The sequence below is a fragment of the Mytilus galloprovincialis genome, chromosome 14, assembly GCF_965363235.1.
Source record: "Mytilus galloprovincialis chromosome 14, xbMytGall1.hap1.1, whole genome shotgun sequence".
In the NCBI taxonomy this organism is placed as follows: domain Eukaryota; kingdom Metazoa; phylum Mollusca; class Bivalvia; order Mytilida; family Mytilidae; genus Mytilus; species Mytilus galloprovincialis.
Window position 1 is genome coordinate 23,412,371 of NC_134851.1, and position 140,238 is coordinate 23,552,608.

Below are 140,238 nucleotides of genomic sequence, written 5' to 3' on the forward strand. Positions count from 1 at the left end.
GCACATAACAAGTACTTGGGAAGATATCAGATTGATCTGTAAATCTGTCGACTTTGTCTTCGTCTTCGTCTTGCTTTTCTTTTCCATTATCTGTTGATGTTGTGATGTTAAACCTTTGATCTCTCTCCAAGCACAGGCTAGTGCTAATGTTGTATTTTCATAAGCACATAACAAGTACCTGGAAAGATCTCAATGTAATTTTCTCGGCTTCTCTGATGTTGTCAAATTTTCATCTGTTTTTTCTTCTTCCTCTAAGATGCAAATTGCCAATCCCCTCTCCAAGCACAGACTAGTGCTAATGTATATTTATCATTAGCACTTAGTAAGTACCCGGGAAGATCTCAGCTTTATTTTCGACTTTCTTCTTCTGATGAAATGTTCGTTCTGACAATCTTACATCAAGTCTTTGTATTTAAGGGCTAGGATGTCAACAATTGATAAGTGTCATATCGCATCTCTTCGTTGAGCTTCTGATGTTTTAGAACATATGAGATAGTCGTTGAATATTGATTAGTGTCATAATTGATCAGGTCGATGTTTGTATCCCAAGCTAAGTTTTGACGATTTTGAAAGGGAGATAATCACGACAATTTTCAGATATTAATGAATTTATTCACGATTTTCTTTGTAAATTGAAATTTTAACAAATGTGATATTTTTTCGTTACTATTTGCGCACGTGTGTCCCAATGCAGACTAGTTCTCGTTCATTTTCTTGTATCAATCTGTAAATTTCTTATGACGAAGTGAAGCCCATTTTTCCAAGCACAAGCTAGTGCTACCATGTTAAAAAAAGTTGCACACAGCGTGTTCCTGGGAAAATGAACCGTTGCTTTATACATGTATTTCTGTCTTATGTTTGTAGGTAATTTTCCGTAATCCTTCCAAGCACAAGCTAGTGCTAATGTGTATCGATTATTAGCACATAACAAGTACCTGGAAACATTTTGGACATGGGTGGTACCTTTTGAGTTCTTCTGTATTTCTGTGGTGAAGTTATTTCCGACTCCTCTCCAAGCACAGGCTAGTGCTAATGCTTGTTTATCATTTGCACATAACAAGTACTTGGGAAGATATCAGATTGATCTGTAAATCTGTCGACTTTGTCTTCGTCTTCGTCTTGCTTTTCTTTTCCATTATCTCTTGATGTTGTGATGTTAAACCTTTGATCTCTCTCCAAGCACAGGCTAGTGCTAATGTTGTATTTTCATAAGCACATAACAAGTACCTGGAAAGATCTCAATGTAATTTTCTCGGCTTCTCTGATGTTGTCAAATTTTCATCTGTTTTTTCTTCTTCCTCTAAGATGCAAATTGCCAATCCCCTCTCCAAGCACAGACTAGTGCTAATGTATATTTATCATTAGCACTTAGTAAGTACCCGGGAAGATCTCAGCTTTATTTTCGACTTTCTTCTTCTGATGAAATGTTCGTTCTGACAATCTTACATCAAGTCTTTGTATTTAAGGGCTAGGATGTCAACAATTGATAAGTGTCATATCGCATCTCTTCGTTGAGCTTCTGATGTTTTAGAACATATGAGATAGTCGTTGAATATTGATTAGTGTCATAATTGATCAGGTCGATGTTTGTATCCCAAGCTAAGTTTTGACGATTTTGAAAGGGAGATAATCACGACAATTTTCAGATATTAATGAATTTATTCACGATTTTCTTTGTAAATTGAAATTTTAACAAATGTGATATTTTTTCGTTACTATTTGCGCACGTGTGTCCCAATGCAGACTAGTTCTCGTTCATTTTCTTGTATCAATCTGTAAATTTCTTATGACGAAGTGAAGCCCATTTTTCCAAGCACAAGCTAGTGCTACCATGTTAAAAAAAGTTGCACACAGCGTGTTCCTGGGAAAATGAACCGTTGCTTTATACATGTATTTCTGTCTTATGTTTGTAGGTAATTTTCCGTAATCCTTCCAAGCACAAGCTAGTGCTAATGTGTATCGATTATTAGCACATAACAAGTACCTGGAAACATTTTGGACATGGGTGGTACCTTTTGAGTTCTTCTGTATTTCTGTGGTGAAGTTATTTCCGACTCCTCTCCAAGCACAGGCTAGTGCTAATGCTTGTTTATCATTTGCACATAACAAGTACTTGGGAAGATATCAGATTGATCTGTAAATCTGTCGACTTTGTCTTCGTCTTCGTCTTGCTTTTCTTTTCCATTATCTGTTGATGTTGTGATGTTAAACCTTTGATCTCTCTCCAAGCACAGGCTAGTGCTAATGTTGTATTTTCATAAGCACATAACAAGTACCTGGAAAGATCTCAATGTAATTTTCTCGGCTTCTCTGATGTTGTCAAATTTTCATCTGTTTTTTCTTCTTCCTCTAAGATGCAAATTGCCAATCCCCTCTCCAAGCACAGACTAGTGCTAATGTATATTTATCATTAGCACTTAGTAAGTACCCGGGAAGATCTCAGCTTTATTTTCGACTTTCTTCTTCTGATGAAATGTTCGTTCTGACAATCTTACATCAAGTCTTTGTATTTAAGGGCTAGGATGTCAACAATTGATAAGTGTCATATCGCATCTCTTCGTTGAGCTTCTGATGTTTTAGAACATATGAGATAGTCGTTGAATATTGATTAGTGTCATAATTGATCAGGTCGATGTTTGTATCCCAAGCTAAGTTTTGACGATTTTGAAAGGGAGATAATCACGACAATTTTCAGATATTAATGAATTTATTCACGATTTTCTTTGTAAATTGAAATTTTAACAAATGTGATATTTTTTCGTTACTATTTGCGCACGTGTGTCCCAATGCAGACTAGTTCTCGTTCATTTTCTTGTATCAATCTGTAAATTTCTTATGACGAAGTGAAGCCCATTTTTCCAAGCACAAGCTAGTGCTACCATGTTAAAAAAAGTTGCACACAGCGTGTTCCTGGGAAAATGAACCGTTGCTTTATACATGTATTTCTGTCTTATGTTTGTAGGTAATTTTCCGTAATCCTTCCAAGCACAAGCTAGTGCTAATGTGTATCGATTATTAGCACATAACAAGTACCTGGAAACATTTTGGACATGGGTGGTACCTTTTGAGTTCTTCTGTATTTCTGTGGTGAAGTTATTTCCGACTCCTCTCCAAGCACAGGCTAGTGCTAATGCTTGTTTATCATTTGCACATAACAAGTACTTGGGAAGATATCAGATTGATCTGTAAATCTGTCGACTTTGTCTTCGTCTTCGTCTTGCTTTTCTTTTCCATTATCTGTTGATGTTGTGATGTTAAACCTTTGATCTCTCTCCAAGCACAGGCTAGTGCTAATGTTGTATTTTCATAAGCACATAACAAGTACCTGGAAAGATCTCAATGTAATTTTCTCGGCTTCTCTGATGTTGTCAAATTTTCATCTGTTTTTTCTTCTTCCTCTAAGATGCAAATTGCCAATCCCCTCTCCAAGCACAGACTAGTGCTAATGTATATTTATCATTAGCACTTAGTAAGTACCCGGGAAGATCTCAGCTTTATTTTCGACTTTCTTCTTCTGATGAAATGTTCGTTCTGACAATCTTACATCAAGTCTTTGTATTTAAGGGCTAGGATGTCAACAATTGATAAGTGTCATATCGCATCTCTTCGTTGAGCTTCTGATGTTTTAGAACATATGAGATAGTCGTTGAATATTGATTAGTGTCATAATTGATCAGGTCGATGTTTGTATCCCAAGCTAAGTTTTGACGATTTTGAAAGGGAGATAATCACGACAATTTTCAGATATTAATGAATTTATTCACGATTTTCTTTGTAAATTGAAATTTTAACAAATGTGATATTTTTTCGTTACTATTTGCGCACGTGTGTCCCAATGCAGACTAGTTCTCGTTCATTTTCTTGTATCAATCTGTAAATTTCTTATGACGAAGTGAAGCCCATTTTTCCAAGCACAAGCTAGTGCTACCATGTTAAAAAAAGTTGCACACAGCGTGTTCCTGGGAAAATGAACCGTTGCTTTATACATGTATTTCTGTCTTATGTTTGTAGGTAATTTTCCGTAATCCTTCCAAGCACAAGCTAGTGCTAATGTGTATCGATTATTAGCACATAACAAGTACCTGGAAACATTTTGGACATGGGTGGTACCTTTTGAGTTCTTCTGTATTTCTGTGGTGAAGTTATTTCCGACTCCTCTCCAAGCACAGGCTAGTGCTAATGCTTGTTTATCATTTGCACATAACAAGTACTTGGGAAGATATCAGATTGATCTGTAAATCTGTCGACTTTGTCTTCGTCTTCGTCTTGCTTTTCTTTTCCATTATCTCTTGATGTTGTGATGTTAAACCTTTGATCTCTCTCCAAGCACAGGCTAGTGCTAATGTTGTATTTTCATAAGCACATAACAAGTACCTGGAAAGATCTCAATGTAATTTTCTCGGCTTCTCTGATGTTGTCAAATTTTCATCTGTTTTTTCTTCTTCCTCTAAGATGCAAATTGCCAATCCCCTCTCCAAGCACAGACTAGTGCTAATGTATATTTATCATTAGCACTTAGTAAGTACCCGGGAAGATCTCAGCTTTATTTTCGACTTTCTTCTTCTGATGAAATGTTCGTTCTGACAATCTTACATCAAGTCTTTGTATTTAAGGGCTAGGATGTCAACAATTGATAAGTGTCATATCGCATCTCTTCGTTGAGCTTCTGATGTTTTAGAACATATGAGATAGTCGTTGAATATTGATTAGTGTCATAATTGATCAGGTCGATGTTTGTATCCCAAGCTAAGTTTTGACGATTTTGAAAGGGAGATAATCACGACAATTTTCAGATATTAATGAATTTATTCACGATTTTCTTTGTAAATTGAAATTTTAACAAATGTGATATTTTTTCGTTACTATTTGCGCACGTGTGTCCCAATGCAGACTAGTTCTCGTTCATTTTCTTGTATCAATCTGTAAATTTCTTATGACGAAGTGAAGCCCATTTTTCCAAGCACAAGCTAGTGCTACCATGTTAAAAAAAGTTGCACACAGCGTGTTCCTGGGAAAATGAACCGTTGCTTTATACATGTATTTCTGTCTTATGTTTGTAGGTAATTTTCCGTAATCCTTCCAAGCACAAGCTAGTGCTAATGTGTATCGATTATTAGCACATAACAAGTACCTGGAAACATTTTGGACATGGGTGGTACCTTTTGAGTTCTTCTGTATTTCTGTGGTGAAGTTATTTCCGACTCCTCTCCAAGCACAGGCTAGTGCTAATGCTTGTTTATCATTTGCACATAACAAGTACTTGGGAAGATATCAGATTGATCTGTAAATCTGTCGACTTTGTCTTCGTCTTCGTCTTGCTTTTCTTTTCCATTATCTGTTGATGTTGTGATGTTAAACCTTTGATCTCTCTCCAAGCACAGGCTAGTGCTAATGTTGTATTTTCATAAGCACATAACAAGTACCTGGAAAGATCTCAATGTAATTTTCTCGGCTTCTCTGATGTTGTCAAATTTTCATCTGTTTTTTCTTCTTCCTCTAAGATGCAAATTGCCAATCCCCTCTCCAAGCACAGACTAGTGCTAATGTATATTTATCATTAGCACTTAGTAAGTACCCGGGAAGATCTCAGCTTTATTTTCGACTTTCTTCTTCTGATGAAATGTTCGTTCTGACAATCTTACATCAAGTCTTTGTATTTAAGGGCTAGGATGTCAACAATTGATAAGTGTCATATCGCATCTCTTCGTTGAGCTTCTGATGTTTTAGAACATATGAGATAGTCGTTGAATATTGATTAGTGTCATAATTGATCAGGTCGATGTTTGTATCCCAAGCTAAGTTTTGACGATTTTGAAAGGGAGATAATCACGACAATTTTCAGATATTAATGAATTTATTCACGATTTTCTTTGTAAATTGAAATTTTAACAAATGTGATATTTTTTCGTTACTATTTGCGCACGTGTGTCCCAATGCAGACTAGTTCTCGTTCATTTTCTTGTATCAATCTGTAAATTTCTTATGACGAAGTGAAGCCCATTTTTCCAAGCACAAGCTAGTGCTACCATGTTAAAAAAAGTTGCACACAGCGTGTTCCTGGGAAAATGAACCGTTGCTTTATACATGTATTTCTGTCTTATGTTTGTAGGTAATTTTCCGTAATCCTTCCAAGCACAAGCTAGTGCTAATGTGTATCGATTATTAGCACATAACAAGTACCTGGAAACATTTTGGACATGGGTGGTACCTTTTGAGTTCTTCTGTATTTCTGTGGTGAAGTTATTTCCGACTCCTCTCCAAGCACAGGCTAGTGCTAATGCTTGTTTATCATTTGCACATAACAAGTACTTGGGAAGATATCAGATTGATCTGTAAATCTGTCGACTTTGTCTTCGTCTTCGTCTTGCTTTTCTTTTCCATTATCTGTTGATGTTGTGATGTTAAACCTTTGATCTCTCTCCAAGCACAGGCTAGTGCTAATGTTGTATTTTCATAAGCACATAACAAGTACCTGGAAAGATCTCAATGTAATTTTCTCGGCTTCTCTGATGTTGTCAAATTTTCATCTGTTTTTTCTTCTTCCTCTAAGATGCAAATTGCCAATCCCCTCTCCAAGCACAGACTAGTGCTAATGTATATTTATCATTAGCACTTAGTAAGTACCCGGGAAGATCTCAGCTTTATTTTCGACTTTCTTCTTCTGATGAAATGTTCGTTCTGACAATCTTACATCAAGTCTTTGTATTTAAGGGCTAGGATGTCAACAATTGATAAGTGTCATATCGCATCTCTTCGTTGAGCTTCTGATGTTTTAGAACATATGAGATAGTCGTTGAATATTGATTAGTGTCATAATTGATCAGGTCGATGTTTGTATCCCAAGCTAAGTTTTGACGATTTTGAAAGGGAGATAATCACGACAATTTTCAGATATTAATGAATTTATTCACGATTTTCTTTGTAAATTGAAATTTTAACAAATGTGATATTTTTTCGTTACTATTTGCGCACGTGTGTCCCAATGCAGACTAGTTCTCGTTCATTTTCTTGTATCAATCTGTAAATTTCTTATGACGAAGTGAAGCCCATTTTTCCAAGCACAAGCTAGTGCTACCATGTTAAAAAAAGTTGCACACAGCGTGTTCCTGGGAAAATGAACCGTTGCTTTATACATGTATTTCTGTCTTATGTTTGTAGGTAATTTTCCGTAATCCTTCCAAGCACAAGCTAGTGCTAATGTGTATCGATTATTAGCACATAACAAGTACCTGGAAACATTTTGGACATGGGTGGTACCTTTTGAGTTCTTCTGTATTTCTGTGGTGAAGTTATTTCCGACTCCTCTCCAAGCACAGGCTAGTGCTAATGCTTGTTTATCATTTGCACATAACAAGTACTTGGGAAGATATCAGATTGATCTGTAAATCTGTCGACTTTGTCTTCGTCTTCGTCTTGCTTTTCTTTTCCATTATCTGTTGATGTTGTGATGTTAAACCTTTGATCTCTCTCCAAGCACAGGCTAGTGCTAATGTTGTATTTTCATAAGCACATAACAAGTACCTGGAAAGATCTCAATGTAATTTTCTCGGCTTCTCTGATGTTGTCAAATTTTCATCTGTTTTTTCTTCTTCCTCTAAGATGCAAATTGCCAATCCCCTCTCCAAGCACAGACTAGTGCTAATGTATATTTATCATTAGCACTTAGTAAGTACCCGGGAAGATCTCAGCTTTATTTTCGACTTTCTTCTTCTGATGAAATGTTCGTTCTGACAATCTTACATCAAGTCTTTGTATTTAAGGGCTAGGATGTCAACAATTGATAAGTGTCATATCGCATCTCTTCGTTGAGCTTCTGATGTTTTAGAACATATGAGATAGTCGTTGAATATTGATTAGTGTCATAATTGATCAGGTCGATGTTTGTATCCCAAGCTAAGTTTTGACGATTTTGAAAGGGAGATAATCACGACAATTTTCAGATATTAATGAATTTATTCACGATTTTCTTTGTAAATTGAAATTTTAACAAATGTGATATTTTTTCGTTACTATTTGCGCACGTGTGTCCCAATGCAGACTAGTTCTCGTTCATTTTCTTGTATCAATCTGTAAATTTCTTATGACGAAGTGAAGCCCATTTTTCCAAGCACAAGCTAGTGCTACCATGTTAAAAAAAGTTGCACACAGCGTGTTCCTGGGAAAATGAACCGTTGCTTTATACATGTATTTCTGTCTTATGTTTGTAGGTAATTTTCCGTAATCCTTCCAAGCACAAGCTAGTGCTAATGTGTATCGATTATTAGCACATAACAAGTACCTGGAAACATTTTGGACATGGGTGGTACCTTTTGAGTTCTTCTGTATTTCTGTGGTGAAGTTATTTCCGACTCCTCTCCAAGCACAGGCTAGTGCTAATGCTTGTTTATCATTTGCACATAACAAGTACTTGGGAAGATATCAGATTGATCTGTAAATCTGTCGACTTTGTCTTCGTCTTCGTCTTGCTTTTCTTTTCCATTATCTGTTGATGTTGTGATGTTAAACCTTTGATCTCTCTCCAAGCACAGGCTAGTGCTAATGTTGTATTTTCATAAGCACATAACAAGTACCTGGAAAGATCTCAATGTAATTTTCTCGGCTTCTCTGATGTTGTCAAATTTTCATCTGTTTTTTCTTCTTCCTCTAAGATGCAAATTGCCAATCCCCTCTCCAAGCACAGACTAGTGCTAATGTATATTTATCATTAGCACTTAGTAAGTACCCGGGAAGATCTCAGCTTTATTTTCGACTTTCTTCTTCTGATGAAATGTTCGTTCTGACAATCTTACATCAAGTCTTTGTATTTAAGGGCTAGGATGTCAACAATTGATAAGTGTCATATCGCATCTCTTCGTTGAGCTTCTGATGTTTTAGAACATATGAGATAGTCGTTGAATATTGATTAGTGTCATAATTGATCAGGTCGATGTTTGTATCCCAAGCTAAGTTTTGACGATTTTGAAAGGGAGATAATCACGACAATTTTCAGATATTAATGAATTTATTCACGATTTTCTTTGTAAATTGAAATTTTAACAAATGTGATATTTTTTCGTTACTATTTGCGCACGTGTGTCCCAATGCAGACTAGTTCTCGTTCATTTTCTTGTATCAATCTGTAAATTTCTTATGACGAAGTGAAGCCCATTTTTCCAAGCACAAGCTAGTGCTACCATGTTAAAAAAAGTTGCACACAGCGTGTTCCTGGGAAAATGAACCGTTGCTTTATACATGTATTTCTGTCTTATGTTTGTAGGTAATTTTCCGTAATCCTTCCAAGCACAAGCTAGTGCTAATGTGTATCGATTATTAGCACATAACAAGTACCTGGAAACATTTTGGACATGGGTGGTACCTTTTGAGTTCTTCTGTATTTCTGTGGTGAAGTTATTTCCGACTCCTCTCCAAGCACAGGCTAGTGCTAATGCTTGTTTATCATTTGCACATAACAAGTACTTGGGAAGATATCAGATTGATCTGTAAATCTGTCGACTTTGTCTTCGTCTTCGTCTTGCTTTTCTTTTCCATTATCTGTTGATGTTGTGATGTTAAACCTTTGATCTCTCTCCAAGCACAGGCTAGTGCTAATGTTGTATTTTCATAAGCACATAACAAGTACCTGGAAAGATCTCAATGTAATTTTCTCGGCTTCTCTGATGTTGTCAAATTTTCATCTGTTTTTTCTTCTTCCTCTAAGATGCAAATTGCCAATCCCCTCTCCAAGCACAGACTAGTGCTAATGTATATTTATCATTAGCACTTAGTAAGTACCCGGGAAGATCTCAGCTTTATTTTCGACTTTCTTCTTCTGATGAAATGTTCGTTCTGACAATCTTACATCAAGTCTTTGTATTTAAGGGCTAGGATGTCAACAATTGATAAGTGTCATATCGCATCTCTTCGTTGAGCTTCTGATGTTTTAGAACATATGAGATAGTCGTTGAATATTGATTAGTGTCATAATTGATCAGGTCGATGTTTGTATCCCAAGCTAAGTTTTGACGATTTTGAAAGGGAGATAATCACGACAATTTTCAGATATTAATGTTTTTTCCCCATATTTTAATAAAAAATGGAAATATTTCAGGTATAAAACACTAAATGGTAGCTCCATTGCTTTCTATGTTAAATTCTGCAATTTAAAGCTTTAATGGCAACTTTTTCTTAAGTTCAAATACAGTGGTAGTTATTTAATGTGAAACTGTACCTTATCCTGACTTGTGCTGAAAAAATCAATATACTTTAAATTGCACATTAGAGCGTACTGGTTCCCAGGAGTTAGAAGTACAGAAACAGGAACTTCTGATCTGAACAACAGGCCAAATGAGCCCTCCTATCAAAATTTTATATCCTTCTTAATTATTCAAATAAGAGTTCTATAGTTATCCCAAGTTCCCAAGCTTTCATTTGATACCAAAACTAAACAAATATTCCCACTATTGACAAAGATGCAGCTATGCGTAGGAACTATTTTGTTTAAAATAAGTACTACTTTCTTGTATGTCCTTTCCGACCGGGCCTGAACGAAGTACACCACTAATGAATGGCCCCATTGCTTTCTATGTTAAATTCCTCAATTTCGAGTGGTCACAGCTCTTTTATCTTAAGTTCAAATAAAGTGACAATCATTGCATGTCAAAGCAACACCTTCTGGTGTCCTGTACTGAAAAATCAACATACCTTACATGGCATATAAGAAAGAACTGGTTCCCGGAACTTCGGAAGTACCTATTTTGGTACATCCGAAGTTGTTCTTAAGCTTATAAGAAAGAACTGGTTCCCGGAACTTCGGATGTACCAAAACAGGTACTTCCGATCTGACAAAAAGGCAAAATGTACCGTCCCTTTTAAATTTCATGCCATTTTTTTATTATTCAAATTTATCAGTAAAAAATTGTTCTGTATTGCTCACCAGTCATGCAGCTTTCATTTGATACCAAAATTAATAAAATATTCTAAATATTTTGAAAGTTATGTCCATGCGTAGGAACTATTTTGTCGGTTAAATATGTACTACTTTCTGGTATGTGCTTTCTGGCCGGGCCTGAATTAGTGGTTCTATACCTTCAATGTAATTTTCTCGGCTTCTTTGATGTTATCAAGTTTTCAGCTGTTTCTTTTTCTTCCACTAAGATACAAAGTGGCAATCCCCTCTCCAATTGATGTTAAACCTTTGATCTCTTTCCAAGCACATGCTAGTGAAAATGCTTGTTTACGTTACCATTTGTAGATCTTTGTACATAACAAGTACTACCACTTTTGTTTTCCCCTACTAAACTTTGTTAAATATGCACTTAAAAAAAATAATTGAGGAAAGTTATTCCTGTCAAGTACTACAGAGTCTGGCAAAATTCCACATAACATTTCATTGTATATAAGACAATTTACATCACTGGAAGTTAACCAATCAATATTGCACCCTTTTATTTTTTTCTTTGTTCAAGTTTTAGTAACCATGTTACCACAAGTTTCCAAATTATTCTATATAGTAAAACCAAATAAAAAAACAAATTATGCTTTAAATTCAAGGGAATACTTTTTTCTCTTTAAGAAGCGAAGTTTACCAACCAGACAATGTCTACAAATTGGTCAGACATGACCGAAATCGTTATTCGATTACCTATTGATGTTATTGCCACTGGTTTCATATTACCTTGAAAACTGTAACAGGCAGATAGAAACAGATCAGCCAAAATAAAATTTACAACTAGCCAAAATAAAATTTACAATTAGTCAAAAAAGCCAAAATCTTCTATCGACTCGTTATTGCCCTTACATGATAATTTCAAAATCTTTTTAAAATGTTTAAAATTTGCTTATTACCTCGAAAACCATAGTAGATGAATACAAATTTTGAAAAGGAAAAATTATTACCTGAATAGGATCTATAAGAATATCAAAATGGCTGAGATTGTCAGTAAAGGTTTAATGATGATTAAAAAAAGTCCATTGTTGAACATGCAGGTGAACAACACAGGCTCTTCAGCCTAATGTTTGTTAAAGTTTTGATTTAGTTTTTTTCAAGATAAATTATTTTGTTTTTATCCGATGTATATATCTAAATGGATGGTACAAACTGGGGTTTCTTTCCTTAGGTATTGATGAATTGTGTTTGTTTTCTCGTTTGAATTGTTTCACATTTTTAACTTCATGCCTTTTACAGTTAACTATGCGGTATGGGTTTTAGTCGTTGTGAAGGCCGTACGGTGACCTATAGTTGTTAATGTTTGTGTCAATCTATTTTACTTGATGTTTTACGCGTATGGAAGTTTGAAAGATTGAGTAAATATCAGAAATTAAAAAAGCAATGCACAGTTTGAATAATAGCCTTAAACCGTAAAACATGAAGAAAAATTCGCGAACTATAATTTCTCAAATCATGAAAAGGAATATCAGTAATCCTCAACATGTTTAACTTGTTCATTTAGTATTTCTTTCAAAATCATAAACTTATATAACAATAACACTCGTCAGATATACTTTTTGATCGAGTGAAGAACCATTAATTTCTAAATAAAATTTCAATAGTATAGCAAAAAAACTGAACCCAAGGCTTTAAAACTAAGGAAATCCATGAAAACAAACTGATGACCTCAAACGTTATAAAACAAAAGAATGAGTGAAAAACATCCGTCACATTCCTGACTTGGTACATGCATTTTTGCGACGAAAATGGTGGGTCAAAACTGGTTTAATAGCTAGACTAAATCTCCTACTTGTATGATAGTTGTTTAAAGTTCCTAATATTGAATAATGATACTATTGTTGGATTCATACACTACTTTAAATCTGACCTTTTTTTTTCCAACAAGAGGTTATTATAATAATCTTGATGTATATGATAAATATACTACACGTATGGTGTTTTTAAACAGATATAACCTATATAAACATCCGTAAATAGCCTATTTCCTCGAATCTTATGGTTAATTTATCTCGATCATTACTATATCATTTAATCATACAAGCAACATAACTAATTACTAGTTACAATGAATCAAACAAGGCGCACAGTCAATTTTTGATCAGAAAGCCCGAATTATCAAAGATTCAGCATCAAGGAAAAACAGGTAAAGTAACCTAATATGATATGTTTTTTTTTTAGATATTTATATGCTTTTATACGGTTTCATCTATTGCAATTTTTTTACAAATCTGATCTATTTGTATAATAAAATGTGAAATATGAATTCGAACTGAAAATACAAACTGTTTCTTAAGCAAGATCATACTATTGTAGTTAAGAAGAAAAAAACTTTATAACAAAAGCCACAAGTCTTAAACTCTTTCTTCAACAAATATTGTATTTCAAGGAATATAGGCAACAGTAGTAAATTATCCTTGTTCAATAGTTCTATATTTTTATATATATTATATGACATGCATATTCTAAATCTAGACACTTTGTAAAATGCATTACAACGTTTAAAAATGCCTTCAAAATTCAGGCATTTTACACAGCAACGTAATCTTCTAGGGATTTTATAAAATGCCTGGAAAAATCGAAAGGCATAAGTGCCTGGCATTATTTTATATAAAAAGAAGATGTGGTGCGAATGCCAATTAGACATCTATTCACAGGAGACCAATTGACATAGACATTAACAGCTGGTCACCGTACGGCCTTCAACAATGAACAAAACCCATACCGCATAGTCAGCTATGAAAGGAGGCCCCGAAATGACAAATGTAAAACAATTTAAACGAGAAAACTAAAGGCCTAATGTATGGAAAAAAAAAATGAACAAAAGACAAACATTTAACAACACATCTACAAACCGCAACCACTGTATTAGAGGCTCCTGACTCAAGACAGATTGTTTTATAAAAAAAAACCAATTGAAAGCTTCAAACAACAGAGCAGTTTTTTAATGATAATTACTGAACGTTTAATCTTGCAATATAAGAGTTGCAATAATTAAAAAAAAGTTTTACTGAATTTTTCCAAATTTATTCAAGCACAGAACTCGACAATTAAGTGTTATTTCTTAAAATGTTTGGATGATAGAACTGTTACACAATATTTTTACTGATTCTGACAAATACATTCATAGGCGAAAAATCTGGTTTATGCATTTCAACCACATTTGGAGAAACCTGGATCATAGCATATTTAGCACTTTCATTACATTTTCTGATTAAACACTTTACATTAAACAACATTGAAGTTCGCAATGAACTAGCACGTCTCACATAGACATCTTCGATTCTTATGTTTGAAAAAGATTCAAAGTACATTTCGAGATTAACCAACTGCAGATATAACCCATATAAATTATAAACAAGAATGTGTCCCTTGTACACGGATGCCGCATCCGCACTATCACTTTTTATGTTCAGTAGACCGTGAAATTGGGATAAAAACTCTAATTTGGCATTTAAATTAGAAAGATCATATCATAGGTAAAATTCCAATGCCATTTTCGCAAAGGAGTTCTTTTGCCAAATTTCGATGTGGTGTAGCACCACTAAGAATAGAAACGGGGAGATTTGAAAAATTAATTTTAAAGATCGAGTCTGTGATAATTGTATGAATATTTTAGAAGATGAAGCCCATGTTATTTTATCGTGTCCTTTGTATGATGATTTTAGAAAAAAAATATTTGATGAAGCAACACATTTTAATAGTGATTTTATGTCTTATGATGATAAACAGAAATAAGTGTTTTTATTTACAGATACTAATATGATTCGTAGCTGTGCCAAAGCCTGTAATCTTATTTTAAATAGACGTAGAAATGTTTTATACTGTAAATAATGTTAATGTCAATATGTTTTATAATAGATGCATTCTTTATATAATTTTTAATGTTATAGTCTCTTGTAATTCTGTACAGAATGGCTCTCTTTTTATATTTATATATTTTTACATTTAATGTAATGTTGTATTATATATTATTGAGAGATGAGACTTAAATAAAATATTGAATTGAATTAGGTAACATGTGTACTACATTTCAAGTTGATTGGAATTCAACTTCATCAAATACTACCTCGACCAAAAAGTTTAACCTGAAGCGGGACAGACGGACGAACGGAAGGACGAACGGACGGACGAACGAACAGACGGACGCACAGACCAGAAAACATTATGCCCATAAATGGCGAATACAACTTTTTTTGTCTTAAAAATGCATTAACTATTTGCTACTGAAAGCAAACAAACAACAACCATTCATTTGAAAACAAACTGCTTTTATCTGCTTCAAATGTTTCACTTCACTGTTTTGAGTCTGGATTTCCTAAAATGTTGTTCTAATGAAAGAGCAACCAATTCTCCTGCCATTTTGACAAAAAAATCAAATAATTTAATTACTATCTGAAATACAGAGTGAGTACAATCATACCTAACGTAGTTTCACTAAAATAACCCAGATCATTAGACACGCAAACTTTCCCACCTGTTTTCTTTTAAAAAAATAACTATTTCTACCGAACCAGTAGTTTTTCATACTCTTGTCATATGCATCTCAATGATATCGTTTTTCTACAAATTGCATAAAACAGAATTAGTCAATTCGATGATTTAATTTTTAATAAATTTTACAAATGTTTACAAACATAACTCTGATCAAGAATCTTATTGTATACGATTGATATAAAGTTTGAATAAATTCCAGTTATAATTATTGAATAATATTTTTAAAGTACTTTAATTGATAAAGGATTTTCATAACATAACAACAAGAACAATTATGAAGTGTCTAAACTTGGCAGTCATAAAACATATTAATTTACAATGGCATGGCCTTTAATACAAAACGTAATATCAGATGGTCATCACTGTCTATTTAATATAAATATCTTATTTTGTCAAACGATATTTTCCAAGATCAAAGTCCAACTTTATTGTCAAGGAAGTTAACAACCTTGTTCTAATTTTAAATGGAAGAATTAATTAGGTCATCGTCATAATTATATCTGCCAAGAAATCTTTACAAAATTTGATTTACGGTAGATGGGGATTTGATTCAAAGGCTATTCTTAATATTCTGATAAAATGAAGTGTTTAGCAAAAATATGATAAAACGTATGAGTCACGGATTTTGTTTATGTTTTTCAAGCTACAGGTGCATAGTCTTGCAAAACGTTTTGGTTTTGTAAGAAATGATATATGATAACACATAGCCTTTTTCTTTCAAAATTGTGAAATAAATTAAAGGAAATTACCTGTAGAATTTTAAATAAAAAATGAAAAAATTGTTCTTATAATGTGAATCTAGAATATAAAACTAGAAATTGGTGTCACAATACTAAAAAGAAGCAAATTTACACTAATAATTCTGAATTAATTCCCCAAGTATTACTTAGATCATGGAAGTAATATTACTTCCATGCTTAGATGAAACAATTCAAATAAAAAACATGTCACCTATTTGTAAAAGCTAGTCATTAACATAACACCTAACTCATAACATCAATTAGTTCTTACTCAACATAAATTTTTCAATATTTGTTGAAGACTTTTCTAGATTCGTTCCGATGATAACATTCTGGATGATATTTCCCTTAAGATGGTACCTAACACTACAGGGAGATAACTCTGTAAAGTCAGCTTAACGTTTTAATTACGTTGTGTTGTAAAAGGAATGTTAAGCTTCTCAATGATCAAAATTGGTTTTGTTCACCAGTGTAATTTTTCTGACAAAACGGTTGGTTCGAAATTTTTTAAATGTTCATATTTTTGTTAATGTATTTAGTTTGACAAAATTTTATGAAAATTAAACGAGCCAAATTAATTTTAGTGAAAGTGTTGGGTACCACCTTAAATTACACAAATATTTACCTGTCAGTCACGGGCTTATAATCTGTAGACATTGCGAAAAACTTTATTATAAACTCACTTCTGGTTGTAAGGGTGACTGGAGAATAGAAATATCGTAACTACAGGTCTCCTTTAGATAAACTAAATAAATATTGCACTAAATGGCAGTTGAGTGTTAATACAAACAAGACTAAAATTCTAGTTTTTCAGAATATTTATACAATCCCCACCCCTCTTGTTCAATAATAAATTTTTGCCTGAAGTTAAGGACTTTAAATTTCTAGGGAATATTATTAACTATAGGGGAAATTTTACAAAAACTACTGAAGAGCTGTCTAAAAAAGGCATTAAAGTTTTATTTTTATTAAAAAAAATGTATGTCCAATTTTAATTTTGTTCCCACTAATTTGTCATGTAAATTATTTGATACTCTTATAAGACCTATTATGACATACAACTCTGAAATTTGGTTTATGGATAATTTTCAGTCAGCTTTTAGGACATCTAATAGCGCTGCAGTAAATAATACATTTTGTGATACTCTTGCATTAGCAGAAAAATATCCCTTTGAGAAGTTTCATTCTAAATTTTGTAAAGCAGTATTAGGACTAGTATTAGTGTAAATTGACATTGCGATAAGACGTATCACGGTACTTGTCTATCCCAAATTCATGTATTTGGTTTTGATGTTATATTTGTTATTCTCGTGGGATTTTGTCTGATGCTTGGTCCGTTTCTGTGTGTGTTAGTTACATTGTAGTGTTGTGTCGTTGTTCTTCTCTTATATTTATGCATTTCCCTCAGTTTTAGTTTGTTACCCCGTTTTTGTTTTTTGTCCATGGGTTTATGAGTTTGAACAGCGGTATACTACTGTTGCCTTTACTCCTTCTGATCGACAGTAAAACCCTTGCTAAAGTGGGACGTTCATTTGTTTGTTCGGGATGAATCGAGTACGCAACCACGTCCAATCTAAATGGCGCTGTTAAATCCGATGGCTCATGTAGAAAGAGTATATGATGCTCTCTGCACATTAAGAACCCTTGCGACAACTCATTGAGGGGTCCGAAGGTGGTAATTTTAAGGCCAAATTGCTGTCCCTATCCACTTTCTCCTCATTTTCTTGAGGCAGTCTGAATTTTCCGACCACCTTCCCAGACGGCCTCATTTTCAATATCTACCTATTAGATTATTATTTATCTGTTATTGTCCAAAACATGCATGCAATATTTGCAAATGGATGTTGATCAACCAACAATAAACCAATAGTGTTCAAAATGAAGGCACGCAGTTAACAATGGCGAGTTGATGGACATAAAGTTCAGTTGGTGCTACATGAAGTTTGTACGTGAATTCAAAAATACAAAGTTGTTATAAGGAGTACAGAGGCCCATCATGGGGTGTCCAAAAAATTGTTTGCCATTATAATAACATAATCATCAATATTTTTTTTAAACATGAAAATCAAATAATCCAAACTACAGTTCTAGATTATCATGAAATATTTGATATCCTAATCAATAATTACTAAAAAAAAAGACCCACAAGGAGACTCAGTACATGTGAAACAAATGAGGGGTTGGTATGCAATATGTTTTTTTCTTTAAATGTTCTTTTAAGGTTTTTGAGATAGAAACGGAACCATCAGCTGCCATCCACCCAAAACTCCTTAACTGTTTATAAAAACTGGAATTTTTGAAATATCAAGGCTTTTTTACACAAAGAATAAATTAACTTAGCTGTAACCTGTAGCTGGCAAAACCTTCAGGAACTTTTGGTTCTCAATGCTCTTCAACTTCGAACATTATTTGACCTTTGTAATTTTTTTAGGTTCGAGCGTCACTGATGAGTCTTTTGTAGACATAACGCACGTCTGATGCACATACAAAATTTTAATCATGGTATCTATGATGAGTTTCTTTATTTATTTCTAGCAATGGACGTTTTAAATAGAGCACAGACTGACCAGATGATTCAAAAATTGGCAGAAATGAGGGAGAGTGTCCTTAAAAAGTAGGTACCCCTAATTCGTAGAACAACGAATATAACTCTTTATCTGTTTTTGGTCATGGCGTTGTCAGATTTTTTTCGTCGTTCAGATGTTGTACTCACAGAACATAACTTATTTGTTAATTACCCTGCACAATGACGACTCTGAAAGTGTTTAAAAAGGCGTGCAAAATCTACAAACAATTCCAGAAAAAGCATATTTTACATTTTAGATACTACAATGTAGTACAATGTATAACAAAAAGAAATGCAGCTTCGGTGGCTGTGTTTTCTAAGTAAGCACGAAATGTTAACACTAAGGTTATATGTTCAAATCCTGTATATGGCAGGTGTGCTTGACTTTAATCTCAAATGAACAGAATTGTCAGTTTTTCTACAGAAGGTCAGTGGTTTTCTCCTAGCACTCCGGCTTCTCAACAATACAAATAGTGGTGAAAGTAGCATTAAACATCAATTAATAAGGACCGGGTAGATATTATCAGAAAATTTCTACCAGATGTAATAAGGTTTTCAAATGTTATTTCATACTAGTCAGTGACACTGTGATTAGTTGAGTCTCGTTCAGAAAAAAAAATCACTTCATAAAACCGTTATTAACCTATCTTGTCAATAGATCTGTGTCCCAGGACTAATGGCATTCATTTCGTTAAATGATTTTGAACTAGTTTTAAACTGTGGTAAACAAATACCTTATTTTACTTATGACACCTCATTAATAATTTATCCATTATCATCTGTTTTATCTTTACATTGTTCAACAATCGGAGATCAAACTGAGACTTGCATTTATAACACACTGATTGTTTTATTTTAGAAATGATGCGCCTTCAACAGAAGAACTATTTTTGAATGAAAGTATAACGAACGTTGAGACATACCTTAATATACTTTCAGATAGGTATGTTTATACTGTGTTTTTGTGTCGATTGGCGACAGACAAAACTGTCCTGTTTATGGCTAAACTTTTGCTCCCTTCCCCATTCTAACAGACATATTTTTATAAGTTCAGAAAATCTCAGACTTATTTCAGTTTTCGTCAATATTTCTTTACAGTTCTGTTTAAAATTTGCACATTAAAAATTATAACATTGTATTAGTGAGTCCATCTTTCTTTAAAATCTTCAAAAGTTATCACATAGTTATTTTGGTAATGCTTCCGATACACGTCGCGTTCAATGGATAAACTATTTTACCGACCGTATACCCTGGAATTACAACGATAGATGAACCAAGTCACCTGACGCGAAATATATGTACAGTATTTATAATAGTGAATCGAACCAAAAATTTCAAAATATTCAGATTTATTATTATTTGTATTTAGGGATGTCATTGAGTATGACAAAGAAACTTTGGGAATTATTCAGCGATTGAAGCAGAATCTACGATTTCTATCAGAAAACAGGTAAGTCATGTAAGTAGTGGTTTACATTGTTTTGCTTTGGTTGTTGTAATAAAAAATTAAAATCCGCAACAATGTAGTACTGTATACTTCCGAATGCAAACATAAACACTTGATGTATTTATACTTTTCGTACGCTCGTGAATCATTTACGTTTTTTGGAGGGTTTTAGAATTAACAAAATGAATAATTGAAGGCACTAAATGTGACCATTTTGTTTATTTTGGAGAAATTAAAAACCACAAAAAAAAAATTAATCAGAATTTTAAAGGGAAGTTTTCTTTATTTACGGATTGGAAGAGCGTGGAATCTAACCTTTCAAAATATTTATCAACGTCCAATGTAAATCATCGTCTTTAACTAAATGTGCTAGATTGAATACTAACTAAATTAAGGAAACAAACGCTTGCTTAAAACATTTTACAGGGAAAGTAAAACTTGTCTTAAACTTTTGCGCATACCTGTTTACATTTGGTTTTAAATTGCTGTTAAAAGAAGATTAAACTGTAATTCAAGTTGTTAAAAGAGGAACCAAATATACCGAAGGGATTTTCAAAATCATTACTAGAAAACAATCTGTAAATGCCGTAACAAACAACGGAAAACGATCAAAAGAAAAAAAACAACATTATAAAAAGCACAACTAAAGACTGAATAATACGAACAAAACCGAAGTTGATATCAGGTGCCCCGGAATAAGGCTTTGAAATTCGGTAATATAATCATTTTACATAATTTCTTATAGATATTATTTTTTTTGTCATCTTCAGACACGCTAAATCAGACTTTGATTTCAAGATGATGGTGGGCAGATTGACAGAAACCCTGAATACGATACTACAGAAAAGAAAAAAGTCTGACAGCACGTACGTTTTAAAATAATATCAACTATTACTTGGTGTTTAAAAGTCAAGTTGTCTATGACTGATGGCGGTGTAACGAAAGGATTAGACTGATTCCTTATATTCACATCATTGAAACTATTGAGATGCAGGAGTTATAGAAGTGTAACAGAAATGTAATGCGTTGTCTCCGTGGCTTAGAAAATGAGACTACAATACGACAGATTAATATTAAGACTCAATCAATGATACTCTTATTTTAATAGAGCCTGTTTGTGATGGACTTCACCCAAAACAGCTTACTTCACCGATCATAACTTGAAGTGAAAGAAAAATATTTATAAAAAAAGACCGACTACCAGCACTCTACTACTGCATTAATTGTGTCCCGCATTTTATATTTGCGACAGTACTCTATAACTTTAAAATATCAACAAACCTCTACATAGATATAGGAAGATTTGGTATGAGTGTTAATGAGACAACTCTCCATCCAAATAACAATTTATAAAAGTAAATCATTATAGGTCAATGTACGGCCTTCAACACGGAGCCTTTGCTCACACCGAACAACAAGCTATAAAGGGCCCTAAAATTACCACTGTAAAAACATTCAAACGGGAAAACCAACGGTCTAGTCTGTATAAAAAACGAGAAACGAGAAACACGTATAAATAACATAAAGAAACGACAACTACTGTACATCAGATTCCTGACTTAGAACAGGTGCAAACATTTGCAGCGAGATTGAACGTTTTAATGGTATCAAACTTTCTTCTTTTTTCTGAAACAATAGTTAGATGAACGATTAGGAAATTTTATCCCATGATTACGTTAACCGTATTTGGTATACTTTTTTCCGACGTAGTCGGTATTAGTTTCGGTTTGTACACTTTGAACTTAAGAACGCTTCACTATGGCAACAGAATACGCATGCTCGAAAATCCTTTCTGTGATTGGACAAAATGCTGTCATGGTGGGTGATTTGGTTGTGTTTGAAAAAACGTCTCGTTAATTATATCGTGATGGAAAGCAAGTGAAAAACTATAAATATTTGAACTAGATCTTTCAAAGAGTTATATCTTTATTAAAATAATTGTTTCTCCAGCTCTTTGCATCCGTGACAGCTGTTTATTTGGGACAATTATATAATTTGTAATGTAAACTTTGTTGTACTAACTTACATGACTTTTAGAACGCACCTACGCATGTGAGATTTCCGCGGGGTTTTGGTGAATGTAAACAGAAAGATACGAGGACCGAGAATACTGAACACAAACAGAGAAAACGTTATTTAAATGATATGTTTGTGCTTCTGAATGTTATCGAAATGATAGTTTTAAACATATACTCAAATTTAAATACGTCGGATATCTTTTTTAAAGATAGTTCTTGTTTGAAATTTGGACCCTCAATGCTGTTCAACTTTGTATTTGATTGGCTTTATAACTATAACTCACTGACGAGCTTATGTAGATGAAACACGCGTCTGACGTATAAAATTGTAAGCATGGCACATTTGAAAACCGTTAATGAAATTTAATCATATGTTCAGAGATTAAAAGATAACACTTTCCCCTCCAACCCCCCCCCCCCCCCCGAGAATGCCCAAGAAAGATGAGAAATCTACTAGTGAAATATTTACATTAAAACGGGTTTGGTAAAAATAGAGGAAACCACGGATTAAATGAAGTAGTAAAAAAAATAAATAATAATAACAAAAGTAACCAAATGAAAAGAACTAACAGACTAAACCAAACTTACAAAACAATCCTCGCAGCTGGACACTTTCCCAAAAATTATATATAGTACTTCTGAAGCGTCCAAAGTTCCTTCCACAATTATGAAACATTTAAAAAAGCTTCTTATTTTTTGTTAATAGTTTTGTATTGATGTTTTCCTTCTATACAAAATGAATGTAGAGATCCGGACGCAGTCAGAGATGTACTAGACGGAGAAAGCTGCTTGGAAACCTTCAGGTATGTAATAAAAGAGGGACGAAAGATACCAGAGGGACAGTCAAACTCATAAATCGAAAATGAACTGACAACGCCATGGCTAAAAATGAAAAAAAGACAAACAGCCAAACAATAGTACATATGACACAACATATAAAACTTAAGAATAAGCAACACGAACCCCACCAAATATAGGGATGATCTGAGGTGCTCCGGAAGGGTAAGCAGATCCTGCTCCACATGTGGCACCCGTCGTGTTGCTTATGTGATAACAAATCCGCTTTGACTGCTTTGAATAGTTATGAGCAATGCTACATGTATCAAATCTTATAATCTGGAAACCAGACAAAACAATAAAAATCATGGAAGCCACTGTAGAAATGAATTCTTTAAACGGTTAATCTCCTCTATACATAAATAACTTTACATTCTGATATGCATGACGGTATGGTATGGGCGTTGGCTGCCCGTTCTAAAATAGTTGGCTTTTTAATAGACAACTTTAAATTGATGGTATATTAAATAAATAGATGAAACCAATAAGTGCTTGATTTTGAGATATAAGTAATGTCAATTCGGAGGAAAATGATTATCTATACTTTTGATATTAAAATATTGGCACCTTTTACATAAAAAAATACAAATAACTGTATGGACCATATTTTATTTAAATTTGTTTTTGTAAATCATATTTGCCTTTGCTTCTAAGTAAGATTCTTCGATGAATGCACACGTTAATCTTTTAACATCATGTCAGATTGAATTGGTCAATATAATTAAACATAATGTAATGATGAGTATGTGATAACACGTATTAAGTCAGGCCCCTCATGCAATCATTAATCTGTATTTAAGAGAATTGAATGTACAATGCAGGTAACCATATTCAATAACTCTTATCGGTCAATTCTTATATTAGGCCTACAACACAGACATCGATGCCAACGCAGAAGATAGACAATGGAAGACCACCAGATATTATTGAGTATGTTTAAATATGTCAGTTGGTATGCTTTACACTAATGTCTAGTTACATAATGTATCCGAAACATACAACTTTTCTAAAACTAGTACTATAACTCATCAGCAGTTTAATGCATGCGGTTATACTTTAAAATATTGAAAAAAAATTCACAGAAGATGTCGTTGAATTTTCTCAACTCCAAATGTAATATTTCATCGAACTATTTTAAAAAGGAATTCCCATAAGTTTTCAAAACATTTGTTTATAACTTTACAAATGTGGCCAAGTGGTCTATGCAGTCGATCTACTGCATCACTATTTTAAGGTCGTAAGTTCGAAAAGCGAACATGGCAGGTGCCAACTACTCCAAATGATTGTTAGTTTCCCTACCAAAGATCCGTGGTTCTCTCCACCAATAGATCTTTACCGCCATGAAATAGAACAGCAGTACTAAATTGGCCTTAAACCTCAACCGACCAATCAATCAATCAATCAATCAATCTATTTTTACATATGAAAATTTTGTGTACACACAAAACCATCAGTAAATTACATATTAAGAGACAAACCATGCTATCTAGTTTATATATATCTTAGTTTCATTTTGCTTAAGGTAGATCATAAGTAAATGTTTTTTGAGACAGAATTTTCTTATAATTTGACAAAATGAAGATTTTCCTATGCTTTTTTCAAAAATATAATAAAAAGTATGGGTCACCGTGCTATTTTTCAAGCTATGAGTCGTTGAAAATTGCCTAAATTTGGTTAGTTTGTTCATGAAAAAACACATAACAGTGCATAAAAAAAATTCTATGAGATAGAATTTTGAAATAAATTGTGAGAAGATAGGTTTTATAAAATGCTTTAAGAAAATAAAAAGAAAACATGGTGTCACCGAACTTGTTTTCTTGCCACAAGTAAAAATAAGAAATTTCCCTATTAGCCCAGTATAAATTGTGTGCTAAAAGAGTTATCTCCCCTTAAATGGCTCATTTGAAAAAAATGATTTTAAAAACCAAAAAGGTTGATATTTGTTAAAATATTTTGAATAATACAATAAATTAGCAAGTTTTTTTTCATATAAATAAACAGTCTAACCATTAAATTGCAAATCTGTTTCCAAATTTGCTGATTTGGGCAAATAACTAGACCGATTTTGTACTGTGATTGTACAATCCAAGATGGCGGTATACCATGAATCTACCTTGATAACATTTACTGTACAATGTTTCTGCACAAGATGAAAATCTTGGTGTATATTACAAAAAAAAAGTAAATTAATCATTTATAATTTTCATTCAAAGGTCAACCTATATTGACAAGCAGAAAGCAGAGGAAAAACGTACTGAGATTCCGCCACTTCCTGGGTATGTATAGACTCTTTCTTTTTAAACAACATCCGTATGTTAAAAACGAAATCATAAAGCTACTAATACCTTTTTTAAAATTATTAACCTCTTAATTTAAGTAAAACACCCTTCACCACAGGGACAATTGTCTTTTCAACTAGATTCAATGTTATTCTTTATGCCATAGAGTTCCAAGTTTTAATATCTTAATGAAAGCTTTCACTTTTTAGGAGGCGTTTTAAGTAAGACTGTTGTGAGATGGAATTTCTGACTTATGTAACATATTCTTGTTTTCATATGAATTTATATTCCAACTTTCCTTTGAGATTTGTACATATAAAAAAGAAGATGTGGTATGATTGCCAATGAGACAACTATTCACAAATACCAAAATGACTCAGACATTAACAACTATAGGTCACCAAACGGCCTTCAACAATGAGCAAAGCCCATACCGCATAGTCAGCCATAAACGGCCCCGATAAGACAATGTAAAACAATTCAAACGAGAAAACTAACGGCCTTATTTGTGTAAAAAAATGAACGAAAAACAAATATGTAGCACATAAACAAACGACAACCACTGAATTACAGGCTCCTGACTTGGGAAAGACACATACATAAATAATGTGGCGGGGTTAAACATGTTAGAGGGATCCCAGCCCTTCCCCTAACCTGGGACAGTGGTATAACAGTACACCATAAGAACAAACTATAAAAATCAGTAGAAAAAGGCTTAACTCATCAGATGGACAAAAATACAAGTGGACGTGGCCCGGTACTTATACATCCCGACACAAAAAGACACATTGAACAGATCTGAGAGAACTCGCAGTTATCTGACAGCTAGTTCAAAGCCACTAACAGTTTGGTAAGATTTATCTACAATAGTGTTCATGCTATACAGAAATTAATGCCTTTTAAAATATTCAGTCACTTAACATAATAAGATGATATATTTTACAAATATAATTTTGTACCTTCACATTTTGGATTTCAACACATCACAATATATATTCATTTCATTCTAGAGCTTTTTACGATATTGGTTGCGGAATTCAACTCTACTCAACTTCGGACGTCTCTAATATAATCGAGGCTGTTCAATGGAAATCAGACGATTTCCAACGGTCTTATAAACCAGATGCAGCGTTACAAAACTACAAGTTTGAGACAGATTTTTTCCATATCGCGCCAAAAGATCCCAAGGATAACCGGAATTTTCCAAAAGATAGTTCTGGGAAGATATATGTGAGAGTAAAGCTTCCAAATGACATTAATTATCAGTTTCTACATTTGAAAGCCTACATTAAATTTGGACCCAAGTGGAATTTGGTCGATGCTACTTTAAAGGTATATTAAAGAATTTCAACAAAAGCGTGTTCTTTAGAGAATATGCAGCTGCATATTAATGACGTTCAAATAAGTTCATGTTAAACCAAAAGCTTTCCAATTGTGAACTTTCCATTTTTATTTTGCAACATTTCAGCAACATATATCTCCTTACTGTTTCGATATACCAGGGCATGCATTTCCTATTATATTCTTTGATAGGAATTGCTGCTATCAATAGAGTTCTAAATTCAAGAGTTCCAAACAGTAAAGTTTAAATCCTCCCTCTGAAAATTTACCACAATCCCTTCACCTTTTCATAGATGTTATCTACCGAATAAGTAAAATCACCGGGTATGTTCTTAAATGCAATTTTTGATTAGATAAATTTAAAATTCCATGAAGTAATCAATGCTCCCTTTAAATTTGAAATTAGTAAACATGGTGACGTCGATTACTTAAACTACGTTAAAATGATTTCCGATTATTGATATATATCATTGTTTATATAGGAGGCTGAAGATGTTGATGCAATTTGGTCGCCATCAAGTGTGTGTTTTTTTAAAGTTGATTATCGTGTAGACAAAGAATGTCAAATTATAGAGAAAGCACACCATTTGGAAACACAGATTAACATGATGTTCCTATATCTGATTTGGTATAATTATCTCTTTCATTCAGGAGAAATCAGTGACGTTTCAAGCTGTTAAACTAGATGCGCTCTGTATTGTATCAAAACCATTAAAGGAACGTGTAAATATCTTACCAAATGGTTGTAAGTATGTTGCGCAAACCGACAACAGAGTTGAAGTAATCTTCCCTCCTGGTGCAGTTGAGAATGAGGAATCTGTTACGTTACATGTATGTATAATAATTTTGAATATGGGTTTCTGGGGATGCATTTATTTTAGTGGTAATCATTTACAATCAATTGAGGAAGATTTTTCGTCAATATTTGATTTCGTGATTTTACCATAGTCTGCTTTAATTCCTAAAGAAAATGTGTAAGGTGTTGGACTTTGCATTCGTGGTACCCTGGTAACAAAGAAATCCACAAAAACTGGTACATGTACCCAACAAATAATAATGAATTCACAGTCGAATCAAACAGTTGATGAAATTTATAAAATTATTCCTCGATAAAAAAAGATCATGACTTTTTGGCAGATTGATAGAAAGTAAAAGAATACAAAGGCGTCAATAATGAGCATATGTATGCACCATAGGGTGCCTGACTGGATCGTCTGGACCGTTACAAAAATACATTTATTATGAAGGTCTGTCATTGCAAATGCATGCTTTAATAAAGCAGATGAAAAACAGAATTAATGTAAGGGTTATGACACTAACATTTTATCTTTTAAAATGTAGCAACTACAAATTCGATTGAAAGGTTTCAACTCCCTCAGGCAAGTTGGCTTTAGATGAATTTGGCTATTTACCTTAGTTATTTTTGACATATAGCTCTTCAACGGTTTTGGTATTTATACATCTTCGGATTCAAATGTTTGGCTTTGATCGTTCCTGGTGAAGGTAAATCCAGAAAAGCGCTTCGGACGTGTTGTTTTCAATTTTTTATTATATATTTTTTTAACATTCAAAACATTTTTGTTAGGTTATTCCTGTAAATAAAGCAATTTTGCGAAGACAGTACGAGGAACGGGGTAAAAATGGAGAAGCAATTTTGGCAATTTCTGATTGTTTGTATACTACTGGAGATACAAACCTGAAGCAGAAAGTTCAAGTCAAACTACCACTGAATGATATAAGAAAACCCAGTGAGTCAGACGAAGATTATGTATACAGACTTTTCAGGCAAAACACTCATGGACAATTTACTTTAACAGATAACGTGGTCACGGTTGATGAAAATCATACTGCAGTTTTTGAGACGGACAAGATTTCCGGGTAAGGGCTAGCATAAATAAACCTTGAAATTATATAATTAACGGTATAGCAGCTTGTATTTCCTGAATGTATGTTGAAAAGTGATGTCTCAGGCCACATTCTTTCAAAATCTAAAACCTAGTACAAACTTTGATAAAGTAATATCATCGAATAATAGGAAAAGGAGTAGCAAAATCCTCACAAGGAATCGGAAGTATGTATGATGGAAATAATCTGTATATTTCTTTTTTTAAAATAAATATCATCAAATTTAAAATAAAGCTAATGTCCGTATTGTATGACAAAACATAAGTTCCGAGCTGTAGGGCTGTTGCTACATTCAAATCTTAAGGCTTTATACCTTAAAGGTACAATGTAGAAGCGACTTCTGAAGGTAAACATACTCTTTTTCCGCAAAAAGTTCTTACAAATTTAGTTCTTTGAACTCATTTAATCATAGTTTTAATACATTTACTCAATGGACCATTGATCCTTAAGTCAACACTTATGCTCAAGTTCTATCATATTTTACAAATACTTTCATGCATATTTGATTGTTGCAGTGGAAAGGTGACACTATATAGTCTAATTATTGGTGTACAACCCATGCATTAAATACTCTTACAAGATATGATACTTCCCTTGCATTATCAGCTGTAGTTATAAATGATAATGACATGCATCTGTCTTTTATGTGTCATGCTGAACATGATGTATGTTTCAATAAGAGGTAAGACTATGGAGACCAATTGTTGTTACCTTCTGTGTCATTTGGTCTCTTGTAGTGAGTTGTGTCATTGGTAATCATTTCACATCTGTTTTATAGTTATAGCAAAATTTTAAAAAGAATGTCTGAAAGAAGTGCCCCGGTTCTGTGCTACAAATGTAGTGATACCATTGCATGATGTTATTTTCTGTATACTTTAGACTGAGGTATATTATTAAACTAATCAATTAAAACCAATACTGGAATGTTAAACTTAGTTATATTTTTTTCTTCAGAACAAGCGTTTCTCTCATAGGAAAAGATGAACTAAAGAAAGGTCCACTAGAAATATCCGGGAACATCGAGGAAATGCATGGTCATCAATCCATATGCAAAATCCTATTCTTTGTAAGTGAGGTCACGTCACGTGGGCTTACCGTTTTGCTCGCTTGTATTGAAAAATCAAAGATGCAAGCGTTTTGTCAAAACTGCGAAGAGAGAGGCTTCCAGCTTTTCAAAAACTGGATAAGTAAAGATTTAGTCTTCAAACCACAAATCAAAATATCCATCAATCTTAAAGGATGTTTCAGTATGCCACGTTTCTCGTCAAGGAAACGATTAGATATGACCTTTTTGCCAAACTCGACAGAGAATTTTACAAGGTTTGTAGTAGAAATTAAACCAAAAATGGATCAAGATGTATACGGTATTTTGTTACTCACCAAGGATCAGGAATTTTTGGATGAAATAATTTATAATACACTACTCAACAAAGAATATGCAAACGCTTCATCATCCCGAAAACCCATTGATCGACAAAAATCACAACGGTCTGATCAAAGGATGTCCAAAGGAAAAAGTTTTATTGACAGACAACCGACTGTGCCAGTTCGTCAATTCAGTGAAGATGGTATGGAAAACAGTACAAATATTGCTTCTATTTTTTTACACAAAAATTAAGATATATAGTTTCCATCACTGCAACAAGTGTGTTACGATATTTCTCCATTTGAGACAGTTTTCTTTTATTTTTAAAAAACTTACCGAGCTTCTTAAATAATTGAAATTTCTTTGCTGAGAGTGGAGTTTTTTTCGTAATACACGAGTTGTGGTTGTGAAATCTGTTTCTCTTATGATTTTTATCTTCTTTTCAAAGATTTGCAGAAAGTTTTGTTTTTCGTATGACATCACTATGAAAAGTTGACGTTATTATTAAATTCAGCATATAATTTGCTGAGATAAGATATTTCACTAGTAGGGAGAAATATTTTTATCACATTGATCAAGAAAAATGAAAATGGCATAACAATTAGAGAAATATAATTCAAATTGTGTCCAACCTCCTTAAAGGTCAGCTGATTCATGATGATGGCTACATCACTAATATAGATTTCAATTTATTTCAAATTTTAATATGATGTTGATGATCGCTTTTCCACTTCTATTTCTATAAAACGTCTCGTCAAGACCAACCAGGTAGTCAGGATCTTGTATTGACATTGTGGTATGAGTTAACAATAGCTGGTAAAACCCTATTTACTTTACCTTTTGAATAACTGATTTACAATACTCTTGAACTAAATGTTTGATATTTTGTCCGTCTGGCGCTGTAAATTATATAGACTTTTTATCATTTTAATCAATTAATTTTCATTTTTTTTTCAGTGTGTTTTGTTTGTTATGATTTTATCAATTCTGTATACATTTGTACTCCTTATCACGTTTTTATCCTTTTTTAATTTTCGTTTATTCACCTTCATACAATAAAAATTATTTGTATTTTCCAGATTTCTTGTCAGAAAAAGGCATTATGGCTATAGCAAAATTGCTTAATGCAGACAAAATGTTTGAAACTGTTCTTAATCTGGATATGAAACAAGTTCAGTATGATCAAATTTGTGAAAAGTTTCCATCCAGTAGTCGACAGGCTTTCACATTACTAAAAACGGCACTCGATCAGTTAAAGAAAAACAAAGTCGACAAGTTAACAACCGCACTTGAAAGTGCCGAGGAAGGGGGATTATCTGAAAGTATTCGTCAGATCTTTGAAGAGCAAGGAGACCTGTCAAAGGTACAGAAGTAACATGAACAATTTAATTGGAAGACTTTCTGATCACTAACTGTTATACAACTCTTCAAGCATTCGAGTACATTATTGGGTTTTATAAATGAAGAGTTTAGCATTCAGATATAACAAATACTGAAAAATATTTCCAACGCACCGAAATAATAGTGAAGATTTCATTTTTAAACTATTTAGTTCAATTGCTTTTATGTACTCTTATAGGAACAAATCAGAAATAGTACCGAATCATTAGAACTAATTTTTCTGTGCAAGGCATGACCATGATGACTATAGAGGAGATAAATTGAATATTTGAATTTTGTCTTATTCATAAACGTTTTGAGAAACATTTCATCAAATTTAAAATTAAGTTCTTGTATAAAGGCTTATCTGCAATTATATAGTAGGATACAATCTGTTTAAGTATGGCACCTGGTCATTGTCTTAAATCGAAATATCAGAAGATCTATAACTTACAATACGATAAATAGTAACCATTCCGAAGCAAAATCTGAGTCAAGTCAGATTCCGATAAAATTTCCCTGGCTAAATACATTCATACCATTATTGCATATGCATTGTCTATTGGATTGGAAATGGTCTGTTAGTCTTTTCATATTGGTGTTGATTATTCATCGATAATGCATGGTTGAGCTGTGTCACATACATATTTGTATAATCATTTTAATATTCGTATTTATATACAGAAGGAACATAACTAGCTTTTTTTTACCAAAAAATCATCTCCAGTTATTTCTTGCGGTCTTGTTGCTCGGTGTTACATTTGTTTTCAGTATAATGTTGATGACTATTGTGTGTCTTTCCGTCGGTTTCCGTGTTTTTCCACAGCTATGTCTGTGTCTATTCCACTATGTGTTGTGGATATTTCGTTGGTATCTTTTGACTCCATTTTTTTTAATATTTTGAAAGACACATGGATATATTTCGATAAAGAATGAGAGAACATACATGTTGATTGTTTATTAAGAGAAGTTTGAAAAGGATTGAACAGTTTAAAAGTGACAAATATAACATGTATACGTTTTACCTAATTGCTTTTATTTTTATTTTACTTAATCATGTATATTAAAGTAGATTGAATAGATAACACAACAATACTAATTAAAGTCATTTGATACAAGAAAGTGTTAATTTTTTGATTGGTATGTGTCACCTTTTAAAGGGTTAAACAATGAATGTTTAGCAGATTGATATAAAAATGAATTCTTATAACATCTAAATAGTTATACTGGATATGCTGGACTTTGTACTGAGATTTGTTTCACTGATAATGTATCCTCAATCTATTTTAATCAGAATTAGAGGAAATAGGGGTGTATCGATGTTCAAATTTAATACATCCTCTAACATGTCTAACAAGATAGGAATAAGAGTGAACTACAAAAAGAGCAAACCGTACGGATCGACAGGAGCAAGAACAATATAATTTACAAATAAAATGAGAAGCACAAAAAAAGACTCAAACATGCATAAAGAGATAAAAATATATATATATAGCGCATGGTGTACATCATTCGATTCGACCGTTCCTGATGAGTCTTTTGTAGACGAAACGCGCGTCTGGCGTAAATACAAAATTTAATCCTGGTATTTATGATAATATAAAAAAGAAGATGTGGTATGATTGCCAATGAGACAACTCTTCACAAAAGACCAAAATGGCACAGACATTAACGACTATAGGTCACCGTACGGCCTTCATCAATGAGCAAAGCCCATACCGCATTGTCAGCTATAAAAGGCCCCGATAAGACAATGTAAAACAATTCAAACGAGAAAACTAACGGCTTTATTTATTTTAAAAAAATGAACGAAAAACAAATATGTAACATATAAACAAACGACAACCACTGAATTACAGGCTCTAAGTTTATTTCTATACATCCTTACCATAAATATTGTAAGACATTTAACAATGCAATATATACTCAGATATGTTCTACTGTTCATACATTTTCAGCAAATTATAATTATGGGCAAATTGATAATTTAAAGGTTGCGGTAATGACAATGATACCTTTCAATTATTCTGCTACAATTGTTATTAATATGAATCCAATATAAATAAGAGAAGGAAGAAATCCAAATCAGTACACTTTATACTGTATTGAAACAACCCTGTCATTTCTATATTATATTTATCATGTGGATCACATAACTCTTTCTGTATTACATCAATGACATATATTAGGTTACCGCACATATGTTGACCCGTGAAACTAAGGATGTAACACCTCTTTTAAAATACCGCTAAAAGGTCATGATCTGATCAAAGATCCGTGTATAATGAGTTCTTGATGATTCGATCTCACGATATGATTGAACGAAATAATGTTGTTTAAAATCATATTGAATACACAAAGAAGAGTTTACATTATCGTGGTCAATCATAAGCTTCAGAAAGAAAACTTTATCAACCATAAGGGCCTTGATAGGGCGATTGTTTTCTTTTATTTTTTGTATTACTATTAAAAAATACACGACCAGCCTTGATGGTATTGTGAACGTGTCTTCAATCTTCGGGCTGGAAATCGTGGGTTCAACACTGGCCGTATCAAAGAAACGAGTTTCTAATTCTAATTGACTGCTTCTACATAGCCACTAAACACGTTGCATCAAGGAGAAAAGACACTTGTCGACTTTGTGTCAAAATACTTTGTCATGGTAGGATACCATCGGGTCTCGGTTGACTGTCACCTTGTGAATCAGCACGTTAAAAGTTCAGATCAGTCTTTTGGTCTATTATAACCAGGTTATTACATATCTTATATGAGCTTGTTCCCATCATTAAATTCTTGAATTATCGCTATTATTGAAAATGGACACCATTTAGCTATTTATAAAACGGGGTTTAATTCACCATTTTCTACATAAGGAAATGTTTTTATCAAGAAATATGACAATTGTTTTCAATTCGTTTTATGTACTGGGGCTTTTGACTGTCATTTGATGAAGGAATTTCCGCTGGGATTTTACTTGGAGTTCGATATGGTAGTTGTTTAGCATTTTATCATGTTGTTATCAACCGAATGTTAAAAAATAATAAAATCACATAAATATACTGAACTCGGAGGAAAATTCAAATCGTAAAGTCCCTAATCAAATGGCAAAATCAAAAGCTCAATCACATCAAATAAGCGGATACGAACTGTCATATTCCTGGCTTGGTACATGCATTTTCTTATGTAGAAAATGGTGGATTGAGCCTGGTTTTATAGCTAGCTTAACCTCTCACTTGTGTGACATTCGCATCAAATCAATTATATTGACAACGATGCGTAACTTTTAATTAGTTTTTTGTTATGTGGTGGGGCTTTTAAAGGTTAAGTAAAGTCCAAAACTGAATTATGAAGAAAATTGTTTAATGGAATTAAAATGGTTATCTTGACAAATTAAAAGAGTATGCAATAATGATACTTTTGTCATCTCAAGAATTTACAGGATTAACAGGAATCAACATAGCTTCCAGAATAATTACATTTATTTATTCAACATGTTAAACAGAATATAAAAAGTATTCACCGTCTTCCCGGTAATGTTACTTAAAAAAGATAAGTATAGTAACCTAAACAAAAAACCTACTACGCCGATTACACGAACTTTTAATCCATTGTTTTAAAAACAAATACCGATATATTCGTTTATTTATAGGTTAGACAATACTTGGTCATGTTTTATGAAGATTTAAGCCCAAGGCGAAGCCGAGGGCTTAAATCTTCATAAAGCATGACCAAGTATTGTCTGACCAATTTAGAACATATTCACACTTTCGAGTGACCTAACAAAACTATTCTTTCCCATTGTCATATTCAAACCTAAACAAGAGTTCACTTTTTATAATGAACTAAATATAAAACATAGGTAAAGATCATTTCAATGGATGAAATGAAATAGCACTGACATAGTTTGTGAAGGATAAATTGTTTTTCTTCTGCCACAGGTAAAATTTAATACTTACATATCTTTAGATTTTTTAATTCTAAAAAGCAACACAATGTTATATAAATCCCCTTTTTGAAATTTGATTTTTTTTATAAATATTAAACTCTCTGTATGAATATTTGAATTCAGACCATTCAACATTAAATGCTTACTTTTTATTGATAAATTTAAAAGTATTGTGTTTCTCCGAAAACAATCCTTTGCTTTATATATCAGCAGTCTGGCATTGTGTTTTTTGAAAGAAAGGGAAAATAATTCCCTCAAATGTAAGGTATATAAATTAAATAAATGTAATTTTATCCTTACCAATTTTTTGTTTGTGTATTCTATATATGTGTACCATTAGAAAATGCATGAAATTTTGCAAAATTCAAAATGTTTTTATTTTAATCTTTACTCTTCCATCTTTAATCAGTAGGCTATTTTCCCAAGGAAAATGCCTTAGGGGATTGTATACTTTGTTAGTGCAGCTATTAAGAGTTCACTTTCATAATTAACTGACAATGAAAAGTCATTCATGTAAAGCATTTCATAGTGCATGGAAAACCATGTACTATGAAAATTAGAGGGCAAAAAACTGACTTTTCATTGGACGAGAAGGGGTGAGTATGTTCTAATTACGGAGCAATGACTTTTTAATATCAAATTACGGGTATTGCATATTGAATGATGACATAACTTTTAAATTAATCCCCCATTACAGGTATTTCGATTGTAAGAGCTGACCTCTTTTTTCTACACAAATTCCTCATACTACGACGATATTAGCTAATAATGGTTATCATAATTATAGTTTAATTCACGGAATGCTACTCATTACAATCATATAATTAAAACAATGATACATTTATTTAGTAAGTCTGAGACAATTTAAGTTATTACACGTTTTTTGTTGTTGTCAAAAACCAAAAACAAATTTACAAATTCTAGTTTTATCTATGTATTTCAGAGTTTATTATGACGTCCATTATCACTGAACTAGTTTACATTTTTTGTTTAAGGGCCGGGATTGTCTCGCTGAATTGAAGACTCATAGGTGGCCTTCGACTGTTATCTGCTATTTAGTCGGGTTGTTATCTCTTTGACACATCCCCATTTCCATTATTAATTTTAGTACAAGTTGTCATTTTTTTTCTAGTTTTGTAAAAACATGATTTAGAAATAAAACCCATTTCGTATAAATTGTTCTACCTTTATCAATTGCGTAATACTATTTGGCCGACTGAATAATGGGACTCTTTTTTCGATCTTTATTTGTTTTTAAAATGAGAGAAAAAAAAATGTAAGTCACCCTCGCTATTAAATGTCCGTAGCAATTGGTTCCTGTTCAAGTATTCATTTTGCCAAAAACGTTTTACTTGCAATCATAATCTTTAAAATATACAATCCTCTCTCTCAGTTTTTGTAGCGTAAATGAATAAATAAACGAATAATCGCACGAATCATCTATTGTACTTTTAGTTATATAAGAAAGAAAAACCACTTAAAGTCAGACAATAAAAAGTCAAAATAGGTGTTATAATGAAAGGCCTTTTAAATATAAATAACATAATTTGTCTTGATAAAATACTCTAATTGTTGGACATAATGACACAATTGAGGGTCTGATGAAAGATCCTTCAATTCTATATTATTTAATATTTAGGCCATTTTTCTTTATTCACTATTTATTTTGCTATGATATTCGAGGCATTTTAAATTTTACATCCCTTTATTCTCAATTCTTAATTTATTTGGCTGATTTATCTCTGTTTCTTTTATTTATTGTCCTAAATGTTATTTTGTACCTTTTGCCAATAATTCTCTATTCCGCAAACCTATTTAAGCCCCCATAACTATACTATTTATAATCAGTTAAAACAAAGAGTAATCTGATCAATCTAAATATTAGAAGATTAACTTACCAACACTCGATGAATGTTTTACTTACAACTTTAATTGACATACATTCTTTAAATAGATCAAGGTCTTTCCTCGTATTACGTTATTTTTCTATGAAACAGTAAGTAGGTTTTCTTACGTAACCAATCAAAACTTTCCTATTTGCCTGATTGTCGACAAAAACCAACTAAAAATAGTTTGTGGGCGCTTTGAATGTAAGAATGCGTCGTTTTCCGTTGCCAGTGTAAGATCATACATGTATGGTCTTCTGCGGAGAACACTCGTAAAACAGCAGTGGTTAGACACACCAGTAAGAACAACACATAAGACACAATTGTGAGCAAGGTAAACAATTCTAATAGTTAGATGCAATAATATAAGTTCAGAATTTTGAAATTGTTAAAAAAAGGACGAACTACGAGTTTTGAAACTGCTATTGATTTTACGTAGAGAAATTATTTTCTACTAAAATAATGTCTTTTTGATGAATATCATTCATTTTTAAGAAATAATTTAATTTGGTAATGTGCCAAAAATGAATTCAGGTTTTGGCCTGCATGAAAAGGACAAAATGTTGCTCATGTGCATTCACACGAATCCTATATGAAATCAGCCTGAACAAGTTTTCTTGTGTTTCGCCTCAAACGTTTTGTACATGACAATCACATGATTTTTTTCTCATAAATTGCACATGAACTTTACCATTTTTTCATGATTTTAATCAAATCTGATTATCAAATTAAAAAAAAAATATAATTTTTAATTTACATGAATTTCACGTCATTTATACAGGAATTCGCGTAACACTCATAATAGATTAACTTGAAACTCACAAGAAATGATTCCACGTCATGTATAACTTCGTTTGTGATGTAAATCAAATTCATGCAAGATTCAAATGTTGTTTTTTGCATGTGAAATTGATGTTAGTGAAATTTCTATGTTAAATCTATCTCACATTAAACTTGACATATAACGGATTAGTTGTTTATTTTTACTTTTGAGTTCTGCATTTTCGTCAATACTTTATGACATACATATCATGCAAGCGTATCAATCTTTATCTTTTTATGACGAGGAAATAGTGTCTGCCTTCGGTATGTTTGTTTTGTGTTTGGGTCTCATATAAAATGGTAGTTTCGTTTGAATACCATGTTCATAGATGTGAGTTTTTAGAGATTTCAAAAGTTTTAAAATAACAAAAAAAATTTTTTTTCATCGTAGCATCGGAATAGATTGGTACAGGTTCCTAAAGACGAAGCTGGCAGTTGTCGATAAGAAATTGAATTGATCTGCATCCTGAAACTTGGATTTTACCGCTTTAACTGAGATCACATTGTATTTGTTTTTTTCCAAGAACTTCTATAAGAGCCTTTTCAAAATAATACTAACGCGTCCCTGATTTTTGGTTCGCGTTTTAAAATTAGGATATCTTGTCTCATATCTAATTAAGGTCTCAGAACAGATCTCTGGTGTCGGTTCTACTATTCGATATGATCTTATCTACAAATTGTTATTTTCATAATTATCATTGTCTTACTATTTAACAATTCGAACAATAACAAATGCCACTTTAAAACCGTTATTTATCGTTTGATTGAATTTCAAGCTTTTCAAAAATGACAGTTTTTTTTTTTATATTGATAAAGAACTTTTATTTTTGGAAACCTGATTACAGGATCAATTATGGGTTCATTAAATATATTCTCTCTGATCACAATTGACTGAATTTGACTGCACAAAAAATGTAAAACTTATTTCAAAGGCATGGTTTTAAATTAAAATATTATTCTACATTTATTCCATTTTTCATGAGTTTCCCTTTAGTTTGCAATTTTCAACTATGTATTTTCAATTTTTTTTTTCAAACCAAAAAAGTTGATAGGAACTTACTAACGAGTAAAGTTACTGTCAAGTTCTACTATAGAACTGACAGAATATATATTACGGATTCGTCAAATTTCGTCAGTATCATTTTTCGTGGATTAAGCAATATTGTTTTTTGGGATGTTTGAATGTGGTTTGCCAAGATATGAATAAAAGGCTTCAGAAAGTTTGTACTGTGTACGCTGAACATTTGACCTTTCCCAACAAATTTCATGAAAATTAACATCACACGCAGATAATGTTTCTAAATAAGTGTGATATTGTCAGGTAGAAAAAAAGAAGATCTGATAGCACTTAATGAATAGAGAATAATACAGCCATTATTATCAGTTTTGGTGACAGAAAATGTTGTTCTTAACGAGTTGGTGTGTTGAGTAATCCCCACTGATTTTCACTTTTTACAACATGATTTTGTCACATAATTAAATCGTTGATAATTGGTTTTGTTTTAAAATGTACAGTAATAGTATGACTTCAATATTTTGTGCAATTCATTAGTGCATATACAGATTTTAAATTAATTGAAGGAACACATGGTAAATGGTTAGAACTAAAATAGATATTTTATTATACAATCTCGCTTCAAATAATGATTTATAAAAGACAAATTATTTCATTACTTTTCAAAGTGCTTATTAACATTTACAAAATAGATCATATGATTTTTTTAATACAGATTATTTGAAAATAATCTCTTCTATAATTTTCTAATAAGATCACAATATATGTTTAATTTTTTAATACAGCCAATTATGTAATGTTGAATAAAAACATATACACAGGCAAAACTTGCTCACGTGAAATTAACATGATTAATGAGTAATCATTAAGTTTTTATTCGATGGCATTTTTTTTGGCACAATCCACTATAATGTGTCGACAAGGTTTGTGTTTGATACATCTTTTTCCGTTTTTAGCCATGGATGTCTTGACTGGAGCCCAAACAGAAAAAATAATTCAAACATTGGTAGACATGAGGGAGCGTGTTCGTATAAGGTAGGTATTTGTGTAAAGCACATATTACAATACATTTTCGATATTTTCAATATTATAGAACGCTCAAAACAAATTACATCAAGTGTAGGTTACAATTACATAAAAATAAACACAAAAATTGTATACTTTTAACTTGTTAATTACTAGTTAGAAGAAATTATGTATACCATAGGAGGCCGCATAGTCAAAACAGTATTAAATAATATGTTTCTGATCGTCTGATATTTTCAAAACATTTGTTTAAGTGAAAATACTTTACGTACGGGTACAAAAAGTAAAATCACAAAAATACTAAACTCAGAGGAAAATATAACGGGAAGTCCATAATCACATGGCAAATTCAAATGACAAAACGCAGAAAAGCTAATGGACAAGAACTGTCATATTCCTGACTTAGTACAGGCATTTTCAAATGTAGAAGATGGTGGATTAAACCTGGTTTTATAGCGCTAAACCTCTCACTTTGATGACATTCTCATCAAATTTTGTTATAATTACAATATTTACAAAGTAGCCATCTGATTTTGCTTTGGGTATCCACAACCATAATATACTTGTCCATTGATTTCAGACAACAAGAAGTGCCAACAACAGAAGAAATATATTTGAATGAAAGTATAACAAATGTGCAGACTTACTTAAATATGCTTTCAGAGAGGTATATATTTAACATTTTCCTTTTTTGAAATTCGTAACAAAACTCATTATAGATACCAAGACTAAATTTTGTATATACCCCAGACGTGCGTTTCGTCTACATAAGACTCATCAGTGACGCTCGAATCCAAAAAAGATAAAAAGGCCAAATAAAGTACGAAGTTGAAGAGCAGTAAGGACCAAAATTCCTAAAAGTTATGCCAAATACAGCTAAGGTAATCTATACCTGAGGTAGATAAGTCTTAGTTTTTCAAAAATTCTAAATTTTGTAAACAGTTAATTTATCAATATAACAAAATCAATGATATTTCATGTCAGCACAAAAAGTGCTAAAAGGGGACACATAACAAAAGGGACATTCATACAGTAAAAAAACCTGACAAAAGCGATCAGGAAAACATAGAAACAAAGACATAAAGAGTCAAACTGTTGTTTAGTGGTTGACTTTTGTTGGTGTGGTTCATGAATGTTTCTCATTATTCCTATTTTTATAGATAAGATTGTTAGTTTAACACGAGCCATTGTAGGGTCCTTTATATCATGGTGTGGAGAACTATCTCATCGGCACTCATACCACATCTTTGTGTTTCTAAAAAAAACAACCTAACGTATACAACACACACTTGTGTTTTGGACCGAAAAACGAGGGAAAAAGTTCAAATAAATGGCAAACATGATGAAATGAAACGGAAAGAACAAACGAAGGAGGGTTGATTCTTGAAATAAAGACTTATGGTTAAATTTCGTGGAATATCCACATGACCAATAGTCATCACAAACCAAACACCAAACACTTTTAAAACGGTTACATATGACAATGAGTTATAAGCGTTGAATTGGCAAAAAGATTCTTTGTTGTTTTCGTTGAGGAAAGTTCATGCCAACAGTGCATTACCAATTTGTAAAACTAATAGGACCAATTAAAAGATAACCCGGTAATGTTAATTATCTATCAGTTTCAAAGAGAGACCATACTTAACCCCTTTTCTCCCCCCCCCCCCCCAAAAAAAAGAGAAGCGGAAACCCAGTCGATTAAAAAAATACAAACAAGGAATATTTTTCAGGGATGTTCTTGTGTGTGACAAGGAAACTATAGGAATAATACGGAGACTGAAGCAAAACCTTAAATTTGTATCAGAAAACAGGTTTGTATATGTTTTCTCTAATTCTTCGTTAATTTATCCCTTTCTGCACCCATTGTATAACAAAAAATTAATCAACGTGTGGTTCGTTTGATCTCAGTTCTTCATTGGTTAAAATCCGACTATGACGTCGAATTTTCTTGCTTTCCTCTTAATTGCCTAGTGTGACGGCATGACAAAAGCCGACCATGCCCGATGACGTCACATAGAAAGAACATATCCTTTTGCAGATCATTCAAAAAAAAAGGAATAAGTTTGCCTGCATATTGTTTGAAAATCATTAAAGAAACAGATTCCACCACCAAATCTCGTGTAATACGATATTTATCCACTCTCGACATTTAAATTTTAAATATTCAAAACGCTTGGCGAGCCTCGCGTTTTAAATTTGAAAATTAAACTGTCTCAAGTGGATACATATAGGATCACACTCGATGCAGTGGTAGAATCTATATATATATGTTGAATCGAAATATACGAACAATGATCATTTCAATCAAATAATCGATCCATCTGTTTTCATAAAGGTAAATCTGTCAATTGAAGTCTATATTCAATGTCATATCTTATGCAAAGTGTGATTTATGTAGTTTAAATGTTTAATTATATGATAGAGGCAATTGTAGTATAACCATGGTAGTTAAGAATAAAAAAAATCGGAAGCCTTTAAACGGTGTTAACTACTGCTTAGAAATGGGAAAATGAAATTATCATGTTGATCAAAGTATCTAGTTTGAAGATATATATGTGTGTCAATATCTAGGAAAAGATCAATATCATTACCAAACCTTGTTTTTTTAGAAGTATTGTCAGTTTCACGTTTGCCGGTGAATATGAGATGTAGCATTTCAACTTGATCATTGAGAGGCATTACATCATCAAGTCATCGAAAAATTAAATTAAAGAATATCGCAAGATGCATTTTTGTTTTGAATTCGAAAACGTTTTGTATGAACTGTTGTTCATATAAGTGCAGACAAAGTTACCCAGTAGTCATGAACAAAATAGTACCAATGGAATTCCGTAGTCAGTTAAACATGGCGTCATAGTGATAAAGCTGTTCGTTTATTAAATAAACTCATCATAGATGCCAGGATTAAAATTTTATATTACGACAGACGCGCGTGTCGTTTACAAAAGACTCATCAGTGACGCTCGAATAAGAAAATGTACGAAGTTGAAGAGTATTGAGGACAAAAAATTCCTAAAAATTTGGCAAATGCAGCTAAGTTAATCTATTCCTGAGGTAGAAAAGCCTTAGATTTTTCAAAAATTCAAAGTTTTATTAATAGTTAATTTATAAATATGAACATACCAAAGATAACTCAAGTCAACATATCAGAAGGAAAAACTTCTTCTGTCAAATGAGACACGTATCATTACCTTAGTCAGAAAGTCAACACCCTTCATGGGCTAGATGATGTTTCACTTATTATATTATTATAATATTCCACGAGAAAATTAAAACTCTAACGTTTGGCATACTAAGACATATTGTCAGTGTTACTTTTTAACTTTTAAAATATACTTTTTTTCTCCAGATACACTAAATCAGATTTTAATCTAAAAATGATGGTGAACGGATTACAAGAAAAACTGACCACAATGCTAAAGAAATGTAGAAAACCTGTGGAAAGGTTGGTTTTTATAGAATCGTCGCTATTCCTCTTCATTGGTAAACTATTTCTTCTGTATGGAGGTGTTGACTTGCAATACAGATTATTCAACTGTTCAACATCCTCAATCTTTCGGTTTACATTTAACATTTTATATATGGTAATGAGACACAAGCATGTTAAATGAAAATACTACTTGTGCAAATCCTAGTAAAGAGGTCATAAAGCTGATCTAAATAGACTTGTATATAACGAAAATCATAGATAATCTTTTATATTTCAAGCCCAAAATGAAAGTAAAATTGTGAAATACAAATGCCTATTCATACCGCTACATAACCTCGTACAAAATATACTGCTTTTTGTGTTTCGTGCTTATAAAAAGAAACAAAAAGGTATCAAGGAGGTTTAAAAACAAAACGTTAAAGGAGAATCATCAAACACAATCGTTTATGAGTGAGAATAAACGAAAAGACTGATTTAAAATATATATTGGAATACAGCTTGGATTGTTCCCTCTCCGTCAAAACGGTTGTGCTTTAGAAAGGTCAGCATTTCATTTTCAAATAGTAATATCTGTAAAATATGAACACTAAAGGAGTAGGTCCAGTAAAGGCTGATTTTGGCCTCAAATTTCACATGTTTCAGGTTCATCTAAAGAAAGTTTTTGGACACTTTTTAAACACTTAAGTGTCTATTTCAATTGAGTCGATTAGTTTGTGTGAAATATTTTAACTGATTTAGTCATTCAAAACTCTGTGATTCAAGCTTAAATATGAAAAATCTATCAAATATACCAAAAAACGTCACTTTTCAGATGGTTTTTGTCAAAAATGAAAGTGGTCGCATCCATGTTCATCCTCAACCTTTATATATGTTTTGTATTATCATCAAATACAACTTACATTTCAATATTATGAAAGAACACGAATGTGGCCACTTTCATTTAAGACGGAAACCGTCTAAAAATTAACCAAAATGCTAAAATTTTGACGATTCCAGTAATTTAGCATGACTAAATCATGTTAATGATGCAAGAACGCGTTATTTGTGCATTGTATTGTCAAAAACAGCTCATATTTATGTAGCAGAAGCATTTTACTTTCCAAAATATATCTAAAAGAATACTGTTTCACAATTTTCTAAAACTGCTATATTTTGGGGTCAAAAAGGGGTCTTTTTAGACACTTATATAAACTTTGAAATATCTATTTAATTGTTGTCAATTGTTATTTTCTCAAATTATCAGTCAAAACTCACCTATAGAAGAAACAGGTTCAGACCTTAACGACAGTTCAGAGTTTTCCCCTAGGTATGTATTATACGGCTGAAAGGTATGGACTCCGTTTTATTCTGCTTTGTGGATTTCAATCTGCTAAAGCAAGACAAAATAAAATTACAAGTGAGGCCTTTGCTCAAATGGTGAACACTAAGCGGTACGTGTATTAACAATAACCATTTGTAAAGTGCTGTTATTTAATTTGCTGGAAATTATACTAATAAGAAACGAGATATGTTGGTTATATGTTATAACCTTTCTATCAAAAATTAGTTCAAATTAATTTTTTTTACAGTTTAAATAGTAAAAAGATTGGCAGGTTTAAATTGGCAAATCTATGAATGTGTGATGATGGCTGACTGATAACATCTGCTTAATTTTGTCTCATCAGCAAAAAAACTGCACCGCCTGTTTATTTATATTTTTATTCCAGGCATAGATTACCTTAGCTGTATTTGGCATATTGTTTTGAAAATTTTGGAACCTTAATGCTCTTCAACTTTGAACTTGTTTGGCTTTATAAATAGTTTGATATCAGCGTCACTGATAAGTCTTATGTAGACGAAACGCGCGTCTGGCGTACTAAATTATAATCCTGGTACCTTTGATAACTATTATAGAACCACATGTCAGAAAATAACACCAGTATATTTTTTTTATGAAATAATGAAGCGAGAAAAATAAAAAATGGATAGTTTATAGAATTTATGTGGAAACACAATAACAAAGAGGATTAATTATTTAAAATCTGCTTATCATTTCAATCACACACTGTTTGTAAAGTAAAAAAAAATGCATATGTTCAGTATATAAACTTTTTAATAGATTTTTTTTCTATCTTATGTGCAGGTCTACAGACTCATACCTGACTTTTATACAACAACAGACAGGGAATGGAAGAAGACCAGATATTATTGAGTATGTTTGAACAATACAACAATACAACAATTTGTTCATATGTTTTAAAGAACATTTTCGAAGTCCTTACTGGCGATGGACAGTAGATTGAAATTTATGTTTTGTCGCATTTTTTCCCTTTTATAATTCATTTTATTAACTATTTGTTCTGATTATTGATGAAAGTGGTACAGTGACCCATTTATATATATGCAAAATTTAGGTCAAAGAAACGATGTTGGTCAGAAAGTTGAAAAATTATTATCAAGCATGTGTCAAAGTAATGGGATTTTTTTTATTTGATCAAAAACGTTAAAATACCCATGTTATAAAAGAGGGACGAAAGATACCAGAGTGACAGTCAAACTCACAAATCGAAATTAACTGACAACGCCATGGCTAAAGATGAAAAAAAAGACAAACAGAAAAACAATAGTACACATGAAACAACATAGAAAACTAAAGAATAACACGAACCCCACAAAAAACTAGGGGTGATCTTAGGTGCTCCGGAAGGGTAATATATGCACGGTTTGCATTCCCAACAAAGTTGATGTATTATCCCTTTTATTTTTAGGTCAACAGATATCTTCCAGCGAAGGACGGAAGAACAATGTGCAGAGTTGCCTGGGTTTGTATAATTTTCTCTGTTCTATTTTATCACTAGTGGTGAAGATAAATTAAACTTAAAGGGGTTTATCTCGTTAACATCAATATCACAAGTAAGATAACAAAATTACCGAGCTCCGAAAAAATTGAAAATGGAAAGTCCGTACTCAAATCACAAAATCATATTTTTAACTTACTACATAATTGTATCAACATTAGCAAACATGACAATTTCGTCAAGTAAAAGTATGTACCGAACACCAACTGTATAGTTTTATTGTTGATATTCACACCACCTGTGCCAAGTTTGAGAATAGTTTTATTGATATACAAAAAAAAATCCGTGGTATTCCTTAACGGAAGATTATACATACAAAAAAAAGTATACTTTAAAACAAACCACATCTTCCTATATCTAAGAAGGCGTCATTCCGAAATGCGGATACTTAAGTCCGTGATACTTAATACTTGAAATCACGTTAACACTCAAGAGTTTGAACAATCAATCACAATGAATCATTCTACATATTTGTTAACACAGTTTTCAGTTAAAAACAAAAACGATTAACTTTGCAAGCATAATAATGTTTGTATTCCTTTACATTTTACATTTTTGTCTATTTTTTAGACCATCTAATAACTCCCCGAAGTTGACCAGAGGAAAATATACTAATATTCCTAGGCCTAGGTTTGTATGAACTTTTTCCTTTTGACACACAAAAAGCAATCATTAAAAAGATACCTGGTATAATTTGGAACGCCCTACGCCTGTTTATTTTTAACCAATATACTCCTAGTCATCGCTCGAATCAGTTGGGAGGCAAAACAAAATATGTTCCATGTTACAAAATGGAAAACAACACTTTTGATAATTTATTGCGTCCGAAGCGCTTTTCTGGATTTACCTTCACCAAAAACGCTCAATGCCAAACATTTAAAATCCGAAGATGTATAAGTACCGTATTAGTTTCATAATAACTTCAAAATTTATAAACGGACAATTTTAGTAAAGTTTGTAAAATCATGTCAGTACCGAAGCACTGACTACTGAGTTGATGATACCCTCGGGGACTGATAGTCCACCAGCAGAGGTATCGACCCAGTAATGTAAAAAATTGCAAACTACACGTTTACTACAGACATAATTGATTGTTTTAACATACTGATCTGGGATGTCGAAAGAGCCTATAATATTAATAAGTTTGGATAACTGACACAAATCACAATGCAATGACCTACATTCACGTCAATTGATTTTTGTGGTAAGGTGTTTCCTATGCAATCATGCCTCATCGTTTTATTGTCAAATTAAATGTTTTGTTGACACGTTATTGCATTAATTGGTAATGCAAGATTTAGAAGTCAGTACATCGGTGTTAACATGAATATCAATAATGTGGTAATTTTTATAAATTTCCTGTTTACAAAACTTTGAATTTTTCGAAAAACTAAGGATTTTCTAGTCCCAGGAAAAGATTACCTTAACCGTATTTGGCACAACTTTTTGAAATTTTGGATCCTCAATGCTCTTCAACTTTGTACTTGTTTGGCTTTATAACTATTTTGATATGAGCGTCACTGATGAGTCTTATGTAGACGAAACGCGCGTCGGGCGTACTTAATTATAATATTGGTACTTTTGATAACCATTTACACCACTGGGTCGATGCCACTGCTGGTGGACGTTTCGTCCCCGAGGGTATCACCAGTCGAGAAGTCAGCACTTCGGTGTTGACATGAATATCAATTATGTGGTCATTTTTATAAATTTCCTGTAACAAAACGAAACGCGCGTCTGGCGTACTAAATTACGATCCTGGTATTTTTGATAACCACTAGACGTAAACACGCTGGGGAAAAGTTTGAGCTGTTAATTCAAAATCACAATTCAATAAAAAAAAAGATGTCGAAATTCTAACGAGTGTTGGTTTGCCTCTCGATTTGAGTTGAGATATTCTCTATATTTTTTTTAATTGAAGGTCAACACAAATTGGTCAGCCGGCGAGAGAAGATCATTGTTTGGAGATTTCTAGGTTTGTATATATTTTAATAGATTATGTTTCTTTCTACACTGTATGACAAAATGGAATCAAGAAAAATTTACCCAGTAACATTAAACATAATATGCTGCTTCCCTTTTTTTTTATCCTCCTCCCTAATTTACATAATCAGACATACATATTTCCTTAAAAGGACTGACGAATGGCTAATAAGTCGTTCGATGTATACATTTTGTTCATATTTCTTTATGGTTTCATTTATTTTCCCAATTGAAGGTTAACAGATATCGATCAACAGAAGACGGAAGAAAATTGTACAGAGAGTTCTGGGTGTGTATGCTTTTTTCATTTATAATTGAATACACATGTACAGATATTCATTTTTTGCAAGTTTTTTCAATGACATATCACGTATATCCCATCACATGACTGTATGAATTATTGGAATAAATAACTTTGTCAATCTGATCTTTAGTGAGTTAAACGTGTGTTTAATCTCAATAAAACAGATCGTTTCTAACCCACTTTTTCAAAAATGGTCGGTCTATAAACAAAAATTACCTACACACACCAGGCAGCAATACATGTATATATCAGCGGGTCACTTTCCCTAATATAGTAGCACTAGCTCGTGCATGAAAAAATGGGCTTTATTTTTGTCAAAAGGAAGTTACAGATCGTATTTTTTTACATATCCAGTTTTAATGAGGCACAATTCAAATACATGACGAATCGGTCAACTTTCTATAAAAATAAAAGAGTGTTTATAAAAGCGCAAAACCTTATGAAGTGCACTACGGTCTTGGTTTTTATATACTAGTAAAGTTTTTTTATATACAGCTCAACATATAGATCAAAGAAGAAGACAGGAGAAACATCCACAAAGAGACCAGGGTTTGTATAGATCTTTCTTTTTATAAACCTCGTAACATGCCCACTGACAAATGGAAATACAATCCAAATTAATCAGATATAAATGTATATACTCCGAAATAACAGTCACAAGTTTTGGATCCACAAAACTCTAAATTGGCACTCAAATCCAACGCCAAATCAAATATTGTTGACAGGGACGTCTATGAATTTCATGTTTATTCGCAGTTAATCCTTATTTTTACCCAAGGGATGAGATTATCACTTTTGAGTATGAATGTGTGACCGGCATAACCATTCGGATCACTATAATAAGATTGAACAATATTGTGGCCAAGTTTGATTTAATTTGGCCTAATATTTTCAAAGGAGAAGACTTTTGTAAAAGTTAACGACACGATGGACGACGGACGCAAAGTGATGAGATTGCTCACTTTGTCACTTTTATCAAGTGAGCTAAAACACGATAAAGAAACTGATGTATAGTAAATACGAATCCAGAAATGCCCCTCGAATGCTTGACATTTATAAAGGGTTGTACTCACTCTTTTGAATGAGGAAAATTTCGGTTCAGTTGATATATTGAGTCCGATTGGCGACTTTACTTGGTTTCTTGAGAAACGATGACACACTCTTGACAATAGCTTGCTCAATCGGTCAACATTTTATAAAAATGAAATGAATTATTAATAAAAGCGGAAAACCTTATGAAATGCCTATAGGGCTTGGTTTTTATATACTAGTAACGTTTTTTTTACATACAGGTCAACAAATAGATCAAAGAAGAAGACAGGAGTAACAACCACAAAGAGACCAGGGTATAGGTCTTTCTTTTTATAAACCTCATAACAAGTCCAATGACAAAATCAAAATTAATCCGATATAAATAACAGACACAAGTTTTGGATCCACAAAACTCTAAATTTTGGCACTCGAATCAAATGGTTAATCAAATATCAATGACGGGGACATCTATGAATTTCAAATTAATTCGCAGTTAATTGTTATTTTTACACAAGGGATGAGCTTATTACTTTTAAATAATCAATATGTGGCCGGCATGACCATTTGAAGCACTTTAATAAGATTGAACAAGTTAGAAGAGGCTTATATTTTTAAAGCATATTCCCTGGAAAGTTTTGTAACTATCTTGTATATTTTTTTATTTGGCGGGCCTGTTTTTACCAGGTAAGTATACTGGCATAAACAATACGTAGGTTGCAATATATGTAGCAGAATCTGCTTACCTTTTTGAAGGTATTACCGCTGTTTTTGCTGAGATTCATATTTTCGTAAAATTTAATGTTCTATGTTGTTGTTTTATATATATATATTTAGTTGTTGTTTGGTCATTTATTTTCTTTAGTTGCCATGGCGTTGTCAGTTTGACTTTTCAAGTTTTTTTGGCAACGTACTCTTCCACCTTAATTGGTTTATTATTGATTGTTATCTTTGCTGTTTCTTAACATACAAATACAATGAGATGAGGATTTTATACGTTTGTACTAGTACACAGATATGGTGTAAAAGTTGTTTTTATTGAATAAACGGTTTAAAGTATTACAATTAATTATTGATTTAGCTGATTGTTGACGACCTTAGTGTTAACTATAGTTGCGTACATAAACAGCTTCGATCTCTTGTGGAAACGCTCTTCATAAGTATACAAGCCTTTTTCAACTGATTTGTATAGTTCGTTCTTATGTTGTGCTGTTATAACACTTTCCCAGGTTAGGGGAGGGTTGGGATACCGCATACATGTTTAACCCCGCCACATTAATTATGTATGTGACTGTCCCAAGTCAGGAGCCTGTAATTCAGTGGTTGACGTTTGTTTATGTGTTACATATTTGTTTTTCGTTCATTTTTTATATAAATAAGGCCGTTGGTTTTCTCGTTTGAATTGTTTTACATTGTTATATCGGGGCCTGTTATAGCTGACTATGCGGTATGGGCTTTGCTTATTGTTGAAGGGCGTACGGTGACCTATATTTGTTAATGTTTGTGCCATTTTGGTCTCTTGTGGACAGTTGTCTCATTGGCAATCATACAACATCTTTTTTTTATTATATATTGTGTATTTGTTCTTACATTGAATGATTCAGAAGTTAAGATTTTAATTGGCAATGTTGATAAAGAGGCTTACCATTTGGTAAAAGATAAAACAAGCAATCCACAATGGTCTTAAAATTGAAAGACAAAAATTATTACAATTACATATATGCGTCTGAACAGTATGTCGAACCTAAAGATGTGATGTATTAGCTCACCTGGCCCAAAGGGCCAAATGAGCTTTTCCCATCACTTTGCGTCCGGCGTCCGGCGTCGTCGTCCGTCGTCGATAGCTTTTACAAAAATCTTCTCCTCTGAAACTACTCGGCGAAATTAATCCAAACTTGGCCACAATCATCTTTAGGGTATCGAGTTTAAAAAATGTGTGGCGTGACCCAGCCAACCAACCAAGATGGCCACCATGGCTAAAAATAGAACATAGGGGGTGAAATGTAGATTTTGGCTTATATCTCTGAAACCAAAGCATTAAGAGCAAATCTGACATGGGGTAAAATTGTTCATCAAGTGAAAATCCGTTGTTGGGTTGCTGCCCTGGAATTGGCAATTTTAAGGAAATTATACCGTTTTTTGGTTATTATCTTGAATATTATTATAGATAGAGATAAACTGTAAACAGCAATAATGTTCAGCAAATCAGTAAACAGCAATAATGTTTAAAAAATCTATCTGCCCTGAAATTTTCAAATGAATCGGACAACCGGTTGTTGGGTTGCTGCCCCGAAATAAGTAATTTGAAGGAAATTTTGCAGATTTTGGTTATTATCTTGAATATTATTTTAGAAAGAGATAAACTGTAAAGAGCAATAATGTTCAGCAAAGTAAGATCTACAAATAAGTCAATATGACCAAAATTATCAGTTGACCCCTTAAGGAGTCATTGCCCTATATAGTCAATTTTGACCAATTTTTCGTAAATTTTTGTAATCTTTTACAAAAATCTTCTCCTCTGAAACTACTGGACCAAATTTAACCAAACTTGGCCACAATCATTATTGGGGTATTTAGTTTAAAAAATGTGTGGAGTGACCTGGCCAACTAACCAAGATGGCCGCCATGGCTAAAAATGGAACATAGGGGTGAAATGTAGATTTTGGCTTATATCTCTGAAACCAAAGCATTTAGAGCAAATTTGACATGGGATTAGATTGTTTATCAGGTCAAGATCTATCTGCCCTGAAATTTTCAGACAAATCAGACAACCAGTTGTTGGATTGCTGCCCCCGATTTGGTTATTTTAAGGAAATTTTGCAGATTTTGGTTATTATCTTGAATATTATTATAGATAGAGATAAACTGTAAACAGCAATAATTTTCAGCAAAATAAGATCTACAAATAAGTCAACATGACCAAAATTTTCAATTGACCCCTTAAGGAGTTATTGTCCTTTATAGTCAATTGTAAACAATTTTCATAATTTTTTGGTTAATTTTTGTAATTTTTTGGGAAATATTTTCCACTGTAATTACTGGGCCAAGTTCATTATAGATAGAGATAATTGTAGCAACAAGAATGTTCAGTAAAGAAAGATCTACAAACACATTACCATCACCAAAACACCATTTTGTCATGAATTTATCTGTGTCTGTTGTTAATATGCACATAGACCAAGGTGAGCGACACAGGCTCTTGAGATCCTCTAGTTTTTAATTGTGAATTGATTATGTAGAAGCCGTACAAATCAACTATGAGTATTTTTATATAGATATATAAAAATGCATACATGTTTTTTTTACCTTGAAGATTTATTTTAATGCCTATTTTTTTTTTAATTTAAAGGTCAACAAATATTGACCAGGATGTTAATGATGGAAAATATTCAGAAATTCCTAGGTATGTATTAGTTTTATTGTAACACTTACCATTTGGTTTTAATGACAAAATGAAAGTCAGTCATTTCTTTCGATAACATTTATTTAAATATACTGCTATTTGAATGTAGTAAAATCAGCACACTGGATTCGTTTCTTCCAGTTAAAAAAAACCAACTTGAAGAGCGTTAGCATTTCTAATAAAAAAAATAATTGTATTAGCAACAGTTATTTATTGATGAATTTATGACGTTAATTATAGAGATAAAAACACCTTTTGAAAAGACAACCGTCAACTTATTTGTAAAAATATGTTTATTGCAAAAGAAAAACTTGATGATACAAGCAATAAATACACCTTATCGCTAATCCAGGCTGACCTGGCCGCTTAAACTTTTGACGCATACAACAATCACTTTTCCATTGTGGCGTCAGATATTTTGATTTATGACGTCAAAAGTTTACGGGAACCTGTGTGATATCCAGTAATGGCGAACAAATAGCGATTAGGTGTATGGTTTAATTCTTTAAAATTTCATTTGTTTTTTGTCATCTAAAGGTCGACACAAATCCCAGAGCAGAATATGAATGAACAACGTACTGAGATTGTAGGGTGAGTATGATATCTATTATTTAGATATTTTCATAAGTGTTTCTCGTTTCTCGATTTTTATATAGATTAGACCGTTGGTTTTCCCGTTTGAATGGTTTTACAGTAGTACTTTTTTGGGCCCTTTATAGCTTGCTGTTCGGTGTGAGCCAAAGCTCCGTAATGAAAACCGTACCTTGACCTATAATAGTTAACTTTTATAAATGGTGATTGGATTGAGAGTTGTCTCAATGGCACTTATACCTTATCAAGCTATATCTACTCACAATGATATATTTGAAGGCAGATTGAAAATAATTATATAAAAAACTAGAGGCTCTAAAGAGCCTGTGTCGCTCACCTTGGTCAATGTGAATATTAAAATTTTACGGACGCCATCACGAGTTGGTTGACCGTTATGGAATAACCGTTTCACAAATGATATCGGATATGTTCCTCACATCGTAACTACAATTCCCTTCCCTTTCATGAATGTGACCTACCGAATAAGACTATTTACCGGATTAAAATTTTGTAATCACATAAGCAACACGACGGGTGCCACATGTGGAGCAGGATCTGCGTACCCGATCGGAGTTGTTTATTCTTTAATTTTTCTATGTTGTGTCATGTTTACCATGTTTTTCTGTTTGTCTTTTTCATTTTTAGCCATGGCGTTGTCAGTTTGCTATAGATTTATGAGTTTGACTGTCCCTTTGGTATCGTTCGTCCCTCTTTTAAACAAAGGAAGCAGATGGATTCATGACAAAATTGTGTTTTGGTGATGGTGATGTGTTTGTACGTCTTACTTTACTGAACATTCTTGCTGCTTACAGTTATCTCTATCTATAATGAACTTTGCCCAGTAGTTTCAGTGGAAAATGTTAGTAAAAATTTGCAAATTTTATAAAAATTGTTAAAAATTGACTATAAAGGACAATAACTCCTTAGGGGGTCAATTGACCATTTCAGTCATGTTGACTTATTTGTAAATCTTACTTTGCTGTACATTAGTGCTGTTTAAAGTTTATCTCTATCTATAATAATATTCAAGATAATAACCCCAAAACAGTAAAATTTGCTTAAAATTACCAATTTAGGGGCAGCAACCCAACAACGGGTTGTCTGATTCATCTGAAAATTTCAGGGCAGATAGATTTCGACCTGATAAACAATTTTACCCCAGTCAAATTTGCTCTTAATGCTTTGCTTTTTGAGTTATAAGCCAAAAACTACATTTTACCCCTAAGTTCTATTTTTAGCCATGGCGGCCATCTTGGTCGAATGGCCGGGTCACCGGACACATTTTTAAACTGTCATCGGACACATTTTTAAACTAGATACCCCAAAGATGATTGTGTCCAAGTTTGGATTAATTTGGCCCAGTAGTTTCAGAGGAGAAGATTTTTGTAAAAGATTACTAAGATTTACGAAAAATGGTTAAAAATTGACTATAAAGGGCAATAAATCCTAAAGGGGTCAACTGACCATTTCGGTCATGTTGACTTATTTGTAAATATTACTTTGCTGAACATTATTGCTGTTGACAGTTTATCTCTATCTATAATAATATTCAAGATAATAACCAAAAACAGTAAAATTTCCTTAAAATTACTAATTCAGGGGCAGCAACCTATCAACGGGTTGTCCGATTCATCTCAAAATTTCTGGGCTGATAGATCTTGACCTGATAAACAATTTTACTCCATGTCAGATTGGCTCTAAATGCTTTGGTTTTTGAGTTATAAAAATCTAAGCCAAAAACTGCATTTTACCCCTATGTTCTATTTTTAGCCACGGCGGCCATCTTGGTTGGTTGGCCGGGTCACGCCACACATTTTTTAAACAAGATACCCCAATGATGATTATGGCCAAGTTTAGTTTAATTTGGCCCAGTAGTTTCAGAGGAGAAGTTTGTTTGTAAAAGTTAACGACGACGGACGACGGACGATGGACGACAGACGAGGGACGCCAAGTGATGAAAAAAGCTCACTTGGCCTTTGGGCCAGGTGAGCTAATAATGGTACCAGGCGTATAATTTGGAAAAGGGAGATGTGCATTTCACGTTTGCAGGAATATATAGAATGCGAAATCGAATACGAAATCCAAACGGTCGTCCTTCATTTATATGCATGCACAATGCGGTATAAAAGAGGGACGAAAGATACCAAAGGGACAGTCAAACTCATAAATCTAAAACAAACTGACAACGCCATGGCCAAAAATAAAAAAGACAAACAGAAAAACAATAGTACACACGACACAACATAGAAAACTAAAGAATAAACAACACGAACCCCACCAAAAACTAGGGGTGATCTCAGGTGCTCCGGAAGGGTAAGCAGATCCTGCTCCACATGTGGCACCCGTCGTGTTGCTTAAGTGATTACAAATCCGGTAAATAGTCTAATTCGGTAGGTCATATTCATGAAAGGGAAGGGAATTGTAGTTACGACGTAAGGAACATATCCGATATCATTTGTGAAACGGTTATTCCATAACGGTCAACCAACTCGTGATGGCAGCAAACCTCTATCAAGAAAATCATGATAGGAAATGCAAGCACGGGAATATCGTATCAATTGGGAGATATATACCCCGTATGCAGGTGCTGCTGGAATGTTGCTACTTAGAAATGGAAAGTTCACAATTGGAAAGCTGAAATCATCTCTTTTGTCGTAAAGTTTTGTTTTGTTTTCAACCGACCCTTATTGTCAATTTCTAGATGTAAGTCAAGATATGAAGCCGACATAACTGTATCTGTAGTATCCTTTATCTCTAGTTCGATTGGATAGATGCGTTCCACATAGTCACCAAATTTTGAATTGTTTAGTGAAAGAACATCATCTATATAGCGGAAAGTAGAGTTAAAGGATATTGCTAACTTCTTATCTTTCTTCCTAAGAAGTTCCTGCATGAAGTCAGCCTCATAATAATAAAGAAACAAGTCGGCGAGTAGAGGGGCACAGTTTGTTCCCATTGGAATGCCGACAGTCTGTTGAAAAACACGTCCTCCGAACGTAACAAATATGTTGTCAATCAAGAAATCAAGCATCTTGATAATATCAGTTTCAGAGAATTTTTTGTTTGAATCAGAGTGATTCTTTACAAAGTAGGATTTATCCCTCCCTAAGACAAGATACTTGTATCTACGTTGGCCATTCTTTTTTATGAAGCAAAGTAATATCAACTCTTTCAATTTGTCTTTTAGTTTGGAATGTGGAATACTTGTGTACAGGGTAGAAAAGTCAAATGTTTTAATACTGTTACAAGATGAAAGAGAGTTAGATTGTATGTACTCTAAAAGATCTTTTGAATTTTTAAGTATCCACATCTGATTCACGCCACCTCTAGAATAGGCAGTTTCACAATAACTTTGAAGCCCGTCTTTGATTGCTGATAAAATAGATGTTAATAATTTAGAAAGAGGTTTCGTGGAGCACTTGGAAGACCCAGCAATATACCGTTGTTTGTAAGGACACTTATGTAGTTTAGGTATCCAATACAGTGATGGAAGATCCAGTTCTTCATCTTTGGTTGAAATTCCAAAGGAACATAGAACAGACCTATGATTATCCAGGATTTCCTCTTTGGTAAGTGTCGTGAGGGTATATGTTGAGTTACCAAGTGAATTGTCAATACCTAATTCGTTTATCAAGCAGTTGATGTAGTGACTTTTACACACAAAAACGATGTTATTTGGGGCTTTATCTGCAGGGACAACAACATATTTGTCATGGAGGTCGGATAGGTGTTTTGCAACATTTGGGTCTTTAAAGATAGACGTAGCATGGGCATTGATGGACCCATTCAGTTTCTTAATTCTGATTTGTATCAACGACCTCACTGCCTTAATCCATTCGGAAAGAGTGTCTACGTCTTCCTTCTCGCGCTTAGCCCATTGCCTGGCATAATCCTCGACTGAATCCATCAAAATTTTAAAGTTGTAATTCCAATTGATGGATTTAGGCTCACGATATTTGGGACCTTTCGATAACACATTTCGTAGAGAAGTGTTATTAACAATGTTAAGGTCACCGGTAATGACGTGGCCAGCAGGATTATATGTGAATTTGGAACTAGCACAAGTGCAATCAGGAGGTTTAGACTTGAAGTCGTCAATATCGAGATCCTGCAAAACGCGTTTGTAATTGAAAATTTTAGTTGCAATAGGTTTGGTATAGGTATAAGAAATTATTGGTACAGACTGGTCTTTGAAATAAGGAGGTATTTTCGATTGCACTAATTTATGATGAAGGATATTGCCTAGGTTGACGCCATCGAGACCTTTGTTGGCAAAGGAAAGATTAAGAAAAAATCTTTTCTCTTTTTCATCTTTTCCAATGCGAACTGGCTTGAAAAGTCTGTGACTTGCAATATCCGAAATTATAGCTTCAAGTTTGTATTGGTTTGAATGAGGGTTTGTAACAGTGGATTCCAAACATAAATTGAACAGAGAATGAAGTTTCGAAAGGGGTAATGAATAAAGTTTCGTGCGAATGTGATGAATACCTAACGGCTTTTGTATGAATGGCAGCAAGTCATTAATAGAGACATCATGCAGAGAAGGTGATGTATAATGACGATGACCATGACTGCGTCTACGTCGAGGAGTCGAGTTGAAAATATTCATCACATTCACCGAGTTACACGAAGGACTAGATAGAATACCTATACCATCAATTTTGTCATTGCAGCCATAAGGTGTTGCAGTTCCCAATTGTCTAATCCAGTAGTCTTCTTTTTGTCTACGGAGAGTCGTTGAAAGATTAGGATTGTTAGAGCTATGGTATATCTTTTCGATAATGCGAACTGTCATAGAAACGATGGAATGATCGGGCTGATTGAAATGCTGGTATAGAATGTCGTTAGCATTAAGGTTAATGTCTGATCTATGACCGCACATACGTTTGGTAAGCCTTCCTTTCGTTTCACCGACGTATACCAATCCGCAAAGGTTGCACTCTAATCCGTAGACGACATTTATCGATATAGATATCGATATAGATATATAATTTTATACATATAGATGCTGATAGTGCTATATTCGTCTTCCTAACATTTAGAGTAATAATGTCTGACCGGCATGACAATTTAATGACCGTTAGAATAGAGAGCAAATCAAGACGCTTTCAATTTTATGTAATGTTCCCTGGCTAGGCTATTTGGAGGTACAATTTCTGAAATATGTTAAATACAAAATCTGATTTATTAAAAAAAAGACTGTATTTTACAGATTGTGGCTTTTTGAGTATAAAATTTAGTGCATGAAGATACCCGCGTCATTTTTCATACCTTCGTTATCAGTTGAGAACACAAACATGAATGTACTAGACAAGTTAATACATGTTCACTTGTACAATATCTGTACACATGGTAACGACGTATCTAAATTTGTCGCATGTAAAACAGAGTTCAATGCATTATGAAATGTAATAAGAATACTAAATCACTGGAACATGGTTGAGATGAATCACACTGTGTAAGCATTATTTTTTTAGAGCTTTCTACGACATTGGATGCGGATTACAACTTTATTCAGAATCAGACGTCTCCGAAATTATTCAGGCAATACGATGGGAATCGGATGATTTTCAACGTTTGTATAAAGAAGACACAACGTTAAAACAATACAAGCTGGAGACAGATTTTTTTAATATCAAGCCAAAAGATCCCAAATACAAAGGGAATTTTCCGAAAGATAGTTTGGGCATGATCACTGTGAAAGTAAAGCTTCCAAATGACATCAACTACCAGTTTCTACAGTTGAAAGCCTACATTAAATTTGGACAAAAGTGGAACATGGTAGAAACGTCTTTCAAGGTAACTATGGAATAAAAATATGGTCCCCTAACGATTTTTCGAAGGAATAGAATAATGGTCAATTTTGTCTCCTTCTGACAGGCATGATCACCTTTATCAAAGTGTGGCGATGCTGGATATTAGTATTTAAGGTGGTATCCAACACCTTCACTTAACTTCATTTGGCTCGTTTAATTTTCATAAAATTTTGACAAAGTATTTACTTTGACCCTTTAACAAAAATATGAAAATTTCAAAAAATTTTAACCAACCAATTGATCAGAAAAAATACACTGGTTATAGCAATTTGGCAATTTTGATCATTGAGAAGCTTAATATCCCTTTTACAACACAACGTAATTAAAACGTTTAACTAACTTTACAGAGTTGTCATCCCGGTAGTGTTAGGTACCACCTTAAGAAAACTCCTTTGTTAATTCCATAATTTAAAATAGGGCAGTTGTATCCTACCACGCAGAATAAATAATTTTGCATGAAATTGGAATGATTATATTTATTTCTGAAATAAAGTTTTGTTAAGGTATCGCCTTGAATTGGTATTCGTTATTTGATTATTTTGAACTATCTATTTTTAAGAGGTATATTTAGTTTTTAATTTTTATTAAACAGGTTGTAGGTAAAAACCTATGGCAATTTTTAGCTATGGTGAAATTATTGTCCCTTATTATGATATTTCATTGATTATTTCATCTTAATCGCTAAATAAGTAAACACAAGCCTTCATTCAAATCGCTTACCAGTTTCAAAGTTTCAAGTTCTTTTAAAACAATTAGACTTGTGTTCTAGCAGACAAGTGGTGTGTTAAATATTTTAAAAAATACGCAACATTACAAAATAAACTTGACTGTCGTTTTCTTATTATTTTGAAATTATTTTAGGAGAAATCTGTCACGTTTCAAACTGCTAAAATAGACGCACTCTGTATTGTTTCAAAACCAATAAAGGAACGTATACACATCACACCAGATGGTTGCAAGTATGTTGCAAAAACTGACAAGGGCATTCAAATAGAGTTTCCCCCTGGTGCAGTTGAAAAAGATGAGTCGATTCGTTTACATGTACGTATACAAGTGTTCTATATGTTTAGGTTGCATTTTTGTTAATATAGACGATACAATTTACCATATGAACTACTTTTACGGCTAAAACTTGTCATGCTGTTATTTTGTTTTTGTTAAACAGCTTCTACCTTTCTCATATGGAATTTTGAGTAAATAGCCAAAATTTTAAGATTGGATAACATTCATCTTTCAAGAGCAATGTATTGTCAAGCAGTCATCTTATTTTGTTGGTGCATATATGAAGTAGGTAGAACAACCTGTTATACTTAGACATCTTTAACGCATTCAGTATGTAGTAAATTGAGCTTTTGTTTTATGGAGGAAAATATTGAAAAAAATTAAGGTATAGAACCACCTTATTCAGGCCCGGTCGGAAAGAACATACAAGAAAGTCGTACATATTTAATAGTTCCTTCGCATAGCTGTATTCTTGTCAATAGCGGATATATATTTAGGTAGTTTTTTGTACCAAATGCAAGCTTGTGGACTTGGGATCACTGTAGAACCCTTGTTGATAGATTTATTCAAATAATAAAGAAATTAATGCAATTATGATAGGAGGGGACATTTAGCCTGTTGTTCAGATCTGAAGTTCCTGTTTTTGTACTGTCAAACTTCCGGGAACCAGCACGCTCTAATATGCAATTAAAGGTGTGCTTGAAATTGAGGACAATTACAAAACTGTATGTGTTATACAAATCCTAAATTGATTATTTCATTACAATATCCTTTTCAAACATTCTACATCATCTGATATAAAAGATAGAAGTTATATTAACATTCAAATATCTTGTTTTGTCAGGTTGTTCCAATAAACAAGGAAATTTTACAACGACAGTACGAAGAACGAAATAAGACAGGAGAAGCAATTTTGGCACTGTCCGATTGCTTGTATACTACTGGAGATGCGACCCTGAAGAAGAAGGTTCAAGTCAAACTACCACTAAATGATGTTAGAAAACCCACAGAGTCAGATGAAGACTATGTATACAGACTTTTCAGACAAAACACCAACGGACAATTTACACTGACAGATAACGTGGTCACGGTTGATGAAGACCACAATGCAGTCTTTGAAACGGATAAGATCTCTGGGTAAATATGGTTAACAATGATTTAATGAGTTGTATGAATAACCAAAATGGAAAGTCCTTAATCGAGACCACGTGTACTTCACATTGCAGCACCAGATGCGCTTTTTGGAAATGAGGCATTAGGATGGTAAGAAACTGAGCAAATAAATGCCAAATTATATTAGAAAAGAAGATAGAACTTACACATAACGCCAACGTTGGAAAGAAATGAGATAAAAAAGCAGGAATACAATTTCTTTATTTTAAACAATTTTCTGCAATTGAGAACATCCAATATTCCATAACTTAACAACAGTGTTACTGAGTTCGGGGAAATCCTACGAGACAAACGGTTCCATAACAAAGGTACACTAAGAGTGGTTAGTTTATTTGAAGTCCAAAGTACTGACTAATGCATCCGAATAATTGTTTGACACATTTGAATATGTTTTGACTATTACATAAGACGATAGGTCCATCTAGTAATCAGTTGATCCCTTATATTGTTTGGTTATAGTGTTATTGTTAAACAAATATATGGGTTCAAACACAAGTAAAAAATTTACTTGAAATCACAAAATTACTAAAACATACAATAAATTCAAAACAGAAAGTCCCCCACATATCATATTCTTGACTCGGCACAATAGTTATCTTTTGTAGAAAGATTTAATCTGATTGTTTTAGCATTTATTAACAGAAAGGGGAGCCGGCACACTATGTCAACAACATGGAAAATATCAAACATAAGTCAAATAAGAGTTAGCTATTGCTGTTAATTTAGTATTGAAATTTAAGTCCGACAACAAGGTTGGACATTGTTTATATGGTAAATAATGTATCAGTGTTCCTTTGCCTTGATGTTTTTGTTTGAAAAGCTGTTGTAGTTTAGGAGTCTGGTATATTTCTGTGCTGTGATGTTAAACTATTGTTTCAAGTTAGGTATTAACCGTTACTACGATAAAAGGGATACATCGATAAGGTGAATGTTGGCTCCTGTATAAACTTTAAATCCGCTGTGTTCTTTGCACCTGTCCTAAATCATGGTCCTTTATAGCTTGTTGTTCGGTGTGAGGCAATGCCTCGTATGGAAGGCCGTACTTTTATCCATTTATTACCATTATATATATTTCATATTGATTAAGTACTTTGGTATTCATAACCTGTTTTTTTTTCATTTTAGAACAAGCGTTTCTCTGATAGGGAATGGCGAACTAAAAAAGGGTCCATTAGTAATATCTAGCAACCTCGAGGAAATGCATGGCTATAATTACGTTTGTAAAATCCTATTCTTTGTTAGTGACGTCACTCTACGTTCGCTAACAGTGTTGCTGGCTTGTATTGAAAAATCAAAGATGCAAGCGTTCTGTCAAAATTGCGAGGAACGAGGATATCGTCTTTTTAAGAACTGGATAAGTAAAGATTTGGTCTTAAAACCTCAAATAAAAATTGACATCGCATTGAAAGGATGTTTCAGTTTGCCACGTTTCGTTGCAAGGAGAAGATTAGACCTGACATTTTTACCAAACTCGTCGGAGAATTTTACCAGATTTGTAGTAGAAGTTAAACATAGAATCGACCAGGATGCATACGGTATTTTGTTACTCACCAAAGATAAGGAGATCATCGATGAAATTAGCTATAATACACATGCATCCTTATCCATTAATAGAAGAAATACTATGGATCTCGGAGTGGGACGGGAATTGACGTTTATAAAAGAAAGTGATGACAAGCAACCTACACCTTCAGTCAGTAAATACAGTGATGAAGGTATAAAAAACTATTCGAATACCAAACCAGTAACGAATGTTTTACAATTGTTAAAGCTATATTATATCATGGTTATTACAAATTTTTTTTTCGTTTTTCGGTTATTTATATGTTTACTGAAGTTTTGTGAGATTACGTCGACTTACGAATATTCACTGCCCGTGCCTATACTATTATCAAGTTTTGAATCAATTTTACGCTGCTGAATATATCATTTTATCAATCTGTTATAGAGGATGTTTTTCGTGATGCGTTTTGTCATTTGATTTTGCCATGTGATTATAGATTTTCCGATTAGGTTTTCCCCTGAGTTTAGTATTTTTGTGATTTTACTTTTTTTCCCGTATAAGTTGTAATTAACATTATCTATTTTATCATATTATTGCTATCTACGAATCTGGATGATCTAGCAATATAGAATCAAAACATATATTTTTTGATAAAACTAGTATGCATTGTGACTAACTAAAGTAAAACAAATGACTTAACTCCGAAGTAAATTCAACAAGGGTTAATCCAGGACAACTGTATAAAATTAACGTCATCAACTAATAAAAACAGTAAAAACATTCATATTCCTGCTTGGACAAAAAAAAATAAGACTAACGTCTAGATGTATATCTAGCTAAACATCTCTCTTATACGATGGCGGTACTTTCATAACGTTTAATGTGCACTTTACCGCTTATTTTTCCTGATAACATATGTTTCATTTCATTTGTTGGAATTTCATTAGACTGAAACTTATTGCTTTTCAATATACATTATATATCTTCACATGATTATTTTTATTTTTTGATTATTTCGTAATTCTAAAAGTCTCCATTCCTTCTGCTTTTCCGATATTATGCTCTGCTATACACGAAAAACATTATATATTTGTACTTTTCAGATTTCCTGACAGACAAGGGTGTGATGGCCGTAGCAAAGTTGCTTAATTCAAACAAAATGTTTGAAACTGTAATAAATCTGGATATGAAACAGGTTCAATATGACCAGATTTGTGAGAAGGTGTCGATCAGCAGTAGGCAGTCTTTCACACTTCTGAAAACAGCTTTAGATCTACAGAAAAGTAACAAGGTTGAAAAGTTAATATCTGCCCTTGAAAGCGCTGAAGAATGCGGGCTAGCTGACAGTATTCGCGAATTGTACGAAGAACGACAAGACCTGTCCAAAATACAAAAGTAACATGGACAATATTTTCCTGACCAATTTGATAAATTTGGTCATCTAGCTCTCAACGTTTGCATGAACTTGAACATCGTATGATTTGAGAGTTATAAAGTAAGGTATACAAAGAAAAGAGCTTTAAAAGAACAACAATATCTCGGCTTATGAGTTCAAATGTCTCTCTGGTGTTTTTCGCATCCCTTTCATAACATGTTTTTTTGTATAGCCTTAATTATTTTAACTTTCTTTTTTTCTTTTATTCCTCTCCTTCTTTTTTTTCACAAACTATTACGTATAATAAGCAAAGTTTATTTATTAGTCTTTCTATTGACAGAACAGGCTCACAGTATATATTTTTTGGTATATCAGCATTTTTTGAAAAAAAACTTATATAAATTGTTTTTATATATGTGTATAACGCTTCATCTTATATAACCTGATTTTGTTTAAGGAAGAATCTATTTTTTAAAACTGAAATACCTAGAACATTGAGGTTGCTCTTTGTAAATACAACTGTTTTATAATCCATGCCGTTTTTTGTTTTGTTTACCTACTGGTTCTCCGATTCGATCAGTATATTTAATCTCTTAAAGAGGCTGGTGTACATTTAACCCCAGAGACGAAACGGCAACAGCTGTGTCATCGATACAAAAATATAAGCGTTTGATATATTTTTTTCTAGTTTGGTTCCACAATACTTTTAATCTTTAACTTGTTTGGCTTTTTATATGAGTGTTCCTGCTGAGTCTTATGTAGACGACATTCGCGTCTGGTGTTCTAAAATATAAAGCTTGGTATCTATTATCAGATTAAACAATTAAGGGCCCAACTGTATTTGAATCCGCTGTTGTGCGCGGTTCCTAATGGAATTCGTGCTGCTGGTAGTTCCTATTGTTATAGAGTGGTTGCAAATTGTGTTTGTTTGTTTTCATTTTCATTTGCTCTCAAATGATTTGATGGTTTGTTTTATCGGTGAAACAATGTATTTTTAAAAAGTGATAAACCTCCAATAATTTGACCGAAAAAAAAGCCTAGGAAATAACTAGAAAACGTGCAGGAAATTGACAATCTTATATTTACAATGGTCAAACTGGCAACCTGATTTCTATGATGAGTTTATTTATAGATGATTATACGGTGTGAGCTTCTCGTATTGTTTAAAGCCGAACGCTGACATAATATTGTTAATTTCAGTGCCAATGGTCTCATTAGAAACGTTGTCTTATTGGCAATCATATCACATTTTCTTTTGTATATGTAACATACATTCATACATTTTCTCGTTTTTAGCTGGTTAAAGATCTCTACAGATTGCAGTCTTGTAATTGACTGCTACAAAGGCTTACAAAACAGCTGATCTTTGAAAATAAAAAAATAAAAAATGCTACATAGAAAAAAAAATCATGTTTATATCATGTATGTACTAATATACATGTGAAATTGTGATTTAATAAAACGTTGCGTAATCCTGAAGTCAAAACATTTTTTTTTTCTACTTTCTGTTTGCTGTTCTTACTAGTCCGCACCACTTCCATTAAACATGATGTCCTTCCACTTTCCTGGATTGATATCCCAAAATAGATGCAAGATTTTTTCAAATCTATATATTTGTTTCAATTCAGCATAAACCTATAATCAAACATTAAAAAATGTCAAAAAATGGACTGTTTTGTTTCCCTCCATGTTTTGACATGTACCGGAAACTGGAGTTGTAATACAAGACTGGTACCTACATTCTGATGTATAATAATTACATTTATTAATAAGAACAAAAAACATAAGAATTAAAACCAATTTGTCCGAAAACAATTGAAGGTCTTTCTACTTCGACTTCGATAATAAAGAATCAAATTCAAGAATAAAATGTTACAAGTTATCACTTTTGTTGCATACAATTTAAAAGGTCAAATGTCTACACAACCAACTGAAAATTATAAATGTTTTTTGAATGAACCAATATGAATTTTCAGCAAAGGTCAAAATCTAGAAGATGAGGGTTATCTTTGACCTTGACTTCTTCAAATTTAAGGTCATAGGTCAGTGATCTCAATCGCAGATCCAAGGTCATTCACTTGTATGTTGGAGGAGAAAAACTGATTTCAAAAACATAAAGGGAGAAAACTCATATAAACGGTGACCAAAACGCTTCGACTTAAATGGATTGCAGTCCCGTCAAATCGTAAACAATTAGTTGGCAAACACATCCCATCATTATTTGCTACGGTTTCTTTCCAATAACGATTATAAGCAAAATTCAAAATTAAGAATTTGACATTGACCTTTGACCTTTGACTTCAATGTCCTCTAGATGGACCAATGACATAATATCAACAGATTTTAGGCCTCTATGACATATGATGTTTGATTTATTCCACATATCACCACGTTCAAATTTCAAAGGGAAATAACTCTCATAAAATGCAATCAGATCACTTCGGTTACACCAAAAGCCAAAAAATTCATAAGAGTAGTCAAAAAAATTTGGTGCAAACAGTTGGTTGAAATCTGTTACGGTTTCAGAAAAATAAAGATGACAAGAAAAAAAAGGGGGACACGGCGAGATTACTTAAGAGAACATAAGGAATAAGTGTTTTGTTACACGGGTTGAATTTGGAAAACCCCATCACTATACGACATCAATGACCAAAAATATTTGGAAATGTTGTTAAACAAAAAAATATCTTAGATGACAGATAAAAATGTATCAGAGCAAAAGCTATATTTTCACGAAAAATGGAAAGACTTCATATTAATACAAAAATGCACAATAATATGATGTCAATAATTTACGTTAGCAAATAGTTATGCCAATGATAAGAATGCATACTATTTGAAATTAAAACTTAGATGATAGCCTGAACAATTTATTGTTAATAATGACGTAGAAACCATTAGTATATCACTTTGGTGGTATAGAAACATAATTGTTCTTCATAACACGCAAACTGTATTTCATCTTAAATTCAGTTAATAACATGAACATTTTACATGAATTACGCATATTAGATTACCGTTAAAGGTATAATATTTTAAGTTGTGAAAAAGAGGATGTAACGTACCGTTTAAATAACATAAAAAGGTTATTATCCGATTGAAGGTCAATGTAGAGTTTGTTCTTTGAGATTCGATATCTCGGTTAGATGAAAGATATGGCGTTGTATGTTATTCATGTGATGATTTTTAACGACAAAAGCTCGTGCACAAATAGGGATTAGAATCTTGAATGTTGTAAATGAATTATACAAAAATAATCAAAGAGATGACAAAAGCAGGATCCCTAAATTAGATACAACATTATTTTATCATTTAATTTAACCACTGACGAAATAAACGGATATGAAAGAGGTAAAATTTTAGAGGATAATTGAAGAATCTTTCTCTAAGCTCCTAATAGCTAATGAAGGTTATCAACAAGTCTTCGTTAAGTGAAGACGTTTAATCCGGTATCCTATGTTGAGTGGGTGTTTCAATTAATGTATAAATACAATGATAAGCATAAAAAAATACCCACTACATACTACCATATTTGCAAAAGTAAGTACACAGAGGTCATAGACCAAGCTACCACAACCTCTGAAAAAACAATTCACAGGTTTACCACGCCCTCTGCGAAAGTTAAAATGTCGTTCACATTACCCAAACAGGCAAAGACAGGTAAATTGGTTCGTAAAAAATAAGCATTGGGTTGCGATATAGGTAAGAGACTGTAGTAATAAATATATAACATATGTAACAAGTCATACATTCATTGTGATAATTTTGTCACGTAGAATATATATCTAACGCTATTTAGAGGCAACCATCACACTCATACATGTATGGAAATATAACGATGTCTGTCGTCAATATGCACACAAGAAAAAAGAAACACCAGAGTATTTTGCATGATGAAAGGAAAAAAAAATCTCGAAACATATATATATAAACATCGTCTGTTTCAAGTAAACACTTGGAATTCAGCCTGGAAGAAGTCGTTTTCTCCGATTTAGTTTTCTTTTTTGATAATTTACGTTTCTTATTTTCTTCCATTTTTTCCCCTTGTATTTCATCTCTTCCTTTTTAGCATTTTCCTTTTCCTTTAGTTTGCGTTTTAATTCTCTATCAATCTTACGCTTTTCTGTCATTTTCTGTTCATCTTCTTTCTGCTGTTTTCGATTCTCTTTTATTTCGCTCCCGAAATGGCTTTTGGTAGTACAGTCTATTTTTTCCCTTTCTTTTGTTCATTTGGAGATTTGGAGTAACAAGTAGGAGTTCGAAAGATGATGAAGTGCTTTTTTCGCGCGAATTTTTAATTGTGTCTTTGTGTGGTGTTAAATTGACATTGCATGGATTAACTTGTATGATGGTTTCTTGATAAAGTCAAGGAGCCTGATCATGCAATTCTTCCACTAATGTATGTGATGTTTCACATAGACAGATGTCACAAATTTCGGATCGCACTAAAGCAATCAATTTTGCTGCCTCATCAGCCTTCTGTACGGGTTCTGGATTTAGAATGTAGGTCCCAGAACTATTGGTAATTGGATGACTATCAACCTTGGCATCTTTACAATTCACATCGTCGTCTTTACCGAGATTATTGTCTGATTTTGCCCTTGCAAACACTGACGATTACTGGAATTTAGATTGATATACACTTTTAACTGAAAACGGATCAAGCCCCGCAGGACGGAAATAATTAATTGCTACATCATCTGTTGTTGCATTCGACAATTCCGACTTAAATAGAGAAGCAAATGTACCTTTTGTGACACATTCACCAGAACTTTTAAACTGATAATCTCTAACTGAATCTCCCCAGTGCTTCTTCAAAGGCCCAAATAGAGTAACATTAAACGGTTGAATATATGACTTACATGTTCGGGCAAACAGTACACTATAACATTCTCAGACGTACAAAGGTTAACATGCTGAACTGTTTACAGACTTATATGGCTCATATGTCCATCTACCAAAAAAATAACGAGTCGCTTGACCTTTCGGCCCTCAATTATTCGAAACACTAAGGTTTATACTCCAAGCAACAGTTGCGTGAAGTTTAAATTTGAGTGCCACTGATGAGTTGAACACAGTGTATGTTCATGATGTTCACGAAATTCTTGTCTGAGGAACCTTTGATGAGTTTTTATTCCTTTGACAATCATCAAGCGTCTTATTGATCGTCATTGTGCAGGATAAACTAGAAATTACGTTTTGAAAATATATGGAAAGTCAAATTATTATTTTATCGTCTATGATGGATACCAGCTCGATGAATTGGTTCATAATGACCCCATTATATGATTGTAATAAAATATTGACAAAAAATGATTTTATTACAAAAACAAAAATAGAATGTGCACTTCATAGTTACCTTGTGAAACTCCGTCGTAGAGTACTATTACTGCTGCTCAACTACTACTTCTATTTTATCATTGTATGAATCGCATGCTTAACCTAAATTTTTTTTTATTATAAAAACGATGTCTTATATAATGTTACATTTGTATCGTTAAATCCTTTTATCTGTTACCAGTAAACGGAAGGCGTAACGTACATTCTAAAAAAACCATTAAAGGGTCATAATCTGACGAAAGATCAATGTATTCTAGTTATGTGATACAACGGTATGATTGATACAAATAGTGTTGTCTGTAATCTTATTATTTCGCGTCTGTCAATCATTAGGCGCAGACAATGACAACTCTGTCAATTATGAGGGTATGGATACAGGGGATCTTTATTTCTGTACTTTAAACTACCATAACTTTATTTATATACCCATAATGCTGAAATTATCAAAATCAGTTCAATATTTTATTTACGTTTAACCTTTAGTATAAAATTACACAACACATTTATAAAAGATAAAGATTATCGCATGATAATTTTGTTAAGATCTAAGTATATATTATTACCTATAAAATTTTTATTTTTTATTTTTCTGTATTACCTGTTTTTCTAATGTTCATTCTTTAAACTAAAACAACAACGCGAATATTACAAGTGTATATTTTAATCACTAGTTATTAAGACAGTCACCTCCTGTGTAATCTGTCCAAAATGCATATCTAAATCAAAACGAGATACATGTCTATAAACGGTCATGAACATTGTAGATGATTTCAATAGAGACTTAGTATCAATTTCAAGATTTGACAATTGTTTTCCCCTTTATAAACGTAGGTAAACGTGACGTCATACAAATGAAAACTTACAAACTGGAGGTTATTACGTTACCTGTACGCTTCAAATTCGGATAAATGTACATAAAAACGGCGAAATCGAGATAGGTGTTGTTTTATTTTCGATTATGTAGTAGTAATCGAACATTTGTTGATTTAATCATTACAAAAGGGTTGTCCTCCTTAGTTACGTCTGGACAACTGTGGATTTGACGGCAACTTTTAGCCAATGAAAACAATTGTTACATACAAATTGCATTATAATTATGGTTTCTTAATTTCTTGAAATACTTTTATTTCTTTAAAGTTTATTTATTTCTAGGCTTAATAGTTCGCGATGACAACGATAAATATTTAACTGACTGTTGGCAAAATTTAGTTTAAAGCAATGATTATATAGCTTATCTTATTTGTCCTCCTATCTTATGTTTAAATTGCTAGTTGTTGAGCATTTATCATAAAAGAGGGACGAAAGATCATACCAAAGTAACAGTCAAACGCATAAATTGAAAATAAACTGACAATGCCATGGCTAAAAATGAAAAAAAAACAAAAAAAAACAAACAGACAAACAACAGTAATATGACACAACATATAAAATTAAAGAATAAACAACACAAACCCCACCAAAACTAGCGGTGATCTCAGGTGCTCCAGAAGGGTAAGCAGATCCTGCTCCACATGTGGCACCCGTCGTGTTGCTTATGTGATAACAAATCCGGTAAATAGTCTAATTCGGTAGGTCAAGTCCATGAAAGGGGAGGGAATTGTAGCTACGACGTAAGGAACATATCCAATATCATTTGTGAAACGGTTATTTCATAACGGTCAACCAACTCCTGATGGCGTCCGTAAAATTTACGAAGGGATGAGTTCAACTTCACCGTTAGGAACTCTCGGTTTAATAGGGTCCTTGTGAGCGGCAACCCTCTATCAACAAAATCATGATAGGAAATGCAAGCACGGGAATATTGTATTAATTGGGAGATGTATACCCCGTATGCAGGTGCTGCAGGAATGTTGCTACTTAGAAAAGGTACACAATTGGTAAGCTTTAACAATTGGAAAGCATAAACGTCCAAAAGCAATTATGTAAAAAAAAATATGCTTAGGAACAAAACAGTTGAACACCTTCATTCAGAATAAACCAAGCAAATTAGACTTACGTAATACTTCGGCAAAAGAGGGACGACAGCTACCAAAGGAACAGTCAAACTCATAAATCGAAGATAAACTAACAACGCCATGGCTCAAAATGAATAAAAGACAAAAGGACAAACAATAGTACACATGACACAATATAAAAAACTAAAGAATAAATAACATGAACCCCACTAAAACTAGCGGTGATCTCCGAAAGGGTAAGCAGATCCTGCTCCACATGTGGCACCCGTCGTGTTGCTTATGTTATAAAATATCCGGTAAATAGTCTAAAAATGTGTACGAATTGATAGTTTAGTCTAAGTTGCATGATTTTTTTCATGAGTTGTAAGTGGCTTTGAACTAGCTGTCAAATAACTGCGAGTACTCTCAGATCTATTCATTGTGTTTTTTTGTGTCGGGATGTATAAGTACCGGGCCACGTCCACTTGTATTTTTGTCCTTCTGATGAGTTCAGCCTTTTTCAACTGATTTTTTGTATTTCGTTCTTATGTTGTACTGTTATACCACTGTCCCAGGTTAGGGGGAGGGTTGGGATCCCGCTAACATGTTTAACCCCGCCACACTATTTATGTATTTGCCTGTTCCAAGTCAGGAGCCTGTAATTCAGTGGTTGTCGTTTGTTTATGTGTTACATATTTGTTTTTGTTCATTTTTTGTACATAAATAAGGCCGTTAGTTTTCTCGATTGAATTGTTTTACATTGTCTTATCGGGCCTTTTATAGCTGACTATGCTGTATGGGCTTTGCTCATTGTTGAAGGCTGTGCGATGACCTACAGTTGTTAATTTCTGTGTGATTTTGGTCTTTTGTGGATAGTTGTCTCATTGACAATCATACCACATCTTCTTTTTTTATAATTCGGTAGGTCACATTCATAAAATTGAGAATGGAAAAGGGGAATGTGTCAAAGAGACAACAACCCGACCATAGACCAGACAACAGCAGAAGGTCACAAACAGGTCTTCAATGCAGCGAGAAATTCCCGCACCTGGAGGTGTCCTTCAGCTGGCCCCTGAACAAATTTATATACATGCATGAAAGGGAAGGGGATTGTAGTTACGACATAAGGAACATATCCGATATTATTTGTGAAACAGTTATATTCGATAACGGTCAACCAACTTGTGATGGCGTCCGTAAAATTTACGAAGTGATTATTTGTCACGAGGCTATTAGATATTACACAACAAATGTACGCAGTTGATATTTTATACTTCCCCATTTAACTCATTTCCTTATAATCAATAATTGAAATTCGTTGAAGCATTAGTATTTAAAAAGAATATCATTAGTATCAAATAATGAATGATGATATCAATTAAGTATATATTCCCCTTTTTGTTTTTAAATGTGACCTTTCACCTTTTCATACATGTCATAGGACTAAAGATGAGTTGACAAAATTAAAGTATATAGATGTTTAACGTAAAACTTATATAACATAGTTGGTATTTTTAAAGCATTGTGTTATTTGATTTTACCATGTGGTTATGGACTTTCCGAATAGATTTTCCTCTAAGTTCAGTATTTTTGTGATCTTACTTTTTAAGGGTATAGATGTTTTTTGGGAATACTAAACATTAGTATCTCAACAGAATATCAATGGTATCATATAATGAATGATTATATCAACTAATTATATATTCCCCTTTTTGTTTTTAAATCTGACCTTTCATACTAGTAACAAGAGGTTATCAATTGCAGATTCATATTTCATATTCTGTATGCAATTTGATTTGCCAAACAAATATATATAGCTGTATTAATAGCATATTTCTAGGAATCTTATTATTAGTCAATGTTCTTTTAGCAAAAACAATTAAAACAGTCTAAAATACTGAACAGTTCTTTAAATAATCAGAAAGCGCGGATCGACCGAAGATTTAACATCACAGAACACATCAAAATAAAGGTAAATAAACTGTATGTATATTTGTAAGAAAAAAAAAATCTATTACTAAAACATTTTTTCAAAGATTGCAATATATACATATGTTAAATATAAAGTTTATTTGACAAAACATGAACACTTTTCAATATGATTTTAAAAAGAAGATAAATAAGTGTGCTAACTAAGATGAAATTATAAATAAGAACTATAAGTTTACGTCTATATAACTTTTAAGATTTGAGATTTCGGAAAGTATCTCTGTTAATTGACCGTAACCCGATAAAAGATATCCGCGACTTTTTTCAATGATAATACGAAATATGTTGATCTCATAATATTATCGTCTTGTGAACTTGTAAGTCATTTTAGGAATTGTCAGTTGGCATTTTAGCCAAATCTTCTAATTGTTATATCCATTATTGAGTTGCTGATGTGTTGACGAAATTTCATTAAATCGTATAAATCTCACGTGATCGGTAGAGTCTGCAGTTATTCAAGGTTTGTTTTACCAGGGGACGCTTTCCGTGACACGTTAAAGTATATATCATATAATTTATCATAACTGACATTGCAAGGACTGTCAAAGACTGTCAAAGTTGTCAATGCAATATTCGTTTTGCTGTGACCGTCAACCACAAAATGTTTAAAATCCTATAATATTTAATTAAATATTGGTTCTTTTAAGCTCTTTTTCAACCCAAAAGAACTTCTATTTCACCAGAACTTTTCTATCAATTCCAAGAATTACCTAATATGTAAGGTAGACATCCTCAAAGCGGTAACAATTGAGGTTAAGAGGTCAGGTATGCTCGCAGGTGATAGAATAGAAGGAAAGGACAAATGACTTGAAGGACCCCTTATCATGCTTTTTTCAAGAGGGAAAAAAAGCTAATGATAACTGAGGTGAAATTTATAATTTTTACTCATTATCAATTGTGATGGGAAAAAGATTAAATATCTAACTTTTAATTTTGAAAACTGAATTTAAAGCAATACATATATTTGCACCTGTCCTAAGTCAGGAATCGGAGGAACAGTAGTTGTCGTTTGTTTATGTAATTTATACGTGTTTCTCGTTTCTTGTTTTTTATATAGATAATACCGTTGGTGTTCCCGTTTGAATGGTTTTACACGTCTTTATAGCTTGTTTTTCAGTGTGAGGCTCCGTGTTGAAGACCGCACATTGACCTATAATGTTTTACTTTTATAAATTGTTATATGGATGGAGAGTTGTTTCATTAGCACTAATACCACATCTTCCTATATCCATAGCTAATCCAATAAATAATTTTGTATATGATTTTGCTGACAGTAACATCAAACCGACTCTTTTTCTATTGTATGCATCCGATTTGAATTTGTACCTATGCAAGCCAATGATGTATAATAATCAAAACAGTTATACACAGCTATTTAGAATAAACTCAGATATAGATATTTTTTGTAAGTGTTATGAGCAGACCTTAATATATTGTATGCTTATTTACATACTTTCAACTCTTCCTTTTAAGCATCTTTTAATATATTTATATATACAACACACTTTATATTCTGTATATAAAACTGTCATATAACTTGAATTAATTCCAATTATTGCATAAATGATCAGTCATTAAAGTACTTCATACAACGGATTATTATATGTTCGTTATCTTTAATATCAATCATACAATTATTAAATAAGAAAGATTATATGACTTGAAATTGAAGATGCATCCCTTACAAAGATTCATATCATAAATCAGAAGGGTACGACTTTTAACACAAGACATTTGACCAGGTAGTTAATCGTAATTTAATGACATAGTTTGACGCATGTATTATTTATAATTATGTGTTTATTAAACGATTTAAAAATCAAAGCAATGATGCCATGATCATTTTTAAATTGATAATTGTTAATTCATTTAGTTTAATTGTATAGCCAAAAAAAGATAATTGTCACAAGCTAGAATTGCGATAGATAAAAGCTTATTTTTTTTTGTCACGTCATAATATAAGGAAGAGCAAAAATTCACTTTTTCAATGCTCTTCAAATTGAAACGCTACTGATACAAACAAAAGACCGATAGGGACACTACATTGTTGAAATATACTATTTATATAGTTCCAAGATAACATTTCTCACCACTGAGTCGAACTGAGTTACAAAATGTATGTCAAAAAGAAAATGAGAAATAGCAGGTTTAAACTGAAAAACGTCAACTTCAAAATGTTGTTAAGTTGGAAGTAAAAAATGTAAATAACGAAGTAGGATATGTTAACTTACAAAAATGTATATTGTAACATATCAACTTTGAAGTGAGAAAAGTTTACTAAGAACTGAAAGTATCTTTTTGGAAGGGAAAAACCTTAAAATGGCATTGAGAACTTGTGTAAAACAATAACGTCTTCTGTTACAATAGATTATACATACGTGCAAGCTTGGGATTATTTTCAGTCATTTTTTTATCAGATTGATGTTTAAATCATATCTTTAACTTTTGGGTCTCGAGCATCAATGGAAAAACTTTAATTGTCGAGATGACAATCGATTTAATTGTACAGTCTATGCTGTTCCAGAATATCACAGGTAAATCAAATGATTTGGCGAGAACGTGAACCAGAAGTTGATTCAGCAAAAAACCAACCGGTAGATAATTTGGTGAACAACCATTTACTATGGAATGTTGAGCTTTAGCTGCTTAGAACCTTGACAAATGATTGATATGTTTCAGCAGATAATAAATCATAATACATTTCATTTCGTGAAAACCTAAAATATCGAAAACTGAAATACTTTTTTTTCCAAATTGAGGACAATTGTGATGACGTTCGCAGTGATAAACACTACACTATGATTTGCTAATACAATAAATGTTTGACAGTACTCTTTTGTTCTTTTCTAGGAATGGACACCTTTAATAAAGCACAAACAGAGAAACTTATTCTCAAATTGGCAGAAATAAGGGAGAGTGTTCTAAAAAAGTAGGTGTATATAGCAAAAAATATTTCATTCGCAAAAATGTCAACATAAGCATATAATCAGATTATCCACAACCGAACCACTTATTATAAGAAAGAAAGGAGGAATTCAGAATGAAAAACACCCAAACCCAAAACGAACATACAAAATATTGCAAACATTTTCAATTTTGGTATCTATGATGAGTTTAATTTAAAGTGAATTATGTAGATAAGATGCAACTCAAACTTGAAAGTTTTTGTTACTTTTTGAACGACGTATTCATCACCTTTGCCAACCACATGATCAATTTGTTTTTAATGCTTTAATTGTATGAAAGTTTTTACTACTGTATAAGCGCCATGTTTTTTTCTTAGATATTTAGTACCACCTGCTATTTGAATCTTTCAAATATTGTTAAATATAATTTTTATATAACATTTATTTTGTAATTGTAGATGTGATACGCCAACTTCCACCGAAGAAACATTTTTAAATGAAAGTATAACGAATGTACAGACATACTTAAATATACTTTCTGAGAGGTATGTAATACCTGTTTGCAACGGATAATCATTCTTCAAGAGATCAATTGATTGTTTACACTTTACCATCAAGTTAATATGAATTATAGCAACTGATATCAATTGTTATCTAGTTAATATTGTCTTAAAGAACAAAATATAATACGGCACCGGTTTAGAATGATTGCGTTATTGTTATCACCAGGTTGATTGTCGACTATTCAATCTCATAGTGTAACTGTAAAAGGATTACTCAATTTTATTTTATAAATTACTAAGTCATAGAAATCGATATGTTGTGTCGGTACAAGTTATATTTGTATAGTAATTTTTTTCTCTGGAAGCCTAAACTATAACATGTATAGCGTTATATGATTGCCTCGTCTGCAGTAATGAGTAATTGGTTGATGATGTTTTGCTAATTTTTAATAGAAAGATTCCAACACAGTCAGCATAACAGTATCATATAAGCTATAGATACAAGAAGGACATTCAAACTAAAATATAAGATAACTATGCCATGGTTATAAAAGGAGAAACCCAACAGAACAACAATAGTACATTAAATCACAACATAGAAAAACAAAGACTATGCAACACGAACACCATCGATAACATGTAGTGTTCTCAGGTGCTCTGGTAGAATAAGCAGATCGTGCGCCACATGTGGCACCCGTCGCGTCTCAGTAAATTAACCTACACTGTACTGATGCACTTTGATGAAATAAAGCAAGCAAATAGAAACATGTGAACGTCACATTTCACGGGTCCGAAGAGGATAAAACGTCGAAATTAGATAAACGATACAAAAAATGCCATCTTTGATAAGACTTATTGATTGACTTTACTCGAAGTTGAGAAATTGAAAGAAATTTACAATTGCACACAATGATGACAACAGTTGAGTCTATGAAGAGTTGTTCAGCATTAACATTAATCATTTATGAATATAATTAAAGAATAATCTGTTTTAATACGTGTTTTTTTTCTTTTTAGGGATGTTATTGAATATGACAAAGACACTTTGGGAATTATTCAGCGATTGAAGCAAAATCTCAAATTTCTATCGGAAAACAGGTTAGTATATGTTTTAATGTTTGCTTTATTTACTGTATTTCTAATGAAATAAAAAAGCATACTATCAAATTGTAAATTGCATAAAGTCATCTTTACTGTGTTATAAGGCAGTGACTCTATTAAGGTTGATTAGTTGTTTAGTAAGGAGAAAATTCCATACATCCATATAGTTTTACCATATTCTTTCTGTTGAGATAGATGCATTGAAGTTCATTTTATTTCTCATTATTTCAGATGAAGTTGATAATCGTTTTAGAATTTAGGATACATTGACGACTATAAAAGATCGTAAATGCATTTGAAATCGCCTCCCCCCCAAAAAAAAATAAAAGAAAAAAAATAACCAAGAATTTTCGATGAAAGCACATGCATTACGGAATGTGAGGCAAAACGTGCATCGACATGACTTTTTGCATCATGTCTGATATCTCTCATGCGTCATTAAAATATCACGAGTAGGTATAAAAATCAATCGCTCAATTTGAAAAAACCTATTCTGTGGTTGAAGTCATAAAACCTCGCTCAGTGCTCGGAGTACAAAAATCATGCTCGAAACATGAAATCCAGCATTTTGAATGGTTGATTTGGAGTATGAGTACAAAAATCTGACTTAAAAGTTTTTTAACTTCAATGCCTGGTGACTATATTTTCAAGTCAGCAAAAAAGACGGTTTCCATAAACAGAGACAGTATGCAAAATCTTGATGTTAACTGTAGTTAACTCAAGGTAATACCATTCATGTAATGCGAAACTGCACAAGCGTAAATTATAAAATACTTCACGTTTTGAACACCCTGCAATATGATAATTTTACACAGGATTAATTAAAGTCGAAATGGAAATTTGAAATTCTCACGTAACTGGTTTTTTTAATTGTCGTTCTAGGTATCTTTATATGAGACAGACCTATCGATTTAAATAATTATTGTGTTTTGTTTTGTTCAGACACGCTAAATCAGACTTTGATTTCAAGATGATGGTGAACAAATTAACAGAAACCCTGAATACTATTCTAAAGAAAAGAATAAAATCGGATGAAAGGTAAGTTCTCCATGGTTTAAAGATGTTCGCTTGCTATGTTAAGGAATTTCTGTCAAATTTTCGGAATCCTCTGGTTTTATCCATTTGAATGCCTTAAAATATTTTGGCCATTGACCCCCATTTTTCTTTTTATACATCATTTACATGTATATTTATAAGTCATCTCTAAATTTCATATCAAATCCTTGTTATTTTTTAACCGATTTTTAGCACTTGATAAAGCTATGAAAAGTCACGAACCCGCCAAACTTTCAATGGGTAATATCTCGAAAACAAGCACTTTGAATAATGAATTGCTGCATTTCATGTAATATTGTTAACATTCTGGCATTTTATGAATGGCTCTAAAAATGTTCTTAAAAAATATATACCAAACAAAACCTTGAACAAACAAAATCATGACTTCGAATATACAAATCCCATAAGACTTCTGATTTAGCAAGTCGAAACCAACAAAACTTTTTTTACGACAAAAGGGTGGGAAAACAGTTTATCAAATTGTTTCAACTTTTGAAACACTTTATATAAGTCGAAAGCTTCTGTTATTTATTAATTATGTATGTTTTATTTTACATAAACTCAGAACTTCAGACACAGACGCGGAAGAAAGAATTCCAGAGACTGACGAAGACAACAGTTCAGATATTTTCCAGTATGTATTGTTTACGTACTGTGAGTGTATACGTTATGCGCAGATGACGTGTACCAGTTATAGTTGCTCAAGTCTTCTTAAAAGATATAAACATGAATTTTGATTGAAAAGGATACAAACTCGATAGATGCATCTGTGCTTATTATTTGAATGCAAGAAACACGGCACTATTGGTTATTTGGAAAACTAAAACAATAATAATGATAACTATATTTTCTGTTCTCGTTCTCGTTATTTATTTCTCGAATTCAATTTGAAAGACATTCTGAGACGTATCGTTTTGAGTTCACAGTATGTGGAAGATCACACCTTTAAAAATAATAAGTTTGATGAAAATATTATATTTTTTTTCAAAGCGTGCAGGTAGTGATTCTAATACAGATCTTAAATTTTGAATATCAGTTAAAAACATTATTGTTCAGTCTAGGTGGTGTCAAATAATATATACCATCGCAAAAATAACCAACCTAAAAAAACCTGCTACATTTGAAATCTAAAGAATGAATGCCACTGATAGTTAGCGTTTAGTTTCCTAGAAAAGTACAATGCAGTAGTTTTTAACTATACATTAACTAGCTATATCACTGTTTAGTTCATTTCCTTTGAATTTGCAAAACTGTGAAAGTCACTCTAATACAACGTTAATAATCCACCGGTTATTTATATGGTCAGGTTTTTAAAATAACTATTTTTCTTTTTCCAAATACGGAGGACAGTGTGTCCAAGAAAAAGATAACCATAGCTGTAGTTGGAAAACCCTTTGCGCAATCATGGATCTTCAATGATCTCGAAATCCGTACTGTTTTTTTTTTACTTTCTATTGTTTTTGATGTGACTGCAGAGTCATTTCCAGACAAAAACTTTGCATTTGATAATCTCTGCAACTATTTCATTTACTTAGATTTGACCGACATTCATACGTCTTGTGAAGACGACACTCGCATATAGGGAACTTAATCATACGCCTGGTATATATAATGTTAATCAATGCACACTTTAACATATTTAATGTTAATGTTTAATGTTCCCTCAAATCGTGTCGTGTAAAATTGTGTAATAAAGTTTAACATATATTTACTAATGAGTGAAATGCTATATGGAGTAACTCAAACACATTTTTGAAAACACCGATAAAGGTAGAAAAGAAAGCCTGCATAGTTTTTGTGTTAATTAGTCAATTTATAAATCGATTTTACAGGTCAACAGATGTAGCAAAATCAGTTATACCACACATGGTCAACGGCAGAACACCAGACATTATTGAGTAGGTTTCGATAACTCCACTGAACCTAAATGAACTCAAACCTTCTTAAAATAAGTTCAATGTGTATAGTTATGTCTATTGTATATAAAAAAATGTGCTGAATTTGATTTTGTTGGTTAGAAAAACATACCCTTTTTGTAAAGAAATTTAGCCAACGCAAAATTCACTAGAGTTAATGTTACAAAATTGTTCGAAAATGTTGTTGTAGTACGGGAAAGTGTAATAACAATAAACTCCAAAGAAAACACTCCAAAGAAAATTATATCGAAAAGTCAAATGACAAAATCAAAAGCTCAAGCATATTAAACGAATAGAAAACAACTGTCATAATCATGATTTGATACATGCATTTTCTGATGCACAAAACAGTTGATAAAACTTTGTTTTATAGCTAGCTAAACCTCTCACGTAAATATATGTTGTCGTAGCCACACTCCCGTCCTTACCATATAACGTGACATTTGCACATACTACTTATCGCCGAATCTACATAAACTGCACGAAGAGTGGGTCTATTTTAACTCTACGAACTCGTTTTTGTTTATGTTTGTGTTCTCAGTTATTGGTTTTCTGGTTTGTGTTATTTCATCTTATATATTTATTTACAGGTCAACATTGATCCCCCAAACAAAAACTGAAGATAAACGTGCAGAGATTTCAGGGTTTGTATGAACGTTTACTTATGTATACACCATACCACGTTTTGAAAACCATTACAAAATAAGTATACCAACAGGGAAACATGATTGTAAACTGAACATATATAGCTTCGGTTTCAATGCTGAGACATGTTGTAAGTCGATTCTTACTTTATCAGAATTCCTGCTCTAAGAATATCGTATAGGACCGATCTTAGAACAGTTTCGATAAACAGGCCCCAGTTCCCATAATGTAAATATTTAACAAATATATTTTTCAGTTTAAATGAATAAATGTCTTTTATGTACTCGCATTTATATTTTAGGCATTAAGGTTAATGCCTGCACACATTTTTCAGGATTTAAGCTGAAATCCTCGGATTTAAGACTAATGCGTAACATTATTTAAGCAATAGACTTACTGCCTAGGCGTTAACTTATTGTCTAGGATTTAAGCGTAAGGCTTAATTTCACTTTTTGACGGTAACATATATATAAATGAACCTAAATGTCCACATAGTTCGTCATCTTGACACTAGAAAGTCTCTTAATCCGAAGAGATGGCAGTATTGTCGAATCTTAACATACGTTTGGCGGAGCGATAATTTAACATAAGTAGGTTTCTAGCCTGAATGGCATGTATGTGCCCCATGATTAGTTTAGTCAACTTTATCATCAAATATATGACTTAATAGAATTAATAGGAGATCAATAGGAGATATCACTACATATAGGTTTGCGTTCGTGAATTTTTTTTCAGAACTCATCGATAATATATAACGAAAGTCTGTTAATATAGATTATTGCCTTTGGTGCAAGTGTATGAATATTCGACTTCGACTTACACAACGGATTTGTAAAGTGATGAAATCTAACAATGAACCAATACATTCATTTAATGATGGCGTCACACATTAACGTATAAACAGTAGGCGTTAGGTGCACGCAAGAGGAACAAGCGTGTTGCACAAGTTTGTATGTAGCATTAACAAATTCATCTAGCTCTTTTTCAAGCGTTTACCGATTTGCTACACTCACGTACTACATAAATTACAAGCGCGTTGCTAAACGCTACATATAAGTTTGATACATGTTAAGGGCACGTATACTTCTTAAGATAGTTAAACTTTTACCTGGACTTTTACTTGAACGTACGTATGCGGGTCGCGTTTGTGACATACGTCTGGTGTTGTGTGGCATATTAAATGCACCCGTGACGTATCAAAACGTATTCTGACATTCAACGAAACTTGCTCTCACATTGAAAGTGGCACATGTTGATGAAGTAGTTCAAACATTCAATAATTACACGTTTCAGACATGCCGAAGCCACGGATAATCGTTCCAGATACGATCAGGGCGCTTCTCAAATATGTTCAAAGGACCTTTTTCCTTCGAAGCGTGCATTTCATCTGAGCTCGACAAATGCTATACATACGACCGATAAATGCATATGCACGCTCCTCGTACGTTTTAAAACCGTTTTAAGTTGGTTTTGCACACGATACATATATGACTGCAAGTTGACTGCGTCCAAAATTGCTAGTATAGTGACAGCTTACATTGTATTTGACCACAAGCGGCCAACATCGGTGCTATACCCTGATGCGTGACGCCGGTATGGGTAGGTTTCTCTATACGATTGTTTTAGTTTATGTGTAAAACAATGATTAATTCAGAATGTTATGCATTACATCACTTGAAATATATAACGAATAAAAGGCGGAAAATACCATTTGGATCTTCAAACACGAGAGTACGGATGTAAGTTTAATTCAGGAGAAACCTACTGTTATACACTTTTTAAGGAAATAATAAAGTTTTTCTGCATTTCATTTATAGAACTTTCTATGATATTGGATGCGGAATACAAATTTATTCAACAACGGATGTTTCCAGCATATTTCAAGCAAAACGATGGAGGTCTGACGATTTTCAACGTTTTTACAAACCAGATGCTGCGTTAACCAACTACAAATTTGAGACAGATTTTTTCCATATTGAGCCAACAGATCCAAAAACTAATCGGAATTTTCCGAAAGATAGTTGTGGAATGATTACTGTGCGAGTAAAGCTTCCAAACGAGATAAATTATCAGTTTCTGCATTTGAAGGCCTACATTAAATTTGGACCAAAGTGGAGTTTAGTTGAGGCTTCGTTAAAGGTATATAATATTTCTCTACGTAATAGCGTGTAGGTCCGTCTAAACTGATATTCATCAATACGTTGACTGCTCAGTGGCGTTTACCATACACCATCTTGTCAAAGACATATAAGGAACAGGATAAAAATAACACGCTGATGATAAATATTATTCTTACAACCTCTAAATGGTTATCTTTACGACACAAACAGTTATATAAGTGATCACAACTTCCAATCAATTGTTTTGAGTATTGTAATCATGTACATCATATTCATGTCTGCGTTCTTATAAACATTCGGTTTGTGTAAATAGTTCAATTCACTGACAAGGGTACAAGGGTACACAGAAGGCACGTCAAATTACTATGATTGTCGATTTTCCTGTTGAATGTTGGTTGTTTTTTTAAGTCACTCCTGCATCATCTGTAAATTAAATATTGCCGCCATTTAAAAATTTACATGTGCTTAAACTTGCGTTTAACAAAATCAAACAATCAATCAATCAATTTTGATATTGAAATTGAGTCCATCGGATTTTATCATGGTATTTTTCATCTGTCATTACGATATCAAATAAAAAAATGTGATACCGATTCAAAATTAAAGTAAAGTCGCTTTAGGAATACCAATCGATCGACGATATTCTGGCGTAGAATTCTAGTCTTAGTTTATCATTGTAATGTAGTTGACATGATGGGGAAAATTTGAATCATACACAGCCATCATATAACGTGAATTAAGGTTTTGTTCATGATCGATACTTTTGTTTTATGAGTGCAGTATATCTTTAAGAAATCTCACACAAAAGTTGATTAGTTGTTTGTAGCTTGCTATTTTCGTGGATTGAGGGAAACTTGTATATTCGTGTATATTTGAATTTGTGGTTTTGAAAAAATTTGCATAATGCCTTCAGAAAATTTGTAATCCGTTGAACATTCAAATTTGTGGTTCCCATGACTCCACGATATCCACGAACATAAGTATCCAACGAATATAAATGAATCCACAGTATAAGGAAAAGCTTGGTATGAATCGACCATTACAGTACAATACATTGACATTCCCACAAACGTTTGGGATCTCACTCTAAAAATGTATCGTCTTAGATACATAAATGCAAGATAAGAAGAAGTATTTGGGCGATAAAGAAATGGTTCAGACAAAAGGTTTCTACGATATATAAGTGTAAACGTTTTTGATTAATAACTAATTAAAATGTGAAATAAGGTAAAACAAATTATTTAGTTGACACACTAGTTCATTCTAGACAATATTCGTGTATATACAAGTAACGACTGTAACATTAGAAATCTGCAAACTAGTTTTAACTAAACATGTATATCTGATTATTTCAAATTTACATTTCTTCAGGAGAAAATAGTGACCTTTCACACTGTCAAATTAGATGCCCTCTGTATTGTATCCAACCCAATCAAAGAACGGGTGAACATTTTACCAACTGGTTACAAGTACATTGCCCAAACTGACACAAGGATTCAAATTACCTTCCCTCCTGGTGCTGTCGTGAAAGAAGAATCGATATGTTTACACGTACGTATTACAATTATGAATGATACGCAATTAGATGTTCAAGGTCGGTGGTAATGGACTTCACATTTACTTGACTAGGATTGTCTTTAGTGCCTACTCTGTTCTAAAAATTAAAGAGTTTACCATTAACGTCAATTTTTTTTATAAAATGTTTGTTCGCATGTGATTTAATTGAAGGATTACAAAATTCAATAGGAGCTTCATCGTCTCAATTAGTAATATGCAATCTTCATAATAAAACAATCACTTTACATTTCTACGTCCGATGCGTTAATTTCTGAATACCCCTTCAAAGCTTAAAGCTAAACTTTTGAAGAATATGACTGTATAAATACGTAAAAAAACGTGCAATATTAAATTAAAATAAAAGCCAATGTATTGTAAAGTTATTTTGAACGTGTACGTCCAACTGTCACTCTAAATAAAATAGAAAATTTGAATTTCACACGTCTTTGTATTTTTTACGAACACTAGTATTCAATGCTTAATGAATTTCAAGTAGATTCTAATTTAGCAACAAACCATATTTGCAGAAACCCAAAATTGTTGACAATGTAAAAAATAATTGAAACACGCTATGATGCATACACAGAACACTTAGCTGTCTTTTTCATTTAAAATATTCAACAATATTTAAAATGGAAAAATTTCACATTTTTACTTTGCATGAAATGGGAGAAGGCGACATAGTTTCACACATTAAAACATCTATTTGTCAGGTTATTCCTGTGAATAAAGAGATTTTGAGAAGACAGTATGAAGAGCGGAGTAAGAAAGGGGAAGCAATCCTGGCTATCTCTGATTGTTTGTACACATCTGGAAATACACCATTGAAAAGGAAGGTTCAAGTCAAACTACCACTCAACGATATAAGAAACCCATACGAGACAGATGAGGATTATGTATACCGCCTATTTAGACAGAACACCAATGGTCAGTTTACATTAACAGATAACGTGGTCACCGTTGATGAAAACCATACTGCAGTCTTTGAAACGGACAAGATTTCTGGGTAGGTTATTTTGCTGTTGAAACAGTTAATCTATTATATAAATGACGTTAGAAAACCATTATCTGCTTTAGCTTAGACATGAAATGAGGATTACATACTTGCATATGCTACTTAAATGTGACCGTTATATTAGGAATGGAAATGGAGAATGTGTCAAAGAGAAAACGACCCTACCAAAGAACAAACACTTCCAAGGGCAAACATGGGTCTTAAACATAGCAAAACACAAATACACAAACGGAGGAATGGCTTCAGCTGGCCACTAAACAAAAGTATGTACTAGTTTAGTGAAAATGAACGTCACACTAAACTCCGAAACATAAATGAATTAAAATTAAAAATGAAATACATACACAATGCAACTAGCATTGACCAGAGGCTCCTGAATGGGGACTTCTTCTATACCTTATTTTTACTGTAGTGGTCAATACTGATGACTTATAGACATCAAGGACAGAATGTATAATCAGGGTTTAATTTATTTCAGAACTAGTGTTTCTTTGATAGGAAAGGAGGAACTGAAGAAAGGCCCGCTAAAATTATCAGGAACAATCGAAGAAATGCATGGTCATACGTCCATTTGTAAAATTCTATTCTTTGTAAACGATGTGACATCACGTGGTCTCACTGTTTTGCTGGCATGCATTGAAAAATCAAAGATGCAAGCGTTTTGCCAAAGTTGCGAAGATAGGGGTTTTCACCTGTTCAAGAACTGGATAAGCAAAGATTTTGTCTTCAAACCACAAATTAAAATTGATATCAATTTGAAAGGGTGTTTTGGCTTGCCGCGCTTTACATCAAGGAAAAGATTAGACCTGACATTTTTACCTAACTCCGCGGAAAATTTTACACGATTCGTAGTCGAAATTAAACACAAGATTGATCAAGATGTTTATGGACTTTTGTTACTCACCAAAGATCAAGAAATAATCGATGAAATAAGCTATAATACATTGAGCACCAAAGAATACGCAAATGCAACTCTACTGAAAGGACGAAATACTCCTGACCGACGAGCTAGAACGGCACAACATGATCAAACGATGTCCCCGAAGGGAAAAAGTTACATTAGTAGACAACCAACCTTGTCAGTTCGCCAATGTAATGAAGATGGTATGAAAAACAATACACATACTGATTTTATTTTAATAATCTAACTCACAAGAAAAACAAATTATAGCTATACAATTAATTACAACGTTGGTCCTGCATCCGGTCCATATCGATGAATGCCAAAAGTCATATTTCCCTCTGGTTACTTATAAAATATCTTCTCTAAATACCTATAAGTTTTGTATTGATATTTTAGTCTCCATTTGACGAACTTGTGAGATTTTTAAATGGTAGGCATTTTATTAGCTTCGACGCTCTCAAAATTATAATTCGGCATATCATAAACAACTGATAAAATATACATTGCGTATTATTTAATACACAATTATATTAAAGGCATTGCAGTGATCACATATGTTTCACTATCTTTTTATATCTGTTGGCAATCATGCCATATTCACTTTTGTACACTAATATGATAATCCGGATATCAGTGTGCAGACCTGTTTTAAAATCAGATAATTATATGTGATTCGTTTTGCAGAATTTGTACATGTTAAGCCTTAAAGTTTATAAATCTCATGCTAATACTTTAACTAGGGTTTATGCAAAATATATACAACTTAAGTTATTTGGTAAATATGTATTACGCATTTTGGTGTTCATCTAAAGAGATAAATGCAATAATGTTTTGTATTATTTTCAATAATTCATGACATTCGCTTTAATAGTGATGTTTTTCTTGTAATTGTCTTTTAATCAACTGTGTTAATTTGTACATCGTATTACATCTTCAAATATGAATGTTTTTCGTAACACTTACTCTTATTTTTCATAACAATTATTATTTTTTTTAGATTTCCTGACAGAAAAAGGTATAATGGCTATAGGAAAGTTGCTGAACGCAGACAAACTGTTTGAAACTGTTCTTCATCTAGATATGAAACAGGTTCAATATGACCAAATTTGTGAAAAAGTACCATCAAGTAACAGGCAAGCTTTCACATTGCTAAAAACTGCTCTCGATCAACTAAAGCACAGCAAAGTTGATAAGTTAGTATCTGCCCTTGAAAGTGTTGGTGAAGGAGGATTAGCTGAAAGTATTCGTCAATTATACAAAGACAGAAAAGAGTTGTCCCAAATACAGATGATACATTAATTATTCATTCACTTGCCTTTCTCCAGACTGTTCTTTAATAAGAACACAACTAATCTAACAGTGTAATTATCAAAAAGTCACCAACTTTACCATTAATTAATCAAAGGGATATATATATATATATGTTGTGTCTGCAACGCATCATACAATTTGCTATATATACGATTTTTTGCCATGTTGTAGCGCCTTAACATTGCAACATTTGTGGAGCTCTTATGTTGTTTAAAATCACATCATGTTTGTGTAATCTGTAAACAAATCCTGAATTGGGAATCCTTTTGTGACATTTCCTACCATTGCATAGTTATCAAAAGTACCAGGATTATAATTTAATACGCCAGACGCGCGTTTCGTCTACATAAGACTCATCAGTGACGCTCAAATCGAAATATTTATAAAGCCAAACAAGTACAAAGTTGAAGAGCATTGAGGATCAAAAATTCCAAAAAGTTGTGCCATTTGCATCCTAGACTATTAAAAAAAACAGGAACATGACGCGTTTGACTTGATAATCGGAGGTATTGTTCAAAGTCATATGCCTTCATTCCCTTTGTTTACGTGTTTTTGTATTCTATGATATTGTTTACTGTTAATCATTCATTTTTAATGATGAGTGCTTCTGATTTAATTCAGTTTTTGTTTCATTAATATTTTCGTCGTAGTATATTATGATCTCAATGCTCTTTTCTGATTTTTCTTTAATTATTCATGTTTATGTTACATTTGTAAAATCAGACGTCTTCTGCTGTAAGGTCAAACGTATGTTTTGAAGGTAAATTGTAACCAGAATCAATTGATTAAATAATGAACAAGTGGTTTAAGCTTATAATTGAAGATTAAATAAGATTCAGGCATAATAATCATATTTGACATTTAGGACAGTAAATCGAGTTAATAATTTCAAATAACGCACAGTTCAATTAATCTGCTTTCGATACATTGCATTGTTTTGACATAACTTGTTCATGTTTTCTTTTTTTATTTTGTCTACGGTTAAAATGCTTTAACATGTTTAAGGGTCATATTTTGATTTAAATTTGTTGATAAAAAAAAATTAAAAAAAAGAGAGAAAAAGAAAAGACGTTAATGCATATTGTTCGTTTTTTTGTTTACATATGTTATGTTTCTTGTTTATATTATCACTGTATTAAAAGTTATTGATCACCGTTTTGTAACCGTGTTGTGAAATGACTGTATACTAATGTGTTTGAAATAAAAATAAAATATATGCTAGCGTACATAAATGATGTCCACTGTATTAACTGAATGTACGATAGTATAGACTATGTGTCATCTTGGAGATAGAGTCTTGTAAATGTTTTTGGACTATCTCTATTATACATAGTAAAACGAATCAGGACCAACTCTATTCATATTTAGACTTCACCCATGATGGACCATAATCTAAATTGATAAACAATTATATAACACAAATTCGTAGCGTAGGTTATTAAACGTTTGCAAATGTTTGGTTTTGAGCGTTACTGATCAAAGTAAATCCAGAAAAGACGCAAGAAATTATTAAACGTGTTGTTTTTATTTTTTACATCATTGGGCCGATACTTCTGCTGGTGGACTATCAGTCCCCGACGGTATCATTAGCTCAGTAGTCAGTATTTCGGTACTGTTATGATGTAACAAACTTTACTAAAATTGTCCGTTTATAAATTCTGAAATTATTAGGAAACTAAGGTTTCAACTCCCTCAAGCAAAGTTGGCTTTAGATGAATTTGGTTAGTTATTTTAGGTATTGTTGACATATAGCTTTTCAACGGTTTCGGTACTTATACATCTTAGGATTTCAAATGTATAGCTTTGAGGGTTCCTGATAAAGGTAAATCCGAAAAAACGCTTCGGACGCAGGAAATTATTAAGCGTGTTTTTTTTTGTTTTTTTTTATCAGATTATTCCACATGTAATATCGACAATATATTAAAGGAAAACTATTAATTTAAAGTTTATTATTTAATATATTTATTTAGACAAGTGTCACATGCGGAACAGATTCCATACCCTTCCGGAGCACCTGAAATTACAAATGATATTTTTTGAGTTGGTGTTGTTCAGTCTCAAGTGTTTTATGTTTGTTTTAAATACTGAAGTTTGCATAAAAAAGAAGATGTGTATGTTAGCCAATGACGAGTGTGATTCAAATACATAAGCATCGCAAAGAGGTCTGGCAGAGATTAAACTATAAATAAATGAAGTCCATACATGTATTGAGGAAGATGGTATGCAAAGGTCTAAAGTTGTCGTCCAAATTTATTTCCAAAGACAACCATATAAAAATATTTCATGATGGAAACAATTAAATTACGAAGAAAAATATCCAAAATAGTAAAGATTATTAGCAAATCTTCTTTGTCTTTGATTTCTGAACGCTGCAACAAACTGTATATTACAGACGAGCAGATGTCTAGAAATTGTTCCCGCGTTATGCGCTGTGTCATTCGATGTTCAAATTTCCTTTCTACCATTTGCACCATATATCCTGCTGTAAAAATCTTCAATAAGACAAATTTAAATTAGAAAATATTTGTACGATTTTTTCATGCAACATTGAAGAATTCTCTACTGTATATGCAACTTAACAAAACATATCTTGAATTGTATTACATTTTCGTCAAGCCATGAGCAAGATGTTGAAGTCTACATGAAGACCTGGATCGTTTAATTTTGTTATTAGATTTCATTGATATATCTTCTTGATCCTTTTGTTTGATGAGTTTTAGCTTTTGATATTGCTATTTGATAAGGGACTTTCCGTTTTGAATTTTCCTCGGAGATCATTATTTTTATGATTTTACTTTTTGAACCAGTGATTTAAAACACCAAATAGATACAGCATATGCAAAGGCACGACTACAATTTAATGTCGTGTTCTTATTGTTTACGTCTCTTTCTAATTGATAGATTACTAACGACATCATTTTTCCCGATGTTATGTTTTTCTATAGATTATGAAAAAATAACCAAACGTATGAACTCGAAAAACTACGAAAGAAGTGAAAAGATAATAATACGAAAAACATTTGTGTGAGATGTAAATACAAGATTTTCGCCCTTTTTGTTGGTGAAAAATTATAGATCTGTGGATTATATGTCAGACTATTGGCAAATACGAGGAAGATATTTTATACATGTTTGATCACGTGACTCTATCCTTCGTTTTTCTATTGATTTATCATGTTTATTGCTAGGTCAGTATACTTGCTAACCATTTGTACTTATTGTATATTTTTTATACCATTATTTGTCTGTTTGGTTTTTTCCTTCTAGCCATGGTGTTGTCAGTTTATTTTTCGATCTATGAGTTTGAAAGTCCCTCGGGTATCTTTCGTCCCTCTTTTAAAGCTTTTTTGATTGTGCTACACAGTCTGCGTGTATGTGTATCATCTGCAATAATTGTAAATACCTTAGAAAAATTTAGAACTGAGCTGGAACTGTCCGTGTCAACAAAGTCATTAAAACTTGGAGCTTTGTTTGTCCTGTATTTTGTATTGAAGTCATGGCCAGGAAAATGATTCATTTGAGGATTTGAATGTTGACTAGGAAAATGGTTCATTTTGGGATTGGAATTTTGGCTTGGAAAATGATTCATTTCAGAATTTAAATGTTGACCGGGAAAATGGTTCATTTGAGGATTTGAATGTTGGCTGAAATGTTCCTCGTTATTATGGCTAGAACGTTTAGCCTTCCTATGATGTTCTTTAACTTTGTCAATTGTTTATCCCTTTATTATATCAGACATCATTTTTTTCAAATCTGCAATAAAGAATATTAATAATTAACCAACTTTTCAAATTGTCAATGTTAAAAAGACTAACTTGTCTTTATATATACAAAAACATACTCTACATTGGCTAGATGTATAAAATGGGGGATTGGGGGGGGGGGGGGGGCATCGGGGTTGAGATCTAAAAAAAAAATCTGTCACCCCACCGTATTTTTTGAGCCTGTCGCAAGTCAGGAGCCTATGGTCTTTGTTAGTCTTGTAAGATTTTAAATTTTAGTTTCTTGTGTATATTTTGGAGTTTAGTATGACGTTCATTATCACTGAACTAGTATACAAGATTGTTTAGAGGCCAGCTGAAGTACGCATCCGGGTGCGGGCGTTTCTCACTGTATCAAAGTCCATTTAATGGCCTTCGGCTGATGATGCTTGCTCTTTGATCGAGTTGTTGTCTCTTTGAAACAATCCCCATTTCAATTTTCAATTTTATCTTTCCCACATGGAATGTTTGTTCAATCAATATGAATCCTAATCATTCAAACGTCAATTATCATTAAACCATTTGTGTAAAGGGGGAAGCAGAAACACGCCTTCGGGTGCAGGATTTTCTTGCTGTATTGAAGATCCATTTTTGACCTTTGTCTGTTAACTGCACTTTGGTCGGGTTGTTGTCTCTTTGACATATTCCCATTTCCATTCTTAATATTAAGGTTTACGAAATGAATGACTGGGTAAATATAAGCAAATATACAATGTCGGTTTGCTTAGTTTAAGCAAGTACTTTACATATATTATACAATTATCTACGATTTAAATTATACATTGATGGACACATGTCCGTAATGCGTCTTTTTGGAGACACAGATCTACATATGACCAACTATGGAATTACAACCCTCCTCAAGTGTAACACAAAAACCTGATATTGAAAAGCAAAAGCAAGCAATAAGTACACATGATACTTAATACTTATTTACGTATAACATATACGCAACTTTCTATAACGATCACATGAAGATCATCAATATTTCATTGTATTTACACATTATGTTATTTGTCCTTTGGTACAAGTCATAAAGATGTAACACGGATTTAAATTGATGCTATGACCTAAGTGCTAAAACGTTTTAACAGCAGAAATACTGGACTCAAAGGGAAAATAAATACAAGAAAAGTCCATTAAACTGACAAAATCAAACAATAGACTAAATCAACCAACAGAACAAATATAAACCACGGTCATATTCCTGTCTTGTTGCAGACATTTTCCTAAGAAAAAGTGGGTTAAATCTCTTTATTAGCTATACATTCCTCCCATTTGTATTGTAAAACATAGTTCTATGTTTTTGATTTTTCAAGTTCATTTATGTTTTACATCCATAAATAAGTTCAAACAATAACATTGTCAGATTAGAAGACTGGAGTCTATCAATAGTTTTATTTACACGTACATTCCATCTAAATGGATCAGAGCGTAAATGCGTATCTTAAACGAACCGTGTCTGTGGTGTTTTTAATCGTACAGATGGGTTAGAGTTAACTTGTTGACTGCTTTTTAAGTTAACTTGAGAATTTTTAAGCAGACCAGCAAGTTAACTTCGTCTACGGTGGACCAGACCTTCGGTCCGCTTTTTTATGACTGTTGCAGACCTATCGACGGGTCTGCTCGAGACCAGACCTGTGGACAAGTCTGCTTTTGACCAGTCCTGAGGACAGGTCTGCCCCAGACCAGACATGTGGACAGGTATGGTCCTGACCAGACCTGTGGACAGGTCTGCTTCTGACCAGACCTGTAGACAAGTCTGCTATTGACCAGACCTGGGGACATGTCTGCTTATGAAATGTTATCGTTTTTGCGACTTTTCATATCAGACTTGAGCTTTATAAAAATACGGTATAAACAACATTCGCATTGTTCTTCCCCAGAAGGCCTCTGATAGCAAATTTCTTTACTTGCTATACTCTACTAGACATTATTCATAACAACACAATTCTTTCTTTTTTTATTTTTTGTATTCTTAACGTGACGGTACCCAAATTGCACCTATTTTGACAGTTTTTTCACCTACGTTTTTTTATGATCAAGAAATAAATGTCCTTAATGTGTTTATTTTGTAGCCCTATCCTTCTTTATTGTATAGGTACACCAATTTAATTTTTAATCAATATTGAGTCATAAAAAAATTGGTTTGAATCAACCTCCAAACTATCCATGATTCTGTAATGAGGAGCTAGTACCCAAATTGCATCCATGCTTAAATTCACATCGTCAAACGTCTAATAACCGAGCTTTTGTTTAATTTCTTCAAATATTTTGAACAATTGGATATTAGTTCATGCTTACTCTTCATATTTTACGAAATGAATACTTATAATATATTGTATTTGTTAATTTTAAAAAGATGACGTTTTGATGACGTCGCATGATGACGTTTTCGTATATTTTGCTTTTTCAGTAAACAGTCCATCTGTTGATAAATACTGTGAACGTTCAGTGTATATCTAAATATGTTTACCTATGTTGAAAGATGTGCATAGTATGAAATCATAAAAATACAAATTGTTTAGTCTCTAGGAAATCTTGTAAGATTTCCGTTGCTTTTTTTTCTAAATAGGTGCAATTTGGGTACTCGGTGCAATTTGGGTACCCTTACGTTACATACACTAGTCAATTACATAGAGCTATCATATTTGTTTAATTAGAAGGCGGATAGAAAGGTTATCCAACGCATAGGAACTACATTCTTATATCATGGGATATCAACATCTTTGTCGACGTTACTTCGTTCCCCGTTTTTTACCTGTTTCTTCCTAATTTTTACTTTATGCATTTATACATGCATGGATATTTCATTGTTATTCTACTTGTTTGAATTGGATTTACTATTCTTTTTCCGCAGAATATTCTTACGAAAATTGTACAGTTGTACAGTGTCCGGATATGTGGTAAACCTGTGACGGGATTGCTTCCCTTGGAAAAAACTTAAGTAGATACTTAGTCAGCCGTAAGCGGTTGAGCTAAGGAAGTACTTCTTTAGCTCAGTCGGTTAGCGCGCTGCCTTGTAACACAGAGGTACCAGGTTCGAGTCCCGGTGGAGACAAGAAATTTTGTAATGAAATTCGTGCTCTCCGGTTACATTGGCGACCAACAATAATATCCCACGGTTAGAAGAATTACCAAGCCAGGTTAAAATATAAATATAAAAAAAAGATGAAAAATATCATCATTATAGAGTATAATGACTCTTGAGGTGGTGGGAGTGTGACGGGATTGCTTCCCTTAGAAAAACTTAAGTAGATACTTAGTCAGCCGTAAGCGGTTGAGCTAAGGAAGTACTTCTTTAGCTCAGTCGGTTAGCGCGCTGCCTTGTAACACAGAGGTACCGGGTTCGAGTCCCGGTGGAGACAAGCAATTTTGTAATGAAATTCGTGCTCTCCGGTTACATTGGCGCCCAACAATAATAACCCACGATTAGAAGAATTACCTAGCCAGATTAAAATATAAATATAAAAAAGATGAAAATATCATCATTATAGAGTATAATGACTCTTGAGGTGGGGGAAGTGTGACGGGATTACTTCCCTTAGAAAAACTTAAGTAGATACTTAGTCAGCCGTAAGCGGTTGAGCTAAGGAAGTACTTCTTTAGCTCAGTCGGTTAGCGCGCTGCCTTGTAACACAGAGGTACCTGGTTCGAGTCCCGGTGGAGACAAGCAATTTTGTAATGAAATTCGTGCTCTCCGGTTAAAAACCTACCAACAATCTCGTAAAATTCGTCAGATTTGTCGAGAGATTTGTGCACATGAATGACATAGTTGCCACTTGACGTTTAACTACAAACAAAATAACTCAACCGACATAATAGATTATACTATTCCCAGAAGAGAACCTCGTATACATTTTTTATAAAAAAGCACAACATGTCAGTGTTGGATGATGCGGTCTAATAGTTTTGTTTTACACACCCTAGTGACAGTTCAATATTATGAATACAGAGATGAAATGCTGACATTCTCAATTTATGCAGAAAAAAAATTTGCATTTATTGTTTTCCTTGTTTACATTTACCGTCCTACTAACATGTTCACAGGAGTGCTTGGAGAAGACATAAAGGTGCCATCCTACATGTATCAGCGGTCATTTATTTTATACATTGAATCCAGACATCAAAGATATGGCTGATTTACTATGCGGATCTATATAGATTTTTGAATTAAAGTGGACATATGCAGGTCAGTTTTTGGTTGATGCGGTCAAATAATTTTGTTGTATAAGTCAGCATGAGGTATCAAAACTACTGAAATTTTGTTACGTATCAATATTTTGAATAAAACATTTGTAAAAGAAGGACATGCTGGCATCCAAAATTAATACGAACAAAAATTTGTTGTTATTATATTGCAATAATACTGTCCATTGTTTTATACTGAATCCTGACATACAAAATATGGCTTATTTACTATGCGGGTATATAGATTTACAAATTAAAGTGCACACATGTTCAGTTTTGGTCAATACGGTCAAATCATTTTGTTGTACAAGTCAGCATGAGGTACCAAAAGTACTGAAATTTTGTTACGTATCAATATTTTGAATAAAAGGAGGATATACTGGAACCCTAAATGTATGCGAACAAAAATTTGTTGTTATTGTATTGCAATATTGCTGTCCATTGTATTGTACATTGAATCCTAACACAAAAATATGGCTGATTTTCTATGCGGGTATATTTGGTATATAGATTAACAAATTAAAGTGCACATATGGTCAGTTTTTGTCAATGCGGTCAAACCATTTTATTGTGCAAGTCAACATGAGGTATCAAAACTACTGAAATTTTGTTCCGTATCAATATTTTGAATAAAAGGAGGACATGCTGGCACCCTAAATTTATGCAAACAAAAATTTGTTGTTATTGTATTGTAATATTGCTGTCCATTGTATTGTACATTGAATCCTAGCACAACAATATTGATGATTTACTATGCGGGTATACATGGCGTATAAATTAACAAATTAAAGTGCACATATGGTCAGTTTTTGTCAATGCAGTCAAATCATTTTGTTGCACAAGTCAGCATGATGTATCAAAACTACTGAAATTTTAGTACGTCTCAATATTTTGAATAAATGGATGACATGCTGGCACCCTTAATTTATGCGAACAAAAATTTGTTGTTATTGTATTGCAATATTGCTGTCCATTGTATTGTACATTGAATCCTAACACAAAAATATGGCTGATTTACTATGCGGGTATACATGGTATATATTTTGAATAAATGGATAACATGCTGGATCCCTTAATTTATGCGAACAAAAATTTGTTGTTATTGTATTGCAATATTGCTGTCCATTGTATTGTACATTGAATCCTAACACAAAAATATGACTGATTTACTATGCGGGTGTACATGGTATATAGATAAACAAATTAAAGTGCACATATAGTCAGTTTTGGTCAATGCGGTCAAACCATTTTGTTGTACAAGTCAACATGAGCTATCAAAACTGCAGAAATTTTGTTCCGTATCAATATTTTGAATAAAAGGAGGACATGCTGGCACCCTTAATTTATGCGAACAAAAATTTGTTGTTATTGTATTGCAATATCGCTGTCCATTGTATTGTACATTGAATCCTGACATAAAAAATATGGCTTATTTACTATGCGGGTATATAGATTTACAAATTAAAGTGCACATATGGTCAGTTTTGGTCAATGCAGTCAAATAATTTTGTTGTACAAGTCAGCATGAGGTACCAAAAGTACTGAAATTTTGTTACATATCAATATTTTGAATAAAAGGAGGACATACTGGCACCCTAAATTTATGCAAAACAAAAATTTGTTGTTATTGTATTGCAATATTGCTGTCCATTGTATTGTACATTGAATCGTAACACAAAAAAATGGCTGATTTACTATGCAGGTATACATGGCATATAGATTAACAAATTAAAGTGCACATATGGCCAGTTTTGGTCAATGCAGTCAAATCATTTTGTTGTACAAGTCAGCATGAGGTATCAAAACTACTGATATTTTGGTACGTATCAATATTTTGAATAAATGGATGAGATGCTGGCACCCTTAATTAATGCGAACAAAAATTTGTTATTATTGTATTGCAATATTGCCGTCCATTGTATTGTACATTTTATCCTTACACAAAAATATGGCTGATTTACTATGCGGGTATACATGGCATATAGATTAACAAATTAAAGTGCACATATGGTCAGTTTTGGTCAATGCAGTCAAATCATTTTGTTGTACAAGTCAGCATGAGATATTAAAACTCCTGAAATTTTGTTACGTATCATTATTTTGAATAAAAGGAGGACATGCTGGAACCCTAAATTTATGCGAACAAAAACTTGTTGTTATTGTATAGCAATATTGCTGTCCATTGTATTATACATTGAATCCTGACCTTAAAACATATGGCTGATTTACTATGCTGGTATATAGATTTAAAAATTTAAGTACACATGTGGTCAGTTTTGTTGGACCAGTCAAATAATTTGGTTGTACAAGTCAGCATGAGGTATCAAAACTACTGAAATTTTGTTACGTATCAAAATTTGGAATAAAAGGAGGACATGCTGGCACCTTAAATTTATGCGAACAAAAGATTGTTGTTATTGTATTGCAATATCGCTGCCATTGTATTATACATTGAATCCTGACATAAAAAAAATTGGCTGATTTACTATGAGGGTATATAGATTTACAAATTAAAGTGCACATATGGTCAGTTTTGGTCAATGCGGTCAAACCATTTTATTGTGCAAGTCAACATGAGGTATCAAAAGAACAGAAATTTTGTTCCGTATCAATATTTTGAATAAAAGGAGGACATGCTGGCACCCTAAATTGATGCAAACAAAAATGTGTTGTTATTGTATTGTAATTTTGCTGTCCATTGTATTGTACATTGAATCCTAACACAAAAATATGGCTGATTTACTATGCGGGTATACATGGTATATAGATAAACAAATTAAAGTGCACATATGGTCAGTTTTGGTCAATGCGGTCAAACCATTTTATTGTGCAAGTCAACATGAGGTATCAAAACTACAGAAATTTTGTTCCGTATCAATATTTTGAATAAAAGAAGGACATGCTGGCACCCTAAATTTATGCGAACAAAAACTTGTTGTTATTGTATTGCAATATTGCTGTCCATTGTATTGTACATTGAATCCTGACATAAAAAATATGGCTTATTTACTATGCGGGTATATAGATTTACAAATTAAAGTGCACATATGGTCAGTTTTGGTCAATGCGGTCAAATAATTTTGTTGTACAAGTCAGCATGAGGTACCAAAAGTACTAAAATTTTGTTACATATCAATATTTTGAATAAAAGGAGGACATACTGGCACCCTAAATTTATGCGAACAAAAATTTGTTGTTATTGTATTGCAATATTGCTGTCCATTGTATTGTACATTTTATCCTAACACAAAAATATGGCTGATTTACTATGCGGGTATACATGGCATATATATTAACAAATTAAAGTGCACATATGGTCAGTTTTGGTCAATGCAGTCTAATCAATTTGTTGTACAAGTCAGCATGAGGTATCAAAACTACTGAAATTTTGGTACGTATCAATATTTTGAATAAAAGGATGACATGCTGGCACCCTTAATTTATGCGAACAAAAATTTGTTGTTATTGTATAGCAATATTGCTGTCCATTGTATTATTCATTGAGTCCTGACATAAAAAATATAGCTGATTTACTATGCGGGTTTATAGATTTACAAATTAAAGTAAACATGTGGTCACTTTTGGTGGACCTTAGTCAAATAATTTTGTTGTACAAGTCAGAATGAGATATTAAAACTACTGAAATTTTGTTACGTATCATTATTTTGAATAAAAGGAGGACAAGCTGGAACCCTAAATTTATGCGAACAAAAACTTGTTGTTATTGTATTGCAATATTGCTGTCCATTGTATTATACATTGAATCCTGACCTTAAAAAATATGGCTGATTTACTATGCTGGTATATAGATTTACAAATTTAAGTACGCATGTGGTCCGTTTTGGTGGACCAGTCAAATAATTTTGTTGTACAAGTCAGCATGAGGTATCAAAACTACTGAAATTTTGTTACGTATCAAAATTTTGAATAAAAGGAGGACATGCTGGCACCCTAAATTGATGCGAACAAAAGATTGTTGTTATTGTATTGCAATATCGCTACCATTGTATTATACATTGAATCCTGACATAAAAAAATTGGCTGATTTACTATGAGGGTATATAGATTTACAAATTAAAGTGCACATATGGTCAGTTTTGGTCAATGCAGTCAAACCATTTTATTGTGCAAGTCAACATGAGGTATCAAAAGAACAGAAATTTTGTTCCGTATCACTATTTTGAATAAAAGGAGGACATGCTGGCACCCTAAATTGATGCAAACAAAAATGTGTTGTTATTGTATTGTAATTTTGCTGTCCATTGTATTGTATATTATTGAATCCTAACACAAAAATATGGCTGATTTACTATGCGGGTATACATGGTATATAGATAAACAAACTAAAGTGCACATATGGTCAGTTTTGGTCAATGCGGTCAAACCATTTTATTGTGCAAGTCAACATGAGGTATCAAAACTACAGAAATTTTGTTCCGTATCAATATTTTGAATAAAAGGAGGACATGCTGGCACCCTAAATTTATGCGAACAAAAACTTGTTTTTATTGCATTGCAATATTGCTGTCCATTGTATTGTACATTGAATCCTGACATAAAAAATATGGCTTATTTTCTATGCGGGTATATAGATTTACAAATTAAAGTGCACATGTGGTCAGTTTTGGTCAATGCAGTCAAATAATTTTGTTGTACAAGTCAGCATGAGGTACCAAAAGTACTGAAATTTTGTTACATATCAATATTTTGAATAAAAGGAGGACATACTGGCACCCTAAATTTATGCAAACAAAAATTTGTTGTTATTGTATTGCAATATTGCTGTCCATTGTATTGTACATTTTATCCTAACACAAAAATATGGCTGATTTACTATGCGGGTATACATGGCATATATATTAACAAATTAAAGTGCACATATGGTCAGTTTTGGTCAATGCAGTCTAATCATTTTGTTGTACAAGTCAGCATGAGGTATCAAAACTACTGAAATTTTGGTACGTATCAATATTTTGAATAAAAGGATGACATGCTGGCACCCTTAATTTATGCGAACAAAAATTTGTTGTTATTGTATAGCAATATTGCCGTCCATTGTATTATTCATTGAGTCCTGACATAAAAAATATAGCTGATTTACTATGCGGGTTTATAGATTTACAAATTAAAGTACACATGTGGTCACTTTTGGTGGACCTTAGTCAAATAATTTTGTTGTACAAGTCAGAATGAGATATTAAAACTACTGAAATTTTGTTACGTATCATTATTTTGAATAAAAGGAGGACAAGCTGGAACCCTAAATTTATGCGAACAAAAACTTGTTGTTATTGTATTGCAATATTGCTGTCCATTGTATTATACATTGAATCCTGACATAAAAAAATTGGCTGATTTACTATGAGGGTATATAGATTTACAAATTAAAGTGCACATATGGTCAGTTTTGGTCAATGCAGTCAAATCATTTTGTTGTACAAGTCAGCATGAGGTATCAAAACTACTGAAATTTTGGTACGTATCAATATTTTTAATAAATGGATGACATGCTGGCACCCTTAATTTATGCGAACAAAAATTTGTTGTTATTGTATTGCAATATTACTGTCCATTGTATTGTACATTGAATCCTAACACAAAAATATGGCTGATTTACTATGCGGGTATACATGGTATATAGATAAACAAATTAAAGTGCACATATGGTCAGTTTTGGTCAATACCGTCAAACCATTTTGTTGTACAAGTCAACATGAGCTATCAAAACTGCAGATATTTTGTTCCGTATCAATATTTTGAATAAAAGGAGGACATGCTGGCACCCTAAATTTATGCGAACAAAAACTTGTTGTTATTGTATTGCAATATTGCTGTCCATTGTATTGTACGTTGAATCCTGACATAAAAAATATGGCTTATTTACTATGCGGGTATATAGATTTACAAATTAAAGTGCACATATGGTCAGTTTTGGTCAAGGCGGTCAAATAATTTTGTTGTACAAGTCAGCATGAGGTACCAAAAGTACTGAAATTTTGTTACGTATCAATATTTTGAATAAAAGGAGGATATACTGGAACCCTAAATGTATGCGAACAAAAATTTGTTGTTATTGTATTGCAATATTGCTGTCCATTGTATTGTACTTTGAATCCTAACACAAAAATATGGCTGATTTACTATGCGGGTATACATGGTATATATTTTGAATAAATGGATAACATGCTGGATCCCTTAATTTATGCGAACAAAAAATTGTTGTTATTGTATTGCAATATTGCTGTCCATTGTATTGTACATTGAATCCTAACACAAAAATATGACTGATTTACTATGCGGGTGTACATGGTATATAGATAAACAAATGAAAGTGCACATATAGTCAGTTTTGGTCAATGCCGTCAAACCATTTTGTTGTACAAGTCAACATGAGCTATCAAAACTGCAGAAATTTTGTTCCGTATCAATATTTTGAATAAAAGGAGGACATGCTGGCACCTTTAATTGATGCGAACAAAAATTTGTTGTTATTGTATTGCAATATTGCTGTCCATTGTATTGTACATTGAATCCTGACATAAAAAATATGGCTTATTTACTATGCGGGTATATAGATTTACAAATTAAAGTGCACATATGGTCAGTTTTGGTCAATGCAGTCAAATAATTTTGTTGTACAAGTCAGCATGAGGTACCAAAAGTACTGAAATTTTGTTACATATCAATATTTTGAATAAAAGGAGGACATACTGGCACCCTAAATTGATGCAAAACAAAAATTTGTTGTTATTGTATTGCAATATTGCTGTCCATTGTATTGTACATTGAATCGTAACACAAAAAAATGGCTGATTTACTATGCGGGTATACATGGCATATAGATTAACAAATTAAAGTGCACATATGGCCAGTTTTGGTCAATGCAGTCAAATTATTTTGTTGTACAAGTCAGCATGAGGTATCAAAACTACTGATATTTTGGTACGTATCTATATTTTGAATAAATGGATGACATGCTGGCACCCTTTATTAATGCGAACAAAAATTTGTTATTATTGTATTGCAATATTGCTGTCCATTGTATTGTACATTTTATCCTTACACAAAAATATGGCTGATTTACTATGCGGGTATACATGGCATATAGATTAACAAATTAAAGTGCACATATGGTCAGTTTTGGTCAATGCAGTCAAATCATTTTGTTGTACAAGTCAGCATGAGATATTAAAACTCCTGAAATTTTGTTACGTATCATTATTTTGAATAAAAGGAGGACATGCTGGAACCCTAAATTTATGCGAACAAAAACTTGTTGTTATTGTATTGCAATATTGCTGTCCATTGTATTATACATTGAATCCTGACCTTAAAACATATGGCTGATTTAATATGCTGGTATATAGATTTACAAATTTAAGTACACATGTGGTCAGTTTTGTTGGACCAGTCAAATAATTTGGTTGTACAAGTCAGCATGAGGTATCAAAACTACTGAAATTTTGTTACGTATCAAAATTTTGAATAAAAGGAGGACATGCTGGCACCTTAAATTTATGCGAACAAAAGATTGTTGTTATTGTATTGCAATATCGCTGCCATTGTATTATACATTGAATCCTGACATAAAAAAAATTGGCTGATTTACTATGAGGGTATATAGATTTACAAATTAAAGTGCACATATGGTCAGTTTTGGTCAATGCGGTCAAACCATTTTATTGTGCAAGTCAACATGAGGTATCAAAAGAACAGAAATTTTGTTCCGTATCAATATTTTGAATAAAAGGAGGACATGCTGGCACCCTAAATTGATGCAAACAAAAATGTGTTGTTATTGTATTGTAATTTTGCTGTCCATTGTATTGTACATTGAATCCTAACACAAAAATATGGCTGATTTACTATGCGGGTATACATGGTATATAGATAAACAAATTAAAGTGCACATATGGTCAGTTTTGGTCAATGCAGTCAAACCATTTTATTGTGCAAGTCAACATGAGGTATCAAAACTACAGAAATTTTGTTCCGTATCAATATTTTGAATAAAAGGAGGACATGCTGGCACCCTAAATTTATGCGAACAAAAACTTGTTGTTATTGTATTGCAATATTGCTGTCCATTGTATTGTACATTGAATCCTGACATAAAAAATATGGCTTATTTACTATGCGGGTATATAGATTTACAAATTAAAGTGCACATATGGTCAGTTTTGGTCAATGCGGTCAAATAATTTTGTTGTACAAGTCAGCATGAGGTACCAAAAGTACTGAAATTTTGTTACATATCAATATTTTGAATAAAAGGAGGACATACTGGCACCCTAAATTTATTCGAACAAAAATTTGTTGTTATTGTATTGCAATATTGCTGTCCATTGTATTGTACATTTTATCCTAACACAAAAATATGGCTGATTTACTATGCGGGTATACATGGCATATATATTAACAAATTAAAGTGCACATATGGTCAGTTTTGGTCAATGCAGTCTAATCATTTTGTTGTACAAGTCAGCATGAGGTATCAAAACTACTGAAATTTTGGTACGTATCAATATTTTGAATAAAAGGATGACATGCTGGCACCCTTAATTTATGCAAACAAAAATTTGTTGTTATTGTATAGCAATATTGCTGTCCATTGTATTATTCATTGAGTCCTGACATAAAAAATATAGCTGATTTACTATGCGGGTTTATAGATTTACAAATTAAAGTACACATGTGGTCACTTTTGGTGGACCTTAGTCAAATAATTTTGTTGTACAAGTCAGAATGAAATATTAGAACTACTGAAATTTTGTTACGGATCATTATTTTGAATAAAAGGAGGACAAGCTGGAACCCTAAATTTATGCGAACAAAAACTTGTTGTTATTGTATTGCAATATTGCTGTCCATTGTATTATACATTGAATCCTGACCTTAAAAAATATGGCTGATTTACTATGCTGGTATATAGATTTACAATTTTAAGTACGCATGTGGTCCGTTTTGGTGGACCAGTCAAATAATTTTGTTGTACAAGTCAGCATGAGGTATCAAAACTACTGAAATTTTGTTACGTATCTAAAATTTTGAATAAAAGGAGGACATGCTGGCACCCTAAATTGATGCGAACAAAAGATTGTTGTTATTGTATTGCAATATCGCTGCCATTGTGTTATACATTGAATCCTGACATAAAAAAATTGGCTGATTTACTATGAGGGTATATAGATTTACAAATTAAAGTGCACATATGGTCAGTTTTGGTCAATGCGGTCAAACCATTTTATTGTGCAAGTCAACATGAGGTATCAAAAGAACAGAAATTTTGTTCCGTATCAATATTTTGAATAAAAGGAGGACATGCTGGCACCCTAAATTGATGCAAACAAAAATGTGTTGTTATTGTATTGTAATTTTGCTGTCCATTGTATTGTACATTGAATCCTAACACAAAAATATGGCTGATTTACTATGCGGGTATACATGGTATATAGATAAACAAATTAAAGTGCACATATGGTCAGTTTTGGTCAATGCGGTCAAACCATTTTATTGTGCAAGTCAACCTGAGGTATCAAAACTACAGAAATTTTGTTCCGTATCAATATTTTGAATAAAAGGAGGACATGCTGGCACCCTAAATTTATGCGAACAAAAACTTGTTGTTATTGTATTGCAATATTGCTGTCCATTGTATTGTACATTGAATCCTGACATAAAAAATATGGCTTATTTACTATGCGGGTATATAGATTTACAAATTAAAGTGCACATATGGTCAGTTTTGGTCAATGCGGTCAAATAATTTTGTTGTACAAGTCAGCATGAGGTACCAAAAGTACTGAAATTTTGTTACATATCAATATTTTGAATAAAAGGAGGACATACTGGCACCCTAAATTTATTCGAACAAAAAATTGTTGTTATTGTATTGCAATATTGCTGTCCATTGTATTGTACATTTTATCCTAACACAAAAATATGGCTGATTTACTATGCGGGTATACATGGCATATATATTAACAAATTAAAGTGCACATATGGTCAGTTTTGGTCAATGCAGTCTAATCATTTTGTTGTACAAGTCAGCATGAGGTATCAAAACTACTGAAATTTTGGTACGTATCAATATTTTGAATAAAAGGATGACATGCTGGCACCCTTAATTTATGCAAACAAAAATGTGTTGTTATTGTATAGCAATATTGCTGTCCATTGTATTATTCATTGAGTCCTGACATAAAAAATATAGCTGATTTACTATGCGGGTTTATAGATTTACAAATTAAAGTACACATGTGGTCACTTTTGGTGAACCTTAGTCAAATAATTTTGTTGTACAAGTCAGAATGAGATATTAAAACTACTGAAATTTTGTTACGGATCATTATTTTGAATAAAAGGAGGACAAGCTGGAACCTTAAATTTATGCGAACAAAAACTTGTTGTTATTGTATTGCAATATTGCTGTCCATTGTATTATACATTGAATCCTGACCTTAAAAAATATGGCTGATTTACTATGCTGGTATATAGATTTACAAATTTAAATACGCATGTGGTCCGTTTTGGTGGACCAGTCAAATAATTTTGTTGTACAAGTCAGCATGAGGTATCAAAACTACTGAAATTTTGTTACGTATCTAAAATTTTGAATAAAAGGAGGACATGCTGGCACCCTAAATTGATGCGAACAAAAGATTGTTGTTATTGTATTGCAATATCGCTGCCATTGTATTATACATTGAATCCTGACATAAAAAAATTGGCTGATTTACTATGAGGGTATATAGATTTACAAATTAAAGTGCACATATGGTCAGTTTTGGTCAATGCGGTCAAACCATTTTATTGTGCAAGTCAACATGAGGTATCAAAAGAACAGAAATTTTGTTCCGTATCAATATTTTGAATAAAAGGAGGACATGCTGGCACCCTAAATTGATGCAAACAAAAATGTGTTGTTATTGTATTGTAATTTTGCTGTCCATTGTATTGTACATTGAATCCTAACACAAAAATATGGCTGATTTACTATGCGGGTATACATGGTATATAGATAAACAAATTAAAGTGCACATATGGTCAGTTTTGGTCAATGCGGTCAAACCATTTTATTGTGCAAGTCAACATGAGGTATCAAAACTACAGAAATTTTGTTCCGTATCAATATTTTGAATAAAAGGAGGACATGCTGGCACCCTAAATTTATGCGAACAAAAACTTGTTGTTATTGTATTGCAATATTCTGTCCATTGTATTGTACATTGAATCCTGACATAAAAAGTATGGCTTATTTACTATGCGGGTATATAGATTTGCAAATTAAAGTGCACATATGGTCAGTTTTGGTCAATGCGGTCAAATAATTTTGTTGTACAAGTCAGCATGAGGTACCAAAAGTACTGAAATTTTGTTACATATCAATATTTTGAATAAAAGGATGACATGCTGGCACCCTTAATTTATGCAAACAAAAATTTGTTGTTATTGTATAGCAATATTGCTGTCCATTGTATTATTCATTGAGTCCTGACATAAAATAATATAGCTGATTTACTATGCGGGTTTATAGATTTACAAATTAAAGTACACATGTGGTCACTTTTGGTGAACCTTAGTCAAATAATTTTGTTGTACAAGTCAGAATGAGATATTAAAACTACTGAAATTTTGTTACGGATCATTATTTTGAATAAAAGGAGGACAAGCTGGAACCCTAAATTTATGCGAACAAAAACTTGTTGTTATTGTATTGCAATATTGCTGTCCATTGTATTATACATTGAATCCTGACCTTAAAAAATATGGCTGATTTACTATGCTGGTATATAGATTTACAAATTTAAATACGCATGTGGTCCGTTTTGGTGGACCAGTCAAATAATTTTGTTGTACAAGTCAGCATGAGGTATCAAAACTACTGAAATTTTGTTACGTATCTAAAATTTTGAATAAAAGGAGGACATGCTGGCACCCTAAATTGATGCGAACAAAAGATTGTTGTTATTGTATTGCAATATCGCTGCCATTGTATTATACATTGAATCCTGACATAAAAAAATTGGCTGATTTACTATGAGGGTATATAGATTTACAAATTAAAGTGCACATATGGTCAGTTTTGGTCAATGCGGTCAAACCATTTTATTGTGCAAGTCAACATGAGGTATCAAAAGAACAGAAATTTTGTTCCGTATCAATATTTTGAATAAAAGGAGGACATGCTGGCACCCTAAATTGATGCAAACAAAAATGTGTTGTTATTGTATTGTAATTTTGCTGTCCATTGTATTGTACATTGAATCCTAACACAAAAATATGGCTGATTTACTATGCGGGTATACATGGTATATAGATAAACAAATTAAAGTGCACATATGGTCAGTTTTGGTCAATGCGGTCAAACCATTTTATTGTGCAAGTCAACATGAGGTATCAAAACTACAGAAATTTTGTTCCGTATCAATATTTTGAATAAAAGGAGGACATGCTGGCACCCTAAATTTATGCGAACAAAAACTTGTTGTTATTGTATTGCAATATTCTGTCCATTGTATTGTACATTGAATCCTGACATAAAAAGTATGGCTTATTTACTATGCGGGTATATAGATTTACAAATTAAAGTGCACATATGGTCAGTTTTGGTCAATGCGGTCAAATAATTTTGTTGTACAAGTCAGCATGAGGTACCAAAAGTACTGAAATTTTGTTACATATCAATATTTTGAATAAAAGGAGGACATACTGGCACCCTAAATTTATGCGAACAAAAATTTGTTGTTATTGTATTGCAATATTGCTGTCCATTGTATTGTACATTTTATCCTAACACAAAAATATGGCTGATTTACTATGCGGGTATACATGGCATATATATTAACAAATTAAAGTGCACATATGGTCAGTTTTGGTCAATGCAGTCTAATCATTTTGTTGTACAAGTCAGCATGAGGTATCAAAACTACTGAAATTTTGGTACGTATCAATATTTTGAATAAAAGGATGACATGCTGGCACCTTTAATTTATGCGAACAAAAATTTGTTGTTATTGTATAGCAATATTGCTGTCCATTGTATTATTCATTGAGTCCTGACATAAAAAATATAGCTGATTTACTATGCGGGTTTATAGATTTACAAATTAAAGTACACATGTGGTGACTTTTGGTGGACCTTAGTCAAATAATTTTGTTGTACAAGTCAGAATGAGATATTAAAACTACTGAAATTTTGTTACGTATCATTATTTTGAATAAAAGGAGGACAAGCTGGAACCCTAAATTTATGCGAACGAAAACTTGTTGTTATTGTATTGCAATATTGCTGTCCATTGTATTATACATTGAATCCTGACCTTAAAAAATATGGCTGATTTACTATGCTGGTATATAGATTTACAAATTTAAGTACGCATGTGGTCCGTTTTGGTGGACCAGTCAAATAATTTTGTTGTACAAGTCAGCATGAGGTATCAAAACTACTGAAATTTTGTTACGTATCAAAATTTTGAATAAAAGGAGGACATGCTGGCACCCTAAATTGATGCGAACAAAAGATTGTTGTTATTGTATTGCAATATCGCTGCCATTGTATTATACATTGAATCCTGACATAAAAAAATTGGCTGATTTACTATGAGGGTATATAGATTTACAAATTAAAGTGCACATATGGTCAGTTTTGGTCAATGCGGTCAAACCATTTTATTGTGCAAGTCAACATGAGGTATCAAAAGAACAGAAATTTTGTTCCGTATCAATATTTTGAATAAAAGGAGGACATGCTGGCACCCTAAATTGATGCAAACAAAAATGTGTTGTTATTGTATTGTAATTTTGCTGTCCATTGTATTGTACATTGAATCCTAACACAAAAATATGGCTGATTTACTATGCGGGTATACATGGCATATAGATTAACAAATTAAAGTGCACATATGGTCAGTTTTGGTCAATGCAGTAAAATCATTTTGTTGTACAAGTCAGCATGAGGTATCAAAACTACTGAAATTTTGTTACGTATCATTATTTTGAATAAAAGGAGGACATGCTGGAACCTTAAATTTATGCGAACAAAAACTTGTTGTTATTGTATTGCAATATTGCTGTCCATTGTATTATACATTGAATCCTGACCTTAAAAAATATGGCTGATTTACTATGCTGGTATATAGATTTACAAATTTAAGTACACATGTGGTCAGTTTTGGTGGACCTTAGTCAAATAATTTTGTTGTACAAGTCAGCATGAGGTATCAAAACTACTAAAATTTTGTTACGTATCAAAATTTTGAATAAAAGGAGGACATGCTGGCACCCTAAATTGATGCGAACAAAAGATTATTGTTATTGTATTGCAATATCGCTGCCATTGTATTATACATTGAATCCTGACATAAAAAAATTGGCTGATTTACTATGAGGGTATATAGATTACAAAGTAAAGTGCACATATGGTCAGTTTTGGTCAATGCGGTCAAATAATTTTGTTGTACAAGTTAGCATGAGGTATCAAAACTACTGAAATTTTGTTAAGTATCAATTTTTTGAATAAAAGGAGGACACGCTGGCATCCTAAATTTATGCGAACAAAAATTTGTAGTCATGTGTTAACATGGTTAAAATGATGCTTTCATTTTGTATAGTAAATTCTATCCTGAATTTAAAATAGTGCTGGTTGTGGCTACATAGATCAAGGACATATAACTAACAAGGACGTATGACTAACATCTTAAATACGTCCTTTCATAGATATACATATAAATAAAGTCAAAATATGGTTGAATTTGATAGGTATTGGAATATATATTCAGTGCTCGTTATCATTGTAACCCAAGATTGTTTTTTAATCTATAGATTGACAGATCACAGAAAAATTTGTGTTAAAAGCAACGTTTTATGCGTACTTTATTTTCAAATATTTGTATTAAATCCTGTTTATATAACGGAAGTAATAATTTTATTTTATTTTCGATGTTTATACTACGAAACAAAGATATTAAGAAATATTTTTAAAAAATCGACGTAGAACGGTCCTGGTTACAAGTTAACTTAGTGTTGAGCAGACCAGTCAAAAGTTAACTTTGGAACAGGTCTGGTTTCGATCGGATTTGTCAAAGCAAAAGTTAACTTATGTTAACTTTGTGGCAGGACTGGTTTCGAAGTTAACTTATGTTAACTTTATGTCAGGACTGGTTTGAAAGTTAACTTATGTTTACTTTACGGCAGGACTGGTTCGAAGTTAACTTATATCAATAGCGGACCTGTTTCGAAGTTAACTTTTTGGCAGACATAAAAACAGTCCTAGGACCAAGTCCGTTTTTCAAGTTAACTAAATTTTGGTCCTAAGACTGGTCAGAGCAGTCCTAAATCCGGTCACAGGTTAACTTTGACCAGTCCAAATGACTGGTTATCAAGTTAACTTGCTGTACAGGTAAAGACTGCATGCATCTGTAAGACTTGCAGGACCTTTCGTTGAAGTATTGCTAGTCGAGTATTTATTTTTCATGTACTAACATCAGTTATCATTAATTCGTTATTTAATATGAAAATCTACTGTTCTTAAAATGTTCAAATCCTTCAAAAACTACGGTTTTCTGCTCAGATACAATATAGGACATTAACAGAGTTTTGCACACAACTTTTGTGTTTATTTATGTGTCTCATATGCACTTCGTTAATGATTTAACCTTCCAATTGTTTTGATTTTTCACAACGTATCTATTTAAATAATTTACGTTTCGAATAAAAAAACAACTAACCACGATTCTTACACATTCGTACATATACATTAGTTAAGCCTAATACAGTGAAACCTGTTCAAACCGAACCTCTTCTGGGTTAATGTTTTTTTTGGTTTTGGCCGACATTCGGTTTTATCAGGTTCACAACGCATACAATTTGATATGACGGCTTAAGAAGATGTTTGGTCTATACAGGTGTTCGGTTTTTGCAGGATTCGGTTGAGCCAGGTTATACTGTAGTAGTATCCTTTCATCACGAAATGCCACTTTATGAAACAGTTCCCCAAGCCTCGTCATCTTGTTAAGACTCTCGTCAATATTAATTATTGATTTATCGCACTTAGTGACACAAATAAGTCCTACTCTCCAGTTAAATTAAGGATAGAACAGACCGTTATATAAATTAGAAAATGTGAAGTGATTGCCAATGAGACACCGCACTATGTTTGGCATTTGATGACTAAATCAAAGCCGTCTTGATTCAACCTTTCTACCATGTATGTCTTGTTATGGCGTAACACACTTTATATACGGTTAAGTTAACAAGCAGACATGTCAAAATCTAATATTTGCAGTATAAAAGAGTCGAAGTATTCGGTCTGCTTTTCAAGATGACACCAATACTATTTTATCGTCATGATCAGTTATCAAAATATTTAGAATGCTTCTTCGAAATAACAATATCCAATGTACCTATATTGAAGGAATGACTGTAATATGCTTTCTGTCTATGAAGAAATAACATGAAAAATTTGGTGCACACTGAATAACGCGCGAAGCGGGTTATTTAACAGTGTGCACCACATTTTTATGTTATTTTGAATAGACAGAAAAAATATTACAGTCATTTCTTATAATTTAATTTTAAATTCCATTTTAAACCATAGAAAACCACGAAAAAACGTTGATGACGTCACGGTCACATGACTAAATTATGTCTATGGGCTCATAACAAAATAACGTCGGCCAATCAGAAGACGCGTTACATCCAAAATTAAATTATTACTGATTAAACATATATTTTACCCGTTTCATCCATGTAACTATAATGATGGTGTCCATAATGACGCATGATGTACTCAAGATGATAAACTAGACAATATGTTTTATCGTCGTATATGTTGACATTTTCTATGTTTTGTCGTGTGTACTATTGTTTTTCTGTTTGTCTTTTTTATTTTTAGCCATGGCGTTGTCAGTTTGTTTTAGATTTATGAGTTTGACTGTCCCTTTGGTATCTTTCGTCCCTCTTTTTTTGACACCTGTAATATATATATTTATTATATACTTTGTAGTAAATACAGATAAATTGTATGTGTAATACAATCAGTGGGAAGCGTGCTGTATCAGCCACCTGTGATGATATCGATATCAGCATTGTTGCAAAAGCTTTGTCACACCTTTTACCTGTATGACGTCACGTCATCGATTGCAGTCACTGTTGCAAAGGCTTTCAAATCCCCAACTATAATTTGTATGACGTCATTTCAAACCTCCTTATCTGTATGACGTCATGTAACATAAAAAAACATCTACTTGAAGTATATGTATATAATAAAGTGTAAATGATATGGCTTTTTCAATATCACACACAATATCAACCCTCAACCAATATAATCACTCGAGCAGAGCTCTTGGGATTATATTAGTGTTTCGGGTTAAAACGGATGCGATATTGAAAAAGCCATATGATATTCTCTATATATTGTTTACACATGCTAACTGTACACATATTATTGCAGTTTTTCGTGACATTATTTCTATACAATTTCATTCAATTATTATGATCGAAACAAAAACTGTTAAAAAATAACAACCAAAAGCACACCAAACGAAGAGGGGGAACTGGTATTTTGCAGACAATTTGTTGTTCTGTCTTTTTTCCAGTTGTCAGGTAGTTTTCCCCTTATGAGTTTAACCATTCCAATATTATGTTCCGCCTCTTTGTTGCTCAATTTATTTTATTAAGATTGAAAGACTAAATTAAATATCCATTTTATATAAGACTATTACTAGGAAATTTCTGTTACAAACACCAAAAATTAATTGTGAAAATCAGAGAGAAAAAAGAAGACTAGGAGTGTTATCATTTTAAAGGCTGTTATAAATTAAAATTTCTACAGTAGATATATGCCCTAGTTTTAATATATATTTAACAATAACTATGTATCAAATTCTTAAATGTTTTACAATTTCTGTAATATATAAAAAAGAAAATGTGGTATGATTGCCAATGAGACAACTATCACAAAAGACCAACATGACACAGAAATTAACAACTATAGGTCATCGTACGGCCTTCAACAATGAGCAAAGCCCATAATGCATAGTCAGCTATAAAAGGCCCCGATAAGACAATGTAAAACAATTCAAACGAGAAAACTTACGGCCTTATTTATGTAAAAAAATGAACGAAAAACAAATATGTAACACATAAACAAACGACAACCACTGAATATACAGGCTCCTGACTTGGGACAGGCACATACATAAATAAAGTGGCGGGGTTAAACATGTTAGCGGGATCCCAACCCTCCCCCTAACCTGGGACAGTGGTATAACAGTACAACATAAGAACGAACTATAAAAATCAGTTGAAAAAGGCTTAACTCATCAGATGGACAAAAATATAAGTGGACGTGGCCGGGTACTTATACTCCGACACAAAAAGACACAATGAACAGATCTGAGAGTACTCGCAGTAATCTGACAGCTAGTTCAAAGCCACTAACAATTAATAAAAAAATCATGCATCTAAGACTAAACTATCAATCCGTACACATCCAACATCCAATGGATTTAGTGTAAAGACATCATAAACAGCCAGAGAAAAACATGACCTTGTGCAATGCCAAGTTACAGGTATTGACAGATTGTAGATCCATGAATATGTATATAAATATGCATATAATAATATTTTCAATAGTTTGCTTTTGTACATGATCGTGTCTGGTGAGATTTAAACAAAAGGAGTTTTGCAGAAGAAAACAAATTAACGATACCTCTTAAAATTGCAAAAACGATATTAGAAGAAACCGAATGAAGAATAAACTGTTGATGATCTAGTCTTTCAGGTGTTCTCGGAACAATAACTCGAGGACATTTATGTTGATGTGATGGTTTGATAGTTATTCTCTCATGTGATTGGTGTGCTTGTTTTATTGTTGGGTTTGACTCATCATTCTGTGGTATTGAGTTAAACATCTAGAGCAAAAATATAGTGAGTTATTAAATTGAAATTAAAAAAAAGTCGAAAGAAACCATGATTGGTAGACAATTAAAACTATATTAAGTGATATTGATTATAAATGAGTGAAACTTAAATGTCAAATCCGACAACAAATAGCACTTGAGTGCACGCTCCCCGTCAAAGCTACTAGAATGATATTACAAACATTAAGACGTGGATGACGATTTTGTCCTGGCTGGTCTTGAGTCACCAATGAATGATTCCTTACTACTGTGAGAAAGTTCATCGATAATATTGGGAAGTCACATTTTCACAAAATAATCGCTCCCTATCCCAAACCCGTGATATAGAAAAACAATGCAGTATTTTAACCGACATGTTAGAACATAAATGCGAATATGAAGTCAGTAAACCTTACACAGGGTTGTTACAACATTTGTAATACAATAGAAAGTAGATTAAAAAATAATTAAGTTAATGAAGGTAACAAAAGCCTCGTTTATTAATACATAATAATTTAAACGAACATTATCATGACATATCATTAGTATTTCTCTTTATATATGTGTTTTAACTGTTTAAAGATTTTTCTTTTTCTTTTCAAGAATGCGCAATTGATATTGACAATGACGATTTATCGACTATAAAACATATTTCTTGATTTAAATATTTATGCCTCTTTGAAATGCATCAGAATATAAAAACAATGATAAACTATAGCTTGTACACCAGTCATGTAATGATACAATAAATTATTTTGCCTTTTTGCCTATTTTTGGATTCGAATTTGAAGATGTATAGTATAGAATGCACCTAAAGAAATTGTTTTCTAATTTTGATTGCAATATCAACTTCCCGGTTACCTATCATAAGAATTAGTTCAAATTTGCATACTATTATTATAATAATAAAAAGAAATATGAAAATTAATAATATCAGAATATATATATTTATGAAAATATCCGATCTAATGATATAAAAAGTGTACGAAGTCACGTGTTGCTTTACTAAAAAAAAAGACAGTGATACTAGTAAATAAAACAATTATATAAAACTGGTATTGTGTTATGTTACACTTGCTTTGTTTTTTGTGTTTCTTTGTGTTTTTTTTTTGTGTGTTTTTGTTTGGGGTTTAGGGAGGGGGTACTCATGTGTTGAAATATTATATGTCTAGTGACAAATTTAACCCGGTGATCCCATTTCAACTCTTTGTTGGCGATATTCGACCATTTATGTAAAAAGTCAAAGTGTGTATTTATATGTGTGTTTTGTACTATTTCATACAAGCTTAAGTGAGATGCGTAGCTAGTTATAAGCATAAAAACAGGTTTAATTCACCATTAATCTTTTCTGCACCAGGTCATGAATATGATAGTCGTTTACCAATCATTTAATGTGTTTCATCTTATGATTTTGATATTTGATATGGCTCTTTCTGTTTTAAATTGTCGTTTGAGTTCTGTATTTTAGGGTCTTTTTTAAAGTTTGAGTGGTTCATTGAGGCTAAAAGTGTGTTAAGTTATATTTGCTTAATATCATTTGTTTACCTACTGAAGCTAACTAATGACTGGTTATGACTAATAATGTTTTGTGTTTCCGATATTATTTTGATTATATGAATGAGCTTTAGCAGATCGAAGCAGTCAACAAAATGGTTTATTATTGTTTCACTTTCGATGTTGAAATTATTTTTTTTCAATCTTTAAAAATGTCAAGTGCATGTGTAACCCATCTGTAGTTTTAAAAGTGATTTAATTGAAGGTCACATGAATACGGATTACATGAGGTCGAATTATTGACTTACAAATGAACAATTCATCAGCGATGTTTCTTTGCTAATTTTGACAACATTAATTAAACTAAAGGCGGATAAGTATTTCACTATAATTATACTTTCATAAATGATGGAACCAAAAACAAAACTTTATTATTTTTATTTCTTGTACCTGCACATAATTTCCCTTCAAATTAAAACTGCTGCTCTGCCTGATAGGTTTTGTATATACACCTGTCTGTCTGACCGTTCACAAACATATTTACCACCCCCTTCCCCTTTCCCTTCCACAAACACACACATTTGTTTTGTGCCTGTCCCAAGTCAGAAGCCTGTAGTTCAGTGATTGTCGTTAGTCCATATATGCCATATTCGTTTTATTTAATTGTTTTGTTATAAATTAGGCAGTCAGTTTTCTAAATAGGATTGTTTTGCATATTATATGTTGAAAAGGGGGGGGGGGTATTTTATTGCCGACTATACTGTTTTTCTTTTTGTTGAAGGTCGTCCGGTTGGCTATTTTTGCTATTTTTGCTGACATCCACAAACTTTATCTTTACCAAAAACTGTAGTTCATCGTTAATTAGTAAGCTGCGATTTTGCTATTCTATTTTGTTTCAAGTATATATAAAAGCGGAATATGGAAATGATATTTCTATACAAGCATTCGGTTTGGATCTAATGTGTCATTTGTATGTCAAAAAAAGCTTAAAAACATCGCTGCGTATTATTGACTTGAAAGTAAATAATTTAACATTCTTCATCCTGTACATATATTTTCGAGTTGATGCATTGTTAATAGTTTTTTTTTAAGAACCGTAACGGTTTTATTTGGATATACGATTTAGTAAGTTAAAAATCACTTAATATAATTATGAGAATTTGAGTCATATCGTTGAACATCATCTTGACAGCTAACGCCCCATATTTATGAATCAACAATTATAAAACTTTGATTTTTTTTAAATACTAGGGCTTATCTCCCCCAGGAAAAGATTACCTTTGCTGTTTATGGCAAACCGTTTAAGGATTTTTGTTCCTGAATGACCTTTAACTTCGTATTTTATTTGGACTTTTTATTTTTTTTTATTCCAGCGTCACTGGTGAGTCATTTGTAGACGAAACGCACGTCTGGCGCAAATACAAAATTTCAAACCTGGTATATATGATGAGTTTATTTTAACAATGATATAACATGTGTTAGATTTGAATGCTATTAGAAATCAACCGAAATATCACTAACTAGAATATACACTTCATGTTTAACTTTGGTGTATAGTTATATCATTGACAATCCTTAATATATATAACCTCGTTGTTGTTTGTTTACACACTTATTACACACATGACGTACACATGATAAACAATCCGACACGTACACATATCTGTGATCATTGATAGATAATTTGTCCAAGTGTTATACATTTGTGGTATGTGTTTAATTTAAATTCAGAACAACTTTATTCAAAAATTTCTTCACTAAAAGCACAAAAAGGTATACTATCATTATGCAAAGACAATAAACCCTGTCAAAGTGGTCGGACAGTTTCGGTTTTGTTGACTCTTTTGTTGATCGTGTTTTGCTTATAATTTGTTCACTTAACAGTTGCTATATTATATGCAAAATCAAACACAGATAATAATCAGAATGATTGATTTAAGAAGTCAACTGTCGGCTGTGTTGACCAATTCATAGTCTTCGTTCTTATATTCACCATAACCTCACAAACATTACAAAAGTATTTTCAGCAATACCCAGATCATGCAGATGGGTATAGTTTTGTTTAAATGTTTCAACTTTTTTTTCTCGACCAAATTATTGATTATTAATCTAAGAGGTATTATATCTTTCATTTTCATATGATTGTGTGGAGTTAGTAATTGTTTTGGTTCTTTTTTACTTTAAAAGAAGTGGTTTTACAGTCGTGGCCTTCATATCGCAACTAAGTAGAAATAAAGTCCGATCTACATGTTCTATGTTGACGTGATGTATATTTGGATCATTTATCATCAAAAAAGAAAATATTCATTAGCCTGATAATATTATAAAACGTATACCATGAATAAGCATTTACTATGATGAAAAATAAAATAAAAATTGTTGTACGGTTAAAGTGACAAGTGTAGTTGGCATATGAATGTTTATTTTATCAAGGCATAGTACTGATACTGTTTGTATAATTACTTCCTTGTATGGTGATAAAGTCTATTGTGTAATGTCCACAATCGTATAAAGGTTCAGGTCATTAAATCGGTGTTAAATATCGAACAATGATCACACCTTTTTTTTTCATATTTTCTCTTGTCATTTTAAATTTTAGTATTGACATATAATCATATCCGAAAGTTAAGTGTAGAATGTAATATCCCTCTAAAAAGGAACACTGATTATATAACCAATCTTCAAAATAACTAGAAAAGAGCGAGACATATTATATTTCATAGATTACAGAAGCTAATTATTAATGAGACAAACATCTGGTGTATTTACATGTATTGACAATAAAGCCCTTTAAAGGGACACTAGCTGTCAAATGTAAGTATTTTATACTTAAACGTTTATCCAAATACAATAAGTCTGATATAAACAGTTAAAAATGCATGTACATGATAAATTATATCAGAATTTAGTGTGTTTTTTTAGTCCAGACGCCATCTGATAACCTACAGATTTGTAATCCGATGGTCACACAACCCGATTTAAACATAAACATAAATAGATTAAAAACCAAGTCTTTCCACCAGTAAGAATCTATTTAAAAAAGAAAATATTATTTGATTTAAAATGTCAGTTTCAGCGTCAAATGACAGCTTATTGTACGCTGATTCCAAAAAATATGGTTTTTATATAAAAAAAGGAGATAATCTTTTACTTCCGGTTAAAACAGTTTACTTCCGGTATTGTTTGATAGTTTACTTGACACTGTTTCCAAAAATATATGGTTTTATATACTTTTACATTGATTTAGTACAAAAAATAGCTACTTCCAGTTTACAAAATGTCACTTCTGGTTGTCTTTGTAAAGGTCACATTGCTTACAACCTAATGCAAAAAGTCCCATGGCTTTATCATGTGTACATTTGAGGTAAAAGCAAAGGTCGAAAAAATATAGAACGTTAAATAAGCATATGACCTTGAGCTCTATTTCAAGGACCTCAAATCAAATGACTCTAGTCCTCTACTTGATATTTTAGATGAGTTGTATTGCCATACGTATGATATTAGATATAAAAAGGGAGAAAACTCGCATCAAATGTCTTCGCACATTTACCCTTTCGACTAAGATTTATGTGTTACGACATGTCGTAACTAACAATTTTGTGAAAATATTTTGTCGATATCTTATATGATTTCTGAAAATAAGAGATAACAAGCCAAAATTAAAATTTTAATCATGACCTTGACCTTTGACCTTGAACTCATTTTCATTTTTTTGGACGAAGGACCTCAAATCGAAAGACCCTAGGCCTCTATCACTTATGGTTTTCCAGTTACAAATTTATTTCACTTTTTTCAATACAAAAGGGGAAATTAATCTCATATGGGGTCTTTGTAAAGTTTCGGTCAAAATAAAACCTAACATCCTGAGGATATAACGAGCAATTTGGAAAAATAAATTTGTCGGTTTCTTTTATGGTTGAGGAGGAGATCTGATAACAAGAAAAACAGTGTTTGGGGAGATAACTTTTACAAAGAAAAGGGTTCGGTTAAACAGGGTGAGTTTCAAAAGCGTATAGCCTGTATGATATCATATAAAAAAAAAAACTAAACGACATCTTTTGAAACATTTTTACACCGCAAGAAAAAAATTAGGCGGAAGAAAAAAAAATAATCAGTAGAAATTCAATAGGTGGTAGAAAGACCTAAAAAACCTTAGCGACGTCTTTAAGTATCTAGGTCTATTCTATTTCATGTTATTGGTTAAAATATAAGTTAGTTAACGTGTTTACCTGTACAAAAATATTTTTATTGGACTGAATGAGTTCACAAAAATGTTCACCTTTTTTCACATTCAATGTTGACATTCTTTAACACGAATAATGTATGGGTAACCAATCGCTAGCTAATGGATTAAATTGAAGGTCACATAAATACCGATCTAATTTTGTTTAATTATTTACTTACAAACGAATAATTCACTTATTTAGCAATATTTTTTTGTGTACGTTGACAAAATTTAACCAAATTGGCTGCTTAAAACTAATTTTTATTTCATTATTTAACTATTTTAAAGATTGAACCAAACGAAATAATATTTTATTTGTTTCATATCTCGTAACTATTGCCCCATTAAGAGCATACACCATATTAGTGTTAATTTATGTCAACACTCGTGGTAAAGTGATATCATGCATACACTCAAAACTGTAATGCTTTTGCTATGAAAATACGAGATAAAATTCGTAAATGACAAGTTAAAAGTTATAACATAAGTTATGTCAGGTTTACAAGTGGATTCTTAAAAAAATAATCTACAGTAATAAAATAGACAGAGAAAGAGGTTAGGGCTATTTAATTTATTATTTTAAAAGTGAAACATTTCAAGATTTTAATCTCATCTCATTCAGTAGTGAATTTTATGTTAATTTTTCAAACTGGTGGTTTTTCTATAAATCTGTTCTTCTAATTAGAATAATTTTAAACTGTTTGAAAATATGTAAGATGTCTTTGTCTTTTTGTATTTATTAACAATTGTGTGTATTTTTTTGTGTACGCAAATGAGTCATTTAAACCAAAATAGTATAATATTATATTTCATAATTAAACTGTGGCATACAATGTTTTATTACCAGGATTACATATAATTGAAATTAGATGAAATGCACCAGTCTAGTATGGCAGAAAATTGTAACAAAATTCAAACAGTAGGGGAAGTAAATGATGTTACGAGTAGTGAAGACGAAGACGAAGATGACGAAGATGACGAAGATGACGAAGATGAGGATTTAGACGAGATAAAAAGCGATGATGAAAACTTGGCTTCCCCTTTCAACGAACAAAACATCGTTTTGGTATTTGACGAAAGAAAGCTCTTTCTACAAAGGGAGCACCTTATAGCCGTGTCGCCTGTGTTTGAGACGATGTTTAGTTCTAAATTTCCTGAAGGATCGATGAAAGAAATACCTTTGCCTGACAAAAAACACAGTCATTTTGTTCATTTTCTACGTTATTTGTCTCCCGGATTCGAAGATGTACTAACAGGTAAATACGAATATACTACTTTGCTCACCATGAAAACAGGCTCGGTTAAAATCAAAAGTTTCTGTTACTTCAATTTGAAATTTATGTTTGCAACTTGGGGGGAGATTTGGAAAACCTAAAAGTGTTCTTGATAAAAAAAAAAAAAAAAATGGACATATATTTACCAACTATGACAATTGTCATTTATAATAAAACGTCAATTCACTCAATCGCATGTGTAACATAAGTTTTAACGCTGATAAAAAGGGCTTTTGATATTTTTGTTTACTATAGCAATGAAATTAAATTAAAAAAAAAATGAAACTTTGTTCGAAAAAAATTTTTGTGCATCAATAAACATAGCAATTTAATTGTGCAACCTTTCTCCTTACATACATCAATTCTAGATCTATAAATGGACAACATAAGAAAAAATTGTAAATATATAAGCATCAACACACCAAGAAAAATTTGTATAATTGCAAATGAGACAGTTTTTCAACAGGAAACCAAATGTCACAATGAACAACTATAGGTCACAAGTCGGCCTTCAACATTTAACAAAATTCATTTTTATATTCAATGCAAATCCGATATACATTGTAAGCTATGTTTATGAATATTTTTATTTTATTTCAGAAGCCACTGTTCATCATATGCTTCCTTTATCGGAGGAATACCAAACGGACGATTTAAAGTTAAGAATTGAAAAGTTCCTTATTAAGGGTGTTTTGTCTCAGTCAGATTCAATCACATCGGTACAAATTATCGTTAACATTATTGAAGCGGAAAAGTACAAGTTAAATGGCTACCTAAATGCATGCATCGATGTAGCATCACGTAAAAAAAAGTTGACAAAAAATCCGAAATTTGAAGAGATATCTCAAAGTACACAACTCAAAATCGGCTTGAAACGGATAGACGAAATTGATAAGATTTATTCTAATGCAAGTTATAGGCGGTCAGTTAAACACAATAAATTTCAGATGAAAGATCTTGGCAAGCACCTAAAACCATACATGCAAGATAACTAATTATTTCTAATCTCAGTGAATTTGAATGAGGATTTATACACTTTAATTATTTGTAATAGAATGCGTTACAAACTACAATTAGGGAGAGTTATGATTTTTGTAGTTTTATATATTCTGACAATTTGTATTTAGTAGGAAATTGATGTTTTTGAAAGAATTTGTAAGCAACCAAAACATCGCTTCTGTTGTTAAGTGTAATCCTATATATATCTGTATACAGTAGCTGGTTTCTATGTTCAATGTAATTTCCGATTAAGCGATTAAAGAAACAAAAGAAAATGTGCAACAATCATTTGAATATAAGTTGATGTATAGTCAAGTCATAAAATATCAAAATCAGTATATTAAGATAAACTGTTTTATTTACACATGCCTCTTTTTTTCTTCTTCGTTTTATATATCTCTTACCTATGTAGTGTACAGTTATTGGAAATGCTTTGGACATGCAGTTTAAGTTGTATCGTCTCTAAATTCTCGTTAAATGTCACAAAAGTTGTAATTGTTCACACTGATATTTGGTACAGGTTAATTTTGTATTGTACGTTGGAAGGGTATGGTAACATTAAACAAATACCTCTCTACCATAGTAGCCAGACAAGCATGTTCCCTTAAAAAATGTCCTGTACCAAGTCAGGAATATGGCTATTGTTATATCATAGTTCGTTTCTGTGTGTGTTACATTTAAACGTTGTGTTTCCGTTGTGTCGTTTGTTTTCTCTTGTTTTTAATGCGTTTCCCTCAGTTTTAGTTTGTTACCCAGATTTTTTTTGTCCATGGATTTATGAGTTTGGACAGCGGTATAATACTATTGCCTTTAGTTAACAGTAAACTTAACGTTAGTACTATATTCTATAGTTTAATTAAGATGGTTAAGATATGAAAAAGACAAAACAGACAAAACGATAAATATTATGGCCATGGATTAACTTTGCAAAGCTTTCAGACACTGTTTCAATCAAGGAGTACATTTTAGATAAAACCATTATTGTAAGTCCTTTCACGGGTTGTCGGAAGAACATTTTGCATACAAAAACCAAAAGGACACAGATCAAATATCAACCAAAAAACAATCATCTGATAACAATGTCCTGATAAGAAACATGAACAATAAGGAGTTCAACATTTTTTGAAGTTTGAGTCATGTTCGAAAGTAACATTAAAAGAAAACGGCTTTTGTAGATGCTTTTTGCAGTCGAAATATCGTGACGTCTTTCTTTCTACCAAGCTTTGCTAATCCTGTAATATGTAGTTGTTTCATAGGCGAATATTTTTGAATACAAAATATGTATAAATATGATCTCAGTAATAACAGAGTTTGGAATTAAGAGAATATATATAAATTGAAGAAAACATAAAAAAAAGATTCACAGCTTTTAACATACATTCGGAGTAAACAAAATCAATCTTGTTTTTAAAAGTTTCTTCAATATGTATCATTTATTTTTATACTTCCATGGCTTTAAATATGTGTTTGATTCTTATAAATCCGATGGCGATTATCATGGAAACACGTTTTAGAATTGAGATACACCTCAATTACAAAGTGATATTTTCATTTTATTGCACTTAGTCGTAACTTGTGTTAGATACTGGTAGTACATTGTATCTGTGGTTGTAGTCTGCTCGGTAGTCAGTATTTCACCGACCTAATTTATAATATTTATTGTTTTTAATTTTCTTTGATAAAAGGAAACTTACTTCGAAACTTAGGTTCCGATACCTACATGTATGTTTACTTTTTTTATTTTTAGGTCTTTGCGAAAAATATTTAAATAAGGAAGCGACACTAGCTTGCCTTTGACTCCACTGTAATAAAGCATAATTACTACTTTTGTTTTATCTGTTTTCAAGATCATCATTGTCGTTTTCGTTAACATATACGTAATTATCAACAGCATAATTATACAGGTTGTTAATTATCAGTAGAGAATATTCAATCGCAGAAAAATACCATTCACTGAGAATATTTTGTATACATATTAACTTACCTATGGCTCTAAGGAGACGATTTAACCATTGAGTATAATCTTGATATCGTCGTGTTTGTCTTGTATTATCATTTTCCTATTGTTTTGATGACTGTTAATGTGTCTGTGTATATTTTCGTCAATTATTCCAGGATGCAAGCACTGAAAGTATAAGAATGGCATACGATTGACTGAACACCGAAAACACAAAAAAAACAACGTTAAAACTGAAAAGTATTATTATTCAATAGAGTGTGTTCTTTTTTGTAAATAAGTGCTGTCACTTGTTAAAAAAAACAGGACAAGATACCAATGAGAGTAAACACATTTTTAGTTTAGTTAAAACAACCAAGCTATGAAAAGATTTCCCTTTTTTGTGGATATTTAATTTCGTCGCTTTGCAAAAAGAAAATTAACAGAAAAAAACCTTTACTTCAATGAGAAATCTAAAGTCCCTCAGCAAAAGTTAGCTTTAACCAGCATAAAATATACTTCGTCAAAAAAATGAAGGAAGGAACGTAGGAACTGAATTGTTTGAATGTTGAAGTAATAATGAATACCTGTAGTCTATTCTTGAACGTCATCTGTGCTTGTTTAAGAGACATTCCAGGTCTATAAAAACGTCGAACAGTTCCAAGTAATTGGCTTATATTTGATGATCCAGAATTTCCGTATAAGATACGATAGACTTGGTGGAATTCTTTTATACTTTTATGCGGGCATACAAATCTGTCTAGATGAACAGCCATTGCTAAAGACAGAGTAGTGAGATATTCGAAGTTGTTCACTGAAACACCGTGTCCACATGTTACATTGGAGATGAAACTTTGTAAGAATCGGTCCGTCTCAATAAACTGTATAGGCAGAAAATATGACAAACCCATTTGACGTTGATAATCACCCCCGTCAGCTTATTAACATTTCAACTGGTCTCCATGCAAGTCACGACATTGAAGAGTCACTGTTAAAATCAGTTGAAACTGGAAGAACTAGAATGAAGATATTTGTTGAGTCATTTCTATCAACAGACAAGGCAGGTAGCTTTTACCATCCCACCCAAAGCTCAGGACTGAAGACCTTTGAAGATATGAAACCCAAAAGACAACTAAAATGCAAATCTGGGCAAATTTTAAAAGGTCATTTGAATCCCGAGCTTGTGTTTAGACGTGAAATATCTCTAACTAATTGTAGAGATGACGTATCTGTGAAAACTGTTTTGTCCTATCCAATTTGTCCTATTCCCACTGCAATATTTCATGACGATAGAACTATGAGGAAGACGAATAAGTCTGATCTTGCCCATGAATTGGAAAATTTAGTAGGATCAGTCCCTTAAATTCCTCCATTCGACCACAGTGCTACCGTACTAATAAGAGATGGAATGAGCTTAGTTCAGTCATTTGATGTTAAAAGGATGTCTACATTTGAAGACTTAGCCAAATCTTACATTATGTAGGTATAATCATGCTTTTAAATTCATACACAAGGTTGTCTCCGATCGCTATGACACTGAACATTCCATAGAATCTAGACGTAGACGATCGGCAACAACAACTACGCAAAAAGTTTATCATTATCGCTGAAGGCCGAACTGTTCCAGACTGAAATATTTTTTTCTATCAAACAGTAAAAACAAGCAAGCTCTGATTACTTTCCTTGGTAATTATCTGAGCAGCAATTTGTCTGATATGTTCCAGGAGGAAAATAAATGTTTAGTATTGCCGGTGCATTTTCCAATTCAGAAATATAGTGCGACAACTCTCCAATGAGCATGTAATCGATCTCCCAGACCTTTTCTGTTAGCACGAAAAAGCAGACACAAGAATCTTGCTTCATGTTGTACACTTTGATAAAATCTTTCAGCTGTTGAATATGAGGGGACGAATCAAAGTCAAGTGTTCCGTTACAAATGTGCTTGCCCTCTGTGTTCATTATTTCAAGGTTCTTAATTGTGTCGACTGAACAAATGTGCTTTTTGACGGGGTCAGCTAATTCTCTTAGGGACTGTAGAAGGTACATACCAATCCGTGAGTTAAGTAAATCTCTTTCACCTTTACTAGCTAACATTCTCCCTGCAGTTCATGTTTAACTGGTTGTGATACCACTTCCGCTATATTTGGGTTTGACAAAAAGACTGTATTCAAGTTGATACCAAAATCTCCGAGTAAGTTTACAAATCTCCAAAACTTTGACAAGATTAATTTTTCCACATCGTTGTCAGCAGCCAGAGAGCTTATTTCAAGCTTTTATGACCCAAAAGACATGAAAGACAAATTCGCTTCATCACATGTTGACTTAAACAAGTTACGTGTGAAACTTGCAACATGCAAAGACACAAGTTTGTTGCGATTGAAACCAAGCAAACCTGCACTCAAATATCATGTTTTTGCGGTCATGTCTTCAAACGAATATTTGAATGTCCTCACATCTCGATCACCCAAATCCTTTGTTTCCTTATGAATACGGATGGAAAAAGAGTTCACATAGCCCGGATCCAGTCTACTTTTAGGCATGCTGACGTCCGATTTTCTGCAAGATTTAAGTTCTTGCAATGGGAAATATATATGTAGCAGATGTTTTGCACTGAGCTTTGTCCATGTCAGGGTAGTGATACCTGCCAACTTTTATATTCTAAAGAGGACATTGACCTTGAAGATCAAATGAATGACGATGATGAAGATAAAAACGATACCATTGACTAATAGCGAAAGAGCATTTGAGCAAAGGGGCAACATAGAGTTTAATTTGCCTCACTGTTATCCAATGTTAATATGTATATTATTATTAATTTTGTGTTTTTGTTATAACTATACCAGCTGAAATAAATGGTTATGTACTTAAGTTCCGTATACGATGATAGTGGTGGTTAAAAAAATTAAAAAAAAAATTAAAAAAAAAAAAAACCTTGCTGGTGATCTTCGACCTAGACGTGGTTGGCAAGCTTAATACAATTAAACCATAATGTATTTATAACTGTCGAGCTAACAAGAGACCAAAATAACATATATTTTTAACTGTGCTGTAAACATGGTGAATATGCGTTTTTAAGCAGTTTAACGATATGTTTTAAAATAGTTTGATCAATATTTTGTCGGTATAAAAAGCATGCTAGGGGAGACATTAGAACTTAAAAACTAGTTATATATGTTATTAATATAAAACCAATAAAACTTGTGTGTTTTCGATGCAAAATTAAATATTACCGAGCATTTTGCGTCAAAACCCGTAAAATTGATGATTTTCACAAAAATACGAGATTTTTTCATTTTAAACACTTTTTTTTTAAATTTTATTTCAGAAACAAAAATTAGATAGACTTAAGTTTATCAAATGATATATTTCATATTATATTGCAGATGAATTTGTTTTTAAACTTCATTTTTCGAACAATATCGTCAAATTATTACATATATTTTTCCCCCTTTTTTGCCGTTTTTAGAAAAATTTGACCATTTCTCAATTTGACGACCAGGCAATTCTGAATGTACAATACAATACCTTTCAAATGATATATCATATAGCCGTGTGTTAGGTAGGTGCATTAAAAACCTCCGAATACTTGTTTTGGCGCTCGCCTAGTAATACAAGATATAACTTGTGTTGTAAAACGGTATCCATGGTGACTCGAAATAAACAATAAAAAAAATCCTACAGGAAACACTTTCAAACACCGTTTCTATTTAATGTTGCCACATACATGTAGGTGAAATTTTATCCTTTTTAGTGTTGGCCTTTTGCTCTATTTTTGTAAGCGTTATAATATATAGTTGCTGTTAAATCCTTTTGTAAATGTCAAGGCTAAATTATTTATCTTTTTCCCTTTTCTACATGTTTTATGTGTTTTAGCGATTGCGTGTTCTCCCATTTGATGTACATAGATGTGTGAGACGCATGACATTGACTCTTGAGGTTCAGAAATCAAAAATAATTTGTTATCGTTATATTTGCAATCCTATTTTATATTTGTTTATTAGTAATTGCATGAAGCTACATGTTTTGATTAGTGTAGTCGGTTAAAAAGCTTAACAACTAGAACTCATTATTTGTACGTACTTCGTTCAAATGTTTGGCTTTTGGTTTAATTGCTTATCGATTCCATGTCACCCTATATCGCTCAACACCACGCATCTGGTATAATACAGATTTGATCAAATCGTGCGGGTCGGTTTTGTTGTAATTAAAATCACGACGAACATGTGAGATTTAATTTCATCTGTCTGTTCTGACATTGTGATGACATTCAACAACACAATAACTCCATAAGGTCAATAACCATACAAATACCTTCATATTTTGCAAAATCTTAAATGTAAACAACAAACAGATACATTATACATGTTCTAAGATATTTTATTCGTATCATTTGTAAGTATTTCAAAACGAATGATCTTGATCAGTGTTGTCAATTTGTGATATCTCCGGACTTAGGGATGTAATTGTTTTATTATAAGAACCATATATTGGCCTCCCCAACGTTGATTTATACGGTTCTTCACTGGAAGATATAATGTCATTCGTCTCAACTCGGCCGATTCCATACCGTAGTGGATTCTACCGAGGATTGCCAAATGGGTATAATGTATCGATCTTATTTGCAGGGCCCGCAGATTTGGACGATAATATCAGAAGTAGTTCACACCGCGTGATTTTTATAAGCCAAATAATGCATTTAGTTTTACTGTTAGTAGATATAGGAAGATGTGGTATGAGTGCCAATGAGACAACTCTCCATCCAAGTAACAATTTATAAAAGTAAACCATTATAGGTCAAGGTACAGCCTTCAACATGGAGCCTTGGCTCCAACCAAACAGCAAGCAATTAAGGGCCCCAAAAATAACGAGTGTAAAACCATTCAAACGGGAAAACCAATGGTCTAATCTATATCAAAACGAGAAACGAGAAACACGTATGAAGTACATATTATAAACAGACGACAACTACTGTACATCAGATTAGGAATTATACTGTTTTAACACATATCACTTAATCAATGTGACTGTTGTCTTCAGTATAACAGTTTATAAAAGACGTAGCATGACTACCAATTGTCTTTCAACAGTGACCAGAGTGATTATGATTAAAACATCTATAGATCAATGTTGGCCTCCGACAACGAACTAAATCCAAACTGTACAAGCCCCGTTATTACAAATTGTAAAACAAATTGAAAATTGAAATGAAAGCCTGAATTCCTGTTTCGATATTAGATGTAAACATATAAATAACAGTCAGATATAAATGACAAAACTATTTAAGAATACAGAAATGAAGGACCCCACACTATAAAACCTCCTTAAAACGCCTATATACTTACTTACATTAATCTTTAGCTGTCGGAGGGATTCTTTTTTCTTTCTCACTTTATTACTTTTTTGTTGTTGCTTGTTTAGATCGAATGCAGGTGTAAATCAATAGATTTCAAGTTTCAACCCTGTGATATTATGAATTAGCATAAATGTTTCCATAGTACACTATCATATTCTATGTTCGGTGTCAAAAAACAAATTTGGCTTTAAAATAAAAAGACCATATCTTAGGGAACATGTGTACTAAGTTTCAAGTTGATTGGACTTAAACGTTATAAAAAAATGATCATGACCAGAAACTTTAACCTGAAGCGGGTCAGATTGACGAAGCGACGGACGAACGGACACACAGACCGAAAAACAAACTGCCCCTTATTGGGACTTTATAATCGTCAACATAACAATTTGTATCAATAATACTTACTTAAAAAAATGGTCATATTGCATTCAAACTTGAAAGAGACTAATTCTTTTTTTTTCTTTCATTTTCCTATATTTCTAAGTGGTATGTATAATTTATGAAAGTACAGTTTTGAGTATCAGTTTATTAAAAATGAAATGTAAAATTTGAGCGCTATAGAAATTCCTTAAATCGTTTATTCTCCAGAGTCACGTACTAGACTGCAGAATTTTTTTTCTCGGTCAGAATGAAATTAAACACAACTTGATCGGTAAACCCGGATATAGCCTTATATGTATAATATACGGTATAACATTTATCCATATGTTTGGTTATCATCTATTTGTTGAAAGTACAACTTGAAGGTACGATAAGCTATTGCAACCGGCCCCCTATTTTCGTTGAAATAAGAATGCATAATATCCAAGAAACATGGCTATTTCTAAAGAGAATAGTGTCTCATCTAACAAAAAATCAATATAACTTTTCTTTTTCCGTGTATGAAAATTATTAAATACCTCTCTCTTTCTCATGAAAAACTTAAATTTTATGAAAATCCAAAGTTTTTGCGTCCGTTTGAGCAATTTTTAACTCCAATGTATGAGCGGAAGCGAGTATTAAGAAGATATTTAAATGTGTTGTTTGTTGTAAGGAAATAATTCACTGTTTTAAATATACTCGCGTCCGCTCATGTTAAAAGTTCAATAATTCTACGCTGAAAATTTCTTGTTTTTACGGAAACGTCGATAATATGTGAACCAAGGACCGGAACAAACTTGCATTTCCGAATCTGCTCGAGTATCTTATTTAACTCAGGTGATCTTGATTGAGTTACAAAACTTTAATGCCGGGAAGGAAAAAAAAACTTGTTTGTTCTTTATCAGCTTTATGGTATTGTGTAAGTCGTGGAAAGTAAAGGAACACGTTATTTTGCATCAATTTTTTTAAAGTGAAAATGGCGGTGTTGGCATAGAACAACCAGGAAACTGTACATTTAAGACCATTAAATGAATAAAGACCCTACCAAATTATAACGCTTTTAATCCGTGTACATAGTTCGTAAATGAAATGCAACTGGAAATTTAAATCGATTTCATGTGGAAACAAATTTAGAACCGAGATGACCTCCCCTGTCAATGGATTATACAGGAAATTATTTGAAGTAGTTTTTAAAAAACAATTCTAAATCTAAATTCATTAAATCTATTATAAATATTTTAAATATATAACAGGTATTAAAAAGAAATGCGGCAAGGTTTAGATATAATTTTAAAACTTTAATTAAGTGTATGCAAATATTGTAAACCTTTGAAAAAATACAAAGTCAAATATAACAATATATAATAATCTCGACAAAAGACGACTATGAGTGGCCGTTCGTGTCATTGGCCGTATGAACATACCGTATGGAATTTTCAACGCGTTGGTTTTTACTTTCAACGCGTTGGTTTTTATTATCAACGCGTTGGTTTTTATTATCAACGCGTTGGTTTATTATCAAGGCGTTGGTTTTTATTTTCAACGCATTGGTTTCACTTTCAAGCGTTGGTTTTCACTATCAACGTGTTGGTCTTCCTTTTCAACACGTTGGTTCGTAATTCATACGGTATGAAAATATTTCAATAAATCATTGTCAAAGCCTATCCCAGCACCCCAACTCCATAGATCATAAGGTGTTTCGAACATATTTAGACTAATTAGAATTAACTAATTGACCATGGCCATGTTCATCGTCAGGAGCCCAAGCCATTGCATAGTGACACTTATTATAAAAATACTGTAATTTTTATTAGGGGCTCGACACCTCATGATCTGTCTGACTAATATTTTTCTATACTCTTTATCTACATACTTAACCTTGTTTATCAATTTAACGAACAAAGTATAAAATCTATTTTCATAATCTGCAACATATTAATTATTCAGAGTTGCTGATGTTACTATGTCTTTCAAGTTTTTATGTCTACGGAAAGCACACAGAGGTCTTTTATCAAATAAAAGTTTTGCCTCTTCGTCATCCTTTAATTTATCCCAGTGTTTTAAGATATTGCTCTTTATGTGTGATTTCTGTCTTGAAAACACTGTGGAGAATACAGATTTGGGCTTTACCATTAATGTGTCTTTTCTTTGTTTAGAGGAGTTGGAAAACAAACTCAGAAAGAAACATTAGGTAGCTACCTTAAAATACAGTCTTGGTAAGGTCGATTCGACACACCTTCAAAGTTACATCAGATTAACAGTTAATTTCACATCATCATTGGACCAATGTTCTAATACGTTTTTCAAGGAAAATCTGGATATCATTAGAAGTGAACTTTCTGAACAATTTCTAAGTAAACTAATTGAAATATGTGAGGAGCACCATAAAAGCATGCTATCCAGCATATCAAACTTGCTTGAAGAAACAGAGTGGCAGTTAGGTCGTGGAAACTCAGAAGAAGGCGCACTTCTGAAAAGGTTGACATACCTATTAAAGGAAAAGAAAGAGATATGGAATGAACGATATCTGAGGGCTGTTAGAAACATGTCTACACCAAGTACCGAGAAACCGGAAACTGAAGCAAATACTATATCTAAACTACAAGAAGAGCTACGAGAATTAAGAAGCTTCCTTGAACCATCCCATCGAGGACGAGGCGGACGTCGTTTAAATCGTGGAAGGTGGAGGGGAGGAAGAAGATTTCCCTCCGTTTAATTATTAAATAGTGTCGAACAATACTGAAATGACTATGTACATAACTCATAACTTTTATCGGAATATATATGATTTAACTGAACTGTGTAACATCATATAAGTCTTTGGAAGATGATACAACATTTAACGTGTGCCTATACACTTCGTTAGTGATGTTTTTGACAAACAGCTGTAAAGTGTGTAAATAAAAATGTAAAAGTGTAATATTTATCGGTTTTTGAGTTACGCTTAATTTATAGATAATTGATATAGCAGAACACAGAAGGTTAGTTTATCAATGAACCCAATGCAATTATGATGAGAAACAAATGTTTACAAATATATCTTTATTTAAGTTGAGAAATAAAGCTATCAAAGATAATTTTTGATATTTTGTTCACGCTAAGTAGTCAGAATTAATGAATTATAATTAAATGCAACGGTTATTATCGGCAAAAGCAATAGTGCATTGCTAATATGTATCTTATTTCTGTCAAAATAGATATTAAATTTGAAAAATATCTTTACCGAAAGCTAAAAGGGTTGATTAATTATGTCAATTTCATGTTAAAGTTACCTACAATACCTACATAATTGAGTTCATACAGGCTTGATAAAGAATCAATATTACATAAAGAAATGAATTACACACTTCCTTCTGGCGATTTCCTCCGATCTGTAAGCATGTCTTACAAACACTTTAAGAGATCGAAAAAAACAAAAAAGGCTATCATGAAAAAGGTCTTCTATCAGAAAAATAGAAAGATAAAGATTCGCTCTCTCAAGATGAAAAAATCAATTGAAAAAGCACGTGAATATGTTAAAATATTCACCACGGAAAAAAATAAAAGACGATGAGATTTTGTTACTCGGTACAGGATTAAAATATATACCGTCTCCCTCAACGAAATTTGCAAAATCTAGTATTGCATCAGATTTCAATGAATTTGCAAGAAAACTAAGATGTAAATATCTTTTTGGCAAGGATGATATTTTTCATCCCTTTTTAACAAAATCCGGATATGAACCGGAACTTGCAAACAATGCCATTGAGACATATATATTCAAAACTAAGATTGAGATAGATAATATAACAATAAATAAAGCACACGAGAATCTCACTACGCTTGAAAGAAAGACAATTTCTTCCCTCAAACAAAACGAAAAAATAGTTATTCGAAAAGCAGATAAAAATAACACCACAGTGATCTGGGATAAAACAGAATATATAAATGAGGGTCTGAGGCAATAAAGTAGTGCTACTCACGTCATGGAAATTGCAAAATTAAACATAATAGAGACTAACCAGAAAATCAATACTATTATCTTTGAAATGCATAGAAAAGGGGTCATGGATGAAATCACCTTTAAATATCTTTCTTCTAAGAGAGATCTCAAACCAGGAGATTGTATCTTCTGCCTAAATTGCACAAACTTGATACTGAACTAATAGAAAGCGTTCAACAGAATCCTACGCTGTATAAAAATGTCAGAATTCATGGAAGGCCTATTGTTTCATTATTGGGTACTGTTTTAGAGAGAATAGGGCAGTATTTGGATAAATTCATGCTTCCAGTAGTAGTAAAACAAGACACACATTTAAGAGACTCATTAGAATTTATAAATATTATTGAGAAATTGCAGGTAAAACCTGACGCCTACTTAGTCAGTTTTGACATAAAAGAAATGTACAACAATATGTACCATGTAGAAATGATTGACGCAGTCTAGCATGCTTGGCCTACGATAATTAAATGTAAACATACGATACTATTGCCTCCGTTGCGATATATATTGGAACTTCTTAAGATAGTTCTTGAAAATAATGAATTTATTTTCAATGGTAAAAAAATAAAACTTCAACTGGAGTTCCAATGGGAAATAGTATATCACCTGAAATTACGGATCTGAGAGTTTATGAAGTCTTAAATAGTATTGTAAGGACTTTCCAACATAAACAGAAAATATCAAGCCTTTACAGGTTTAGGGACGATGGCTTTTTTTATTTACAATGAAGGTACAGATGATGAAATAGCACAATTCTTTGAACATGCTAACAGACAATATGCATTTCTTAAATTTACACACGAGAAATTACAAACTAAAATGCAGTTTTTAGATGTGTTGGTATTCAAAGGTCCAAGATTTAGAAAAACAGGAATCTTAGACCTCACGACATTCTGAAAAAAGACTGAAAATTATCAGTACTTAGAGAGATCCTCATGCCACCTATCCTCTACTTTCAGAGGCATAATTAAAGGAGAAATGCTTCGCTTTAAGAGATGTACGAACGATCCAGTAGATTTGCAAGCACAATATGCGTTATTTTCTGAGCGCCTTATTAAAAGGGGATATCCAAAAAATGAAATTTAAACTGTTATGCAGGAAGTGACTGCAAAACAAGAAAAGACACATTAATGGTAAAGCCCAAATCTGTATTACAGTCACCTCCTTTGGTATTCTCCACAGTGTTTTCAAGACAGAAATCATACGCAAAGAACAATATCTTAAAACACTGGGATAAATTAAAGGATGACGAAGAGGCAAAACTTTTATTTGATAAAAGACCTCTGTGTGCTTTCCGTAGGCATAAAAACTTGAAAGACGCAGTAACATCAGCAACTCTGAGTAATTAATATGTTGCAGATTATGAAAATAGATTCTATACTTTGTTCGTTAAATTGATAAACAAGGTTAAGTAGATAAAGATTATAGAAAAATATTAGTCAGACAGATCATGAGGTGTCGAGCCCCTAATAAAAATTACAGTAAAAAGTGTCACTATGCAATGGCTTGGGCTCCTGACGACGGACATGACCATGGTCAATTAGTTAATTATAATTGGTCTAAATAGATGTTCGAAACACCTTATGATCTATGGAGCTGGGGTGCTTGGATAGGCTTTGACAATGATTTATTGAAAAAAAAATGCGCTGACTGTATATTTCTATGTCATATACATTCACTGATCCGATATCACTTTTCCTCATGAATATTTAAATAGAAGTTGCTTAAATGACATTTAATTATCCATACTACCTCTTCAACCTGTTCTTGTTCCCAATGCATACAACGATGCGTGGAACAACTCAACCTTGATTCTTTTGCAATTATTGAAAACACATATTTCATTTTTTAATATTTTTTGTTTGCAACCTATAAATCATTAATTTGTTATGCTTGTGGTTGATATTATAGTCCATACTAAAATGATTTCGTTCACCATCGAGTGTGGGTTTCAACAGGTAAACGTAAATTTCGTTGTGTTGAAAATTTCTCCGTGAGCATGATATGAGGCCTTTTTAAAGGGGATTTCTCCAAATATTTAAATCAAATAAATAACCTTAACGCATTAAACAACAATTGAAAATGTCTTTTTAGATTGCAGTATAAAGACAATAAAAGTGCATTGACTTGACATATCAAAGATATAAGGATTCGGCCCGAAACGGGGAATTAGCAGGGCACAGACTAGCATTTCCCCGTTTAAGCCTCATCAGTTAAGTCAATGCACTATTATTGTCTATGTATGTTGTTCTTACTTGTTTGTTTATGTATCTTGTATATGTTTGTATTTAACATATCGGAAATTCACTTCTTGTGATAAAGTTATTAACCACTGTTTTGTAAGCGTGTTGTAAAATGACTGTATACTAATGTTTTTTTCAAATAAAAATGAAATACATGTATGCTAGCGTATATGTTTTATGTATTAACTGCATGTATGACAGCGTCCAAGTATAGAATATGTGTCATCTTTGAAATATACATTTGTAAATGCTATTTGGACTATCTCTTTTATACATTGGAAAACTAATCATGACCAACTCCATTCATAGTTAGACTTCATCCATAATTTAAATAAATGAATAACAACAATTCGAAACTTAGGTTATCAGATTATTCCACATGTTATAATCTATTTTATCAGCAAAGTTATTGTAAAACTGCCTATTTTTAAGGTGGCGTGAATCAGATGTGGATACTAAAAAAATCCAAAGATTTTTTAGAGTACATACAATCCAACTCTCTTTCTTCTTGCAATAGTATTAAAATATTTGACTTTTCTATTTGCTTTGGTTCATAAAAAAGAATAGCCAACGTAGATACAAGTATCTTGTCTTAGTGAGGGATAACTCCTACTTTGTAAAGGATCATTCTGATTCAAACAAAAAAATCTCTGTAACTGACATTATCAAGATGCATGATTCTTGATTGGCAACATATTTGTTACCTTCGGAGGACATGTTTTTCAACAGACTGTCGGCATTCCAATGGGAGCCAATTGTGCCCTTTTCCTGCCGACTTGTTTCTTTATTATTATGAGGCCGACTTCATACAGGAACTTCTTAGGAAAAAAGATAAGACGTTAGCAATATCCTTTAACTTTACTTCCCGCTATATAGATGATATTCTCTCACTAAATAAATTTGGTGAATATGTTGAATGCATCTATCCAATAAAACTAGAGATATAAAGGATACAGCAGATGCAGTTTTGTCGGTCTCATATCTTGACTTACATCTACAAATTGACAATGAGGGTCGGTTGAAAACAAAACTTTACGGCAAAGAGATGATTTCAGCTTTCCAAATGTGAATTTTCCATTTCTTAGTAGCAACATTCCAGCAGCACCTGCAAACGGGGTATATATCTCCCAACTGATACGATATTAGCGTGTTTGTATTTCCTATCATAATTTTCATGATAGAGGATTGCTGCTCACAAGGAATCTATTAAGCAATGGTGAAGTTGAAATCATTCCTTCGTAGATTTTACGGACGTCCTCACGAGTTGGGTGACAGTTATGCAATAACCGTTTCATAGATGATATTGGATATTTTCCTTACGTAGTAACTACAATCCCCTTCCCTTTCATGCATTTGACCTATCGAATTAGACTATTTACCGGATTTGTTATAACATGAACAATACGACGGGTGCTACATATAGAACAGGTTCTGCTAACCCTCCTGGAGCACCTAAGATCACCCTAGTTTTTGATGGGGTTCATGTTGTTTATTCTGTAGTTTGCTATGTTGTGTCATGTGTACTATTTTTTGTCTGTTTGTCTTTTTTTCATTTTATCCATGTCGTTGTCAGTTTATTTTCGATTTATGAGTTAGACTGTACCTTTGGTATCTTTCGTCCCTCTTTTTTTATACGGACATAATAAATATCAATTAATAGCTTATTATTTAATATATAAATTTATACGAGCGTCACATGTTGAACAGATTACTAACCTTCCGGAGAACCTGAAATCACCAATTATATTTTGTGAGTTTGTGTTGTTCAGTCTGAAGTGGTTTATATGTGTTTTGTAAATGGTAAATTGCATAAAAAGAAGACGCGTATTTTAGCCAATGCCAAGTGTGATTCAAATACATACACATTGCAAGGAGGTCTGACAGAGATCAATCGATGAACAAATGAAGTGCATATTGAATAAGATGGTATGCAGAGGACTACTCTGGTCAAACCAATTTATTAAGACTGAGCTGCGTCACATAAAAAAATCGGCCTTATGCAATTGAATATCAATGAATCTTTTATTACGTATTTTGATATTCCAAAAGCAAGCAAAGTCTCATAAAAGTACATGTATACGGGCACTTGCATAAGGTCAATTTATATGCGATGCAGATTACTTTATGAATTTGTTTCGTCAAAAAAGAATTTTCTGTATAAATCCTAATCGAGTGTTATTTTTTATCTTTCATTTTCATAACTAACCATTAATAGTGAAGTTATCATTGTAAGTCTTATATATTGTTTATGACATAAAATCATCAATCAATAGCGAACTTATCATTTTAAGTCTTATATATTGTTTATGATATAAAATCATTGTATATTTAATTACTTTTTATATTAAACAAAACACAATTTGCAAGAATAAAATCACAAATAAAACTGAGAAAAGAAAGTTTTTATGTCTTAACTTTTATGTCTAGGTATTACATGTACCTTCCAAACATAATCAAGATTAAAGTATGCGATGACCAAACAGTTGAATCTATATAACGTTGTGTTACCTCAACTTTATATCTTTTTCGTACTACATTTACCGTGATATAAATAATTCTACAAAGATATACGCATCATCTATCTTGGTTCGACCACCTCGATGGTCTCGTTGTATCATGCTCGCCTAGAGTGCGAAAGTTATAAATATTGATTTCTCAAATGCGAGAGATCTTAATATAGATCCTTGGTCGGGTCAAACCAAAAACATAGAACTAGTATCTCCTCTAAGTACGCGGCATTTAAAAATCAACATTAATTTGTCCGGATAGGGCGATATTT

The 140,238-nt window shown here is 32.5% G+C and overlaps 4 protein-coding genes and 2 long non-coding RNA genes across 6 annotated transcripts; all 6 read left to right on the top strand.

Annotated features, from left to right (window-relative positions):
- The first annotated feature begins 12,968 nt into the window (after nt 1-12,968).
- LOC143057980 (uncharacterized) lies at nt 12,969-31,497 on the top strand. Its single transcript, XM_076231436.1, has 13 exons — nt 12,969-13,070; nt 18,697-18,775; nt 19,587-19,670; nt 20,097-20,177; nt 20,945-21,040; nt 22,939-22,995; nt 23,894-23,959; nt 25,243-25,305; nt 26,319-26,640; nt 27,301-27,480; nt 28,235-28,527; nt 29,509-30,122; nt 31,000-31,497. Exons 2-13 carry the CDS (start codon nt 18,699-18,701, stop codon nt 31,293-31,295), a joined length of 2,229 nt encoding a protein of 742 aa, XP_076087551.1. The 5' UTR covers nt 12,969-13,070; nt 18,697-18,698; the 3' UTR covers nt 31,296-31,497.
- Nucleotides 31,498-37,336: 5,839 nt separating this feature from the next.
- On the top strand, nt 37,337-48,283 carry LOC143059400 (uncharacterized). Its single transcript, XM_076232889.1, has 9 exons — nt 37,337-37,465; nt 39,918-40,004; nt 40,576-40,662; nt 41,726-41,806; nt 43,345-43,440; nt 45,548-45,616; nt 46,173-46,226; nt 46,833-46,892; nt 48,184-48,283. The coding sequence occupies exons 2-9, from the start codon at nt 39,928-39,930 to the stop codon at nt 48,281-48,283; spliced, it is 624 nt and encodes a 207-aa protein (XP_076089004.1). The 5' UTR covers nt 37,337-37,465; nt 39,918-39,927.
- Nucleotides 48,284-49,846: 1,563 nt separating this feature from the next.
- LOC143057981 (uncharacterized) lies at nt 49,847-64,976 on the top strand. The gene is made up of 8 exons (XM_076231437.1): nt 49,847-49,895; nt 52,928-52,981; nt 53,519-53,572; nt 59,050-59,371; nt 60,250-60,429; nt 61,235-61,527; nt 62,689-63,278; nt 64,171-64,976. Exons 3-8 carry the CDS (start codon nt 53,544-53,546, stop codon nt 64,464-64,466), a joined length of 1,710 nt encoding a protein of 569 aa, XP_076087552.1. The 5' UTR covers nt 49,847-49,895; nt 52,928-52,981; nt 53,519-53,543; the 3' UTR covers nt 64,467-64,976.
- Nucleotides 64,977-73,551: 8,575 nt separating this feature from the next.
- On the top strand, nt 73,552-80,008 carry LOC143059402 (uncharacterized). The gene is made up of 6 exons (XM_076232890.1): nt 73,552-73,688; nt 76,556-76,634; nt 77,070-77,156; nt 78,132-78,212; nt 79,158-79,253; nt 79,837-80,008. Exons 2-6 carry the CDS (start codon nt 76,558-76,560, stop codon nt 80,006-80,008), a joined length of 513 nt encoding a protein of 170 aa, XP_076089005.1. The 5' UTR covers nt 73,552-73,688; nt 76,556-76,557.
- Nucleotides 80,009-80,988: 980 nt separating this feature from the next.
- On the top strand, nt 80,989-83,972 carry LOC143057982 (uncharacterized). The gene is made up of 3 exons (XR_012972901.1): nt 80,989-81,169; nt 81,778-81,831; nt 83,650-83,972. It is a non-coding gene; the product is annotated as an uncharacterized LOC143057982 (long non-coding RNA).
- A 985-nt stretch (nt 83,973-84,957) lies between these two features.
- LOC143057983 (uncharacterized) lies at nt 84,958-88,845 on the top strand. Its single transcript, XR_012972902.1, has 4 exons — nt 84,958-85,503; nt 86,223-86,515; nt 87,003-87,628; nt 88,426-88,845. It is a non-coding gene; the product is annotated as an uncharacterized LOC143057983 (long non-coding RNA).
- The last annotated feature ends 51,393 nt before the right edge of the window (nt 88,846-140,238 follow it).

Coding starts and splice junctions, on each gene's coding strand:
- LOC143059402 (XM_076232890.1), top strand. CDS start 76,558: ATGGACACCTTTAATAAAGCACAAACAGAGAAACTTATTCTCAAATTG. Junction 78,213..79,157: donor AAATTTCTATCGGAAAACAG/GTTAGTATATGT, acceptor TGTTTTGTTCAG/ACACGCTAAATCAGACTTTG. Junction 79,254..79,836: donor AGAATAAAATCGGATGAAAG/GTAAGTTCTCCA, acceptor ACATAAACTCAG/AACTTCAGACACAGACGCGG.
- LOC143059400 (XM_076232889.1), top strand. CDS start 39,928: ATGGATGTCTTGACTGGAGCCCAAACAGAAAAAATAATTCAAACATTG. Junction 43,441..45,547: donor TGTAGAAAACCTGTGGAAAG/GTTGGTTTTTAT, acceptor TCTTATGTGCAG/GTCTACAGACTCATACCTGA. Junction 45,617..46,172: donor AGAAGACCAGATATTATTGA/GTATGTTTGAAC, acceptor TTTTATTTTTAG/GTCAACAGATATCTTCCAGC.
- LOC143057981 (XM_076231437.1), top strand. CDS start 53,544: ATGAATGAACAACGTACTGAGATTGTAGG. Junction 60,430..61,234: donor ATGAGTCGATTCGTTTACAT/GTACGTATACAA, acceptor TTGTTTTGTCAG/GTTGTTCCAATAAACAAGGA. Junction 63,279..64,170: donor CAGTAAATACAGTGATGAAG/GTATAAAAAACT, acceptor TGTACTTTTCAG/ATTTCCTGACAGACAAGGGT.
- LOC143057980 (XM_076231436.1), top strand. CDS start 18,699: ATGGACGTTTTAAATAGAGCACAGACTGACCAGATGATTCAAAAATTG. Junction 19,671..20,096: donor CTTAATATACTTTCAGATAG/GTATGTTTATAC, acceptor ATTTGTATTTAG/GGATGTCATTGAGTATGACA. Junction 27,481..28,234: donor AGGAATCTGTTACGTTACAT/GTATGTATAATA, acceptor CATTTTTGTTAG/GTTATTCCTGTAAATAAAGC.